The sequence below is a fragment of the Vombatus ursinus genome, unplaced genomic scaffold (assembly GCF_900497805.2).
Source record: "Vombatus ursinus unplaced genomic scaffold, bare-nosed wombat genome assembly UNPS02005659.1, whole genome shotgun sequence".
In the NCBI taxonomy this organism is placed as follows: Eukaryota; Metazoa; Chordata; class Mammalia; order Diprotodontia; family Vombatidae; genus Vombatus; species Vombatus ursinus.
The window spans coordinates 4,355,844-4,500,022 of NW_020945437.1; the positions used below are offsets into that span (position 1 = coordinate 4,355,844).

General features: G+C 39.0%; 2 protein-coding genes across 2 annotated transcripts in view; one reads left to right on the forward strand and one right to left on the reverse strand.

The window, feature by feature from the left end:
• The first annotated feature begins 11,259 nt into the window (after positions 1 to 11,259).
• Positions 11,260 to 86,723, forward strand: LOC114032690 (E3 ubiquitin-protein ligase TRIM17-like). The gene is made up of 9 exons (XM_027848077.1): positions 11,260 to 11,470; positions 11,534 to 11,545; positions 25,970 to 25,983; positions 76,067 to 76,234; positions 76,462 to 76,569; positions 80,870 to 81,151; positions 84,408 to 84,430; positions 84,589 to 84,686; positions 86,461 to 86,723. The coding sequence occupies exons 1-9, from the start codon at positions 11,260 to 11,262 to the stop codon at positions 86,721 to 86,723; spliced, it is 1,179 nt and encodes a 392-aa protein (XP_027703878.1).
• Positions 86,724 to 140,713: 53,990 nt separating this feature from the next.
• Positions 140,714 to 144,179, reverse strand: part of LOC114032795 (E3 ubiquitin-protein ligase TRIM11-like) — a 6,042-nt gene continuing 2,576 nt past the window's right edge. Inside the window, exons 3-5 of the mRNA XM_027848246.1 lie at positions 143,194 to 143,220; positions 142,971 to 143,068; positions 140,714 to 141,213 (exon numbers count right to left, since the gene is read on the reverse strand). Of these exons, the coding sequence (XP_027704047.1) occupies positions 140,714 to 141,213; positions 142,971 to 143,068; positions 143,194 to 143,220 (625 nt within the window). The remainder of the gene's footprint in view (positions 141,214 to 142,970; positions 143,069 to 143,193; positions 143,221 to 144,179) is intronic.

Below are 144,179 nucleotides of genomic sequence, written 5' to 3' on the forward strand. Positions count from 1 at the left end.
GTTAGGAGTGACTTGATCTTCAAGAGAAAGGCCAAACTGGGAGATCCTCACTAGAGTGGTTTTGTTTTGTAGCCAAGATTACTAGAGGCTGTTGAAGACCATCAAGCAATTAACATTCCTTAATTGCTAAAAAGAAGTATAATCAGCTACACCTGAAGGTGTAGCTACAGATACTAGGTGGGTAACCCTGAGCAAGTCACTTAACCCTGTTTGCCTCAGTTCCTCATTTGTAAAATGAGCTGGAGAAGAAATGGCAAATCACTTCAGTATCTTTGCCAAGATAATGCCAAATGGGGTGGCAGAGATTTGGACACAACTGAAATGGAATACAGGGAGAAAAAAAAAGAAAACAGTCCTTATCATCACATAGCTTACTTGAAGTGGAAGGATGTAATTTGGGTGGGAGTGAGACATGGGTCCAAAAGTCATAATAAGGATAAGGCATATTATTGTACCTTTCTAGAATTCTGTTGTTAAATTATGTTTAAAATTAGATTGTGGGCCAAGATGGCAGAGTAAAAGCAGTGACTTGCTTGAACTCTCCCCCAAACCCCTCCAAATGCCTGTAAAAAAAAATGGCTCTAAACAAATTCTAAAGCAGCAGAACCCACAAAAAGACAGAGTGAAATAAATTTCCAGCACAAGACAACCTGGATGGTTGATCTGAAAGGTATATCATGCCGGGAGAGGAGCACAGTTTAGTGTGGGGCAGTGATCCTGAAGCAGACCTCAGAGGGCTGAATCTCAGGCAGCTGTGGTGGTTTCCAGACTTCCCAACTCAAGAATGCCAAAGACAACTTAGAAGGTCAGTGGGAAAAGTCTGTGACTGCGTTGAGAGAGGAAAGCCCAGTGGGGTTTCAGCCCCATTCCCTGGGGTGGTGGCTGCCTCCGAAGCTTCCAGCCCACAGACTGAAGGGGAATCAAGGGGAATTGCAGGGATCTCTTTGCCAGTGCTTAGGCAGGAAGCTCTTGCTTTGCCCTTACTTGGATCTGGGTCATAGTTCTGAGGGGCGGTTCTGCGGCAAGGAAGAGTGCTGGCGTGTTGGAGCTTGTAGTGGCAGTGGAGAGGAAACACCTAGCCCCTTATTATACCACCTTGGAAGAACTGAAAATTTACAGGTCCCTAGAAGTATCTCTGAAAATAGCTGTACAAACCCCCAAAGCTTGGGACAGTACATTCTCCACATTGGAAGCAGACTCTTACCTTAACAAAGAGTTTAAAACTCAAGGAATTGGCCAGGATCATGAGCAAGCAGCACAAAAAGAATCAGACTATATTATCTTACTTTGGTGACAAAGAAGATCAAAACATACAACCAGAAGAAGATGACAAAGTTGAAGCTCCTACATCCAAAGTCTCCAAGAAAAATATGAATTAGTCCCAGGCCTTGGAAGAGCTCAAAAGGGATTTTGAGAAGCAAGTAAGAGAAGTACAAAAACTGGGAAGAGAAATGAGAGTGATGCAAGAAGATCATGAAAAACAAGTTAACAGCTTGCTAAAGGAGACCCAAAAAAATACTGAAGAAAATAACACCTTAAAAAATAGCCTAACCCAAATGGCAAAAGAGGTCCAAAAAGCCAATGAGGAGAAGAATGCCCTAAAAAGTAAAATTGGCCAAATGGAAAAGGAAGTCCAAAAGATTACTGAAGAAAATACTTCCTTAAAAATTAGAATAGAGCAACTGGAAGCTCGTGACTTTATGAGAAATCAAGACACTGTAAAACAAATCCAAAAGAATGAAAAATTAGAAAACAATGTGAAATATCTCAATGGAAAAACAACTGACTTGGAAAATAAATCCAGGAGAGAGAATCTGAAAATTATTGGACTATCTGAAAGCCATGATCAAAAAAAGAGCCTAGACATCATCTTTCAAGAAATGATCAAGGAAAATTGCCCTGATATTTTTAGAACCAGAGGGCAAAATAGAAATTGAAAGAATCCACTGATCACCTCCTGAAAGAGATCCCCAAAGGAAAACTCCTAGGAATATTGTAGCCAAATTCCAGAGTTCTCAGGTGAAGGAGAAAATATTGCAAGCAGCCAGAAAGAAACAATTCAAGTATTATGGAAACACAATCAGGATAACACAAGAATTAACAACTTCTAGATTAAGGGGTCAGAGGGCTTAGAATATATTCTGGAGGTGAAAGGAGCTAGGATTAAAACCAAGAATCACCTACCCAGCAAAACTGAGTATAATCCTTCAGGGGAAAAAATGGTCATTCAGTGAAATAGAGGACTTTCAAGCATTCTTGATGAAAAGACCAGAGTTGAATAGAAAATCTGACTTTCAAATACAAGACTCCAGTGGAACATGAAGAGGTAAACAGGAAAGAGAAATCATAAGAGACTTATTAAGGTTGAACTGTTTACATGTCTGCATGGAAAGATGACATTTGTAACTCATGAGACCTTTGTCAGTATTAGGGTAGTTGGAGGGAAAAAATTATATGTATAGATAGATAGATAGATAGATAGAGGGCCCAAGGTGAGTTGAAGATGAAAGGATCATATCTGGAGAATAAATTAAGGGTTGAGAGAGAATTATACTAGGACAAGGAGAAAGGGAGAGGTAGAATAGGGCAAATTATCTCACAAAAAAAAAAACCAGAAAAGAAAAGGCTCTTACAGTGGAGGGGAAATGGGGGAAGGTGAAAGGGAATGAGTGAATCTTATTCTCATAGAATTTGACTTAAGGAGGGAATAACATACACACTCAATTGGGTATGGAAATCTGTCTTACTCTACAGGAAAATAGGGGGGTAGGGGACAAGAGAGTAGGGGGATAATAAAGAGGAGGGCAGATTGGGAAAGGGGGTAATCAGAAGCATATACTTCTGAGGAGGGACAGGGTCAAAAGAAAGAATAGAATAAATGGGGGGGCAAGATAGGATTAAGGGAAATAGAATTAGTTTTTCACAGCAAGTCTACCATGGAAGTGTTTTGCATAACTGCAAATGTATAACCTATATCAAGTTGCTTGCCTTTTCAATGAAGGGGAGTGGGGAGGGAGGAAGGGAGAAAATTTGGAACCCAAAATTTTAAAAACACATGTTTTAAAAAAATGTTTTCACATGCAACTGGGAAATAAGAAATACAAGAAATGGAGTGCAGAAATCTATCCTGCCCTACAGGAAAATAGAAGGGGAAGGGAATAAGAGAAAGGGGGGGAGAGGTAGAAGGGAAGGCAGATTAAGGGAAGGGATATTTAGAATGCATGCCATCTTGGGGTGGGGGGAGGGGCAAGATGGGGTGAAAATTTTGAACTCAAAATCTTGTGGAAGTAAATGTTGAAAACTAAAAATAAAAAAAATTATTAATTAAAAAAAGAATTCTTAGGAAAAAAAATAAAATTAGATTGTGATATTATGTACCCAATGAGGACTCTTCCTTTATGACACAGAGGAATTATGGAATAGAATTCCTGGAGTCAAGTTGATAAATAAATAAGTATTCCTCAATCTCTCAATTAGAAGTGGATCGAGAAAGAGAGACAGAAAGAGAGAGAAACAGAGAGAAAGAGAGAGAGAGGGAGAGAGAGAGAGAGAGAGAGAGAGAGAGAGTGTTCATTTGTCAGGACTTCCTTTGCCTGTTCCTTCTCCTTTCACAATTTTAGCCTATGCTCCTTAAGTTCTTAATCTGTTTATACCTGATAACCCAGTTGTACCACCATTTGCCATTTATGCCTAAAACATCAAAGAAAGAGGAAATGGAATCACCTATACAAATATGTTTGGAGCAATTTTTTATTGGAAGGCAAGAAGCTGGATATCAAAGGGGTATCTACCAGTTGGGGAATGACTGTACACATTTTGGTATAAAATTGTAATGGAATACTATTGCAATACAAGAAATGATGAAAGAAGTAGTTTCAGAGAATCATAGGAGGAATTTAACATTTTGGGCTCTGCATAAGATATAAACTACAGATAGGATTTAATCTCTCTCTCTCCCAAGGAGTTTATAGTACAGTAGAACAGAAAAGTATTGCTGCCACGCATATGAATTTGACAATATAAAATATATTGCTGTTATTAAACACTTCTCCAAAATCTATGTTGGCTATAATACATTTTAAATGTTATCACATATTCTTCCACTATATTTACTCACATTTTTCTCTGCTCTTAAAAACAAAAAATTCACCAAAATCTTTTTTAAAAATATACTATTGTTATGTTCTATGATTGCTTAAACAAATTAATTTTATTGATCACTTTGTTTTTTAATCTCCTGTACTTTTCCTTCCTTCTCCAACTGCTAGAGATCAGTCCTTTATAAAACAGAATGTAGAGGGTGCAGGGTAAGTATAAGTCAGATGCAGGGGTATGGACAGTTCTGCAAAGTTAACCAATATATGGAAGTCACATTGTGGTGAATAAAATTACAATGGTATAATTTTCTCCAGGGCAAGATATTTTTTACTAACAACAATGCATAAACTATTAGGAAAATGGGTCACACTGCCACCTCAAAAAAGCCAAGGACCTGAGCATGATCAATTTTGTAGTTAGGCTAGTAGTAACCAAGGCATTGGGACTTTCACCTCGCTCTATGAAGGAACAGAGACCCTGAGTGAGGGCCAACAAGATCTTTTAAACCTAGGAATGACTCCCTTCTGATTGGTCAGACGGTAATCACTTGTACTTCCCTGGTAAGGGTAAGGCAATACTGATTGGCAGGTGGTTTGACCTTCAGGTGTAGCTGATTATACCCTTTTCTAGCAATTAAGAGATGTTAATTGCTTGATGGGCTTCAACAGCCTCTAGTAATCTTGGCTAGAAAACAAAATCACTCTAATGAGGATCTCCCCCGTTTGACCTTTCTCTTGAAGTTCAAGTCACCCCTAACTTTGAAAAGGAAAAGAAAGAACAGTAGAGTTGTTCCCCCCCCTCTGCCCCCAGGAGGGCCTAGCCCAAGCTAGTTCTCTATTTTTTTTTATTAATTTATTTTGATTTATCAATAATCACTTCCATATGCTTTTGAGTCTAAAATTTTTCTCCCCCTTCCTCCTCACCACCCTCCCCAAGACGGCACATAATCTGATATAGGCTGTACATTTTAGCTCTCTATTTTAAGGTGTAAACAAAATGGGGTCCCACTTTAAATTGGTTAATAAAGAGATGCTCTGGGGAATAAGAGTTGCAGAGGTTTCCTTTTGAGTTGGCCTAATTCTGGCCTCAAGCCTACACATAGCCCTCTAGGTCCTCAAATTCAGCCCTTTGACTGAAATGAAACTTCACAGAACAAATCCCCTTAATAAAAGTATTTGTTGTACAGAACTTGTACTCAGTCAAAAGGCTGCATCCAAGGACCTAGAAGGCCACATGTGGCCTTGGGGCTGCAGGTTCCCCACCCCTGGGCTAAGAGATGGGATTCTGACAAATGGATTACACAGTAATGTTAGTTATCAAATGATACAGCATAATTTAATTTTCCTCAAGATGTTAAAGACAGTATTTCACATTCACATTTCTCCACCCTGAAAAAGAAGGGGAAGGAAGAAGTGTCATCTTCTATCTCTTCTTTGTAACTACCTTTGGTTATTACTAATCATACTCATATTTAACTACAAACTGTTTTGGTTAGCATTTAAAGCTTTTCACAACCTGGCCTCTTTCTGTCTTTTAAGTTGTAGGTGTGTTTTTTAAATCCATCATTCCCTTGCATGAACTTTACCTTCCAATGATCCTGTCCTGCTTGCTCTTTCCCATCAACAAATACACATTTTGCATCTTTGCACAGACTGGGCCCCTGCTGTGGGTGTTCCTCTAAACCTCCACCTTGTAGAATCCTTGGATTCCTGCAAGATGAAGCTTAAGCACCTGAAGCACAAGAGGGAAGAGTTTTTCCCTCCTCTCGTTTGGTACCTTTGGTGGAGTAAGTGACTTGTTAGATGAAAGGAAGGTTAAGGGAGTACACAAGCAGGAAATGTCTGAGTTGTGGCATGAATCCAGGTCTTCCTGTGCAGAAGCTATCTCTTTATGTTCCATCACACTGTGTCTCTCCCTAAATCTAATGAGAACTTTCTATAAAGAGAACTCTCCCGTAATACTCCCTCATAGGCAGGATGCTAAATGTTTTCCTTCTCCAGACCTCCTTTCCGTCTGAATTTCATCTCCTAATAGGAGTAGTTGATGATGCTAGATTCTTGCAATGTCCCCTCCCCCATATTTGAGAAGACCCTGACACTCTCTTCAGTTCTATCAGCTGATCCTTCTCACCCTCCTGCATAGCCCCAAACAAAAGCTTTCTGAGTATAAATGACCAGACCCTTTTCAATATAACACAAAGCTCACCTCCAGACAGTAATTTTGGAGCTTAGAATAATTGGCAATGTGGGAAGCAAGCACATCTGAAAACTAGAACCTCATTCTAGCTGAAGTGCTCTTTAATTCATACTGAATATCTAAATGCCTGAAGTAGACCTAAGGCTAAAGCTGGGACATCTTAGCCAACTTAGTCAATGAGCACAGCCTACAAAGTGAGAACTGAAGGGGGCTGGTGTCCTATCTGATTCAACATTTCTGTTGGATTAAAGCATGGTATAGCATTTTATTATAACTGTAACCTTTCCTCTTTGATCTCTGGCAAATGGAACCAACTCTGAAATTCAGAAAAGGAAATAAGATTCCGAAGTGAGGGACCTATCTTGATTCAACTAGGATGCCTCCTCTGAATCTCAGCTCCTCCCAACACAAGGTGGAAATTCACCTTGTCCAGAACAAGATGTGAATTACATTCATTGATTCTTAGCCCTTGGTACCACCCCTCTGCCATAGCAGAAATTCATACTCTTAATTGAATTAGCAGCCAGTACTATGGAGTTCACACCTCTGCCAAAGTGAGTGCCACACCTGAGTCTGTCCTTGCCTTTGGACTTTTCAGACCATTACAAACACAGAATGGCAGAGTTGGAGGCCCTCCCCTCAGATATCAACTAGTCCAAACTGTACCTGAGAATGACTTCTATAGCAGAGCCAATGAGTTTTGTTAAATGAGTCTTACTTTTCTTCATTTCTTGAGAGAATTGTCAGAATTGAGTGAACCACACTGACTCCGTCTTGTGACTTAATTTTGGATCTGGCTTATTTCTCTTTAATCAATTATGGTTATAGTACAAATTTTGTCTTGTAGACAAGTTTATTGAATTTTGGGAATTGGGAGAAAACTTCATTGCATTATTTGATTCTAACCCTGCATGGTTGGGAAGCTGTACAATGTACTGAATTAGAGAATTACACCTGTTTGCTCTCCCCTTCCCAAGCTGGAATTTCACTCATCCTGGTTCATATCCTGTTAATAGCTTTCTTTTAATGCATAAAAAAGCTGTCTTCTGTCTGTAGTGGGGTGTAAAGCTGAGGAGGCTCAGAAGCTCAAACCTTTGTTTCCTCAGTTATTTCAGATTTCACTCATCACATTCTTAAAAAAAAAATCAGCAAAAGCATTTAAGTTAGAAAAGTGTACTGAATGAGTGGACTATTGATTGGTTTCATCTAATTTCATCTGAGTGCTCAGGTAGTGATCTTAGTCATTCTGCCACTCCCAACTGATTATCTATTTCACTTATCAGGTAGCAATTCCAGACCTATCTTCTGTTCTCCTGCCTCTGTGAGCTGGGAACAAAATCCAGAACAAAAATAATTTACAGAGAAGTTTGTTAAGTCATGCAGCAGAGGGGAGAGCCACAAAACTGGTGGCCCATTCCCACTGAGGACCTGTGAGCTAGCTACACATTATACAGGATTCAAACAAAAGAAGAATGATTGGCCAGCAGTGTGTCCAGATAAGACACATGGGTTGTTTGAGATATATAATGGGAGAAAATTCCTTAAGTTTTTGGTTTTAGTCTTCAGATTTGATTGGGTTTCTGATCATTGTAAACTAGGACTCGCGATAAGCATGAATAAATTTGGTCTCTAAGCATCAGATCTGTTTTCTCAGCTACACATGCCAAGGTTCCACCAATGCCCTAATTTTTCCCCACAACTTCCACAGCACCCAACCATCAATCAATCCACAAAAGGCCTCATCTCATACTTCTCCAACACTTTTAGGCCATCTGCTGAGAGATGCTTCTTCTCTGCTTCTCCTCATCTCACATCCTCTGAAATCACACTTCACTTGCCCAAAACACACACTATCTCACCATTTTCTCAAGTCCTTTGGGGTTGTTAGTGTCAGAACACAGAGGAAGGCTCAGGATGCCAGACCATGCAGTAACAAGTGGAGTAGATGAAGAAAAGATGACCAATGTGGGAGATGAAGCATGGCTGGGACCAACTTGATGTCACGGAAAAGGAGGGAAAAAGATGGTATTGATTAAGGCAAAACTATAGTTGAATGTTTTAGGAAAGTGGTAGAGGAGAGTGGCTGCTGAAGATAATCAGGTCATTGATTCCACCAGCTGATCTTATGCTGTGTGACTCATATCTGTAAGTCAAGTGTTACACTGAAGAAATGGTGGGATGGGAGTGATTAAAAATATGAGCCCCTGCCACTACCTCCCTCCAGGTGACAGTCAGATACCATGCAAGAAGGTGGACCTGTCAGGGCAGCCAGTGATGGGAACAGATCTGAGACTAGAAGTAGGGAGTACATGTCCATACAATGGCTGCCCCATCACCCTTCTAGATGCACCTCTAACAGGCCTCACAACCTCTGTGTGAGCATTCAAGAACCCCTCAACTATCTTTTTTTTCACTTCCTTCTGATCCTGCTCTATTCCATTACCTTAACTTTAAACATTCCCTCCCCTTGTCCATGCTAGTGGTACAGATTATGTGTGTTCTTAGTAAGTATTCCTTGTGATACTTGGGGGTTCTACAGTAATGGCACAGGTCTGCATTTTTTGTATCCTGCTTTCCCAAAGACCATGGGAATCAAGGGTGTCACATCACAAGTAACTGAGAAAGAAAGGATTCTAAAATATAATTTGCTAGTCCGAGACACTATACTCAAGCTGGATTGTGGAAATTCAGAAAAGCAAAAAAAAAAAATACACACACACACACACACACACACAAATGATGCAGTTAAAGCCAGGAGAACAATATATAGAGTAAATGCAAACATATTATTAGAAAGACTTTCAACAAGATAAAATTAAGATAGTAGAATTATAATGATTAAACTTAACCCCAAAGAAGATATGAGAAAATGATCCTTTCTTCCCTCCTTTGGAGAGGAAGAGATGATTGGCATGAAATACTGAATGTATTTGGTGTGTATGTAAATTAGCTTTGCAAAATTACTTTTTTGTCTCTTCTGTGTTTTTTTTTTCCTTTACTGATTAGAATGGCTTACTGAATAAAGGAAAGTATGGAATATACTCAGAACTGAAAAAGATGAAAAAATAAAGAATATTAATAAATGTTATTCTTCAAAAAGAATCCTGGTGTAAAAAGTATTTGAAAGAGAATCTCAGGGAAAACCTTAACTCCTTTTCATCACACCCTCTTCCCATTTTCCTCTTACCAAATATGCTTATTTTAATCATTATTCTGAATTCTATTTGTGGAGAACCTATTTATGATACAAGAAAGTTTTCCAAGCAGAGCTAAAGATTGTATTTTTATCTTTCTCATTTTGACTGAAGTAAAATGGCTAAGTAAGCATTGTGAACTGTTTCTCCTTAGTACATGGGCTAAGTGCCTTGGTTTGAACCTCTTATCTCTGAGCATTCCTTAAGTATGAACAAGCCTCAGGGTCAAGGGAAGATCAGGAGAATTCACAGGTTGAAGGAAGGAGGGGCTTCAGTATGCTAGTGGTATATAAAAGGCTTGGGATGGGAAAGACACAGAGATTCCTTATGCTGAATGCAGAGCTAAAGGCAGAGAGGTGAGGCTGAAGGAAAAATCCCAGAAGAAAAAAGGAAGGTAAGTTTCCCCATGAGAAATTTTATTTGTAAATCAGGGATTTAAGAATTGTGCCCTATGATATGGCAGGCATTGAGGTTGAGAGACATTTCTCCAAAAGTAGTGGTAGGAGCCTGGAAGGATAAATATCTTGCCTTGTCCATCTAGTTATTCTGAATTTCTCACTTTACAAATTTTGCAAATATACCTAAAGATACCAACTCCCATATGAAAGAATTCTCCAAGTCAGTAATGATCAAATAAATTCAAAGGGTGAACATCATACACACTCAACTGGCAAAGAGCAATGCTGAAAGGTCTGCAAGAAGACAGGTAAATGAAGGCACTACTGGTGGAGCTATTAGTTAGGCCATCCATGTGGGAAGGACATTTGTCATTTTCCTCAGAAATGGATCTGAAGTATCCAGGATCTACACACTTTGACACAGAGACGCCACTTTTGGTCATAGGTCAAAGAGGTCAAAAGAAGAAAGAATATTGCCAATTTTAGCCAAATATTCAAAGCATCATTTTTTCCTAGTAGCAAAAAAAAATTAGAAACACAGTGGGTATTATAAATCAGAGAGTGGCTAGACCAACCATTGTAAATGAACATGTTGGAACATTATTGTGACATCCAATAAAGGGGGAAGATATAATATATGATGCCGACTGAAATTTGCACCATCAGGAAAACCAGTATTCATAGGGACTACAGCCATTTACATGAAAGAAGGACAGGACAAAATTGTAATTATTTCTATGCTGGACCCCAAATTAGAGTTAAGAAAACTTAACTCTTTCACATCTTTGCAGATAAGTGAGGTATTGTGGGTATGGATGATTGGAAGTAGTCAGCCATAGTTAATGTTTTCTTTGGTTCTTGGAGAACTGTTGTTGTTTGCCTGTTCAGTTGTTGTTCAAAGAGAAAACTTGATGTGGAGGGGAGGAGCCTTTCCTCAAATGACTGAGATTTGAAAGGGAAAAGGAACAATAAAATTTAAGACAAACAAAGACACACACACACACACACACACACACACTCACACACACACGCAGAGTTCTTTAAAAGATATAATTGAAGTGTTGAACATGTGGGCTGGGAAAGGAAGGAAATTTGATCAAAATAACATCAATCTATTAAATAGTGTTTCAGCTGGAGGTGTATTACTGATCTGGAGAGGATTAAGAGATCAGAGGATCCAAAAGCACCACCTTTTCTCACCTCACTTTCCCCAACTGCATAATGTAAAATATTGATCTTTTCCTTTTCTATAGAGGGTACTCTGAAAAAAAAATGAGATGAGAAAGGTGATCCATTTCAGGTGCACAAGTACTAAGGGCATTTCTGTCCCCAGACCCACTCACTGACCTTTTCCATTCTCTTTCCTCAGAAACATGGCCTCTTTCCCAGAGCTGATTGAAAACTTCCAGGAAGAGCTCATTTGCTCCATCTGCAGGGATTACTTGGAAAACCCAATGTCCATTGAGTGTGGTCACAGTTTTTGCCATAGTTGCCTCCTCAGGAGCTGGCAGCAAGCTTCTCTCTCTTTCTCCTGCCCAGAGTGCAGGAGTGTCTCCCAGGTTAGGACTTTCAAAGCCAATGTGCGTCTTGGGAAACTGGCAGCCATTGCCAAAACACTAAGACCCCATTGTTTGCAATATCCTGAAGGCCATAGAAAGTGTGAGACACACCAGAAAGTGCAGAAACTGTTCTGTGAGGATGACCAGAGCCCAGTCTGTATGTCGTGTTCTGAGTCCAAAGAGCATAAAGCTCATACACTCCGTTGCATAGATGAGGCTGCTGAGGACTTCAGGGTAAGTAATGGATTCATCACTCCATCCACAAATGCATTTTAAATTTGCACTCCAGTCTGCAAAGATCATCCTAGGAAGAGATGTGGTATTTTCATGTGCCAACCACTGTGCTCTAAGTGCTCACAAGGCTGTTGCTGAAATGCATTGTGCTGTGTGCTCTGGCCTCAGCCTGAGCTTTTGCTAATGGTTTGAGATCAATAGAAACTTTCCCTTGATGTTCAAGTACTTCTTCTAACTTGGTTTGAAATGTCTACCCCTCTTGTGTTCAGGAAGAGCTTTGACTCTTTTTTTTAATTTAAAATTTTTTTTATTAATTTATTTTGATTTATCAATAATCACTTCTATAAGCTTTTGAGCTTTAAATTTTTCTCCCCCTCTTTTCCACCTCCCTCCCCAAGACAGCATGCAATCTGATATAGGCTCTACATATCCATTCCTATTGAACATATTTTCACATTAGTCATGTTGTAAGGAAGAATTAGAACCAATAGAAAGAACCACAAGAAAGAGGAAACAAAACAAAACAGAAGAAAAAAAAGAGCAAATAGTATGCTTCAATCTGTGTTCAAATTCCATAGTTCTTTCTCTGGATGTGGGTAGCATTTTCCATCATGAGACTTTTGGAGATGTCTTAGATCCTTGCATTGCTGAAAAGAACTAAGTCTATCAAAGTTAGTTATAGCACAACGTTTCTGTTACTGTGTACAATCTTTTCCTGGTTCTGCTCATTTCACTCAGCATCAGTCCATACAAGTCTTTCCAGGTTTTTCTGAAGTCTGCCTGTTCATCATTTCTTATAGCACAATAGTATTCCATTACATTCACATACCACAACTTCTTCAGCCATTCCCCAATTGATGGGCATCCCCTCAATTACCAATTCTTTGCCACCACAGAAAGAGCTGCTATTAATATTTTTGTATATCTGAGTCCTTTTCCCATTTGTATGATCTCCTTGGGATACAGCCTTAGAAATGCTATTGCTGGGTCAAAGTGTATGCACACTTTTATAGCCCTTTGGGCATAGTTCCAAATTGCTCTCTAAAATGGTTGGATCAGTTCACAACTCCACCAAAAATGCATTAGTGTTCCAATTTTCCCACATCTTCTCCCATATTTATCATTTTCCTGTTTTGTCATGTTGGTCAATTTAATAGGTATAATGTGGTACCCTTGAGTCTTTTTAGTAAATGGAGTCAGGTAATCTGAGATTGTTAGGGCCATCTTCATCTGGTAGGATAATTGGTATCACCTTCATTCTTCATCAACTAGAGAAGAGGGACAAGACAATTGAACCATATTTGTCCTTTGTATTTGACACTCAAAAGTTACCTCCTGGTGGAGGTATACAGGACGAAGGAGAGATTATCTTGTCAGACTTGTTTAGGCCTAGATCTACACTTGCTCTCTTTCCTTCTTCATGTTAAGTCCTGCTTCACTCTCCTGAGGCTTGAATGTGAGGCAGGTAGGTGAGGGGCTTCTTGGTCCTCTACTTTGCTCCTAGGCTTGATTCTTTTCATGCATGCAACCAACCTGTACACACTGAATTACCAAAGACATTGAGAAAAGAATACTGACAGCATCATAGGGAGCCCAGAAAATTAAAGTTAAACTAAGGAGAAAATGGCATAATACTGAACTGTGCATTAAGGAACTTAGGAGCTCCGAGAACTATCTGACTTCCATCTCGAAAAGACCTGGGAGATGCTCTAGTCTAGTTGCCTCTTTACTTTTTTGAGGAAACTGAGGCATAGCCAAGTTAAGTTGCATCCAGAGTCACACATCTAGATGAGATAAAGGGGACATTAGAATATCTTACTCCCAGGCCATATCTGTCTTTTTACAAGAGAGTTGCTTGTGGGCTGAGGTTATGTATGATGGTGTCTATAGGAATCAGGTTTTCCTCTGAGACTTGAAATTCAAGACATGAACAGGATAAGTGGAGTGTGGAAGCATATTCCAGTGGAATGGGATGTCTGTTCTTCATTTGTAAAATTAGGGGGTTCAATGAGATGGCCTCTAAGGACCCTTCTATCTCTCCTTCTCTGTTCTTATGATCCAAAGGGGTAAATAATGTGGTGATGAGAAAGCTGTTGTTCAGAGTTGGTATGGATAGATAATGAAGTGTTTGACATTTAAAGGAGTCCTTCTCACTGGGAATGAGTTATCCGATTCCCCCCTTGGGCCATCAATCTCAGAACCATGCTTTCTGAATAACTTAGATATCACACCATGGGCCACATAGGCCTGAAGCTCCCAGTTTCATCTTTACTTGTAGTTTTAAAAGTAAGGGCACTATACTTTCATTATTAATTGGTCTCTCAGCCATTCACACATGAATAGTTTTGAATAGGTGGAACTGAAATGCCTCATGGATAAAATAATTCATGTATTTAAAAAAATATTTTATAGGAGAAACTCCAGGAAACTGTAACAGATTTGTGGAGAAAAACAAAGGATGTTGAGCAACAGATAGCTAGTGAGAAGGTGAAATTGGTACTACTGGAGGCAAGTATTTATTTCTTCATCTCTCAGCAATCAACACATATTGTCTGCTGTGCTCCCTACAAGTATCCCTCCCAGAGAAGTAGGAGACACTGGCCTCCACTGAATGTTACAGTTGAGGACACTGAGGGTCAGAGTGGCTAGCTCTTTTGCCCAAGGACTCATAGATGACAAGTGGAACAAGGGACAGTTATAACCAGGCCTAGTTGGCTGAGGGCACCATAGGAAGGGATGTGGTGTTTTCAAGCAGGAGAAGGGAGGATTGTGCTTGGAGCAAAAAGCACAGTGCAATGGGAACATCGCAGAAAATGCTCTCACTATGCATGGCCAACTTTGGCCACAGAAATGAACAAAATCAAAGTCCAATTGTGAGCTAAAAAGCTCGTCACTCAACCATTGCCGCTTAATGTTATGTCATTTCCTATATTTCATCACTATCATCTATTTCATTACAGAAGGAGATAACAACTCAAAAGGAAACTATTTCTTCTGAATTCCAGAAATTACAACGTTTCCTGGATGAGGAGAAAAATGAATATCTATCAATTGTGGAGAGGCAGGGAAGGGCCAATGTGAAAGGCCTGAAGAAGAGAATAAGGGGATTATCCCTTCAAAATCAAGAATTAAGGAAGAGGATCAGAGAGTCAAAGGAACTGTGCAGGAAACCAGAAGTGAATTTGCTCCAGGTAAGGGGTGGGAAATATGCATAAGAAACATAAAAGATAAAACCAAGAACTTACCAATGCCATCCACTTCTCAAAAAACCATGAAGTGGAGTATAAATGAAGAGTGCTTTAATATGCTACTGATCTCTTCCATCTCCAACTCTGATCCCCAAACTCGTAAGGAACTATTCCACAAGTTCAGAAAGCACACACAGTTTTTTAAATGATCCAATTGAATAGATTCCTTTGCATTTATTTTATATATAAAGTGTATTTTTTTCTGTTGCACACACGTAGAATTCTAACAAATAGTTGTATACTGATTACAATGCCAGATTTCAAATATACAGATCACCTTCCTTGAAAATGGATCATACATGCATGAATTATGTGCAAATATATGAAGGACATAAGATTTTCTGAATATTTTGAAACCTTTCCTTTCATTGCTCTTTATTTTCATGTGCTTTCTGTGACCTGGATCCCTCCAGCTGACATTGAGTCCCTTACTGTCCTGTCCAATCCTGGTGATACTTTCACATGTACTGTCACCCTTGTCCCTCCCCTCACAAGTTCATTATAAATGAGGCAAAATATTTCTTTCTCTCCATTGCCACTGCACCAATATTCCCCTTTTCATGTAGTTCAATAACCTCTCCTCCTTTGTGGTTCATTCCAAGTAAATTACTTCTGTAGCTGTGGAGACCATTCACTGGAGTGGGGAGAGACTATAGGAATTATGACAAATGGGAAGGTCATGGCAATAGTCTAGGCAAGTGGTGAATAGGGCCTGAGCTAAAGTGGGGGCTGTGTGAGAGGACAGAAGAGGGAATATATGTGAGACATGTTGCAGACCAAGAAGCTCCAAGATTCTTCCCTACTCTGTGGATTTCCCTGCGGCAATGAAACGGTGATCCATTCCAAAGTCTAATTTTCCTACCCCAAATACAGCATTGTCCTAACCATTATCATTTTTTTTCCTTCCTCAGGATATGAAAAGGGTGTTAAAGAGGTAGGTTCCTATCCTTATTTCATTTGGAAAGTTCTAAGCAAATCTGAGTTAATGGGCCTTGACTGACTAAAGGGATGAAGACTGTGCCAAGATTTTTATGATTACTGGAGACCTAAACTTGGTGTTTGTTTTCTATAGGAATGAATCTGTGATCCACAAGGAAGTAGATATATTCCATGTAAACACAATTGTTCGTCCCATCCCTGGAATTCTAGAAATGATTTTAAAATTTAAAGGTGAGTGAAAAGATCTGTAATAAAGAGACAACAGATTTCCAAGCCTTGACCAATTATCCTTTGGGCTAGAACCCATTTGACTTTCACAGAAACTCAGAATCTTGCAGCTGGAAAGAGCCTACTTCTCTGGCCATCTAGTTTACTTTTGCATGAACAGTGATTCTCTCTGCAAAATATTTGATAAGTAGTCATCCAGACTTTGCTTAAAATCATCTGCTGAAGAGGAGCCTGATAATTCCAAACACATACTTTTCTGTTCTTTTTTGTTTTTGTTTTTTGGGTTTTTTTTTTGGCTATGCAATGGGGTTAAGTGACTTGCCCAGGGTCACACAGCTAGTAAGTGTTAAGTGTCAAGCATCTGAGTCCTGATTTGAACTCAGGACCTCCTGACTCCATGGCTGTTGCTCTTATCTACTGCACCACCTAGCTGCCCCTCTGTTGTTTTTTTTTTTAATTGGTCTCATTACCAAGAAGGTTTTCTCACATCAAGGTTACATATGACTTTTTACAATATCTAACCAATTCTCCTTGACCTAGCATGAGAGGTCCAGCAGAGAAATTTAAGGTTTCTTTCACATCAAAACCATTCAAGTACTTGAAGACAGCTGCCATGTGACCCTCAAGTTATCTCTTCTCGAAAATACTAAAATATTAAATCCTGGCATTGGTTAACCATTTTTTTGGGGTGAGACTCAACAAGAAAAGGGCAGAAAGAACCAGATTTTCCAAAACAGCTGCTAACACACTGTCACATCTACCTGACAACCCAAGAAAATTCTGCTCCTCACACCATGGAACTGTCTTGCCTCTCTCCAGTCACTTTACAGTCATGTATTACTGTGATCCCTTGATGGCCATTTCATAGTGTACACACCTGACCCAATCCCCTATGAAACAAAACAAATCTCTGACAATGCCATTCATTGAACCTCAACTTCTTCTCTCCACAGTGGACATCACTCTGGATCGTGACACAGCTGATCCAGGTCTCATCATCTCTGAAGACTTGAAGATTATGAGATACAGAGGTACACAGGCAGAAGTGCCCAACAACACTGGGAGATTCAGTGATTTTGCCCAAGTTCTTGGTACTCAGTCCTTCATTTCAAGTAGACACTACTGGGCAGTGGAGGTACCAGACAACACTGGATGGTGTGTTGGCATCTCTGATGTATCACCTACACCTGAAGTCTTCTTTGTGCTTATGGCTATACAGAGTCATAGTGGTGGTCATCTTTATGCCATAGGCAAGCAGCACCTTTCTTCTGTGCCTCATGTGAAATACTGCCAGAACTGTGTGCCCAACCTAATGGTGGGCATTTTCCTTGACTATGAAAAAGGAGAGGTGTCATTTTATAATATTAAAGAAAGATCTCTTATTTTTGCTTTTGAAAACACTTTCTTCTCAGGACCCTTCCAGCCTTTCTTCTGTCTTTCTAAGAAAGTCCTGACAAATGATTGCTCTCTCATGATCTGTCCCTAATTGAGAGAGATCAGAAACATATGTATTTATCCTTCAAATAAATTTCAGGCACTCTATTCCATAATTCCTGTGTGTCATAAAATTTTACAACTAAAAGGGCCATTGGAGGGTACAAATCGTCACCCTCTAATTTCACACATAACAACAGAACTCTGGGGAGGTAAAATGACTTGCCTACCATAAATAGGATTCTTAGACCTACCTCCCACTCCCAAACCAATTACATCATATGTCCATTGTGTGTAGTTTGTATATACTTATCTTTGTACATGTTTTTCCTCTGACCTTAGGATAATATATGTTACATGACAGTAGAGACTATTTCCTTTTTTTATTTTTTGTATTTGTATATTTTGTATTTTGTATTATTTGTATTGTAGTTCCTAGCAAACTGATTAATAAAAAGTTCTTAATAATGCTGTTTGAATTGAATTGAATGTATTCAACTATTCATAGGATCGTCATAAGAATGATGTTAAGTTGGTAGGGAACTTAGAGTTCATCTAGTCTAGCTCCCTCACATAAAATAGGAGGAAACTGAGTCTCAGAGAGGTTAGGTAACTTGACCAAGTTCTCTTAGGTAGAGAGGGAGTGGCTGAGCTAGAGTTTAAAACTAGTTCCCTGTTTGCAAATCAAGCAAGCTTTCTACAACCCCACACTGCCAGCAGAACTAGGACTAGGAACCCTGGGCGCTCGGAAATTCAGTCCTTTGTTTTTACTGTGATACTATGGAGACATTAATGAAATATCACTTTGTCAAATGTGACCACCCAGGGGTCAGATGGGTAAAAATTCTCAGAATATTTATTTCTGTTTCCTATTGGGGTGGGTAGGTTCCCTCATTTGTAGAGTATTTAAGGCTATGAGACTTCCTTTGGTGTCAGGGGTACACTTTCCTATACACATTATGAACTTTTCTCAGTTGTTTAGGATACCTAGACAACTTCTGGCTACACTTCAGTTACTGGGGCTGCTGCCAAGATAGTTGACTGACTGGAACTCAGTAGGATCTGATCTTGTTTCAAGGCCATACCCTCTGCACCAAGCAATAAAAATAGCAATAAGGTGCTCTTTGTGTCATTTTCAGTCCCATTAATCTAATTTCTTTTGTATTTTGATTTTGGAGAGCTGATGAAGGAGATCATGGGGCAGGGGCAGCATTTCACCTAGAGCACCTGTTTGTGCCTTGTAGTAAGAAGACATACTAGAAATAAGCATGTGCTTGCCTGCAGCCTGAAAGGAAAATGCCTGTATGAGGACTTTTTCACTCCAAGTGATTTTAATAGCTGGGGGCACTGCAGATTTCCTACAGGTGCCTGGCACTGGGACTTTCAGCATAGATCTCAACACGAAAGATTCTAGTTAAATGCAGCTTGGGCAAGAGCTCATTACTGGGGATCCATGTACTTTAAAAAATTATCTTGATAACTATTTCATTGTAATCTGTATCTTTTATTATTCTATGATTTTTTTTATTTTATGCATTAAAAATATTCAGAAAGGGGATCAATAAGAATCACCAAATTGCCAAAGGTTTCTTGACACAAAAAATAAAGAATCCCTTTAGAAAAATCTCAGAACAAAAAGAAAAATGTGATAAGAGAAGCAGACAATCAAGAAACAGAGGAAATAAACTAAAAAATACCACAAGTAATGTAATCCCCAAGGGGAAAATAATCATAACACACATGGTGACAACAATAACAACAAGAAATTATGATGTTATAAGCTCTGGATCTAGCCAGTACTTAGGGAAATCTCATCCTCCCCATCCCCAGTTCCACTCAGAAATGTGATTGGTGACAGAGAGCATAGAACAAGAGTGCTACATTTGCAAGTCAGGAAATATCAGTTCTTGGCTCCTTTGAACTCCAGAGAGTTAATTATGAAAGCAGCTTAAGAGGAGACAGTGAAAGAATCCCACTTATTCATCTTGGTCCAGTCTGGATGAGCAGGGTGATATTAGAGAATTGAAGTCAGATGGTCCCAACTAGGTGTAACCAGTTCAGATTTCATTCTCTTTTTTTTTCTCTAATTCATTTTCCTTTTAAAGTGAGATTGACCTTGGGAACCATACTGAAAATTTCATAGTAGCAGATAATGAAATGAAAAACTAAACCTAACAGTCATAATCTGGAAAGCAAATGTCAAGAATTCAGTTACTAAATGAAGTATGGTGGCAGATCAAAATGTAAAGACCTATATATATTATGTATATGATTTTCAGAAAATACCCCTAAAATATCAAGTTTCACACATGAAGATTAAATAAAAAGCAGAAGTAGTGTCTATCATGCTTCAGCTGATTTTTTTTTTAAGTTGAGGTGGCAATCAGGCAATCATGTATCTCAAAAAAGCTGAAAGTGTTTTAAGACTAATAAAATAAACATGTCAATTGCTAATTTGATGTTTAAAAGAAGAGTAAAATCATGTTATTACAACAAAATGAAAAGACTGAAATCATTAGAGATGAAGAGGATATAAATGATATCAAGATAGAAGGATAAACCTTATGTAGTCTAATTTTATGCTAATAAAGCTAAAAAAAAACTGTGAAATAGAAAAATATTTAAAAATAAAACACTCAATTTAATTAAAACATAGAAAATGCAATTTAACCAATATCTGAAAAGGAAATTCAACAGATTTCTAGTGAATTACCCAGATGGGAAAATGTTCCTCAGGTCCAGAAGGACTAGTAAGTGAATTGTATCAAATACTCAAAGTACAATTAATTACCACATTGTATATTTTTACAAAATAGAGATAGAAGATACTTTTTCATACTCTTCCGATGAAATGTATTTTATACTCTGATAGTACTGAAAGGAAAAGCCAAAACATAGAAAGAAAATAATAGACCAACATTATTAGTGAAAGCTGAAAGTGTTGATTAAAACATTTCCCAAGAAACTACCAGAATACATTCAAAATATGACTCTAAATTATTCACTAAGACAAAGCTAAATGTAATAAAGGGATGCACAGGTTATTCAACAATAGCTCAAAAGTAAAATAAATAATAGTCTTTACAAATATGAAAAACAAAATAAAACAGATGATTTAATCAATAGACAAAAATTCTTTGCCATAGCCCACAATTCTTTAATGTTAACATTAAAAACTACCTTGATAACTGCATTTCATTGTAATTGGTATACTTTATGATTCTATGTATTTTATTTTGTGTATTTAAAACTTATTCTGAGAAGGTATACATAGGAGTCAACTAAAGGGGTTCTTGACATAAATAAAACACAAACCCTCCCCCCACCCATAGAACAATCTCAAAAAGAAGGAAAAAAAGTGGTAACAGAAGCAGAGGATCAAGAAATAGGAGAAATAAGCTAAGAATACCACAAATCAGGTAATTTGCAAGAGGAAAATAATAGTAAAACACACACACACACACACACACACCAAAGGATGATCCTATAAACTATGATCTAAGTCAGTTCTTTGGGAAACTTCATTATCAATTCCATCTGGAAAGGTGAGTGCAGACACAGAGCCAAGAACAAGAATGCTACATTGTCAATGCTAACTCGATCTCCTGCTGCAAGGTCTCTTGCCTGATCTCAGGCCTTTGTAGGGAAGAAAACTGAAATGGTGCTTCCCATCTCAGCTTGTGCCTTCTGTCTCATGCTGTATGTCTCCCACATGATCTCCAATCTCATCTGGGAAGAGAACTGTCTCTTACCCCCCACTCAACAATTAACAATTAATTCCCATCCAGGCTTAGCCTACACATCTCAGTGATTCTGAACCCCTTTAAGTCATCATCCAACCCCCCCTTTCTAATCCCCCACCATCCAAATCCTTATTCTTATATCCCTCAACTTTCCCACCTCAAGTTTTCAACCAAACATGACCCAGTTCTTCCATTGTGCCCTGTGGAATGCTTGTTCCATGGGCAACAAACTTACTTATCTTAAATATTTTCTTCTCCAACTCCTTCCATCTGCTAGCTGTTACTGAAACTTAGTATCCCACCTCCAATTATAAGGTTGTATAATCCCTTCCAGTCCTGAATTCACCTTCACTCATTCCCTTTGGCTCTCTGGTTGAGACAGGAAAGTTGGAATACTCCTTGCTCCCCACTGCCATTTCCAGGTTCTCCTCTACCTCCATCACTTAGTAACCTCATCTCCTTTTAGTTCCACATAATCCTTATCTTTTTCATGAAAAGCATCTAGAACTGAAAAAGGTTTAGAAAGAAATTTATTAAGTCATCTGGCAGAGCGGAGAGCTCAAATGTATGATATGCTTTCCTAAACCTCTGAGTTACACGTTATATAGTATTCAAACAAAGGAGCAAGAAAACAATTGTCTGATTGGTTGACACACAAAGAGTTTCCATATAAGGGCACATAGATTGATTAAAATGTACATCTTAGGAAATTTGCAATTGGTTGCATCAATTTTCAGATCCCCTGGAAGGTTTTGTGAATCACTATGACCTGGATATCCTGAGTTATGCATTAAATATGGTCTCTAAACAATAAGTGTGGCTTCTTTCAGTCACTCAGGCTTGGTTCAAACAATGCAATATTATTTTCCAACATACCCATATCAAAATCCAGGTGGCTGTTGTCTACAAACCTCCAGGTCACTTCCTTTCCTTAATGCGTTCAGTGCATGTCACACAATTTTTCTCTTCTATTCAGCTCTTGATCTCCTACTAGGAGTCTTCAATATTCACATTGACTCTTCCTCAAAGACTCTAACTGTTGCTTAATTTACTTGCTTCCTATGACCTACTCTTCCACCCCACCTCATGAGCCTTGTTCATGCCATCACCCACACATGTATAACCTCCATCTGCATAAAATCTGAAATCCTTTTATCTGACCTTAATTTATTTGCTTTTTACCTTTCCCTCTGCCTTCTTTTACAAAACCCCAATATTCAAAGACACTGTGACTTCCAATCCCTCAACTCCTCAGCTCTGTCCCAGGATATTACCCTGAATTATTTACTCTCATCTCTTTCCTATTTTCACCCGTTGGTGAAACAGTTCAATTCTATATCCTGTCCCTTTCTCTTTAGTTCTTCTCTTCATCATATCACTAATTGTGCCCAGCCAATCTTCAGCCTTGAATGATTCCCACAATCTGTGCCTTTGCATAGAGGTGGAGAAAATGACACAATGGTTTGGAATATGTCCACCCTAAATTTATGTTATACAACTTCAACTGGGTCCTCATAGCTAGTAGGCAATCTTTCTAAACCTCTCTTATTCATTTACTATGCCACTGTCCACAATGGCTCTTCCAAACCTTTTTATTCCTCCTCAAACTCCCCAATATTTCTCTTGCCGAATCCTATAAATTGAAATTATTGTCTCATATTTTACAAAATAAATCAAGGACATTCACTATGAGTTGGTTTCCCCCTATTCTTCATCTAATTTCACTCAGATACCTCCTTCTACTATCTCCTCCTTCACCTGTCTCTCACTAATAGATGACTTTACTCTTTCACAAGGCAAATATTTCTACCTACATAAGTGATCCCATTCCATCCCATCTCTTTCAATGGATTGTCTCCTCTGTCATCCCCACTTTCTCACTTATCTTCAATCTCTCACTATCTAATAGCTTATTCTCTACTGCTTATAAACATGTCCATGACTCCCCCCTCCTCAAAAAACCCCCTTTTGTGATGCTTCCATCCCCACTATCATCTAATATATCTTCTGCTCTTTGTGGTTAAACACCTTGAGGAATACATCCATAATAGTTGTTTCCACTTCTCTTCTCACTTTCTTCCTAAGCCTGGGAAACTGAAAATTGATTTTTAATTCTTTTGTTAAGAGTTAACCATGCATGCCAGATTTAATATTCCTCCTTACTATTCTTTTTCTTGGAAGTTTACTCAGGTAACCTCAGGTCACTTGGGTTGCAATTCTATTCTTGTGACTTGTATCTCTATTCTGGTCTCATGACAAACCCCAACAATTCAGCTTCCTTCTTTACCATTCCAAAGAAATTACTCTCTCCAAATTTACCAATGATTTCCTAATTGCCAAATCCAAAGGCCGTTTTTCAATCATCATTTTTCTTGACCCTCTTAATGACTTTGTTTTTTTTTTCCTAGTGACTTTGAAACTGTTGATCATCTTTTTCTTTGATGGTCTCTTCTGATTCCCCTTCTATTTATACCTATCAGATTACTCCTCAGTCTCCTTTGCTGCATCTTCCTTCAGGTCATGTCCACTAACCATAGATGACACACAGGGCTCTGTCCTGGACCCTCTTTTCTTCTTCCTCAGTCTCATGTTACTTGGCAATGTCACCAGCTCCCATGGATTTAATTATCATCTCTATGCTGATGATTCTTAAAACTGCCTACTCTACCCTAACCTGTCTGCTGACCTACAGTGTCACATGTCTAATTGTGAATCAGACATCTTAAATGAGATTCACAGTAGAAATCTTAAAATCTTGAACTGAACTTGTTATATTTCTCTTCAAACCATCCCCACCTTCTACTATCCTTATTACTGTAGAGGGCAACACTATCCTCACAATCATCACCAAAACTATTTGGTACTGGCTAAGAAATAGAGTGGTGCCACCTATCAGATTGGCTATAATGACAGAAAAGGAAAATGATAAATGTTGGAGAAGATGTGGAGAAATTGGGACATTGATACACTGTTAATGGAGTTGTGAACTGTTCCAACCATTCTGGAGAACAAGTTGGAACTATGCCCAAAGTGCAATCAAACTGTGCATACCTTTTGATCCAGTAATACCACTACTAGGTCTGTATCCTGAAAAAGATCATAAAAAAAAGGGAAAAAGGACTTACATACACAAAATATTAATAGCAACTCTTTTTGTGGTGGCAAAGAATTGTAAATTGAGGGGATACCCATTAACTGGAGAATGGCTGAACAAGTTGTGGTATGTGAATGTAATATGGTACATGAATGAAATACTGTTGCTATAAGAAATAATGAGCATGCAGATTCCAGAAAAACCTGGAAAGACTTACATGAACTGATATTGAGTGAAGTGAGCAGAACCAGGGGAACATTTTACACAGTAAAGGTAACACTGTGTGATGATCAACTCTGATTGACTCAGCTCTTCTCAGCAATACAATGATCCAAGATAATTCTAAAAGACTCGAGATAGAAAATGCTATTCACAGAGAAAGAACTGATGGAGCCTGAATACAAATGAAGCATACTATTTTCACTTTTTTTGGGGGGGGTGGGGTCGTGTGGTTCCCCCCCTTTTTGTTCTGCTTTTTTCTTTCACAATGTGACTAACATGGAAATGTTTTACTTGATTACACAAGTATAACTTATATTAGATTGCTTGCTATCTTGGGGAGGGGAATGGGAAGGGAGGGAGAAAAATTCAGAATTCAAAATCTTCCAAAAAATAAATGTTGAAAATTGTTTTTACATTTTTGGGAAAAAATAAAATACTATTAAATAAACTCATGAAGATGAGTCTTCCTGAATCCAAGTCCTGTACTCTATTCATTTCACCACCTAACATCTCTAAAATATCCTGTTCTCTCCTCTGATACTGCCTCACCTGGTACAGGCCCTCATCTCATGCTTGGACTATTATAACAATCAGGTGGTGGGTCTGCTGGCCTCAAGTCTCATTTCAATCTATCCTTTCCTTAGTCAGTGAAGCGATATTCCTCAAACACAAGCCTGACTATCACCTACCTGATGATCAAGTACCAACTTGAACTTCTAAACTCCTTGGGCTCCCAGGATTAAATACACCATCTCTTCTTTGTTATTAAAAGTCCTTCACAACCTATTTCCCTTCCAATCTTTTTACATCTTACTCCTTGCCACCTCCTCTTTGATCCAATGACCCTGACCTTCTTTCTGTTCCATGGACAAGATGCTCCATTTCTAGTCATCTGGCATTTTCTCTCTTCTCCTACTGGCTGGAATATAATCATATCTTATCTCCCCACCTTCTGGCTTCTCTGGATTTTATGAAGTTTGAAGTAAAATCATATCTTCTACAGGAAGCCTTTCCCAGGACTTCTTTATTCTAGTGCCTTCTCTTTTAAAATTACTTCTTATTTATCCTGTATATACCTTGTATGTATACATTCATTTGTAGTATAGATGGGCCGAGCAATATTAAAAATGGGCTCTGGAAACACGAAGCTACTTTATAGCATGGTTGTGCCTCAGCCACAGGAGCTTAAATTAAGTGTAATACAGATATTCCTTTAATTTGCAAACAGGAAAAAAAACGTTTTTCATAACCACCCTAAAGGGGAAAAGAATATGTGAATAAATATTAATGATAGTACTGTGGGTCAGATTGGACATTACAGAAACAAGGAAGCAGCTAACAAGAAAAGAATTTATTGGTATAAGGGAAGTCTACAAGGAGAGTTCCATTTAACAGAGTAATTTGGGGTTTTCATAGTATAGCAAAGATGAATTAAGTCCCCAGTCAATCTCAGCACTTCAAAAGAGAAAGGAAATAGAGAAAATGTATTAACCTTGGTATCTCAAGAGTTCTCAGAGGTCATATTTTTTCCTATGGGATAATGTATTGTCTATGGTTAATCTTATCAGAATATTTTTTTTTGGCCAGGAAATATTGCTTTATTTGGCTTCATAGCCCAGGTTAAAGCAAAAACTGATTTTGGGGGGTATTCAGGAAATTGTTACTCAGGAAGATAGTACAGACAAGAGCTCTATTATTGTGCTGTACAGCAAGCAAAGAAAGAAGGAAAGAAAGAAAAAGAGAAAGGAAGGAAGGAAAGAGGGAAGGAAGGAAGGCAAGATAGGAAGGAAGGTAGATAAGAAGGGAGGATACCCATATTATATGGTTATATAGATAGTGGTTTGTCCCTAGGAATACAAAAAACTCACCTGACAGGACGGGGAGGGAGTCATGTCAGGGAGAGCATACATTTAATGCTGAGGTTCAAGTGGAGAGGTTTTATACCCTAAAAATTGGCTTGGTGATAAAAAACCAATCAGTGACAGATGTGGGAGGGAGCATTCCTAATTAGACCTTGATATAGTGGAACAGGCTCAAGGGAGACTTAGGTAGACCAGATTCTTTATCAAGACCCAAAATTCGGAGAAGGTTGGAGTTAACTATCTGAGGCAGCAGAAGAGTAGTTCACAGGCCATGTCAGTTGGCCAGTAGTTTGATCTATTTAGAAATTGTGAGTATTAAGCACTTGACACAGTTTTTAGTATACATCAGAACAGTGGAATAGCACAAGCCTATCTGTTTATGGCCCTTGTGCTTTATGGACAATAGGAACACTTTGCCGAAGTGATTTATTTCATTGGAGTCTTATCATCATAACTATAGCATTGGACAACATAAACAATTACAATGATCACACATGTGTAAGACAGCAGAGAATTCCTTCAAGAGAGAATCAGTCAGACTCATCCTGCCCTTGCCAGATTGTGGGTTTCTCTGTCTACACAATCATGTACCTCTGTTTCTTTTCCCTATAAGGTTACTTTTTCTGGGAAGAAGGTGTTTCCCCATACTTACAGGACTCATTTTCATCCTGCTCCATAGTATATATAGATGATTTCACTTTAAGGAAAAGCAATCTTTTAGTTCAAAATACAATGAAACATAATTAGGAACCTACTTACTATTCAACATAAAACATTCAAGTGGCATTTAAGTCTGCTCCCTCCCCAATAATCTGCTTCCTACTTTTATAATCCTATTATATATGTATGTATACATATATATAATATTTTAATTTATGTTTATTTTTTCCTATTCTAACCTCTCTGTTCCAGTCCGATTGTCCTACAAGCCATTCTGCAAACAATATAAACCTTCCCTTGCTTCATTGCCTTTGGTCTTCCAGGCCTGAAATCTCCTTTCTTTTAACCTCCAACTCTTCCAAAGCTTTCTTCTTGTCAAGGCTTATCTCAGGTATCACCTCTTTCAGGAAAATTTTCAGATCACATCTCTTCTTAAATGCTCTCTTCCTCCGGAATTAATTTGGTATTTACTTTGTAAATGCTTTGCATTTGTGTAGAGATCCATGTTCTCTCCTCCTAGTAGAATGTAAGGTCCTTGAAGGTACAACCTGTTTCATTCCATTTTAAAAATTATTTATTCATTGTTTATTTCTTTTTAAAGTTCATTTAAAATTATTTTTGAGTTCTGAATTCTCTTCCTCCTTCCCCCTCCCCCACCCATTGTAAAGGCAAGAAATGTGAAGAATTTTTAAAAACCTAGATTCAAGCCAGTGGAACATAGGCAGGCACTAGGACTTTCAGAATTCTTCCTGCTGATCACTGGAGATCATCTACACAAGTTATATTTGGGCTTCACAGGGAGGGAGACTAGGATGGATGCTGGAATTTCTAGTGCCACCTGGTGGCTTATGTTGATGTTGTGCTCTGATTACTATTCTAGATCTTCATCTTCAAAGGCACATGTGTATAGATGCTCTGTTACTTTTTTTTTCTGCATTGCCCAGGAAAGAGACAGGCACATAATTATAGAAGACATAAATTCATTCATTAACAAGCCTTGCAAGATGAATTTGAACTCAATTTTGACTGGCTTACTGGATTTGTTGCCAAAAGAAATTGACATGGACAGAATATTCCCGGATTTCATTAAGGTGAATATCTTTTGTGTTTTCTTAGTGAATATTATGAAGATATATAAACTAGATGATAGAATAGTTTGTAACACTGAGAAATGATTGAATGATTAGACTAAAAAGTTAGCATGAAAGCATATGTTTCCATTTAGAAGTGAAATGCCACAGAGTTTCCTCTTCATTCTGTTTTGCCACATTTTATCAATGACCTCTCTAGGGATATCAAATTTGTTGATAGCAAAACTACTTTAGCCATAGTTTGCTATAATTTTGGCTGATAGAGTCTACTGATATCTTCAATAAAAGGTTTCAACAGACTAGAATGATGAACTAAATAGAAAAAAAAGATGTGATTTAATAGTGATAGTAGAAAGTCACTTTGCCTTTTCATTGCTATTGTATAATCCTAACTCTAATCCCTTCAAAAATGTAGATTACGTTCCTATTTCTGGATCTCCTTTGACTCTTATCTTTGTTTTCTCATTAGTGTATTTCCCCATCTAGGAGTCCCCTACCCCAAGGAAACCGGAAGTTTAATTTTCATATGCTGGACCCCTTATCTCACCCTCTGGCTGTAAACTCTCTATGGATAGCTACAATACCTTAACTGAATTTTGCATTTCTCTGGTCCCTACCATGATGCTCTAAACAATAAATCCTTAACAAATGGGCATTTTGTTGTTAGATGAAATTGCCAAGAAAAAATTGTTGAGAGAGAACAAATAAAAAAACACAGAGGTGCAGACTTTTACATTAAGCAGGCAAAAAGAAAAAAAATAGTAGACAGAAGAGGAAAATGAATCTTCTCTGACTGGTATATTCTACAAATAACACATAAACTTGAATATACTCAGACCTACTAAAATGTAAATATTTCAATATTAATATATACCCAAGCATACTTATGTTCTAAAAATATACTGCCCACATACACAGTGCTGAGTGGGTCAAAGGGTCCATTTGAATCCTCCTCTCCTCAGCCTCATTTCACACAGTACCTAAATTTCTAACTTCTGCCTTCCCTTTGTTCCTCCATTTTTTCATTCCCCACAGCAAATCCAGACTCAAGCTGCTTGGTCAGTTTGCCTCCCAGATCATAGTGAGTATAATAAAGGTACTGGTGATTTTTAATGGAGTATTTCCATTAAAATTTTATTTTGCAAAGAAAGAATGAAGCTAGGTAGGTGCAGCCATTGAGCAGGAGGGTCAGACAGTCTGTGAAGGGCTTCTGGAAGAAGTTCTGATGAGGGGCTGTGGTAGTTCATGGTTGGTCTGTCCTCTATGTCCAAAATACTTCGCGGTAGCTGACCTAGCAGGTCTGTGGGGAGAAGGATGAGGGACTGGGAGAATGCACAACCAGAAGGTTGTAAAGGTGCAGAGGAAAAGGAAGATCTGATCTAGAGGGCTGCTGCTGCTACTGTTTTGTTTGTTTGTTTTTGCTTCATCCATTGGTTCTGGAATGTGATTTGTACCTGTGTTTCCAAGGGCATCTTCTCTTCCAGTTTGTGTAGCTCTTCTGCTGAAAGGTATAGGCTGAACTGAAAGGAACTCTCCACGGTGCTGATCTTGGTCAGGAAAGGCTTGAGAAAGCAGCAGGGTTTGGGGAGGCTTGAGATTTCTAGATCTGAGTCAGACAAAAGCTACCCCTGCTGGCATCAGGATTAGCCTCCCAGCAGAGAAACCAGGATAATCCAGATGAAGAAATCATTCATTCGGCAAGCTCAAAGGGGTTGTCACTGTTAGAGTCTCAGCCTTCCGGTTCAACATTTTTGGGTTGCCACAGAATGAGTGGTTCCTATGTTGACTTGTGTAGAGAACTTTGGCAGAAAGACTACTTTTTTTGGAGTCCTCAGCAATCCTGAGCAGAGCTAGCACATGGAAGCTCTGAGTAGTTCTTTAGCTTCTCTGATAGAACCACTTTATGGACTAATGGACCTTCTGTAATGTTGGGTCTGATAGCCTGACGTCAGGAGGAAGAGGCGTGCAGAAGGGTTTCTATCTCACTTGGATTTTATATGAAATATATTTGGGGAAATGTCACCTCTAATAAATGAAAGATGTCTTTCTTTTAATTCCAAAAGGACATAAAATTTAGACCACCTTATTTTCAAGTTAATTGAGCAATGAAAATACCACTGGACTTGGAATCAGAATATATAGGTTTAAATACAGCAGCTTCAAAACTTGTTACCTGTTGTAACTTTGGTGAAGAGACTTAACCTGTTTGGGTTTCAGTTTCTGCATCTAGGAAATAACAAGACCTGACTAGGTGATCTCTAAGGTTCCTTTCAATCCTATCAATAACCCTGTGATCTCTCTCTCATGATTACTACAATTCATTTCTGTCATATATGTCTCTCTCTAGATAGACTGTAAGTTTCCTAAAGGCAGAATTTATGTGATTTACTTTGGCTATTAAAGGTTCCACCCCTTCCCTCCAATTTCAACCTATACTTCCAGAGTTCCTAAAATTAATCTGTGCAAATCTGTGGACCAAGTGGTACCACTACTAGGCATATATCAGCCCTGCCCCCACCAAAAAATATCAGAGAAAAATGAAAAGGATTCATCTGTACAAACATGTTTGGATCATATCTGTATGTGGTTACATAGAACTAGAAATCAAGGTGGTTGTATCAATTGGTTGTACACACTATAGTATAAGGATATAATCAAAGACTATTGCATCATAATTGTTACATCATAAGAAATGATGAAAGGTATATTTTCAGAGAAACTTGGAAAGGATTGTTTATCTTGAACTTTGCAGATGATATAGACTTTACATATGAAATGATCTCTCTGTCCTTAAGGAGATCACACGGTTTGGTAGGATAGAAATGTATTGCAATGATGTAGTTGAACACAATAATATAAAATAAATTGAGGTTATTAAATACTTCTAATGAGATTACACTGGCTGTAATGATAAAATTTAAATGTTATCAAATATCTCTCCATTATACTTTTCTACTATTCTTCTCTGTTCTTAGGAATACCAGAACTGTGAAAACATCCTTTCTAAAAAATAGTTATTTATTTAGAACATTCTTTTTATTTTAATTTGAGATCTGAATTCTTTCTTCCTTCTACCCCTCCCCCACCCATTGTCAAGGCATTTCTCTAATCAATAGTGATTTAGAGCACTTTTTTCATTATGGCTATAAATGGCTTTAATTTCTTCATCTGAAAACTGCCTGTTCATATCCTTTGACCATTTATCAGTTGGGGAATGACTTGTATTCCTATAAATTTGACTTAGTTCTGTATATATTTTAGAAATGAGGCCCTTATCAGAGATACTGGTTGTAAAAATTCTTTCCCGGTTTTCTGCTTCCCTCTTAATCTTGGTTGCATTGGCTTTATTTGTGTAAAAACTTTTCAATTTAATATAATCAAAATTATCCATTTTGCATTTCATAATGTTCTTTATCTCTTGTTTGGTCATAAATTCTTCTGTTCTCCATAAATCTGACAGGTGAACTAGTCCTTGCTCTCCCAGTTTGCTTATAGTATCAGCCTTTATATCTAAATCATGAACCCATTTTGACTTTATTTTGGTACATGGTGTAAGATTTTGGTTTATGCCTAGTTTCTGCCATAAAGAGTTCACTTTTTAGATCAACATTTCTAATATGGTGAATTATCACATTTATGTTAGGCATTATTTTCATAAAGCTAAAAAAATTGTTAAGCTGAGGTAACTTGGCTCAAGACCACACAGTTAACAAATTTCTTGATTCACCTACTTTCCCAACACGTTGCCTTAATGCCAAAGAGCCAAATAAAATTAAGATTGTCGAGCTTAAAATGAAACCAGAATTAATTCAATCACACCTACATCTGAATTCCCAAATGGTATCATCACAAAGGGAGGGTTTCCTAATTGGGGCATGGGGACCCTTAAGACCACATTCTCATTTTGATTCAGGACATATTTCTACCAGATCAAAAATGGACTTTATAATTACTAGTGTCACCATGTAAAATCTCAAAAATTTCTGTCAGAGTTCAAGATTGGAAACTCATTGTTATCACTCACCATGCCTTAAAAGAGGCATGGTGACACTCCTAGATCCCTATAATTTTTCCCTATTTACCTTTGAACTACTCAAAAGAGCCTGATCAAATTCTTGCCCCCACCTTCTTGGCAGCCTCCTGTCCCCTCCCCTGCTCTGGGGCTTGGGAACCTCCTGCTGCATATCATAAAGAATAACCACATAAAGTTTTCTATATCCTTTTTTCTTTCTATGAAATCATAAAACTTCCGACTATATTCACTCCAATGTATATTTCCTTTATAATTTCAGCACATATTGTTGCTAAACAAACCCAATGACTTACTAAAACATTACCTTCCCCATGTATATATTTAATTTCAACCCAGGTTGATTTTCTTCACTAATTTACCTATTAAAATTATACTGTTGCTTGATTAGTTACAATACAGGTATTCTCTATCTCCCTCATCCTCCCAAAAGGAGATAGAAACTTGCATTGCCTATTCTGGCTCCCAATACATAAAAAAGTTTGTGGGACAAATCTCCTCCCCCCCAATCCATTAAGATGTTGTTAGTAAGTACAAAACTTTTAGGATTCCTGCAGTGGCTTCTGCTCCTGTTGAGACATAGGAGTGGAATTCTCAGCCCTCTCAGCCCTAGCTAGTAGCTTGCAGAAGACTTGACTGCCCAATTAATTATCAAGGTTTGTTATGTTATCTACAAAGATCAACTCAAAGCATTTTTTCAAATTAAATCATACTTACACTCTTTTCTTTACCTCTTACTTAATCACTTTTCAGAATCTGGAGAGAGCTAACATACTGTTCTAAATCAAGACAGTTGTGTTTTTCTATTCTTACCATTATTTCTTATAGGAACAGGTTTCATATTAGTAACCTACATTTTAAACATTAATGGCTGAGGTTCTAAATTGATGATATTTAAATCTACTATAGAGACATCTTGATCAAAGTGTATGTTAAAGAACAAAAAACTTACTTTGCAGTTTTTGCAGCTTTGCCCCTGCCTCTCCTCTCCAGCCCACCTAGTTGGAGGGATGCAACCTGGCTTTGGGACTTGCTGTTCTAGGCACGCCCACGCTCCGCGTTTGCAAAAATTGCTTTCCTTCTTGGCTCCTCGGAGCATGGAACCCGATTCTTCCTTGGCCTGACGGCCTGGCCCCCTTTTTCCTTCCTCTCCCCAGGAAATCTTGAGAGAGCCCCACTGGTTAATGCATTTGGAGTATGCTCCACCCTCGGTGGCAGGGGGCGCAGCCCAGGGCGAGGCTTCAAAGTTGTCCCAGCCTCCAATTCGAGCCCTCCAGTTGATCCAGAGCCTGCGGACCCCTGAAGCTAGGGTCCTTTCAGAATGGCCCAGGAGCCCCAGTGGTAGGGTCTTCTACAGTGGTTGAGGAAGGAGACGTACGCGATCCACTGTTGTACACCAAAGCCTTCAGAACTCGACTTGTGCACCCAGCCCTGCTCCTTCTAAGAGTCACCAGCCGCTGCTTGTACCTGCTTAGCCTAGAAGTGCCTGCTTATGTTGGCTTTGAGCTCCCTCAGGAGTCCACCCAGGTCCAACAACCTCCATATCCAATGTCTCTCCAAATGCCTTTGCTCTGAGAATATCTTCTTTTTACACTATATGCGGTTGTGGATTTTTTTTTTTTTTGGTGATGCGGCAGTTGGGGTTAAGTGACTTACCCAGAGTCACACAGCTAGTGTGAGGCCTCATTTGAACTCAGGTCCTCCTGACTCCTGGGCCGGTGTTCTATCCGCTGCGCCACCTAGCTGCCACCTTCCTGTATGTGTTTTTATACCTCCAGTTTATTGCATGTTTTCTCCCATTTTGGAAAGTGAGCACTCCGAGGGCAGAGACAATATTTTTTTAACTTTTTTTTTTTATTCCCTGAGCTTCTCAAAGTGTCTGGCCCCTAGTAAATGCTTAATAAATTCTGTTGGTTGTGGATTAATTCCCTTCCTACCTCGCTCCCTCAGATAAATTGGCCTAGGGGGAAAAAAAAGCCTAGCCAAGATCCGCAAGTCCTGGGGCAGCCCGCGCCTGGAAGGGGTAGTGGTAGGGACATCTCTGAGACTGCCATTCTGAACGCACCTCTGCTGCTGGGGTTCCCAGGTGGCCTTTCACGAAAGGGTCCAAAATGCCATCTCTGCTTACTTTCGGGGTTTTGCACACTCCCGGTCTCTTGGTGACATTCTCTCTAGCTGGAGCCAGTAAGCAGGACGAATCTTGAGGGCCAAGGGATAGACAACAAATGCTCTTTACCGTGGCCATGTTGACTCCCCTGAAGGCGCCAGCTAGATCCAGCTTGTAGACGCCTGTCCCCTGGGGTTGAGGGCTGAAATTGAGGAGTGTGTGTGTGTGTGTGTGTGTGTGTGTGTGTGTGTGTGTGTAAATATGGGCAGGATAAATTAAATTCCATAAACATGTCCTAGGCGTCTACTAAGTGCAGGGCACAGCATTAAGCCCTGGGGATATAAAAGAAAAAGGGAAAAAAACAAAAAACACACAAAAAAATCCTTGCCCTCAAGGACTGCAGAAGGAAAACAATATACAAAAGCACAGGGAAGAGGATGGGAGAGGGTACTTAGCGCGGATGTAAAGTAGAGAATTACAGTCAAGTTCTGAGTTCGAGTTTCATTGCTCTTTCCTCCAGTCCTACAATCAGAGGGGAGAGGTAACTGAGGGAGCTGAGGAAATGTTGAGCATCAAAATCTAAATCAGCCTACCTGGTGAAGAGATTTCCGGTGATCTGCTTATCCTGGGAGAGGTATGATGTTTGCGGCGTCTAAACAAGCAGAGAGGCAAATGGAAGATGGAGTGTTCAACGGAGTCACCAGTGAATCTCGCTTTCAATCCTTTCTGCGAGAGCCAACGAAGGCTTTCCCTTGCGAACGTTGAGCGCTGAGTGCCTCTCTGGAACGCAGAGTCCTGGGACACAGCAAGCCCGGTTAGGTTTAAAGGCAGGCCAAGATTAGGGGTTTTGTCCACTGGCGCTGCCTGTCTCGAGCCTTACCAGTCTGAAGACCTACGCTCTTATCTAACTTGAGAAACCTCGCACAATCGCCAGAGTACTGCCTTGAACAAGCGTCTGGGGATTTCTGGGGCGTAGGCTTTTGCTTCTCCTCCTTTGGTCTTGACATTCTTTGGGAAATTGTTTTCCCTGGAGCTGATAGGTGCTTACTGGTGGGATGGAAACCCAGTTCAGAACGTGGAGCGGAGATGAGGGCGTGAGCTGGCCAAAGATAAACCTGGCTTCCCTCCTCCCTAGAAAGCGTCTAACTGGAGGAACCCTAGCTTGGGGCAGCGTGGAGCCACCTAGGTTCTTTCTTCGTTCCCCCCATCTTTAGGAAAGCATAACCTTTCCCTCCTCTCCAGAGAAACCTGGAACACCCCCTAAAAAGTGTCCTGGAAATCAGCAGCTTGTGCTACCTGTGAGAGTAGCGCATTTGGAGTCGAAGGCGGACTTTCAGATTGGGGCTTTGTCAAACCACCGTGAAGTCTACCCGCTGGGGGAGTAACCCTGGGTAGTGCCAGTTGATTGAGAGTGTGACCTGTCAAGACTTGGTAAGGAGACCAATTGGGAACCCGGGTGCGTTCAGATTGATTGAGTTAGAGTTCTCCCGAACTCCCCAGCCTGGAACCCCTAGAGCCGGCGCTGCTCAAGCGCGTCCACTCCCGAGACTGCCAGACTTATCTTGTGCCGACCAGGACTTCCGCGCCCCCGACATGGTCTATGTGGCTCTCTCCTGGGGCCCCTCAGGGGATCCACCCAGCCCCGAGCTGGGGACCCCAGATCCCCGTGGCCTCCAAATCTCAGGGTTTTTTGGTTTTTGTCTTATAATAGAGCTGGCTATGAGAGCTGGGCTATAAACCCACTTGATAGGAGCTTGACTGAGGAATGAGGTCGAGAGAAAGGAGCAGTTAGAATTGTGGTGGCGTGTGCCCCTCTGTGCACCCAAAGGGAGTGAGTGAATGAATGTCTTGGTAAATCCGGAGCTTCGAATCCCTTTTCTTAGGGCAAACGTCTCGCCCTCAACAATGTCCATCTCTCTGCCCTTGATTCACAGGTATCTCATCCTTTCGAAAGTCTTTGCCAGAACCGATCTACGTAGCGCCCCCTTAAAACCTCTCCTTGGGATGCACCAGCCTAAACAGCACTCTTTTAAGTTTTCTTTTGTTTACCGGGGCCTCGTGAGATCCTGAAAATTAGTCTTGACTAGATAGAACCTGTTTAGGACTATATAGGTCTTCCCCTATTCCCCTCAACTTCACACACAGACACAGACACAGACACAAAGACACACACACAACACATACACACTCACACACACACACCATGACTTTCCCAGATACAAGTTCAGAAGTGTCCTCAAGTGCTTCCAAGACGGAAGGAAGTTTTGTGGCAAGTTGTCTTTTAACTGTGCACAGAATTCTTTGTGAGCAGATAATGAGGCTTCTCTTCATCCTAGAGTAAAAAACTATAGTCATCATGACAGGGATCAACCAGGAGTCAGAACATGGAGGGGGAGATAGAAGGTGATGGGAAAAGGGAATCCTGTTCATGGGCTTGACTGGAAGGCCTGCTGGGCATACCCTAAGAATTGGACTAATAAGGAGCACTATATAGAGAAGACTGTTACTTCTATCTGTGTCCACATTTGTAAACAGCTTGGTGGGGCAAACAGAATACAAGGAGGAATCTGATCAATAATGATTTGAGTATCCACTGGCACAGGTGTTGTTATGTGCCTAATACCTGCTTTGGAGGTCAATTTCTTTCCCTTAAGGTATGCCCAGGACAGAGTTTTCAATCATTGAAAGGTAGCAAAGATTCAATAAATGCTAAAACATTTCATTTTCCTCTCATTTATAAGTGTGCCTTTCTGGTCATCCTATTTTTCTATATCAACCAATCAGCAGAGTTGTTGCCAAGCAATGTATTAGGTACTGGGAATACAAATACTAAGAATGAAACAATCTATACTTTTCGATTAACAATCATAACAATTCACATTTATACTTTTTTTTAAGTTTATGAAGTATTTTATTTGATCACAAAAAAACAAACAAACAAACTTGTAATGTAGGTGGTATTATTGTCAGCTGATTTTGTAGTTGGGGAACTGAGTTCAGGGACATTAAGTGATTTCCCAGCATCACACTCCTAGTATATATCCAAGGTAGGATTTGAATCCAGGTCATCCTTACTTCACATCCAGCAATTTGTCCACTATGCCACAATGCCCCCTCACATGTCTGGTGCTCCAGCTTTTCCTCTTTAAAGTCTTTCATAACCAATCATGTATCATATTTCCCAAAGGCATTCTGTAGCATCACAGGGTTTTCCTTCAGGGAACCACTCTTCTTTCCTTCAGGGAACCATCTCCCCTGCCCCTTTATTCTTTTGAATCAGGGGAGAGGAGTTACATCTAATGAAATACTTTTTTAATTTCACCACTAGATCTGATATTTTCCTAGAAAATATTGGTCTGAGTCAAGGTGGATCCCTGGTTGTTATTATTGAGATAGCAGAGGATAGGTTACATTGGGTCCATATGTAACTGGATCTCTGTAGCCCTATCATATTTATCTTAGGAGGACACTAAGGAAAAAAAAAACAAAAAACAAAAAACAAAAAAGCAAAAATAATATGCAATGGGAATACACTAGAACCATTCCCAATAAATATGGGAGTGAAGCAAAGATGCTCACTTTCCCTATTATTTGAAATAGTTCTGGAAATGCCAGTAATAGCAATAAACACAAGAAAGGAATTCAAGGAATAAAGATAGGTTAAGAGGAGATAAAACTTTCCCTTTTTGCTGATGATAGGGTGGTTTACTTGGAAAGTCCTAGGTAATCAGCAAAGATACTAATTGGGACAATATCTTCAGCAAAGTGGCAAGCTACAAAATAAATCCTCAAAAATCAACAGCATTTCTATATAATAATAACAAAATACAAGAAATAAGAATAGAAAGGGCAATCCCATTACAAATAACAAGAAAAATGCATAATATATCTGGGGATCAACCTCCCAAAGCACACAAAAAACTTGTACATTCAATTTCAAAGTGTGCCTTAAAGAAATAAAGAACAACTTAAATAGCTGGAGAAAAATTTAGTGCTCGTGACTAGATCATGCCAATATAAGAAAAATGCTAATACCACCAAAATTAATTTTAACCTTTAATGATATACTGTACCAATCATATTACTAAGGAGATACTTTGCAGAGCTCGACAAAACAATAAAAACAATCATTTGGAAAAACGAAAGATCTATAAAATCAAGGGAAATCATGAAAGTAAGTAAGAATGAAAGAATAGTTTCCCAGAACTCAAATTATATTATAAAGCAGTAGTCATCAAAACCATCTAGTATTGGCCAAAGAATAGAGAGATAGATTAAAGGAACAGTATAGACAAGGGAGATTTTAGAAACAGTAGAACTCAATAACCTAGTGTTTGATAAAGATGGAAAACGTAAATTACCTAGGGAAAACTCCCTATTTGATAATAATTGCTGGGAAAACTGGAAAGCTGTTTGGCAGAAATTATGCTTAGACCAACACCTTACACAACATATCAATACATTCCAAATGGATGTAAGACCTTAATATTGAAGCTTACAGGGGCAGCTAGGTGGCACAGTGGATAGAGCACCAGCCCTGGAGTCAGGAGGACCTAAGTTCAATTCAGGTCTCAGACCAAACACTTGACACTTACTAGCTGTGTGATCCTGGGCAAGTCACTTAACCCCAATTGCCTTAAAAAAAAAAATCATAGTATTAAAAATTTAGAAAAGAAACAGATCATATACCTTTCACAGCTATGGGGGGAAGATACATATATATATAATATTGGCTAGGCAATGGGGTTAAGTGACTTGCCCAGGGTCACACAACTAGTAAGTGTCTGAGGTCAAATTTGAACTCAGGTCCTCCTGATTCCAAGGACAGGGCTCTATCCACTGTGCCACATAGCTGCCCTGAGAAGATATATTCTTAACAAGAGATAGAGTCAAATACAAATGATATAATAGATCATTTTGACTACTTTAAACCAAAAAGCTTCTACACAGACAATATTAGTACATGTAGGATAAGAAGAAAAGTGGCTAAATGGAAAAAAAAATCTTCATATCAAATTTTTCTAATAAAGATTTTGTATCTAGTATATATACATCTATACATAATTAATAGATATAACTAATAACCATTCTCCAATAGATAAATGGTCAAAGGATAAGAACTAAAGAGTGTTCACAATCACCTGAAAAAAATGCTCCCAATCACTAATAAGAGAAATGTAAATCAAAACAACCCTGAAGTTTCATCTTTTACCCTGCAAACTGACAAAAATAACAAAAAATGGTAACAATCAATGTTGGAGGAATTTTGGAATGGTAGGCACACTAATACATTGTTGGTCAAAATGTGAAATGGTACAACCATTTTAGAAAGCAATTTGGAATTATACAAATAAAGTGATTAAAATATCTCAAGAGTTCATTACTGGGTTTATACCCAAGGAAGCCACTAATAAAAAAAAAAATAAGTCCTCATATTGTCCAGAATATTTACATCAGCATTTTTTTCTAATAACTAAGATCAGAAACAAAGTAGATGTCCAACAGTTGGGGAATGGCTAAACAAATTGTGGTAGATGAATATGATGGGGTATAACTGTGCTGTATGACATACTGTATATAATGAATACAGAGAAGCATGGGAAAATCTATATGAACTGATGGGGAATGAGGCAAGGAGAACCAAGAAAACAATATACGCCCTAAGGCATGCACAGAGAGCACTTTGTCAAAAAAATGAAAAATACACTTTTCTTGTTAAAAGATCATTATCTCAGATGGAAGAGTTGTTATACATGTGTCCCACATATTAGGGTTTTTATCATTTTGGAATTCTTATTGTTGCATGTGGCAGTGATTTCTGAAGAGTTTTTTACCTGATTAGTTCAGTGCTTCATTATGGCCTGAAAGTGACATTGGCATCTTCAAAGCTATTCTAGTGGAGCAGACCTCTGGCAAGTTCTGCCATTCAGCAGAGTTTGAATAAGGTTCTGGCAATAGTCTCTAAGACTACTTTCTGAAGACCAGCAAACTTAAACTGAGACACTCAAGAACATCATCACCAAATAAGCTCCCTAATCAATTAACTATGTTACTTACCATAGTGCCCATTCTAAACCTGTTGATTCTTCCTCAAACCTCTCATGGAATTCTCTCCCCCATGCTCTCAACTAAGTACCTTGCCTCATACTTCACTGAAAATATTGAGGCCATTCATTATAAGCTCCTTCTCCTCTCCTCTTCTCCTTTTCTCACATCATTTATCCAATAACACTAAAAGGGCTTCCATAAATCTGTTCATGTGTATGGGGCTATTCTGTTTGCTGCTGAACTCCAGGAGGTTACATTCTAATGAGGACAAAATATGTAAAAGGGAGCTAGAAATGGAAGACCCCATCTTTCAACTAGCCTCAGCTAGTCTACATTTCATATATATATATATATATATATATATCCTTATATTTATATTTTTCTCTTTTCCAAAGTCCTGCAAAGTCAACCACAATGAAAAATTGATATGAAGGAGAATCCCTCTCCAAGTTCCTAGGCTTTTTAATGTAAATCCCACTTCTGATCCATGGGTTGTAATAATAGAATTATATCATGAGGGAATGGTGGAATAAACATTTTTGTTAAGTGGCTACTATGTACCAGGCAATATGCTAAGTACTTTTACAAGTATTACCTTATTTGATCTTCATAAAACCCCTTGAGGTTGGAGCTATTATTATCCCTATTTTATAGTTTGGAAAATTGAAGCAGTCAGAGATTAGGTGACCTTCCCAACGTCATGCAGCTATTAAGTGTGCGATGAAAGAAAAAACCAAGAGACAGCGTTTCTGGGCAACAAATTATCAATTTATTAATTAGGCTAGTTAATATCCAAAAAATTGATGATTGGGGTTACCCTTGGAAAACCAAGGACTCACTGAATGTTTTAAATAGTTTTGTATAGTTTCTGGCAAGTGAAAATCAACTGTGATTGGTAGACATTTAATGAGGAGGTGGGCTAGAAGTCTTCAGTTCCTCCTGCTGAGAACATAACTTGATCTTGAGACTCAGCTGCCTTCAGCAATCTGGACAGAGGAATCCATTTCCATCCAGATCACTCAGATTGCTTTTCTCTTTGATGAGCTGGTTCTCCATAAATTCTAACGGAGTGTTACAAGGACAGGGCTGTTCTCCTTGGGGCAAGAACTCTCCCTGACTGGATTCTGTTTACACTCCCCCCTATCCTGGTTGGATGGGACCTGGCCCAAGATTGAGAAGCATGTTCCCTGAAGGTTAGGGACATCTCATCAATCAGCCATATCCTTCAGAGACTGACTGACCCTCTACAGGGGCTGGACCCAAAATGGGAAAATAAAGGAGAAAAAGACTTGATCCTAATTTAATAATTGGTTGTTAATATAATAACAAAATAACCATTTTTCCCAAGTGTCTGAGGCCAAACTTGAACTGTCTTTCTAATTTCCAGGCCCTGTGCTCCAAACTGTACTACCTAGATGATTCTGTATTACACTATTGAAGAAAAACATACATACAGAGGAAAATATAAAACATATGTTTATCTTATGGTAAACACCTTCCCACTGCACTGTTGACCCATCTTCCCCAACCTTCTCTACTATGCTCTTCAACCTAGAAGCTCACTCCATCCCTGGACTACTTCTCTCATTGGAAGTAGTTGGCTCTCATCGGCTTCCTCTTTGGACTGGCTGAACTTAGTCTACAATACTCCTAATGTAGGTACCTTAACCACTCCCCATTTTCATCTCCTTTTTGGGTGTGGGTCACCCAATTAGAATGTAAGCTCTTTGAGGTCAGGGATTGTCTTCTGCCTCTGTTTATGTTCTCTGTTATGTACATTTAGCACAATTCGTGGCTTGTAGAAAATGTTTAATAAATGCTTGATAACTTGATTTGACTAAATATCTTAACTAATTTAGGATAGTTGTTGGTAATTCAGCTTTAAAGGGAATCAATCAATCAACAAGGGGTTACTAAGAATCTGTTATGGGTTAAAGCCCTAGGGATACAAAGACAAAATTGATACTGTTCTTGCCCTACTGAACCTCCTCTTCTGTCAGGAGGAAAAATGAAATATACCAGCACATAAAAAATATATACAAGGTAAAAGCCAAATGGTTTAATGGAGGTGTATAGTGGCACTAGTAGGTAGCTGGGGTGCCTGGGAAAGGTCTCACATAGGAGGTGGTAGTTGTGTTGAGCTATGAAAGAAATCAAAGGAAATTTATAAAATAAATGTGCCATGTACTTATGTGCCATGTACTTCTTCAAGAAGTTGACAGTACATAAATCAAATGGAAACAGTCTCTGAGTTCTAGGCTCACATATTCTGTTAGGGGAAACAACTTGTATAAAAATAGACAAATTATAGACAAAATTGGTACAAGGTAACGGGGGTGGAGAGCACCAGCAGCTGTGGGGATTTAGGAAAGGGTTGGTTGCAGGAATTCTTTGGCTTCTCTGGGTTGTATGAGAGCCCAGGGACAATCTCACTGACTACTATGAGATCCATAAATTTGGAGGTCAGGAAGTGAGTAGCCAAACTGAAAAGAAAAGCTTTATTATGAAGATAAGAAAGATGATTAGGGCTGGTAGCAGCGTCAGTGTCTTAAGGTTCAGATTATAGCTATTTAGGTTCACTTATAGCATACAGTCAGTCATTGGCTCTCTCTGGCCAAAAGGAAATGGATGAGATAGAATGTGAAAGTAAGTCTAGGAATTACAGGAGTAATTAAACATCAGGTGGGATCTTGGTTTGGGAAAATACTTTTCTCTGTAGTCAGTGTTGCAAGGAATTTTTAGGGTCCTTGCCAGTCCTTACATGAAAAAGCCAGCACAGGATATGGGCAGATAGGGAAATTGCAATTTATTGATCAATTTAAGTGGGACATCAACTATCAGCAAGTGATGGACTTGTGTGTGTCACAGTTCTGCTGATGACTATATCTGTGGGATGTGTGTGTATGTGTGACCCAGAGTTATGTGACCCAGAGATTTTGGGTAGCAAGATCAGATAGGACATGTAGGCCTGAAAATGTATGTTTAAAAAAAGATGTCAAAATTATTACAAAAAAAGGACTGTTCTTTAGCATAGCCATTTGCACCAGACCAAAGGAAGAAATAGCTGCTTTGACATTTAGTTAATCAACATTTGTCAAGGCCGTACTACATGCTCTAGTGGGTAGGGTAAAGGGAAAGGGATAGATTCCTAGAACTATTGAAAATCCTGTGAGCTTTCTTTTGTAGTTCTAAATAAATTAGGGGAAGGGAGGCACTCAAGAAAACAGTCAGTACACACACACAGTAGCACACAGAGGAAGAAAGAAATCTCCAAAGATTTCAATTAATTGGCCTTTGGATGAAAAATCATTTTTGTTGTAGTTCAGTCACATATGACTCTACATGAACTTTGTCCACAGGGTTTTCTTGGCAAATGTACTGAAGTGGTTTGCCATTTCTTTCTCCAGTGTGTCCCCATTTCTAAAAATGAAGAACTAAGGAAAATAGGGGTTAAGTGACTTGTCCAGGGTCACACAAATTATAAGTGTCTGAGTCAGATTTGAACTCAGATCTTCCTAACTCAAGGCTGGCACTCTATCCATTGGACCACCTAGCTGCCTGTAAAAGTCTTTTTGCTACCAGTGAAAACCAACATGAAGCATAATCATGTTAACATCTGAATGGCTGGTATAGCCTCAGCCAAATTGAAGTAAATTTTGAATTTTTATTTTCTTCACACCTGATTCTGCACCACACATTTTTTTGTCTTTCAGAGAAGAGGAGGACTATTTCACTTTTAGATCTTTGTAGGGAAGCACATTTTAAGTCTCCTCCCCCCCCCCCACTTGTAGTAAAGTGATGGGGGAGAGGAGAGAAAATATGTCACCAAGCTCAATTTCAATCTGGCCTCTTGTATGTTTAATCATCAATGACCTCTGCTTCTTGTTTGGCAGTGCCAGGGCAACCTCTAGTCCAATACTTCTTCATCTCATGAAAATCTAAACAACCACTTGTTTAGTCAGTGAGTCAATAAACATTAAATACCAACTAGGTGGAATACCTGTGTTAAGCACTAGGAATACAAAAAGAAGCAAAATACAACCTCTACCCTCAAGAAGCTGACAATCTAATAAGGGAGACCTCAAGCAAACAAATATGTACAAACAAGCTATAAACAAGATAAATAGGAAATAATAGAAGGAAGGCACTGAATTGAGGGGAATGTGAAAAGCTTCCTGTAGAAGAAGCAATTCTACTTTGGACATAAAAGAATCCAGGGAAACCAATAGCTGGAGATGAGGTGAGATTCCATGCTAGGCATTAGGGAAAGTTAGTGAAAACACTAGGAGCCTAGAAAGGGAATGCCTTGTTCACGGAACACCAAGAAGGTCAGTATATTTGGATCAAAGAGTAGGTGGCAAGGAAGGAGGTATAAGAAAATTGCAAAGACTGGAGGATGCTAGGTTATGAATGACTTTGAATGACAATTTGATCCTGGAAGAGATAGAAGTTTATTGGATGGAGTTTATTGAGTAGGGAGGTGATGAGTTCAGACTTGTGTTTTAGGAAAATCACTTTGGTGACTGAATGGAGGATGGATTGGAATGATGAGAGACTTGAGGCAGGCAGACTTACCAGTAGGCTCTTATAGCAGAGTAGGTATGTGGTGATGAAATCCTGCCCCAGAGTGGTAGCGGTGTCAGAGGAGAGAAGAGAATGTGTGAGAAGTATAGCAAAGGTGAAATCAACAGGTCTTGGCAGCAGGTTGGATATAGGAGATGAGAGATAGTGAGAAGTCAAGAATGACAGTTTGTAAGCAGGAGGGACTGTGAGGATGAGTTGCCCTCTATAGTAAAAGGGAAAGTAGGATGTGGGGAGAGTTTAGGGGGAAATATAATTGATCAATTTTGAACATGTTGAGTTTAAGATTTCTACAGTGAATCTTGTTTAAGATGTCCAATACACAATTGGAAATGTGAGACTGGAAACCATCAGAGAGGTTAGGGTAGGATAAGTAGATTTGAGAATCATAAACTTAGAGATGATAATTCAAGCCATTGGGGAGCTGATGAAAGCATCAAGTGAAGAGGCACTAAAGGAGAAGAAAAGAGAGCCAAGGCACCTATGTGGCTCCTATTTTTAATGGGCATGGCCTGTATGTGTATCCAGCAAAGGAGATTGAAAAATAGTCTGATAAATAGAAAGAGTGGTATCCTGAAAACCTAGAAAGGAAAAAAAGCATTAACTAGAAGAGAATGATCAACAATTTCTAAGTCTGAAGGAAGATCAGGAAAATTGAAGATGGAGAGAAGCCAATTGGGTTTGGGCAATTAGGAGATCATTGGTAACTTTGGATGGAACAGTTTTGGCTGAATGATGATGTCAGAAGACAGACTATAGGCCTTTAAGAAGAAAAATAGAGGAGAGGAGAGGAAGTAAAAAAAAATTTATTGTAGATGGTCTTTTCAAGGTATTTAAACACAAATGGCAAAAGAGATATTAGATGATAATTAGTAATGATGGAAAGATCAAGTGAAGGTTTTTCTGAAGATGGGGAGACATGGACATGTTTATAAGGCAGTAGAGAAGGAGCCAGTAGATAGGAAGATAAATGAGAAAGTGAAAATGACAGAGGGGGCAATCTGTTGGAGAAGATGAGGTGGAATGGGATTGATTTCACAGGTAGATGAGTTTGTCTTGGTAAGGAATAAGGCCATTTCCTTGTGTGAGACAGAGGTGAAGGAAGATAATGGCAGAAGAAAGTATCTGAGTGATATGAAGTAAGAAAAAGGAAAGAAGGAACTAATAAGGAATGGCCTCAATGTATTTTGTAAAATAGGAGACAGTATTCTCGACTGAGAGGGTCAGGAATGGGAAGTCATGAGAGGTTTGAGGAGGGATAAAAAGATTTGGAAGAGCCATTGCAGAGAATAGGTGCTCATTGCTAATGTAATAACAAAGGTGTGAATTTCAGGCAGTACCAGAACAAAAGCTCATGGCAGAGAAGTGGTACTGGGGGCCTGAGAATCAGCTGAATTAATATCTTGTGCTGGACAAGATGAATTTCCACCTTGTGTTGGGAGGGACTGAGATTCAGAGGAAGCATCCTAGTTTGAAACATTCAAGATAGATTTCTCACTTAGGAATCTTATTTCCTTTTCTGAATTTCAGTGTTGGTTCCATTTGACAAACACCAAAGGGGAAAGGCTACAGTTACAATGAAATGCTGCACTATACTTTAATCCAGCAGAGATGATGTACTACATAGGACACCAGTCCCCTTGGTTTCTCAATTTGTAGGCTGCGCTGATTGACTAATTGTCTCAGATTTAGCCTTACATCTTTTTGGGGATCTGTATAGTCAATATGAATTAAAGAACACTTCAGTTAAAATGAGGTTCCAGTTTCCTGATCTGCTTACTTTGTACATTGCAAATTATTCTAAGTTCCAAAATGATGGTCTGAATAAGGCGAGTTTTGTGCTACATTGAAAAGGGTTTGGTCTTTTATTTTCAGAAACCATTTGCTTGGGCCTTGTAAGAGGGTCTTCTCAAATATCTGGGAGGCCACATTGCAGGAATCTAGCATTATCAACTACTCCTATTGGAATATGAAATTCATAAGGAAGGGAGCTCTGGAGAAGGAAAACATTTAGCATCCTGCCTATGAGAGAGTGTTCATGGGAGATGTCTCTTTTCAGAAAGTTCTCATTAGACCTAGGGAGAGACACAGTGTGATGGAACATAAAGAGAGATAGCTTCTGCATCAGGAAGACCTGGATTCATGCCACAACTCAGACATTTCCTGCTTGTGTACTCCCTTAACCTTCCTTTCATCTAACAAGTCACTTACTCCACCAAAGGTACCAAATGGTGAGAGGAGGGAAGAACTCTTCCCTCTTGTGCTTCAGGTGCTTAAGCTTCATCTTGCAGGAATCCAGGGATTCTACAAGGTGGAGGTTTAGAGGAACACCCACAGCAGGGGCCCAGTCTGTGCAAAGATGCAAAATGTGTATTTGTTGATGGGAAAGAGCAAGCAGGACAGGATCATGGGAAGGTAAAGTTCATGCAAGGGAATGATGGATTTAAAAAACACACCTACAACTTAAAAGACAGAAAGAGGCCAGGTTGTGAAAAGCTTTAAATGCTAACCAAAACAGTTTGTATTTAAATATGAGTATGATTAGTAATAACCAAAGGTAGTTACAAAGGAGAGATATAAGAAGACACTTCTTCCTTCCCCTTCTTTTCCAGGGTGGAGAAATAGAGATGTAGAATACTACCTATAACATCCTGAGGAAGATTAACATTTTGCTATATCATTTAAGAATTGACGTTAGTCTGTAATCCCTCCTTTTCCCCTATTTTCCCAAATCCCTGTCTCTTAGCCAAATTTAAAAGGAGACCTCTGCAATTCCCAGTCATCAGGGCTTCTCCTCATTAACCAGTTTAAGGTGGGACCCTCACTTTTGTTTACCCCTTAAACAGAGAACTAGCTTGGGCTAGGCCCTCCCTTGCTTCTCTTTTTCAAAGTTGGGGGGGTGTCGATCTCCCAGGGAAAGGCCAAACAGGGGGAGATTCTGATGGGGGGGGTATTTGTTTTGTTTTGTTTTCTAGCCATGCTTGCTAGTGGCAGTTGAAGTCCATTAAGCAATGAACATTCCTTAGTTGCCGGAGAGGGGCTTGATTATCCACACCGGAAGGCCTATTTACCCACTATCTCCAGTCATTATCTCTGGTCATTGAGAGAGAGAGAGGGGTCAAAGTGATGCGGTTTAGGGGTTCAGGGGTCCTGGGGCCCCAAAATCACAACACACGGGTCCTGCCCAAAAGAATTTGACCCAATCCTTCTTTTAGCCAAACACAAGGTTTATTAGAACATGCATCATATTGGGCAGACTCTTAAGGAGTCTGAACATGGGTAAGCAGTGGCTAGATTATAAAAATCTAAGCATCCTAATGGAGACAAGATGGACCTTATATACAGAAAGACTGTGGGAGGGATCTAGGAGTGGCCAAGTAGTTTGGGGTGACTGGAGGAGGGGTCTAAGGAGATCTGGATGGGAGTGGCCAGTAAGCTGGGGTGAACAGAACTCCTGGGACCTGGACCTCCTGGCCAAGGGAGAATGGAGAAGGGTAGGAAATAGCCAGGCGCCAAAGGGAGGTAAAACAATGGAGGGGAGATTGGGTGTAGCCACAATGAAAGACCAGTTGATGGGACCATAGCCTCAGGGGAATGCCAGAGACCTGGCCTTGTGGGAAAGTGGCCAAGTAGTCCATGAGGTAATAGAATTCCCAAGGGTGGGAAATGGAGCCTAGGTGGGACCAAGGGTGGGAAGTGGCCTGGGGCCATAGGGAGGCAACACTGTGGAGGGGAGATTGGGTGTAGCTACAATGAAAGACCAGTTGATGGGACCATAGCCTCAGGGGAATGCCAGAGATTTGGCCATGTGGGAAAGTCCTGGGTTTTTCCTTTCTGGGGTCCAGATCCCAACCCCATCAAAAGTCCTAATATTTCTTTACTCCTACCCTAAACAATAAATTGATCACACTCAGGTCCCTGGATTTTGCTGAGCTGCCTGTGTGACCCATTTTACTAACAATTTACACATTGCTCTTATTAAAATAATATCTTGTCCTGGAGAAAACTGTGCCTTTGTCGTAATTTTATTTTGTATTAGAAATTTTTAATCACTGAGAAAAACCACTCTCCATGTAGGAATGAAAAGACAGGACATTTTTATCTTGGACCAAAGATTCCCAGGACTCTCCATGCTTCAACTTATTCTACTACCTTTTTAAAAGCATTTTTTTTTCAGCCACAACAATTTGTGAAGACTGTTTACTAAGGTGTGGAAGATGACTGAGGTCTTGTGAATGGAACTCTGACACTTTCAGGAACTTTCAGGTATGAAGTATTAATATTTTTATGATGCTATGAAGGCAAGACTGAAAGCAACATCCTTCCTTCATCCCTCCCAATGCCTCCAGGTTAGTAGGCATAAAAAAAATAATGATTTTCTAATGGGAGGCAGTAAACAGATACCCATTATTCAAATGTTGATATTTTGTTAATGGCAAGGAAGGTTCAGTCTTGTAGTCTTACAAGTAGAAGAGTCTTATACCATCAGTTTCCAAATTCTCTGCAGCTCATAAAAGGGTTCACTGTTTAAGAACTATTGAGTTCAAACATGGTGACATTCTTCTGAAATATTAGAAAATTTCCATCGCTTAGCTTCTCCAAATTTCCTGCTCTTGGCCCTCCTTTCTCCATACTCCTTTTTCAGGCATTTCCACATCTCAAGATCAAGATCATCACAGTGACCAAAATGGCATTCTTTTAGTAGGTTAATTAAAATGTTACATTCCTTAGTGTGCAAGTGTGGAGATAAGTCTGGATGCATCTCAGGTGGATAGTGGACCAACAAATAAATTTTCCACCTCAGGAGATGCCCTAAAAGTGGCCTGGAGAGGAAGCCCCAAAATGCTCCCAAGCGGCCTGTGGATGCTTGGCTCTGGGTACGAGGCCTCAGTAACACAACTGAAGTTCCCTACACCTACCTTGTTGTAATTCTATTCACCACAATCTAACTTCAGTGTATTGGTTAACTTTGCTGAACTGTCCACACCCCTGAACTCCATTTCTACCTACCCTGCAGCCTTTACATTTTGTCTTATAAAAGTCTGATTTCTAGGAGTCAGGGAAGAAGGAGAGTAGAGGAGATTAAAAAAAAATAGCAACAAAGTGGTCATTAAAACATTTTTAGAAAACAAATCATAGGGGTAGCTAGGTGGCGCAATGGATAGACCTCTGGCCTTAGAGTCAGGAGGACCTGAGTTCAAATATGACCTCAGACACTTGACACTTACTAGCTGTGTGACCCTGGGCAAGTCACCCTTATTGCCTAAGTAAAAAAAAAGAAAATGAAATCATAGAATATAACAATAAAATTTATTTTTAAAAGACATTGGCAAAATATAGTGGATGAATATTTGATAACATTTAAAATTTAATTGTAGCCAACATAGACTTCAGAGAAGTATATAATAACAGCAATATATTACTGTCAAATTCATATGCATGTTAGCAATACTTTCCTGTTCCACTGTACTGTAAACTCCTGGGGAAGAGAGAAACATATCTTATGCAGAGCCCGAAATGTAAAATTTTTCCCATAATTCTCTGAAATTATTTCTTTCATCATTTATGTTATAATAGTTTTCCATTATATCTGTATACCATATTGTATACAGCCATTCCCCAACTGATAGACACTCCTTCGATTTCCAGCTTCTTGCCTCCAAATAAAAAAAATTGCTCCAAACATATTTGTATAGGTGATTCCTTTTCCTGTTTTCTTTGATGTTTTTGGTATTTCCCTTTCTTCTGGGCAGTGATATGGACCTGCCAACTGCCTGTCATTTGAGGCTGAGTAATTTTTTTAGTTCTAATCTTGCTACCTGATTCATAAGACATCCAGTCAAATGAACCAGGGTAGGAGGAATGCTATACAGCAAGATTTTAGGAGTTCTGAGTTGAGGAATTCCTCAACAATTTGACATTGTTGCTAGGATTGATTTGGACTCCTGGCAGTGAAGAAGGGATTTTCCACTCTGGGATTGCTGAGGTAATACATACTAGCTCAGATTTCTTACTCACATCAGTTTTCTGAGGCCCATTTTCCCAATGTTATTTAGGGTGGTAAGATTAATTTTCCTTGAATTTTCATACTGTATGATGCTGACTAAAACACAATTAGAGTGGGAATAGAAACCTTTTGGTATAAGTTAACTGGATCTAGAGAAGTTGACCAAAGGCCACACCAGCCCCAAAGCAGCCCCAGGCCCAGCTTCCTGTGGGCCATGTGACATAAGGTTGTACAGCATTCTCACCTCTCAGTAAACTGAAACCTGGCCATACACTACCAGCATCCAGGGTCAAGGAATTCATGTAGGAAATTCACGTAGGAAAGAATTTGCTTCAGGTTAGTCTAGCTGTTGGCAGGAATCTCCCTCTGGCTGTTTCAGTCAAGAACAAACTTTAAAATGTGGAAAGAAAAGAAGAAAGAAGAAATAATTTTATTAAATCGTTTGGCAGTGGAGAGAGAGTCAGAAAGAAAAGTGGCTCCCCTCTTGAATCTCTGTCAAATCTCACCTCAGAGAAAGTTTGAACTAGAGTGTAAGGACAAGTAACTGGGTGGCAATCAAGTAGGCAGTTAGGTAGTTTGCCAAAAAGGACAGTTTCCAGGTAAGTTTTCTTGAGATGTATATCAGTAGATAAGTGTAAGCCTTCAATAAAATTGGAGTGAAGCCAAAAGCCAAGTTATTAGAGAACCCAGAACACAAATTTTGGTTGCACCTAAAACAAGATTGGGTAAGCAAACCCAAAACATTTCTTGCAGCCATCTCCAAATTTCCAGATTTACTGAGGTTGTCATAACATTTTGGGAGTAAGAAAAAAAAAATTGGAGTCAGCAGAAAACATGGGCACTGACACAGTGCAGACATGAGGTTCAATTAGAGGGTGATGAAAAACCTAAAAAACTGCCTTTAAAAGTAGAAAAGCTTTCAAAATAAAACTCAATCTTGATTCCCTAACAGCAAGTATATTAAATTGGTAGGCTTTTTTTTCCATACAAATTTGGACAATATAGCATCCTTCACTTTGGCAGCTATCAAAACTTCCATTGTGGACCAAAAGAAAAGCCCAAGATTTGGGATAGAAAACAGACTGGAAGCAGGGAGAACAATTTGAGTTGTTTTTCTTTGAATAAAGAAGCAGATAAGGCATTGTAGGGTTGGGGTATGGTCAAGGGATTTGAGCCATCCTGTTTCCTCAGTGGGGACAGTTAGCGAGTCAAATTGAGGACAAAAGTTCTCCATCTCCATATCCTATTGAAATTTAATATAGGATTGTTGTGATATTCATTTGGGAGAGTTGTTGTGCTCCTGAACTAGATATGAGCATCAGAGTCTAGGGATAAGGAAGGGGAACAGGCGTTGTTACAAAACGAAGCATGACACAAAGACCACATGCAGGAAATATTTAATAATCAATTTATATAGCTGACATAAAATTAATATATTGAATAAAGGTAGGAGAAATATTTTCACATTTTTCTAGTACTTTAAAACTTCAGGTCCAAACATTAGGTCATAGGCTATGTATCCAATAAAGTTGATTCCTCACAACAGTCCTCTGAGTAGCCAGGACAATGATATCACCTCCATTTTCAAACCAAAGGGTAGGTTCAAATCAAATGCATTGCTGACTATGCACAAGGCAGTGAAAGGGATGGAGATTAAAGTCTCTGCCATCATGGAAGTGTAAAAGCAGTTAATCAGGGTCCAGGATTTAGCCTAGTTTACAAAATCTTCTCAAATTTGACCATTGGAGGTTAAATTCAGGTCTCTCTTCGCTCCATATTAAGGTTTCCATTTGCTATTCACATTGCCATATTTCCAGTGGGGGTCAGTGGAAATGCTGGTCTGAAGTGATTACTAACAATATTATCTAATAATAGCTAACAATTATATAGTGTTTTAAGGTTTACAAAGTATTTTATATAGTTTACCCCATCTGAGCTTCAAAACAACATTGTAAGGTAGATGTTATTATCCCCATTCTAAAGGTAAAGGCACCTTGGCAGATAGAAGTTAAATGGCTTGCCTAGAATCACACAGCTAATAAGTGATTGAGGGAAGATTTGAACTTTGGTTCAAAAGCCCTATGCACAGGACCACCTAGTAGTCTAACTATTACTGCTTCTACCATCTGCCTACCTTGTCACCAAGGAAAGGCAGATCCTGGATTATGAAAACTGGAGTGAATATTCAGTAATTGTATATATCAAACTGACTTCTCAATGAGTTGAGTTCTCACACAATGATTGTAATCAGGTCATTAGTAATTTGAAAATAACTTTCCACTGTTAATGGGAATATTTTGGGAAGCTGGTCTTGGTAGAACATCAGGAATTCACAGATCCCCTAATATCTATCCAGTGACCTTTATTTATTTTTTTGGGGGGGTGAACAGGTGCATTTATGCCAGGTTAAGAACAGCTGCTCTAAATTTATAATACTATGACTGACCAAATATGAAAGCAATAGGCAGGAGTATTTGACAAGATGGTAAGTTTATTAAATAAAATAGATTCAATACTGTCCAGAATCACCTCAACCTCTGGGCACGGGCATTTACTCCCAGCACCAGCACCAGTACTCCTTTCTGTTGGCGGTAAAGAGGCTTGCTAGATGATTTATCCCTCTTCATGGCACTCCTGAAAGTGGTGATAGTTCTTGCATAACCTTCCTCTTTGAGAACTAAGTCTGTACAATGAATCTTCTAGCTATGATGTCCTCAGCATGAATACTCCCAAATATATAAATGGGGTATTTCTTACCTGAGAAGTCAGGGACAATTCTGATTGCCCTCTTTTTCCCCTCAGACAAGTTGTAGAAATTGCATGTCTCTGACAGTTTATGTCCTAAAAGAAAGGGGAAAGATATCAGTCCAAAAGAAAGGATTTCAATATTGTTAGTAAGGAGGCCTTATTTTCATCCAATGCAGTTCTTTCCCTCGGTAACCAGAAAATCTGGTATTTTCAGAGCAAGAAGAGTTGGTGAATAACTATGTTATGGTTCACAAAGGGGACAGCAATCCTAGCTGAGAACTAGAGCGCTCTTTATCTGGCATTTCCTTTTTCTCTAATAGGCCTCCATATCTATTTCTGGAGCATCCATTTATGGGATAAGAAAGCTTTCAAAGCAAAAGTGAAGATAGTATTTTAATCTTTGTGGTTTTAAGTAAGGTAAAATAGCCAAGTAAGCAGTGTGAACTCTTCCTCCTTGCAGTAAAGACCAGGATAATTCCAATTGTAAGAATAACTACTTGCAGATAAATTACCCCTTGCCTTTATAAATAAGTTTCTTCCTGGGCTTGGAATGCCCAGATTTCTCCAGCTCTCATGGCCTGGGCAAAGAATTAAAAGTTGCTTTCCATTTGTATGCTCTGATGCTGAGTGAAATGAGCAGAACCAGGAGAACGTTGTACACAGTAACAGTCACCTTGTGAGATGACTAATATTGATAGATTTAACCCTTCTCAGCAATACAAGGATCTAAGACATCTCCAAAGGCCTCATGATGGAAAATGCTATCCACATCCAAAGAAAGAGCTATGGAGTTTGAATGCAGATAGAAGCATACTATTTGCTATTTTTTTTCCTTCTGTTGTGTTTTATTTCCTCGTTCTGGTGGTTCCTCTTATTGGTTCTAATTCTTACTTACAACATCACTACTGTGAAAATATGTTTAATAGGAATGTTATGTATAGCCTATATCAGATGGCTCACCGTTTTGGGGACAGAGGTGGGGAGGGAGGGGAAGAAAAATTTAAAACTCAAAAGCTTATGGAAGTGATTGTTGATAATTCAAAATAAATTCATTTTAAAAAAAAGAAAAAAAACTTGCTTTCCCATAACTGTCTTCATTGGACTAAACACTGTTAGATAATTAAGGGAACAGTATAATTAGCCAGTTCCCTATTGTTCTAAATCTCTCAAAGTGAATTGAACCATCAAGGTCTCCAGCCTTTACCTCCCTACATTCCTTCCCCCTCTTTAGTTAATCCTGCAGAGAAGGAAGAAAGATTGGGAGGAAATTGTGTCTCCATGTGTCTATTGACAGGAACAATAAGTTCTTAAGGTGCAGATGAGTGTTCCCCCAAATATCTGAAGGTTTATTTCTTAACACAGATCTTTCACAGGAATCTGCTCATTTCTTAGGGCTGTCAGGGTCTGAGTATCAGACAAAGCCTCATCTCTTCCCACCAGGCCCCAAAATGCACAGCCAGCAGCCCTCTCAAAGGAGAAGAGCCATTTACACAGCTCTGCCAGCCTCAGACTCCTTGATTTTGATTTCGTTTCCAAATAATAAGATCCTAGGTCTGGAAGGGATCTCAGAGAAGTCATTTAGTGCAACACACCTCCCACCCACCACACCAGGCAGGAATGAGGTGACTTAGAAAATGAACTTTCTAAAGTCACACAGGAGGAGTCAGGAATAGTGAAATGGTTTGTATTTCTGATCCAGAAACTGCTTTCCCCTTGGACTACTATGTCCTCCAGGGCCTAGTCGTTCTGTTTTATCTAATATATTTTAGGAAAGAGGCACATAATGACTCCTTACTAAAATTGTGCTCTGCTTAGGCCCCCAGGAAATCTCTCCTCTGAGTCCCATTTCCTGTTGTTTTCTACCCTTTATGAATGAGGGAAAAAAATCCATAAGCACCTTACTATAAGGCAAGCATCCTACTCAGATGGCCTAATGACTCCAACTCACCCCAACAGTCCTCTGTGTGCTCCTACAAGCCTGCTCCTGCCTCCAGGCAACCACCCCAGTGAAGCTCCATGATTGTCCCAATAGAGACCTAACTAATCAGATGCTGCCAGGAAGCACCACAGGGACAGAGCCCTCAGTGAATCTCCTGGGGTTATTTCTTCCCCTCACTTGTTCTTCTCCTTGCTGCTGTGTTCCCAACCCTCTACCCTGGGTCATCCTCTCTATTTGATCTTTTGGCATATTCCGGGCAAATGGGCCTAACTATACTAGCAGTAAGGCCCAAGTTAAAGACACAAGAGCATGAGAGCTTGGATAGCAGAGATATTCAACACCACACTTCTAATGAGTAGGTTGTTTGCCTCCTAGCACTCTTGTGAGGAAAGCCCAAAGATTCTTGCTTGAAGAGCTGACACTTACTTTCAAAGAGTTTCAAAAACTTGGTCACCACAGTGAGATAAGAATTATCCACACTTGGCATATAAGGTTCCAAATCCAGCCAAACATTACTCCTATAGAAAAAAGAAATCATTAATATTGGACAGACTGTGCCTTTCATTTACTAAATGCCCTATTTCCTGTACCTCTTTTGAGCAAATACACAGACTCATTTTCTGCCAATCCCTTGCCACCAAGCCCCAATTTTTGCTCTGTAATTATCTACCATGTAGAAAGAAACATACCTTTCCAAGGTTTCTGCCACATCCTGGAAAGAAAAAAGAATAAGGTCAATGTAGTTCATGAAGTTTCTCCTAAAACCTTCCCATGACACCAGCCTCTAAAAGCCCACAGCCTTCCAGTCCTGAGCAGGGACCTTCACTGCTCTTTTCTCTTGTTTTCTTGATTTTACTTAATCTGAACTTGGAAAAGTTGGATTCTGGATATAACCCTTTCTGTTTCAGGAGCTCAGTACTTATTGTATTGTGCTGGGAGAAACGTGGTCAAGAAAGAGGTCACCGGGGGACCACATGTTTATCTCATTTTGTGATAAGGCCCATTCAGGCATTCTCAATAATGTGGAGAAAAACAGGGGAAAAGTATTGATAATAAAAGTCCTCCTAGAAATGAATGGGGATCTTCTGAAGCCATCTCCACAGCAGCATGGAAACCATGAATTTTCCAGTGCCTCTCATTCCAGATGCTACCGCCTACATAAATGATAGACCCATGCTAGAGGAAAGGATTCCTAGGCTTCAGATTCCTGAATCACTTGGTCCCAGTACCAGCACATAAAGCCCTCCGAAGCTGTTCTCAAGTCAAAATATCTATAGTACATCTCATCTCTCAGGAGGGGCTCCTTTCCTTTACCGCCTCCCCCAAAAAAACCACAAGGTATATACAAAAGGAAACAAGGGCAGATCTCAAAAGAAATCTTTTGTGATATAGGAAAGGTCAGTGAAAGAAGATGTCCTAGATTTCTTATCACCATAAACAACAGACCCTGATGATGATGATTTTACCGCAGTCTTACCTGCAGCATTTCTACATCTGGCTTCTGTAGCTTTTCTTTCAGCTCGGCGATTATGGCTGTTAGGAATCTGCTTTGGCTGGACATCATGGCCTCCCACTCCTTCTTTTCTTTCATGATTTGATGTTCCTGTGCAGCCTCCATCTCCTTCAGCCTCTGATAGACCTCATAGAACTTCTTGTTCCTTTTCCTCACAGTGACTTTTTCTTCTTCCACTTTCTTCTTCCTTGTCAGATATTCCCATATTCGCTTAAATTTCTTCTGAAATGTTCTTCTGTTTGTATTTGTATAGTCCTCAAGAGAAAGGTATTAGATGACATACCAAGGGCAACATCATGCCTCCCCAAATCTCCCTTTGTCTGACTGCTCAGTGTGGTGTAATGCAAAGAGCACTGGGATTAAGTAGGAGTCAAGAGCCCAGGATTCCCCTCCCAGCCAGTTGTGTGACCTGGGGAAGTTACTTAGCCTCTGACTGCAGTTTTATCTTTTAAAATCAGGGCTTTTATACACATGGATGACATCAAAAGGCCTTTCCAGTTTGAATTTTTTAGAGTTCTTGAGACAATCAAGCAACTTTCTTCAATCTATCTTTATCTATCTATCCTCTTACATTTCTTATTCCAAAAGAATTGTCTTTCACCCTATCCATTCAAGTCTAATTTAATGTTTGCAATCTATGATGGTACTTTATAGGAGAGACTTGCCTCCTTTACTATCCTTTATTATCCCAAACTTGTTTTCTCCATTCCTAAAGGCACCTCTAATACTCCCAAGTCCAGGAATTTTTTTTTTCCTTTCTCCTTCTCCCTCTGTGATTACCTGTCTGCTTGCCAAATACCTCAGCATTCATAAACTCCCCAAAAAAGCACGTGAATTTAAATTTGATCGTGAATTCCTTTACAATTGTTCTTAGGGGGTAATATGTTTTTAGGTCTTCTGCAGAAACTCTTTTCCTTATAATCTTCTCATGATTTCCTATTTCCTATTAAAAATAATTGACACTTCTTTGTCAGAAGTTTACCCTTCTCCATAAAATGGAGCCAATTTGCCTTTACAGAAGCCTCTCCAATGTTCAGGCCATTTCTCTAGTCAGCCAGATTTCCTGCCTTTCTGCTTTTGGTCATGTTACTCCCTAATGGCTGCAATGCCTTCTTGAAGGCCTCCCGCAATGGGCAACTCACCCTTCCTGTCCCTTACAAACCTCTCCAACATATGCTGAAGGAAGCATGACCTCATATTCCTTTCTCTTATTAGACATGAGCGAGCCAAGTGCTGGGGAAATCCTGATCCTTTGATGTTATTTCTCCTTATTAAATGCATCTAATTTGTGTAACTGTTGCTATACTTGTAGGAATTTCCTCACTAGGAATATAAGACAGTGATTACTTACTTACTCCAGGAGACCTTTAACTCACCTCTTCTGCATAAGGATGATAATAAGAATATGCCTGCCTGACTGGTTTGCCCATGTAAACATGAAGTATGCTGTGGAAATGGGCCTCTAAGCTTTCCAGTCTTCCTCAACATCATTGCCCACCATGTACTCTAGCATCCAATCACAATGGCCTCCTTGCTGTTCCTCAAACAGGATCCTCCATCCACAGATTCCTTTATCACTGGAATTCCTCCAATGCTGGGAACTCTTTCTGTCCTCATCACTATCTGATGGGTTCCCAGCTTCCTTCCAGCCCTAGTTAAACTCCTGCATTCTACAAGAAGTGTTTTCCCATCTCTTTTCATGTTAGTCTCTTCCTTCCTTCTATTGATTATCTTCAATTTATTTTGTATATATCTTGATTGAACAAGCCTGTTTTCATGTTTTCTCTCTCATTAGTCTGAGTGTTCCTTGAGAGCAGGGACCATCTTTTGCCTTTTGATTTATCCCTACCATTTATCATAGTACTTAAAATACAGGAGAAACTTTATATGTGTTTACTGACTGACTGTTACTAAGGAAGATGATGGTGGAAGGGCAATCTGAATCTCTGTTTTCGAAATAATCTGTCAAGGTGAATTTGCAATCATATCACAGCACTGTATTAGCAAACTCTTCACTTCTCAAAGCTTATTTGTCAAATGACTCCTATCAGATTAATCACCCTCTCCCTTGAGCCCCCACTTTTTTGCTTTGATTGGTGAAGGGAGTCTAAGGCTGGGCATCAGAGATCAGAGAGCTGAAACAAGAAGGCAGAGACAGAGGCCAGCTTCAGCTAGAGACAACTTAACACCCAGCACTGGATTTCAGGTCAGGAGACATTGGTTTGATTCAAATTTCTGAACTCATTAGTGTCTTGTGATAAGTGACACACTGTCTATGAACCTCAATTTTCTCACTTGCCAAATATGGCTAATAATGATGGGAGGCTTTTTATAAAAGTCATTGGAGATTAGGCATACATAAGATATTATCTAAGGAGACAGGCGGATACTTACAATCCATACCACAGTCCACATGAAGGATTCTTCCTTTTCTTTTAGAAGTTCCTGAACTTTGTTTCCCATTCTACACAACATTTCCAGATTAATCTGGATCTTCTCCTGAAAGAGAAACAGGAATAAACATTGTTTGACCCCCCTCTGATAAATAGTTGAGTATCAGGGGTTAGATTCCAGTGATATACTAAAATAGGAATGACTAAATTGAGCATGGAGAAGTCACTACCATTGAACACCTTGAGAGTGACCTGGAAGAAAGACATTGATTTGTGCATGACTTACTCTGTAATGCACAGCAGCCATTGCAATGGGCCAATGTGTGTGGTTCTCATGATCCTTTGACTCAGAACAGTTCACACAGAGTAGAGTCTTGTTATTATCACAGAACAGCTTCTGGTCTTCCCAGTGTATCTCACACATGCTTTTTCCTTCCTGGTGCATGGCTATGTCAGCCTGAGGTATTCTCAGTTGGTAGACTTCCTGACATGCAGCACAGCACAAAGATGGAAAGGTTTCATTGCTGAGGGAAGACATGCAAATAGTATGTCCACATTTAGGGGTGATTGTCTTAATGACTTCACCCAAGCAAATAACACAGAGATGACCTTCTGCCTCTTCAACTTCATCAGCCATGACCCTGAAGAGGAAATGAGGCACAGTAAGGATGCTTCTCCAACTCCTCCATTTTTGAAGTTTCAAACAAACATATTTCATGAAATACAATAGAAAGCAAAGTAATAATTGATGATTTCCCTATAAACTTGGGGCAAAGTCTCCAACAAATATGGACATCATCAGTTGGAAGAGTGGGCACAATTATGGGACACATTGTAATAATATCTAGCTTTGACATAGAGCTTTAAGATGCTTTTCACATAGTATCCTCTTTGGTCCTCACAAAACTCTTATGAAGTACATGATATTGTCTGTATGTTTTATGAGGAAACTCAGGAGGCAAAGTTAAGTGGCTTGACCAGAATCAGACAACTAGTTAAAAACCTGAGGTAGGATTCAAATTCAGGCTCTCTTCTCTCCAAGGCTGGTACCAGTGTGGTGATAATTTTGATGCCCTACTCAAATTAATCAGTATTTATTCAGTTTATTGTGATTTGATGGTTATCAGTGATTGTTTTAGTGCATTTTGATCAAATTTGCTGCCCTTTCAAGCCCAAGCTGTGTTGATCATTTCAATTATTCAATCATATCTTTTATTTTATTATTTTTTTTTAGAGAGGCAATTGGGGTTAAGTGACTTGCCCAGGGTCACACAGCTAGGAAGTATTTTGTGTCTGAAGCCATATTTGAACTCAGGTCCTCCTGACTCCAGGGCTGGTGTTCTATCTACTGTGCCACCTAGCTGCCCTCTCAATCATATCTTTTAAAGAATTTTTTTTACTTTCCCTCTCACACTCTTTTAAATTTTATTGTTCTTTATCCCTTTCACATATCAATCATTTGAGGGAAAGCTCCTTCCCTTTGCATCAAGTCTTCTCTTAGAACAACTGAATACCCAAATAGCAACAGTTCTCCAAAAACCACATCTGCCAATACTTACAATTTTCTATACCCATAATACCCCTCACATCTGCAAAGATATGAACAAGATAAGTTTTCTTAACTCAAATTTGGGGGCCAGTATAGCTCTAAATGGAGTTTTGTCTTATCCTTCTCTCATGTAAATGCCTGTAGTTCTTCTGTATACTGGTTTTCCTGATGGTGCTAATTTCAGTCAGCATCATATATTATGTCTTTATCCTTTCTTGGATTCACAGTAATATTCCAACATATTCATTTACCATTAGCCAGGCCTGGATTTATGGTACCAACTGTGTTTCTAATTCTTTACTACCAGGAAAAAATATGTGATGAATATTTGGCACTCCTCTTTTTTTCTTTGTCCTGTTTAACCTAGGACTAAGAGTGGCACCTCTGGATCCATGTCTATGGATTCTGGATGCTTTACATCCATTTTGAGGATAAGTGCAAATATACTTCCAGCATGGGAAGCCTAACTCACAGCTACACCAGTAGTATCTTAGTTCATCTTTTTCTCCCAGACTTTTCAGCATTGTCTATTTTTTCTTTCTCTTGTCATCTTTTTCAGTTGATCAGATATGAGGCCCAACTTTTGAGTTTATTTGATCATTACTGACTTGGAGAATTCTTTCATATAGGAGTTGGTATCTTTAGGTATATTTGCAAAATTTGTAAAGGGAGAAATTCAGGATAACTAGATGGACAAGGGAAGATATTCATCCTTCCAGACCCCTACCACTACTTTTGATTTATCCAGATGAGTTTCTCCACTTGACCTGAGTTGTTACTGCCTAATCCATGAATATGGATTCTCCTTTTGCTGGTTTCAGAGGATTCATTCCCAAAGTTTTATATTTTATCATGGAGAAATATGTCCCTCAACCTCGATGTATGCACAATTCTTAAATCCCTGACACACAAGTGACATTTCTCTTGGGGAAACTTACCTTCCTTTTTTCTTCTAGGATCTTTCCTCAGTGTTACTGCTTTGCCTTTAGCTCTGCTTTTGGCATAAAGAATCCCTTTCTCCTCCCAGGCCTTTAATATACCCCTAGCACACTCAAGCTCTTCCTTCCTTCATGTTGTGAATTCTCCTGGTCTTGCTTGACCCTGAGGCTTGTCCACACTTAGGGACCACTCAGAAGTAAGAGGTTCAAACCAAGGCACTTAGCCCATTTACTAAGGAGGAAGAGTTCACAATGCTTACGTAGCCATTTTACCTTAGTCAAAATGACAAAGATAAAAATACTATCTTCACCTCTGCCTGGAAAACTTTGTTATCCTACAAATGGAGGCTCTGATAAATAGAATTATGAATAATGATTAAAATAATAAAATGTGCTAAGAAGAAGATGGGGAGCAGATGGGATTAAAAGGAGTTAAGTTTCCCCTAAGTATCTCTTTCAAACATTTTGTATCAGGAGTCTTTTTAAAGAATAACATTTATCAATAGACTTTATTTCATCATCTCCTTCAACTCTGAACATATTCCATGTTTTCCTTTATTCAGCAAGCCATTCTGATCAGCAAAGAATAAAAAAGACACAGAAAAAGAAAAAAAAACAGTTTTGCAAAATAAACTAATATATACACCAAAAACATTCAGTATTTCATACCACTCATCCCATTCTTTCCTAAGAAAGGAAGAAAGGATAATTTTCTCATCTCTTCTTTGGGGCAAGGTTATTCATTACATTTCTACTGTCTTAATTTTATCTTGTTGTGGGTCTTTCCATTTGCATTTACTCCATATATTGTTTTCCTGGCTTTGCCTGCATCATTTGATTTTAGTACAGAATTTTTCTTTTGCTTCTCTGAATTTCCATTATCCAGCTTGAGTATAGTGCCCCTGGCAAAGGTATTATATTTTAGAATCCTTCCTTTCTCAGTTAGCTGTAATGTGATACCCTTGATTCCTATGGCCTTTGGGAAGGCAGGATTCAAAAAATGCAGGCCCCTATCATTACTACAGAACCCCCAAGTGTCACATGAAATACTCACTAAGGACGCACCTTAGTGTGTCTATACCACTGACGAGGGGGAAAGGGTTGAAATATTTAGATGTAATGTAATTGGATAGAGCAGGATCAGAAGAAAGTGGGAATAAAGATAGTTGAGTTCTTGGATGCTCACACAGAGGTTGTGAAGCCTGTTCAGAGGTGCATCTAGCAGGGTGATGGGGCAGTCATTGTATGGACATGTATTCCCTACTTCCAGTCTCAAATCTATTCCCATCACTGGCTGCCCTGACAGGCCCACCTTCTTGCATGGTATCTGACTACCACCTGGAAGGAGGTGGTGGCAGGGCTCATATTTTTATCACTCCTGCCCCACCATTTCTTCAGTGCATCACCTGACCTACAGCATGACATATCAGGATCAGACAAACCTCTCCTTGGCACTTGACCCCATTACAAGGGGAAACAGTATTTTATGAATTAAAAGAAAACAAATAATAGGATATAAACCAGCATCAAGATGAGGGACTTTCAAAGTTGGAAGGGGGAGTGGAAACAGGTACAATCCCTAATCTGGTAGAGGTGTTCCAGTTTCCCAGCCACACAGGGCTTGGTTCAAACAATGCAAGGAAGTGTTCCTACATTTTGCAAATTTATGTAAAGTGTTCTCACAAGACAGAAACCGAACTAGATCCATGATTGAATAGAAAAAGAACTGAGCCAAATACGGAATTGAGTCTGAAGATGAACTCAATGTAGTTCACTCAGTTCCAATAATTCTCTCAAGAAGAAAAGTAAGGCAAACTAGCAAAACTCATTGACTTTGCAATAGAGGTAATTCTCAGGTAAAGTTTGGATTAATTGATATTTAAGAGGATGCCTTCCCAACTCTGCCATTCTGTATTTGTAATACTCTGAAAAGTCCAAAGCCAAAGAGGCTGGGTGCGGCACTCACTTTGGCTGAAGCTGAATTCCATGGTACTCACTGCTAATCCAATAAGAAGAGTGTGAATTTCTGGCAGTATCAGAACAAAGCTTATGGCAGAGCAGTGGTACTGGGAGCTTTGGAATCAACTGAATTTACATCTTGTGCTGGACAAGGTGAATTTACAGGTTCTGAGGGGAGGGGCTGAGATTCTGAGGAAGCATTCTAGATTGAGTCATTCAAGACAGTTTTCTCACTTTGGAATCTTATTTCCTTTTCTTAATTTCAGAGTTGGCTCCATTTGCCAGAGACCAAAGAGGAAAGGTTGCAGTTACAATGAAATGCTGCACCATGGTTTAATCCAACAGAGATGATGAACTACATAGGACACTAGTCCACTTTGGTTCTCCATTTGGGGGCTGTGCTGATTGACTAAACTGGCTAAGGCAATATCTTAGCTTTAGCCCTAGGCTTCTTCAGGATCTATATATTCAGTATGAATTAAAGAGCTTTTCAGTTAGAATAAAGTTTCAGTTTCCTAATCACCTTACTTTGCATATAGCACATTTTTGTTTTATTTATTTTATTCTGAACTTAAGGGGGAAAAAAAGAAGCATTTCCATAACAGTAGAATAGATAAAAAAAGATGATTAAAGAAAAAAAGGGGAAAAAGGGAAAAAAAAGAGTTACATAACTTTGTTACACATTTAAAAGGAATAGCAAATTGCACATAATAGATTTTTTAGTTCTACTCTTGCCTCCTGATCCACAAGAAACCCAGTCAAATGGACCAAATTAGGAGGAAATATTATCCAGCAGGATTATAGGACTTCTGGGTTGAGGAATTCTTTAACAATTTGACATTGTTGGTAGGACTGACTGGGATTCCTGGCAGTAAAGAAGGGATTTTCCACTCCAGGATTGCTGAAGTAATATATACTAGCTCAAATTTCTTACTCACATCAGTCTTCTGAGGCCCAACTGTCTCCAATGTCTTTTCACTGATATGGCAAATAACTACTCATCCCTACTTCTTCATCCTCTTTGATTCTTTTCTCCTAGGAAGCCATGAATCTTCCATATCCCCTGATGTGCTGGATGGCTTTGTCTAGATCTCTTGACATTGAATGCTCCTAATGGAGCACTGTTTTGTTACATGACTAGCTTGGAGTTTTATTACATGACTAGCTTATATCCATTTCTTGTGTACTTCTCTTTTAATACCCTTTATACCACTTCTCTTCTACAGTTGTTTATTGGTAATGTATTTCATCCTCCTCGTGTGCACCAGATTCTTCCTCATTGCCTGTTAGATATTCTGCAAATTTAATTCTTATGGTACTCACAGGAGATCTGTGGTTTCATAGGCATAAGGAAGTCCTGTTGAGTCAATTTTGATAGGTAAATAACTTTCCATGATGACCCAGTCAGGTTTTAAAACCAGATCTTCCTAATTCCAAGGCCAGCTCTCTACTTTCTTTGTCAATTGGATTCTCTACCTAGAAGAATATTAATGTTAAAAACATGAACCTTTGTATCAGGAAGATGCTTTGGGTCATTAAATCACAGGACAATTTCCCAAATATGATATAGCTCGTACTGTTCAATTCAAGTGTGGCTTTATTTAACTATTCAAATGAAACATCTATCTAAGGCATATGTATTTACAGATTATTTCTATAACTGATCTCTCCAATTACAAATGGCAGCCTAGAAAAAAGACATTTTTCATCCACTGATTGTTTTCCCCTTGTGAATAGTTGGGTAAAATTCATTTGAATGGTGTGGATCTGATAGGAGACAAAAATGTTTCGGGTCTTGAAACAGTCTTCAGCACAATGTCCTGCATGAAGAAAAGCTATGGGAGGAGCTCCATATCTAAAGATAATCTCCATCCAATTGACATATGTGTGGGACACATTTCATGATTATGTTAAACTCCTTCGGGAAAGCCACACTCCCTGTATTTCAAACCTCACTTGATAATCATAATGGGAGGAATGTTTAGCAAAGTTATCTCAGCTGTGAAATGCATTAATTAAATAAGAATTTATTAAATGATTACCACTTATTTGGAACTGTGCAAAATATTGAGGGATACAGAGATGAAAAGAAAATAGTTTCTACTCTTAAGAAGTTTATATTTTGTTGGATCTTTCAAAGAATCTGGTATAATTTTGACACATACCTCAGAGCCATATGTTCATGAAGTCATTTAAACTGATACTTTAACCTATGGAATCCAATGCTCTTTATAGTAAATTAATAATAAATATGGTAGGATCTTTTCTTCTCTTCACCTTCTCATTAATTGTATTACTGCAAAAATGAGTTATACATGTATATGATGGGGGGGAATGGTGACACCACATTCTGTGGGAAGAAATGTGAGATTTTAGTCTCAATATGAATCAGTAGTATGACATGGAAGCCAATAATAAACAAACAAAAACCTAAATCTATCCTAAATTTGGGGTTTCATAAGTGAAAAGCTTACAGTAGCAATAAGGCGACCACTTATTATGGATGCTATGGAGAAGTTACACATCAGACAAAAAGACCTCTCCAGTCTCTTCTGTCTCTGAGATTTTGTGATACCGTAATTCTATGACTAGAGACAATGTGGTATAATGGACAGGGATCTGGCCTCAAAGTTAGGAAGAGTAAGAGTCAGATCTTCCCTGGTTTCCTTTCAGTCTCAGCTAAAGTATAAATTTCTTCATGAAGCCTTTCCTGATCCTCCATAATGCTAGTACCTGTCCTTTGTTGATTATCTCCAATGTATCTTGTATATAACTTTTATATTTATATATTTTATATTATATTTTATATCATTTACGTGTTTTCTTCCCTATTTGACTGTGAGCTCCTTGAGACCAAGGACTATCTTTTGCTTTTCTTTGGACCCACAGTACTGACCACGGTGATTAACATATTATTGTTCTGTCATTTCAGTCACATCCAACTCTTCATGACCCCTTTGTGGTTTTCTTGGCAAAAATACTGAAGTGGTTTGCCATTTTTTTCTCCAGCCCATTTTACAGATGAGGAAAGTGAGGCAAATAGTAAATGACTTGCTCAGGGTCACATAGCTAATAAGTGTGTGAGCCCAGATTTAAACTCAGGTCATCCTAACTCCAGGCCTGGTTCTCTATCTACTGTGCCATCTATCTGTCCCATTTGAACAAAGTAGACTATTAATAAATATTGACCAACTGACTGACACTTGCTAACTGCATGACCCTGGCCAATCACTTAACCTCTCTGTTCCTCAGACAACTCTAAGATTATGAGTTAAAGAGAAGGTGCTGACCTGCATTGGTAGTTAATGTTTTCTCATCTGACAGTTCCCCATCCCAATGAAATCACAGATCTAGTCCCAATCTAATATTGTATATTTTGTTTATTTCTGTGTCTGTCACATTCTGGACCCCTTAGCCTTATGTAAACTCCATAAGGGCAGGGACAATGTCTTAGCTAACCTTTGTATTTCACTGGCCCAAACCATAATGCTTTGAACAGTAGATACTTAATAAGTGTGTATATTTTATTTGATGAAATTGCCAAAAAAAAGAATGTATGGAGAGAGACACACACTCATATTACATAGGCAAAAAGAAAAAAAAATTAGTAAAAAGAAACAGAAGAGAAAAATTAATCTTCCCTGACTTGTATATATGACACAAATAATAAATGAATTTGAATATAATCTGACTGACTAAAATATAAATATTCAACATTCCCATAAATATGTTTTTGTTGTTGTTCAGTCATGTCTGACTTTTTGTTACTCCATTTGAGGTTTTCTTGGCACATGCTGGAGTGGCTTGCCATTTCCTTCTCTAACTCATTTTACAGATGAGGATGCTGAGGCAAACAGGATTAAGTGACTCGCCCAGGGTTACACAGCTAGTAAGTATCTGAGTCCACATATGAACTCACAAAGATGAGTCTTCCTGACTCTGGTATTGGCACTCTATTCATTGTACCACCTAGCTGCATGCATACATACACACACACACACACTTACATACGTGTCTATACCTGTCCATATACACATTCTTGAATAGGGCAGAGGGTCCACTTTTAGCCTCCTCTCCTCAGCCTTATATCAAGCAGTACTTGATTTTCTGCCTTCTGTCCTCCCCTCCTAACTCCCCAGCAAATCCAGCCTCATACTCTCCTAACAGATTGGCCTCCCATGTCATACTGAGTGTAAAAAAAAAAAAAAAAGGCTGATAAAGTTTAAAAATAAAACAACAAAAGATTTCCCTTAAAGTTTTATTTCACTGGGGCAGCTAGGTGGTACAGTGGATAGAGCACTGGCCCTGGAGTCAGGAGGACCTGAGTTCAAATTTGACCTCCAACACTTAACACTTACTAGCTGAGTGACCCTGGGCAAGTCACTTAACCCCAACTGCCTTACCAAAATAAAAAAAAAATTATTTCAAAAGAAAGCATAAAGCTGGTGAGATGCAGCCACTGAGTAGGAGGGTCAGATAGTTTGTGAAGGGCTCCTGGCAGAAGTTTGGACTAGATTTATAGTTCTGCAGGATTGATGTAGAGTGGTTCCTGTATGTCCAAAAAACTTGGCGGTGGTTGAGGTGGGGTACCAAGAGAGTGTGGAACCAGCAGGTTGTAAAGGTGCAGAGGATAGGGAGCAGCTAGGTGGCCCAGTGGGTAGAGCATCAGCTCTGGAGTCAGGAGGACCTGAGTTCAAATCTGGCCTCAGACACTTGACACGTACTAGCTGTGTGACCCTGAGCAAGTCACTTAACCCCCATTGCCTCACCGGAAAAAAAAAAAAGTGCAGAAGAGAGGGAGAACTTGATCTGGAAGACTGCAGCTGCCTTTTCAGCTTCCTTTAGCAATTTGTGAGTGAGATTTGTTCCTGTATTTCCAACAGAGGCATCTTCCCTTCCAGTTTGTGTATTACTGTAGCCCAAAGGTATTGGTGGAGCTTGAAGGAACTCTCCACCATGCTGTTCATAAAGGGCTTGACAAGGAAGCAAGGTATGGGCAGGCCTTGGGTTTCTCAGTCTTGGTCAGACTAAAGCTGCTCTGCTGACTTTAAGATGTGCCTTCTAGCAAAGATACCAGGGGAATCAAGGTGAAGAAATCGCTCATTTGGGAAATTTAGCAACGTTGCCACTCTTATAGCCTTTGTTTTCTGTTTATGTGCTCTCAGACTGCCCAGGAATAAGTAGTTCCCATATGGAATCCTGTAGACCAGAGGCATCAAATATGGAGTCCAGAGTTGCATGCCAGCCACAACACTTACAAGTGCAACCCAAACCAGATTAGAATGTTATTGGGGGAAAAAAAGTAACAAAATAAAAATAAAACATATATATTATTAATTTATGATTTTCTGAATCAATAGCCTACAGGGATCTTTATGTATACATTAGTGGCTGCTGTTTCTATTTGAGTTTGACTCCATTGTTATAGACATGCTCAGCAGAAGGGCTGGTTTATTTGGGGCCTCCACAATCCTGAGCAGAGCCAGCAGAATTACAACTCTGTGTGGACCTCTAGCTTCTCTGGGAGAACTCCATGGAATAAGGGACCTTCCATCATATTGGATCTGATGGTCGGAGGAAGAGGCCAGCAGAAAAGTTTCTACTTCACTTGGATTTTATATGAAATATATTTGGAGAAGTGTTAGTGTGAGTGAATGATGAGTCATTCCTTTCTTTTGATTCCAAAAGATAATACTATTCAGACCGCATTACTTTCAGGTTAATTGTGCAATAAAAAAAGACCACTGTTCTTGGAATCAGAGAATCTGGGTTTAAATCCAGTAGACCTGTGTAACCCTGGTCAAAATGACCTCTTTGGACTTCAGTTTCTTTATCTATTAAATTAACACAGCTGGACTTCATCTGAACTCTAAGATTCCTTTCAACTGTAAATAGATGATCCTGTAAGTTCTGTCTCGAATTGTTTGCTATTGCTCTTTATTTTGTCAGATACATCTCCCTAGATAGACTGTAAGTTTCTTGAAGGCAGCATTATGTCATTTACTTTGTCTATTAATCTTTTCCTCTAGCACCTGGGAAGTCTCTGATATTTACTTCATAGACTTATAAAATTGGAAAGAAGCTCAGAAACCAGTTATGGGGTGATACAATCACCTTCTAATACAAAAAGTTATGAATGAAAGCCCTTCAGTAATAAGTAGTCATTATGTCACACCTTGACATTTACAAAGCTATTTACATATACTAGTTTATTTGATCTTCACAATAACATTGTAAAGAAAGTACTATTATTCCTCCAACTTTTCATTTCTCCTTTATTTCTTTAAGAAGAACTTTGTCATTGAATCTATACAAGTCTTTTGTATGCTTTGATAATTTGATCTCCACCTATTTTATGAATTTTGTATTTATATGGAAGGAGAGTTCCCTTTGTATTATTGCTTGTTATGTTTTGTTATTATTATATAGAAATGTGGTTGATTTTTGAGGATTTACTTTGTAACCTGTTACTTTGTTGAGGCTATACATTTTATCTTTGATCTATTTGTGGTATCTACTTACTAATTGCCAGGTCTTAGGTTACACACGATTTAGTTACCTTTGTGGCATAGTTCAAAATTGTTTTCCAGAATGGCTGGGTATTTTCATAGCTCCAATAGCACTGTGCTGGTTTGCCTGTTTTCCTCTAAAGTTCCTCCATATTCATTACCTTCCTGTTTTATCAAATTTTTTTCTCTGATGGGTATGAGGTAGAACCTTAAAGTTGCTTTAATATAGCATTTTTCTAATTATTAGTAACGGAAATTTTTTTCACATGATTATTGGTAGCTCGGATTTGGATTGGATTGGATTCTTTGAAAATTATTTCTTCATATCTTTTGATCATTTATCTATTGGGGAATGGTAATTAGTTTTATAAATTTGAATCAGTTCCTCATATAGCTTGGATATAGGACCGTTATCAGAAACACTTGCAGCAAGTATTTCTCTGCATTTGCTTGTTTTCTTTCTAATTTTAACTACATTAGATTTAATTGTGCAAAACCTTTTTAACTTTTATAACCCAATTTGTCCATTTTATTTTGTGATCTTCTTTATAATTTTACTTAGTTATGCTTTCTTTAGTTATTCACAAATCTAAAAGGCAACTTTCCCTTTATTACTCTAATTTGTTTATGATGTGATATTTTATATCTAAGTTTTACATCCATTTAGAGTTTCTCTTGGGATGAAGCATTGGCCTAAACCTAATTTCTGTAGACTGCTATCCTATTTTCCCATTGGTTTTTGACCAATAATGAATATTTTCCCCAATAACTGAGGTTTTGTGGTTTATCAAACTCTATGCTATTGTTTTGCTTTGTTTTTTCAACTTCCCTGATTTCCTTTGTATCATACTCCCCACAGCTGCTATTCTCATCTCTCTGAAAGACTCCCACCCTTACCCTCCCTTTTGAGCAGAGGACTTTACCTTACTCTTTACTGAGAAAATAAGGACATTCCCCATCAATATCCTTATTTTCCTAATTTAAACCACAAACCCCCTCAACATTATTCTCCATTGTGTCATCACGCTCTATTTCTGATGAAGAGGTCATACTTCTGCTATTCAGAAAGGCCAACTCATATAATTATGGCCACTCTTTCAACTCTTCCCATCTCCCAAACCCTTCAATCAACCTTACTCTCTTGAGTTTCCAATCTTTCCATTTCAATGGCTCCTTTCCTCTTTCCTACAAATATGTCCAGGCCTCCACCATCATTAAAAGGCCTATACATGTACCAACAATCACATCAATGTATTATCTTCTTTTGCTCTTTCCTTTTATATCCAAATTAGAAAAAGTTACTTACCCTGGTTGTCTCCACCACCTCACCTCAGAATAAAATTTCCATTTTTTCAATCTGACTTATAATTGCAACACTTGCTCGAAGTTTCTCAAGGTCACCAACAATCCCCAAATCTGTTAATCCAATGCCCTCTTCTCAGTGTTTGTCTTTACTAACCCTTCTGCAGCATTTGACTCTACTGAACACTATTGAATCCCCTCTTATTAAGTGTTTATACAATATAACATTGTTTTCTCTTGGTTTTTCCTGTCTGGACCGTCCTTTTAACTTCCCTTTTCTAGATGATCAACTATCTCACAAATCCTAAATGTGGTTGTCCCTCAGGGTTCCATACTGTTCTTTTCTCTCTTGGCAACCTCTTTCTTAGTAATACCATTACCTCACGTGAGTTTAATGATCGTCTCCATATGGACAAATCTCAGCTTTCTAAATCCAAACCTCCTGTCTCTCCTTAGTTCTAGGCCTTCATAATCAAGTATCATAGACAGCTGCATCTGAATGTCCTTCAAGCAACTTAAATCCACCATCTTCAAAACTGAACTTCCTATCTGTACTCCAAAACTGCTTTTTGTTTTAACTTCCTTACTTTTCTGGAGAGTATGGAAAGATTTCCATTCACAAAGTTTTTCACAGGCTGTCTTCCTTGCATGGAATTTACTTCCTCCATACTTCTACATCTTAGACTAACAAGCTTTCATTCAGTCTTAGTTCAGATCTCTCACAAGGATTTTCCTCATCCTCCCACTTAGTTGTCACTGGTCCCCATATTATTTGCATTTACTGTTCAATGTTTTGCAATGGTTTTCCTGTACACACATTGTATTTGCAGCCTCTAACACAGTGCCTAACATATACATAGCAGACACTTAAGAAGTGCTTAGTAGGGCAGCTAAGTGGTACAGTGGATAGAGCACCAGGCCTGGATTTAAGAGTACCTGAGTTCAAATCCAGCCTCAGACACATAACACTTATTAGTTGTGTGACCCTGGACAAGTCACTTAACCCCATTGCCTAGCCCCCCCAAAAATGCTTAATGAATGAAATGTTATGGAAGGTTATGAATGCTCTGTCCAAGACCTGTTCCTTGCCCTTTGGGTAACACACAATGTTAATTTTTCAGAGAATTTTGCCTTCCATGATTGCTAGGTGTCCAACTTCACAGGAAGTATATTGCTTTTATAAAGGTGGGCCTTTATTTAAGGAAGAAACTTGGAGATCATTAAAAAGAACTGAATGATGTGCTAAATGCAATCAAGACTTTCCTCCTTTTCAGTGTTCTGTGTAGTTTATTACATAGCTTTATGGGATATCCATCAAAATACATATAAGCGAACATAAAGTACACTTGAGGAAAAATGGGGTCTATTTCATTAGGGTAGATGGTGAAAGTGGATTCTGTTTGGATTCTGGTCCCAGGCAAGGGGTGGGTAGGGTGTCAGGGTGGCTGTGAGGCTCCTGGCTGGTCATTAGGTGATCAGTACTCTATAAAGCCACTTTAGGTCTGAGTGACTCAATGTATGGGATACTGCTGCCAATTCTCTAAAGAAATTCCAGGATTGCTCTCAGCTGGTAGGTGGGCAGTGTTATATAATGCAGCTGTCTCAGGGCCAAGTCTGATTAAGCACAGTGGGTGGGACTCTAAGGAGAAATAATGCTGGTAAAGGGTCTATTTAAGGACAGGAGGGGGCACCGTAAGCAGCCTCCTGGAGCTCTCCAGGGCAATGTTAGCAGGTACAGGGTGAGTGGTATGCTGAAACCAGCTCTAAATAGATGGTTTAATTTTTCATTGTGAGTGTTTACAATTTGGAAATTGGCAGTTTGACATACTTTACAAACCTTGACTTAATTTACTATTTTACTGCTTGTCTAGATTTAAGAAAGCAATGTAGAAAATGTTAATACTGTAGATTAAACTTAAGTACCTTGCATACACCCCACCCTCACTCCACTGAGTGGTTGTTAGACATTTACTAGCATACTCCTGGTGGGGTTCCCTGGGGCTCAGGAGGTGCTCACGGTCTGAGGGGAAGTGGGTTGTGACTGTTCTTGTATCTCTTTAACTGAAGGACATGTGAATGTAGCTGGGAGGGGCTCTAGCTCTATGCTGGCTTCACTGTCAGCAGATGGAGGGATGCTCTATACTGCTGCTTCAAGAATTGGAGTAAATGGAGTGGATGGGGCTTAGAGGAGAGATGGTGTATATGGGGAGATGGGTTCAGGAGCCCTTTTTATTGTGGGTGAGCTCCAGGTTTCACCCTGGGGAAGTGCTGTGGTCTAAGTCAGGTGAGCAGGCACTGATCGGCTGCTGGGAGGGGCCTAGTCTGTCTCAGGCAGGTGGACTTGAATCCTTGTAGCTGCAAAGGGATCCAAGTGTGTATCACTATATTGACCAAAGGCCTAGTAGTTGTAGCACCACTGGTCCTTGTCAGTGAAAAATACATGTAATCCAACCCAGATGTATCTGTGATTATTCCTTCTTCGGCATAAATCTCCCTCTTAAGCTCTTATGTTTATGCCTGATTATTCCTAAAGAATTTATGTGTTTCTATAACAAATTCATGATGGGAGTCTCCAGCTTCTGTTTGATTTCTCTTTGCCCACTGAAGAGTGGGCCTGACTTAGGCTGGCACTCTGTTAGTTCAAGATCAATGTTGGGTCAAAATGAAGTACTGGCAAGTCATTCAATAAAATGATATGCAAAAGACAGGTACACTTTGACTACCTAGTCTCCATATGGAAATATGATTGACCTGTAAGGCAGAGTGTGGGGCTTATTTAACTCTTAATTTAACACAATTTTACTCTTGTTTCAGGGGAAAAATAGGATTCTTTGGAGACTCTAATCAGTATCTTGAATGAACTGAATGGTTGAGTTGTGTTTCTAGGAGTAAAAAAAAAAAAATAGCAAAGAGTAGAGTCAGAAAGACCAAGGAGGAGACTACCCTATTGGTCCAGGCAGACAAATGAGATGTAGAGATAGTGGAGAAGATCTGATCATTAATTGCCTATATAAGAGAATGAGGAGATAATGATGGTGGGACTGTGAATCTGTTTAGATTTCTTAAAACTTATTCTTCTATCTGCATTGTAGAGTTGAAACAAACTGGTATTTTTGCTCTCCTCATATGTGATGCTATCACCAGTCTTTGTACTGGCTTTCTCCCATGCCAGAAGACATTCTCTCTTTACATCTGCCTCTCAGAAAAAATCCTTATTCTCCTTCAAAACTCCTACATGAAGCCTTTGCAGATCCTATCGATCTGCACTTGTAGGGTCTTGCAGATCCTATCAATCCTATCCCACTTGTAATTTCTTTGTAGGTATTTATATAATTTCCCCTATAGAGTATTAACTCTTTGGGGGAGCTTTCTAGATCATAGAGTGTCTAGAACATGGTAGATACTTAATAAATGTCTGTTGATAGAATGATTGTTGGGTTAGGGGAAGGATTCTGGTGCCTGCCATGGCAATAGAAGTTAGGATGAAGGTTGATTTGGGATTAGAAGATATGCGTTCCCTTTTGAATATGTTAAGTTAGAGAAAGCTGTGGGGCTTCTATCTAGGTATTTGGAGGAAGGAAAACTAAGTGCTAGAGACAATAGTTTTCCTTCCTCCAAATGGAAAAAAAAATCACAAATTGTTCAAAAGCTTTGCATAGCAGTTGTGCTGAAATGAGAATCTGGATAAGTGTCAACTAGGATAATGTTTGTTGAATTATATTGAATTTTGATGTGCTATACTTATGTTAGGTCTTCCAATAAAATGACTTCCCCTTTAAGCATCCTTCACCACAATTTCTTAGGATAAGATGCTCCTGAGACTGTCAGATTCTTCTTGATTACTAATCTAAAATGATTGTGAAAGTTGCCCCTGATATGCATCTTTCTCAGCTATGGGATTAGGAGGTAGAAATAGCTTTATGTTTACTTACCTATTTGAGGGGAGGAGATGGGTGGGAAGCCAGAGAAAGGTCCCTACCACCCATTTTCTTATTTTCTCATTCAGGCTCATGGCTTCAAAAGAGATGGCTCCAAATCCCCAGGATCTGCTTATCTGTACCATTTGTTAGGTCCATCTCCCAGACCTGGCAACTAAAGCCTGCGGACACAGTTTTTGCCAGTCCTGTCTTAGCACTGGAATGAGGTGTGCTTGCCTTTATCTTGCTCTGAATGCTTGGAAGTTTCCCAGTCAAAAGCCTGTAAAAGTACTTCAAGGAAAAGCAAAATGGCTGTCACTGTCGAGCAACATCAGCAGTATCCTGAAGAGCTCAGAAAGTGTGAAAGGCATCAGGAGGCCCAGAAGCTCTTCTGTATGGATGACCAGATATTTCTCTGTATGTCCTGTTCAAAATCCCAGGAGCATGAAGCTCATAAAATCTGTCCTCTAGAAGAGGCTGCTGAGGACTACAGGGTAAATAACATGGGCAAAGGCACTTTTCCAGGGACGTTCATGACTTGATGGAGCCTTCCCAACCACCATTCTGACTGTTTCTATGTTAGTCTCTATCCCAGATGAGAACTAGAAGCTTCTCTAAATCAAATGATGATAGCTTTCTAGGCCTTCTGGATATCTGAGCTCCTACCCTTTGGGGTTCTGAGCCTTCTAATAGAGTAATTGTACTCATGTTTCTCTTACAGAAAAGACTACAAGATAATCTGAAATGTTTAGATGAAAATTTAAAAGATGTCAAGAAGCTAATACTTGAGGAGAAAATGGTACCTCGGACCTGGGCTGTAGTATGGACGGTAAGTATATCTGGCTCTGTCTCCTCTAATAAGCTTGCTGATCCCTCATCTTCACAACCCATTAGACAGATGAAGAAACTGAGGCACAAAAGGACCAAGTTACTTCTCCACATTCTTCCAGGAAGTGACTATAGAAAACTGGATTCAAACCCAGATCTTAAGTGACTCCAAATCTTCTGTTGTGTTTAACACTGTCTCTGAAAGCAAAGCTAGTCTTTGTGCATTGCCCTGGCCCCCAAGCTGGGTTTTCATGCCTCAGATACTTCTACTTTTGAAAGTACAGTAAGGTGGGGGTGAAACTTTAGCAGGGTGCTAAAGTCGGAATCCCAGAATATGAGTGTCACGGGACCTTAGTATTCTTCTTGTCCAATCTATAAACGAAAGGAATTCTAACCATAGTATAACTTGACAAGGGGTCATCTAGTCTCTTCTTGAAGACCTCCAAAGAAAGCAAACCCTCCACCTGTCAAGTCAACCTATTAAATTCTGTTGAAGTTTTACCTGACATAAAGCCTGAATTGTCCTCTTTGCAACTTCTGCCCCTTGCTCGTGGTTCTGCCCACAGTGTCAGACAAAACAACTTGAATTTTTCTTTCCTGTGATAGTCCTTCACATATTTGGCTTTTTCCCCCACTGAATTATGTTTCATTTTTTTCCAGTTACATGTTCCGTCATATATTTAAACACTAATTTGGGCACTCCCCTCAGTCTTCTCTTCTGGTTAATCATCCCCTGTTGCTTCAGCCAGTACTCTCGAGTTGGACTCGAGGACCTACAACATCCTGAGTATCTTCCTCTGGATGCCTCCAGCTTATCAATGACAGAACTAAACAAGATGCTCTAGAAGAGATGGGAGGAGGACAGAGACTATAACACCCCTGTTCCTGGAAGCTCTGTCTCTTGAGGTAGCCCAGTATTTCATTGTCTTTGTTTTTTGGCTGCTACATCACACTGCTAACTCGGATCTTGCCATCCACTAAGTCCTGTCTAATCATCCCTCCCTGGGTACTAACTTAGGAAGCTGATTCTTTGGTAGCCAACTATAGGACCTTATTTTTTTCCATGTAAATTTTATCTTATCAAATTCTGGCTGCCAAGATCTTTGTGGTTCTTGACTCTTCATCCATTGTGTTCTCTCCCTACAGCATTGTTTCACCTGCAAACTGAGGAGCATATACAGCAAATACAACTTTATCCAGGTGACTAACCCAGGCCCAAGGGTAGAGAGATCCCTGAATGCTCTATCAGGAACCTTCAGCCAAGCTGACAGTAGAACAACTACTCTTAGAATCCTGCTAATCAACTACTTCTGAATCCATCTAATTCTAACTTCATTTAGTTCATATCTCTATCTTTTCCACAAGAATAATAGGAAATACTTGCTCTAATGCTCTGCTAAAATCTAGGTACCTCTCTTGCCCCCACATTATCCTTATAGCAACTTAGAAACAATATCAAATAGGACATTAGGCTAGTCTGCCATGCCTTGTTCCTGTTTTCTTTCTGACCAATCAGTCAAGGATTTATTGAGCTCTTACTCGGTGTCAGGCACTGTGCTAAGAACTGGGGATGCAAAAAAAGGCAAAAGATGGGTCCCATCCTCAAGGAATTCATAATCCAATGGAAGGAGACAACAAATTAAAAGTACGTATAAACAACTTATACATAGGATAAATTGGGAAAGAATAAAGAAAGAAGGCACTACACTAAAGAGAAAATTTGGAAAGGCTTCCCTTTTAGATGTGAATTTAATTTAGATTTGAAAGAAGCCAGAGAAATCAGGAGGCAGAGATGAGGAATGAGAGCATTCCAGGCATAGAAGCCAGCCAAAGAAAATGCCTGAAATGGAGGGATGGAGTGTCTTGTTTGTGGAGCAGCAAGGTGGCTAGTGTCGCCCTATCAAAGAGAATAGGGCAGGGAATATGATGTAAGATATGAATGGCATATTTGAATGACAAAGAAGATTTTGTATTTGATGTTAGTGATAGGGAGCCAGTGGAGCTGGGTAAAGGGATGACAAGGTCAGACCTTTGACTTGGGGAGGGGGGAAAATCATTTTGGTAGCCGAATGGAGGATGGATTGTAGTGAGGAGATGACTGAGGCAGACAGACCTACCAGCAAGCTATTGCAATAATAATCCAAGCCTGCACTAGGGTAGTGGCAGTGTCATCGAGAAAGGGCATATTCCAGAGATTTTGCAAAGGTAAAATCACCAATTCCCTTTCTAGTTGTTCATCTACCATCTTTTTATCTATAATTTTTTAAATGGGATAAAAATTTGTAAACATTTACTAATGCCTTGAATTGTGCAAAGTACTAGGGATACAAAGACTAACAAAAGAAAGTCCCCCTCCTCCAAGGAGCTTATAATCTAATAGTGCAAGACAACACTAAAAGGTCCTGAATAGGTTGATGGAAGTTGAATTGAGCATGACAAGTTCTCAGGGAGGACTTGTCAAATCAATCTGAGGTGACTGTAGTGGTAGAGACATTACCAATAGAAGGCTGCCCTCCTACCTCTATCTCCCTTCACCTCTAGGGGGAAAAAAAAGATAAAACAAAATACTCACTTCAAGCATGAATGGTTAACCTAAGCAAGTTCCGAAATTGGCCCTGTTCAAAAAACACTCATTCTGCATATTCTGTCCCCTTCCTGTCATGAGGTGGATGGCACCCTTTATCATTAATCTTTTGAATTCATGATTGATCATTGTGTTGATTAGAGTTTTAAAGTCTTTCCAAGATATATTATTGTATCATATCATAATTATATACATTGTTCTGGTTCTGCTCACTTCATTCTGCATCTGTTCAAAGTCTCCCAAGGTTGCTCTAAAACCATTGATTTGATATTTTTAGGAGGTCATATCCATTACATTCATATACCATAATTGGTCAGTCATTCTGATTTAACCTCGCCTCTTTTAGTTTCCAGTTCTTTGCTTGTACAAAAAAAGCTAAGAAATATTTTGTACATATAGGATAATTTTACACTTTGATCTTTTAGGGGTATAGGCCTTAATAGTGGTGTTGCTGGGTCAAATGGCATATGAAAAGTTTATCAGTCTTTTGAGTATTTTACAGAATAGCTCCAACTATTTAAAACTCTACCAATAGACAATTAAGGTACCTGCTTTCCCAAAGTCTCCCCAACATCTATTGGGGGTGTGAAGGCAACTCTCAGAGTTGCCTTAATTTGCATGTCTATAGTTATAGGTGATTTAGAACATTTTTTCCCCCCTTGTGCCTATAGATTACTTTCCTTGAACTATCTGTTCGTATCCTTTCCCCATTTACTCATTGGGGAATGACTCATTCTTATAAACTTGTATCAAGTCCTTATACCTTGAAAATGAGACTTCATGAACAGAAACTTGCTACTCTCTCCCCGGTTTCCTATTTCCTTTCTAATTTAATTTTATGCATTCAAAATTCCCTATGATCTTCTGTGATCATTTCTATCCCTTGCTTGGTCATGGAATTTTCCTCTAACCATAAATCTGATAGTTTCTTTTCTGCTCCTCTGATTTATTAATGATATCTTATGTCTGTCATCTAGTATATCTTGGTATATGGTTTAAGTGTTGGTCTAAACCCAGTGTTTGCTAGATTGTTTTCCACATTAAACATCTTTTTAAGGATCCTTTCTAGAATTTTCTCGGGAATCGGAATCGACCTCACTGGCCTGTTATTTGCAGACTACTTATTCTTCAGCATTCTTCAACTATATGTTCCTCAACTATCTCCTTATCTTGAGTGTTAGCCAACCTATCAGCCATATTCTTTCATTTCCAGCATAATTTTCCTTGATAGAGAAAATGGAAGCAAAATAAGAAATGTTATGCCTTCTTTTGTTATTGCTTACAATCTTGTCCACCCCAATCAAAGGCCCTCCTCTATGGCCTTGCTTATATCTTTTATACACATTCCCCCCCTTAAATCTAAGTTGGATGGTGAAATTTTAGAACAGCTACATTATTCTCTATCCCAGACAATTCCCCCTTTTCTTCCTCACTTGAATTATTTTCTCTACGCCTCCAGAATTTCATTCTTAAGTATCTCCTGGCCCTCCCAGCATTTTACAGATAAAAATCTAAATCCAGAAATGTTGACAGACATTCAAGTTTAGCAGTTATATGGCGACAGAATAGGGACTCAAATCCATGTTTCCTAAATCTTCCTTGGTATAGTGTTCTTTCCAGTAAATGTCACACAAACCAGGCAGTCAAGGTGAGGTTTGGCCAGAGCCATTTGTTGTCCTATATACAACTAACATCTGATGAGCATGTTCCACTGTAGGAACAAGTGGATATGTCAAGAGAAGAACTTCAGGAAAAATTTCAGGAAATAAGTGAATTTCTGAGTGATGAAGAAGAAGATGTACATAATCTTGTGGAGCTGGATGAGGAGGAAAGTGAGATGTTCGAGAAACTGAAGGATCATGAAGCCCAGGAAGAAATAAAAAACTTCCAGAAAAAAAATAGGAGCAGGTTCCAAATGTCCCGACATAGCAAAGACCTAAGTGAGATGGTGACGGCATTGGAAGAAAAGTCTCAGATGTCAGATGGGGACCTGCTGCAGGTAAGAAATGTCTACTAAATAAAACTAAAATTAAGAGCTGATTTTTAGGGGGGGAAAACAATAGAATAGATAAACCTTTGGTTAATTTAATTAAAAAGAAAGAAGAAAACCAAATTACCAGTATCAAAAATGAAAAGGGTGAATTTACCACCAATGAAGAAGAAATGTAAAACAATTAGGAACTATTTTGTCCAACTACATGCCAAAAAATTTGATAATCTTAGAAAAATAGATGAATATTTACAAAAAATATAAATTGACCAGATTACCAGAAGAGGAAATAAAATACTTAAATAGCCCCATCTTAGAAAAAAGAAATTGAACAAGCCAGAAATGAACACCCTAGGAAAAAATCTCCAGGGCCAGATGAATTTACAAGTGAATTCAATGGAATGCTTAAAGAACAATTCCAATACTACATAGGCTATTTGGGGAAAACAGGTGGAGTCCTACCAAAGTCTTTTTGTGACACAAATAAGGTGCTGATTCCTAAACCAGGAAGATTCAAAACAGAAAATTATAGACCAATTTGCCTAATGCATATAGATGCAAAAAATTTTAAATAAAATGTAATCACTAATCAGGTAGGACTTATACCAGGAATGCAGGGCTGTTTCAATATTAGGAAAACTATCAGCATAATTGATCATAACAAAACTAACAAATCATATGATTTCAATAGATGCAGAAAAAGCTTTTGACAAAATACAGCACCCATTGCTATTAAAAACAAGAGAGCATAGGAATAAATGGAGTCTTCCTTAAAATGGTAGATAACATCTACCCAAAACCTTCAGTGAGCATTTTATGTAGTGGGGTTAAGCTAGAAGAATTTTTCCAATAAGATTGGGGGTGAAACAAGGTGTCCATTATCACCACTCTTCAATATGGTACTAGAAACATCAGCTTATAAGAAGAAAAAGAAATTGAAGGTATTAAAATAGGCAAAGAAGAAACAAAGCTATCACTCTTTGCAGATTGTATGATGGCATATTTAGAGAATCATAGAAAATAAAGTAAAAAACTATTTGAAATAATAAACAACTTTAGTAAAGTTGCAAGTTATAAAATAAATGCACATAAATCATCAGCATTTCTATATATTACCAACAAAACCCAGCAGCAAGAGATAGAAAGAGAAATTTCATTTAAAGTTACTATAGACATTATAAAATATTCAGGGGTCTACCTGCAGAAACAAACCCAGGAACTATATGAAGATGATTATAAAACACTTTTCACACAAAGTCAGATCTAAATAATTGGAAAAAAATCAGTTGCTCATGGATAGGCTGAGCTAATATAATAAAAATGACTTTTCTACCTATGTTAATTTACTTATTCAGTGCCATACCAATCAAACTACCAAAAATTTTTTTATAGAGCTAGAAAAAACAACAAGATTCATTTGGAATAACAAAAGGTCCAGAATAGTGAAGGAATTAATGAAAAGAAATGCTAGGGAAGGTGGCCTAGCTGCTCTAGAGCTTAAATTGTATTATAAAGCAGCAATCATCAAAATTACTTGGTACTAGGCTAAGAAACAAAGTGGTAGATCCATGGAATGGGTTAGGTATGCAAGACACAGTAGTCAATCACTATAGTAATCTGTTTGATAAACCCAAAGACTCCAGCTTCTGGGATAAGGACTCATTATTTTACAAAAACTGCTGGGAAAACTAGAAAAGAATATGGCAGAAAGTAGGCATAGACCAAAATCTTACACCACATATCAAAATAGGAAAAAATGGGTACCAAACTTAGATATAAAGGCTGGTACTATAAGCAAACTGGGAGAGCAAGGAATAGTTTACCTGTCAGACTTATGGAGGAGGAAAGAACTTATGACGAGAGAACATTATAAAATGCAAAATGGATAATTTCAATTATATTAAATTGAAAAGTTTTTGCACAAAGCCAATGCAACCAAGATTAAAAAGGAAGCAGAAAACTAGGAAAGAATTTTTACAACCAGTGTCTCTGATAAGGGCTTCATTTCTAAAATATATAGAGAACTAAGTCAAATTTATAAGAATACAAATCATTCCCCAATTGATATATGGTCAAAGGATATGAACACGCAGTCTTCCAATGAAGAAATTAAAGCTATCTATAATAGTATAGGAAAAAAATACCCTAAATCTCTAGAGAAATGCAAATCAAAACAACTCTGAGGTACCACATCACACCTATCAGATTGGCTAACATGACAAAACAGGAAAACGATAAATGTTGGAGAAGATGTGGGGAAAATTGGAACACTAATGCATTGGTGGTGGAGTTGTGAAATGATCCAACCATTTTGGAGAGCAATTTGGAACTATGCCCAAAGGGCTATCAAAATGTACATACCCTTTGACCCAGCAATACCATTCTTCTAGGTCTGTATCCCAAAGAGATCATACAAATAGAAAAAGGACCCACATGTATAAAAATATCTATAGCTCTTTTTGTGGTGGCCAAGAATTAGAAATTGAGAGGATGCCCATCAATTGGGGAATGGCTGAACTAGTTGTGATATATGAAAGTAATGGAATACTATTGTGCTGTAAGAAATGATGAGCAAGCAAACTTCAGAAAAACCTGGAAAGACTTACATGGACTGATGCTGAGTGAAGTCAGCAGAACCGTTGCACAAAATAACAAAGTTGTGTGATGACTAAAGATGATAGACTTAGCTCTTTTCAGCAATGCAAAGATCTTAAGACCTCTCCAAAAGTTTCACGATGGAAAATGCTATCCACATCCAGAGAAGGAACTATGGAGTTTGAACGCAGATTGAAGCATACTATTTACTCTTTTTTTTTTTTCTTTTGTTTTGTTTCTTCTTTCTTGTGGTTCTTCCTATTAGTTCTTCCTATTGGTTCTCATTCTTCTTTATAACATGACTAACGTGAAAATATATTTAATAGGAATGTCTATGTAGAGCCTTATATCAGATTGCACGTCATCTTGGAAAGGAAGGAGAAGAATTTAAACTCAAAAAAGAAAAATACCTGCTGTTGTGGCACAGTTGTATTGTGTTCTAGAGAAAGTAGTAAAACATTTCCTAAATGGCAAATCTATAACAAAAGGTATTTTATTGTCCCCTCAGTTTGCCTATGTGAACCTGTCTCTCTACTCAGTCACCCAGGTCTCTGAGTCACCCTTGACTCTCCCTCTTTATCCATCCCTATAGCCATAGAGTAGCCATGTCTTTATTGAACCAATTTATGTGACCTACCAACCTATAATCTTTTCTCTTTTTCTCTCCTAGGACATAGGAGACACTTTGAGCAGGTATGCTAACTTTCTGAAGAAAGATAAGTGAGTGGTTTGGGATGGAGTACAGGGGTTAAGAGAAAGTAAACTGTTAAAATGGGGGAGGGAAGCCCTTGATGCCAAAGAGAATGCAAAAGTTGGTGAATAAGAATTGTAACTGAGTCTCTTCTCTGTAGGACTGAGTCACTGCTGCTACAAAGGCCAGAACCTTTCACCCCAAAACTGAGCAATTCTTACTGCATGAGTTTAAACAAATTCCTCAAGAAATTTCAAGGTAAGGTCCACCTCTTTGGCTGTGAGTCTAGGTTTGGGCTTCATTCAGAAGGGTTAAAAAAAAATGTACCTTTTGGATCTCTTGGTTGTCAGAAATATATTGCCATATGTACCAGGATATAAGTTGCAGAAAAGTTGCCAATCTGCATGTGTTGCCTTTACCAGAAGGCACAACCTACTCTATGGAACCACAGTCTGATCTAAAATGACAAACAATTGAATTAATAACTTCATTTGGAGTGAGTAAGCTAGAAGAGCCTTCATGACCCAGATGAACTATAAGTGGGACCCAAATTCTAAAGTAAGAAGAAGAAATTGGTGAGAAGTAGGGGGGGGGGAAAGTTTCATTAAGCTTTATCTGTTGTACGCTGGGTGGGTGAGGCCTCTAGACAAGTCATCAGGGTAATGGTAATAGTGCAATTTGATTTGGAAGCCAGTGGCAGGGCCTGTAGGAATCCAGAGATCTACTTCCTAGGTAAGCTGAAGGTAGAAGTGGAGAAGGAAAGGGAAGGGGAAAGCATTTTCAAGCACCTACTATGTCAGGCACTGTGCAAAGCATTTTACAAATATCTCATCTGATTTTTATAATAACCCTGTGAGATAAGAACTATTATCCCCATTTTACAGATGAGGAAAGTGAGGTAGGCAAGATTTAAGTGATTTGCACAGGATCACACAGCTGATAAGTATCTGAGGACAGATTGGAACTTCAAGGTGTGTTCTAGCCTTAATATTCTAAGATGACCTTTGGAAAGGAAATCGACATCTAGCACTTAGGTCTGGGCTTTTTATCACAGCTCAACAAATGGCTCCCCTTTCTGTGATGTCTAGTTACAAATTCCTTTTGGACAAAGGGAGAGAACAAGAACCCCAAATTTGGGAAGGTTTTTCATTAAAAAAAAAAAAATAAAGAAATAGGACCCCAGGTACAAAAGGGCCACCCTTTAAGTGCTTTAAAGAACTGTGGTTCCAATTAATTAAGAGGCAAATTTACATTTTTTTCTTCTTTCTTTCTTATGGGATTGCTTTGTAAAAGGACAGATTTGTGGAGTTTTTTTGGGGGGGGGAGTTGCATGTGTTTAGAGGAATGGGAATCACAGTTGAATAGTAGACATAGAGGAGATTTAGAAACTGGACTGTTCCCACGTCTAGATAAAGCCATTTTTTATTTGCCTGGTAGAATTTTGGTTTTAACCCAATGTTTGTCAAAAGCTGAGTATCTATTTCATACCTCTTCCAGAAAGACCTGGGGAATCCAAGTATTAAAGGCAGAGAAAGGTCTGTTGACCATAAAGATAGAACTGTCTAGCCTCAGCAGATAATGAGTACTAGAGTGAATTAAAATAAAAGGAAAACCTTTCAAGGGATTACCTGAAAGTCAGGGTCACTTGACTTATCTGCCTACAGAATATTCTTTTCTAATTGCTCTTGCTCTCTACATCCGTTATTTACCTGGTACTGTAGACCAGGACAGAGTCCAAACCATCTCTCCCTGTCACTCAAAGCACTGGAGTGCCATCCATAGGTTTGATATCTATTTCCTACCTACACTCATTTTGGACTTCTTTGATTTCTTCACAATGCACCTGTGAGTACCTTCCCAACCTACCCCCACTCACTTTTCAACTTTCAACATTCTTTTCTGTGTTGTCTTTACCCCAGAAGATTGTAACCTCCTTAAGGGCAAGGGTTTTTTCTTTTCCTTAATTGTATCATCATTGCTTAGATACATAGAAGGTGCTTGATATTTATTAATGCTTTTGTTCTCTTTGCAGGGTCTAGATTGCTGGCATGTCACTATCCATATGAATTATCTGATGATAGAAAGAGGACTTTCACATTTGCTAATATCTCCTCAGGACAGACATATGTTGTTTACACTTCTGGAAGTATCCACTACATGAGTGGAAGAGAATTATCTATTACACCATTAGACATGGATACAATTTCTGAAGAGAAACAAGTACCACCCATCTCTGCCTGTTACTGTTTGCCTATTGAAAGGAACATCTTACCTGCTGATCTTGAGTCGCAGTAGAATGGCATCAGGTACAGACATGCCTGGCCACACTAGACTGAGATGTTTTGGGATGATTCTGGAACTATATAATCTTACCATGTGCATGAGAGGAGCCTAGTTGAAAGAGCATTGGAAACGGTTTCGATCTCTTTCCCTAGGCACATGTTAAGTTTGTTTTTGTCATGAAATTATAAATACAGTAGTGTCTTTCATTGTCTACACTTCTTAGCTATGTTTGTAATGACGTGATCTGCTTTGGAAAATTTATCTGTTAAGGCCTGTTTCTTCCCTTCCCTTCCTCCCCCAATTTTTGATATTTCTACCAAGATCACCATCAATGGGAAAAGGTTAAACCTAGAGTGAGAATCTGTTGTTGAAATCCACTTACCCACTATGTGACCATAAACACACATACACACCCTTCTGTAAAGCCTATCACATGATATATATTAAATATTTGGATTGTAGGGGGTGGTTACTGTACTTGATTAACTGGTTTTTTTTTTTTTTAGACTCAATTTCAAAACCTTATCCTGTGCTTCTTGGTTATGAGGGAAAATGAGGCCAAACTAATCTAATTGTACTTATCTTTTTACAGCACTTCAGAGTTTTTTAAGCACTATCACATTTTCACTTTCCTTATAGCAAATCTGTGAGATAAGAAGACTACAGTGGTTTGGCAGAAACAAAGTTTAAGCCAACATTTTATACCATATGCCATACAATATCTCTGAATTGATACAATAAAAACGTAATTTGAAACCTCCTTTTTAGTTTCTCTAGAAATAGTAAGCAAAATTTATCTAGACTAAAAACTCTGTCCCTGTTGGATTTGATAAAGTACAAAAAAGGCTTTATTCAAGGAAAAGGATCAAGTGTAGAAACCAAAACTATAAGAGTACAGCTAATTTTGTGTTAACCTCCTTGTCTTCTCCCATTTCCTGAAGACTTTGGGCTAAGCATCCTACTCTATTTGGAAAAGACTGCAGTATTAATTGGAAGGATGCTCTTTCAGTCTGAGATGTTCTGGTATATAAACATTTTCTCTCTCTTTCCAAAGTCTAGACAATCAACAAAACAAGCCTAAAGGGGGCAGCTAGGTGGCTCAGTGGATAGAACTCCAGCCTTGGAGTCGGGAAGACCTGAGTTCAAATCTAACCTCAGATACTTGACACTAGCTGTGTGACCCTGGGCAAGTCACTTAACCTAATTGCCTCACCAAAAAGTGGAAAAAAACCAAAAAACAAAAAAAAAACCAACCCTAGAATTCTAGCAATTGTAGAATCATAATACAAATACTCACAATCAGCTCTCAAGACCAGAGCTATCTCTAGATCACTGAGGCTCAATATCCTTACAAGGAGTAATCTAGAAAGAGATTGAGCAGGTTTTCCTGTGTCTGACAGCTCCTCAGTCTCTTTTGCTAGATCTTCAATTAGATAATGCTTGCTAACCTGTGGGTGTTCCTTGGGGATCTGTCCTGGGCCCTCTCTTCTGCCTCTAATTCAATAATCAACTCATAAAAATTAGGTCAATACAAAAAATCCCATAAATCGAGTTAATATCTTCCACGGAAACCAGTCTAGTGTGGAAGAACCCTGGACAGCTATCCCTGCCCTCCTTTCAGTGCTCACATGGCTTTATCTCTCTGATCTTGGGCTTCAAAATCTACAAAATGAGGATATCTTTCTAGAAGACAACGGTGGTCACAGGTTAATCAATCAGTAAGTAGATGAAATAGTCTAATATATTTACCTAGCTAGATAATAGCTTTAGGTTAGTTCTAAAAGTAATGATGGATTGCTTTCTTTTGCCTCATAGCTTGGGTTTAAAACAAATACTTCAGTCTGCGAATTTCTAGAAAACTGGTACACAGGAAGATGATACAAACAAGACTTATTATTCAGTGCAGCAAGTGAACAAAACAAAAGCATATACACATACTCTGGTAATATAAACAGATGGAAGTTTGTCCTTCCATGCAAGAAACTCACCCCAGCCTAAGAGTAAGGAGGATGTTTTGGAGAGAGAACACATTCAAAGCTGGCTTCCAGAGAGCAAAATAATATACCCTAAGAATAGGTTTGATTGAACACAGGTAATTGGCTCCAAATAATCAGACCTAGATGAGATGGAAAAGTTCTCAGAAGGGGTGGTGGTGGTGGGAAGGACCTTGTAAATGCCAAACTTGGATGAAACTGTGGTGGGGGAATTTTCTTATAGGGAACACAAACTGATGAGAGAATCTAATGTTAACTAAGGCATCAGAAATGACACAAGGTCCCTTCATCAGGTCAAGAGTTCATCCATTTTAAAAAGCTGCAAGCCTTTTCACTCTGACAGCATTAATAGTGGAAATCTTAATTCTGGCTTTTGATTCAACCAGCCTGGCATTTGGTATGGTGTACTCTGCATACAAGTTAAATAAGGTGACAATAACAGCTTTGTTGTACACCTTTTCCAATCTTAAGCCAATAGGTTGCTGCATGTTCAGTTCTAATTGTTGCTTCTTGGCCCATATACAGGTTCGTCAGAAGATAAGTAGGATGATCTGGTACTTCCATTTCTTTGAGAAACTGCCACAGTTTGTTGTGATGCATACAAAGGCTTTCGCAGCAGAAGTGGATGTTTTTCTGGAACTCCCTTGCTTTCTCCATAATCCTTCAAATGTTGTCAATTTAGTCTCTAGTTCCTCTGCCTCTTTGAAAACCAGCCTACATTTCTGTTAATTCTCCATTCATGTATTGCTGAAGCCTGGCTTGAAGAATCTTAACCATAACTTTGCTAGTGTATGAAATGAGTGCAATTATTTGGTAATTTGAAAATTCTTTGGCATTGCCATTCTTTAGGATTGAGATGTAAACCAACTTTTTTTTTTTTGTTTTTTGGTGAGGCAATCAGGGTTAAGTGACTTGCCCAGGGTCACACAGCTAGTAAGTGTCAAGTGTCGGAGGCCAGATTTGAACTCAGGTTCTCCTGACTCCAAGGCTGGAGCTCTATCCACTGAGCCACCTAAACCAATCTTTTCCAATCTAGTGGCCATTGTTGAGTTTTCCAAATTTGCTGGCATGTTAAGTGCAGCACTTTAACGTTATTATTTTTTAGATTTTTAAATAGCTCAGCTGGAATTCTGTCACCTCCACTAGTCTTGCTGTTAGCAATGCTTCCTAATGCCCACTTAACTTCATTCTCTAGGATATCTGGCTCTAGATCAGTAACCACAACACCATGGTTATCATGACGTTGCTTTCTTGTATAGTTCTGTATATTCTTGCCACCTCTTCTTAATCTGTTATGCTTCCATTAAGTCCCTACCATTTTCGCCTTTCATCATGCCCATTTTTGCATGAAATGTTCCCATGACATCTCTAATTTTCTTGAAGAGATCTTTTTCCTTTTTCATTTTATTGCTTTTTTTTCCCCCATAAGTCTTTACATTACTCATTTAAGAAAACCTTCTTATCTCTCCTTGCTATTCTCTGGAAGTCTTCATTCAGTTGGGTATATCCTTATCTTTCTCCTTTCCCTTTCCTTCTTTCCTCAGCTATTTGTAAGGCCTCATCAGACAGTCATTTTGCTTTTGTGTTCTTCTTTTCTTTGAGATGTTCTTTGAGGCTGCCTCCTATACAATATTTTAAACCTCTGTCTGTAGTTCTTTAGGCATTTCAACCTACCTATGTAATCCCTTAAATCTATTCATCACTTTCACTTCATATTCATAACCGATGTTATTTAGGTCATACCCGTCAGCATCCAAGACCACCTCTTTCTTTTCAGACATCCTATTTTCCAGACCTAACACCCAGCAATCAAGCTGTGTTGTAAGCTTGGCATAACAACAAACCTTTGGCCTTTGGATGAACTTTGCTGCAACTAAATCACAGAACTGATTCAGGTCTCTGAGCTCAGACAAGCACCAATAGACCCAGACACAAAGCCTTGCTATGAATGGATGTTTTGTCACTAGACAACCTTGCCTCACGGTTGCTGTTGTGCCTCGCCATTGCTGGTTTACCAAACTGTTTTATTATTTATCTAGCCACAAATATATAAATCAAGGTTTAGCTCCCACTGCCTTGGTCTCCTACTGATGTGGTTTTAGGGGCACAGGTACAGCCTGGAGTTCTCTGGAAAGAATTCACAGACTCAAGCAATCTTTGTAAGAGGTGTATTGTAACTCTATATAGTGGGCAAGATTTCTTGGGAACCTGCAACCTAAAAGGGTGCAGTTGAAGTTTATATAGGAAAAATTACAATGAAGTGTATGCCAAATATGTTAATTAGGTGTTTCAGTTTGGGATTACGGGTTAAGGTGTTTTACCCAGAGTTCACCAGGAAAAACCCATGGGGGTAGGGGATTGCAAAAGTCAACTAATGATCAGGACCATCCTGTCATCAGTCAACGTTCTGTTTGACATAATAGATTAAGGGAATGTATGTATATCTTGACATCTAAATTGTATACACTGATGTAGGGAATCCGTGCACAATAGTCCAGTTGGTATCAGATATTTTAGGAGCCAGTACGAGATAATCTTGTTTATGCAAGGGGAATTCTTATAGGATCTACTTGTTACTGTACTGGAGGAAGAGATATAGCATGTTTCACTGGGGCCCACTCATGAGTAATTGTCAGAGATAGTGTCTTTTGGGCTGGGGAGATGATTTTAGGATTGGGAGTCTGAGCACAGGCGCCCAAGCATCCCATCACTACCAGAGGAGGCCCCAACACACGTATCTAATTTCTCTCCCCCAGTGGAATAAAGAAAGCTTTTTGCTTTTAACCTGTGTGAACTCTTTGGTATTTTTGGAGTTAACAGTGGTTGCAAAACCCTTGTGACTTTTTGGTCATTTGTTACCAGAGCTGACATATGTATATTGTTTGATAGTTTTCTCTATTTTCTTCAATTTAAGTCTGAATTTTGTAATGAGAAGCTCATGATCTAAGCTACAGACAGCTCCAAACTTATTTTAAGTGACTATATAGAATTTTTCCACCATTGGCTGCAAAGTATATGAGAGAAATGATTATTAATAACTAATAATTTGGAGAGATCCAAAGTTGCCACCTTTTTCTAAAGTCCTGATTTTAAAATTTTAGTCTCTTTAAAGACATTACTGACAAAAAGATTGGACTAAGTTTCTTGTTCACACCCCACGCCGTTGGGAAAGCTGTTGTATTCTACTCTGGTCTGGGTGGGGTTAAATTCTTTAAATAGATTGCCCAGGGCTGGGGGTAATTTAAAAAGTAAATGATGTGATCAAAGTTCAGGTCCAGCTCCTCATCATAACAGTCATTCTTTCATTAATTGCTAACCAATCAGAGTTGATTGCCACCCTTTGAAACACTACTATTCTAATGGGCATATAAGTCATGATTGTCTTTGGTCTTAGAGAGAGGCAGCCACATGGCCATCCTTTTATCCATAAAAATACTGACATTATTAATGAAATAATTAAATTACTCAGAAATTATATCTTTCAAACCTTTTTAACCATCCTGTTTAAGGCAAACCACAAAGAGATTAGAGCCTTACACCTTAGGGCCTAGATTCTTAACAAAAACTTTCCCTATATATCTTGAGCCCAAGAGGAGAGTTTTTGTTAGGACCTTGGCTGTGATCTGACTCTCCCTTTTACCAGTAATTAAATTTTATCTGGGTCAGTTTATTTGTTCTGTGTCTATCTGATTGTAACACTGCAGCTCTCTAATATTCACTCACTAGCAGACGGTCCTCTCCAACAGGCTATGGGACAGAGTCTTTGAGCAAATGAAACTGCTAAAAAGGGTTTTTGAAAAGAAGTCCTATTTTTAAGCTGAGTTTTTAGGGTACCAGCAGAGATGTGAGGAGAATCTGAGGATTTTGGAGATCCATTTTGGGACTGGAGCCTGGCCATTCCAGTCCTCTTTAATTTTAAAGAGTTAATAATTAAAGTTAAAATTCCTTGCAGACAGTTTCGTTAAGAGTCCTGGTTTCAGAGGGCTCCATGAAACTGAGGCAAGTTGTAAGGGTACCAACTTTTGTAAAAACTATGGATCTTGGGAAGCAAGTCAGGATTGATATGTTGAAAACTCTGCCTCGCTTTGAGATGAGACCTCTTAGCAGCATTTTTAGGCAGAGGTGCTTCCAGGGAATTAGGCTAAATGTACAGTTGGATGTGATGGTGCTGGGAGGAAAAACTACTCTAAGCAGAGCAGGAAGTAGACCAGTAAGTAAAAAACAGGGTAGAAAGCTCTCTCAAAAAAGTTTTCATCTCATCTTTGATTTCTGTATGTTTTTGTCTGTGTTTTGTTGGCCAATCAATGAGAGCCAGAGTGATTTGGGATTAAGGCTAGTCTTTAAGAGAAAAACAAAAACAACCAAACAAAATTTCAGAGATTAAAATTTATGTTCCCTTTGGGCAGGAGTGGGGAACCTTTAGCCTTCAGGCCATATGTGGCTGTCCAGGTCCTCTAGAGCAGCCCTTTGACTGAATCCAATAAAATCCTTTTACGAAGGGGATTTCTGCGAAAGTCAGACACAGAAGGCCACACTCAAGGATCTAGAAGGCTGAGTGTGGCCTAGAGGCTGCAGGTTCACCATCCCCATCTTTGGGACTCAAAGGAAGCCAGAGAGATTAGTAGTTAAAGTGGAAGGACAGCCAGAGAAAATGCCTGGAGCTAAGAGATGCAGTGTCTTCTTCCAGCCCAGAAACCTATGTCACCGAATCAAAGAATACTTGCTGGGAGTTTATTGAGTGGGGGAGGGAGAGGGGGAGTGGTGGCATGACTCCCCTTCTTCCTCCCCCACTCAATAAACTCCAGAAGCTTCTTATTGACTCCTGGGGCAAATACAAAATTTTGTTTGGTATTCTGAGCCCTTCATAACCTAGTATCCTCCTACCTTTCCAGTCTTATGCCTTACTCCCCAGCAAGTATTCTTTGATTCAGTGACATAGGTTTCTGGGCTGGAAGAAGACACTGCATCTGTTAGCTCCAGGCATTTTCTCTGGCTGTCCTTCCACTCTAACTACTAATCTCTCTGGCTTGCTTTAAGCCCCAAAGAAAATTTTACCTTCCACCATCCTCTTTTAATTTCAGTGCACTCTCTCAGTTAAATATTTCCTAGCTTGCTTAGTATATATATATCTGTCAGCATGTTTTCTCCCCCATTAGACTATAAGCTCCTTGAAGACAGGGACTGTCTTGCCTCTTTTTGTATCCCCAGCACAGTGCCTGGTCCATTGTAGATGCCTAATAAGTTTATTAATTGATGGAATGATTGATTTAACTGTTTACTTCAGTGTTACCTAGGGCAATCCCCTTGAGCACAATCCAGGATGGAGGATTTAGGTTTTTTGTTTGTTATGTGTTTGTATGTCCAACAGTATAGCACAATGCCTGGTATATAATAGGTGTATGATAAATGCTTGTTAAATTGTGAAGAATGCCTCTAATCCCAGGTAGATTGAATTTCCAAGAAAGGTGTTCTGTCCACAGAAGTCCCTTGTGTATTTGGAAAAGAACTCAAGCACACTAGGATTCATTTTGTCATCAGTTTTTTAGAACAGATTCCCATAGAATCTATTTCTATTTCCGTAGAAAAAAAACTTTTTGCCAACCATATTGGCATATATTCAGAAGACTGCGGTTAGAGGAGGGAGTGGAACTGAAAAATCAGCTTGTGGTTTGATCCAGAGAAAAGGCTTTACTTCTAGAAACAGATTCTTGGTGGTGTTGACATATGACAGAGGTGAGACCTCAAGATTATCAAGATATATTGCATTGGGTTAGATTTTGAAATTTTGAGGTAAATTCAGACCTCTCAATATTAAAGTCTTTTTCTACAAGTTATTTCTTCTGGAGCTAGATATGACCTGGGAACAGATTATTCCTCCCAGTTTGTAGGCAGGACTTTCATTGTTATGCAGTCTTCTTGATTATGGTGTGGGTGGAGGAGAAACTGCCTTTTGTTCACTGATCACACTCTTTGTTTAAACGCTTCCCTGGGACACTTTTCCCGGGACTTAGTAAGGTTGGGTTCCATTCTTTCTCCTATGCTAGTTCATTTGTGGTCTTGGTGAGGTCAGAAATCTCCACCACATTTTCACTAGCAATGGGTGACAAGGAGGTGATTAGAAATCTCCTGGATGAATTTATCTGTTCCATTTGCCTGCAATATTTCAAACACCCAGTCACCACCAGTTGTGGGCATAGTTTTTGCCGAATTTGTCTCAAACTCTGGGAAAAAATATCCATGCGTTTCTCTTGCCCTAAGTGCAGGGAAGTCTTGCAGCGGAGAGAATATCAACCTACTGTAAGTCTACGGAATCAAGTTGACATAATCAGGCTCATGGAGCCTTACCTTCTCCAGAACCCAGAAGGACAAGTCAAGTGTCAGAGGCACCAGAAGGTGCAGAAGTTGTTTTGTTTTAATGAGGAGACCCCAATCTGTGTGTCCTGTTTAGAATCCCAGGAGCACGAAGATCATGAACTCTGGCCCATACGAGAGGCGGTAGAATACTACAAGGTGAGTAAAGCCTGGGAGATTGGAAATCCCCAGGGGAATTGAAGCTCCCCTTTGTAGGGACCCACTTTTCCCTCCCACCTTCAGACCCTCTCCTCGTTTCAGTTTCTCCCACAGCTGGGTGTTTCTTTTAGCCATTTCCTCGACAGACTGAACTGTCCAACCTCAAAAGCCAAGTCCTTCATTTTGTTGATTTTCCAAACTTTCCTTGTAGGCTGAAATTTCACGACCACTTTTGTCAAGACTTTTGGGGTTCTGAACCCTTCATACTTCTTGTACCTCAGACTCAGAGAGCAGAGTCTTCTTAAAAGGACACTCACATTCCTGCTTCTCTTACAGAAGCAGCACTGGGACCATCAGGATAATTTGTGGGAGCTTTTAGAACATTTACAGGAGACTTTGTCTAAGGAGATGGAGAGACCTCTGTCCTGGAGTATAGTGTGGACAGTAAGTATCTGGCTGAGTCTCCCTAAGTAGTAACAGGTAGATATCCACTATCTCTGGTGTTCTTCCCGACAACCCTGGGAGGGAGGCTGTGCTAATATTTTAAGCCCTAACAGTTAAATGTGCAAACTGAAGCTTAGCAGGTTTTTGCTGCTTGTGGCTGTGTGCTCAGTTATCTCTTAAACTGAAGTTGCCTTAGGTCTCTTGCATTGCTTTTGCAGCTCACTCAGTTGGTTTGCTCTGATGCTGGCCTCTTTTCCACTCTAGGGTTGGGGTGGGGTGGGTGGAGTTAATGGGCAGCCTTAACCTTCTCCAGAACCCAGAACCCACAAATAATCAGTCTTACACAGAAGCCAGTTGGCAAGAATGCTTTGAGAAGTGAGGACTTTTGTTAGTACAATTTAATGAAGTGGAAAAAAAATGGCTTTCAATACGTGTGCAGACGGGCCAGGTGTTATCTTACTTTCCTTCATTACCTTTGGTAATTGTGAATCACCTTTCTGTATAGCATTTAACTTTTAGAAGGTTAGAAACCATGTAGGTTTCTGAAATGAACTCTATTATTTCTGCATGTTATTCTCACTGTCGGACAAATGAGGAAATTCAAATGAATTCTCATAAGCAGGCAAGCAATCAAATTGAGCAAGGCAGTTCCTATTTTTATACCAGCATTTACCACAAAAATAAAAAACAAACAAAAACTGGTGTTCTGACAGCTCTGGACTCTCAGGTCCCTTTTAGCTCTTCTAAATCTATGATCTTGTGAATGTTAGTCATTATTTTCAAAGTATTTGACTAGCATTGGCATATAAAACAAACGAATTTAGAAGACATTTCCTTTAGCATGAGCCTGATGACAGATGTCATTTCTTTTATTATTATGATTGTTTAGTTTTATTTTCAAAACTAACAAAAAAAAATCTTATCTTTCCAGCTTCACCTCCTCCCCCCTTGGAAAATAAAGAAAAACAACTCATAACAATTAGAAGTAGCATATTAAAACAAATTCCTGAATTGGCCAGTATTATTGTTTCAACAATGATTAAATACAGAGGAAGTCCTGCTCTGGGAATATGTAAGAAAATTTGTAGAAGACAAAAAGTCCCTGACCCTGCCACTTTTCACCTAGTAGAATGTTCCAGCCTGCCCCTTAAAATGTACCACAAAATAATATGATAAGAATGTAAGAGACATTCAGGCAAAAGTGCTGTGTGACCTTTGGGATCTGGGGATAAATGTAGTAGTGGCATTGGCTTCATGATGAATGGAGGTGGTATTCTAGGGATTAGAGAACTGAATGCACAAAGGCAGGAGATTTGGTTAAGTACTGGAAAAATGAGTTTCCTGCACTGGCTGGAGAATTGAGTTTGTGGAGAGGAGTGTCTTGGGTGAGTCTGTAAAGGCAGGATGACCACAGTATGGGGAGGCCATTTTGAATGTCTGGCAAATGGTTTTCCTACCTTACAAAGTAGGCAGTAGGGAGCCACTGTAGGGTTTTGGGGTGAACTGACATGCCTGGATCTACAGGCAAACTATCCCCAAGAGAAAGTATGAAGGAATTTACCATCGGCTTGAAATTCTTGATAAAAATGCCGCACTTAAGAATTGAACAACTCAATCCAAGGAATACAAATAGTGGGCGGCTAGATAAATGTGAGTAGAGTTCTTGAATATGAGAAGCTTTGCACTGACTTTGATAGCTACCTCTATACCTTTCTCTTGCCCTGAGGGCAGTGAAGTCCTCCAGTTGAGAGAATACAAACCTCCAGTGAATCTGGGGAACAAAGTTGATATAATTAGCCTCACATTACTCTACCTTTTCCAGACCCCAGAGGGACAAGCCAAATGTAAGAGAAGCTAGGCAGGAGGTGCATAAGTTGTTACCTTTAGATAATGAGACTGTGTGTCCTCTTCAGAATCCCAAGATCATGAGTATCACCTATTACATTGCATTATGGAGGGGACTTGATAGAAATTGGGGAAAACATACTTTAGAAAAGCTGACTGGAACCTCATGTGGATGACTAAGGCAGATGTTAAGCCCTTATAAATTAGACTGGTTGGAAGAATGAGGTTTCCTTTTATAATAGAGGTAGATGTTGGGAAGGTTGACAGAGAGGCAGGTTGGGGTGGAATGGGCTTGGTTGGTGGAGACCTTGAAGAAACAAATGGGGAAATGATATTAAAGAGCACCAGTCCCAAAGTTTTCATTTTTGCAAATAAACATATTGAGGTCATAGAAATAAGTAATTTTCCCTAGGACCCCATCTAGTTGGTAGAGCTGGTTCTGGGCCCGGGGTCCAAGGTTCAGCTTATGGTTGGTCGGGTGGCAGCTGTACATTTTTGGGGGGAAGAACAGAAGACTGTGCAGTATGTTTCATCCACCAAGCTAATGTTCTTGACTGTCTAGAACAATCAAGAGAGCCCCAAAGCAATGCTCAAGGCATGTATTCCTGAAATATTTGAGTCCCCAAGAGAGGATCCAGAGGGAGAGGAGCAGGAAACGGAAGACCTTGTGGTGCTGGAGGAGTCTGAGCTTGAGCTGGAGTCTGAGCTGGACAGTGAGGAAGATGAAGTAGCAGCAAATGGTTTACAGATGCTCAATGAGCAGGAAATGAAGATGTTCCAGCAGCTAAAGAAGAGGGAGGCCAAGGAGATCTCCAAGATGTTCAAGAGAAGGAAGGAGTGGAAGGCCAAAGTGGAACAGCAAATCAGCGATCTCAAGGAAGTGCTCACAGAGCTAGAACAAAAGTGTAAGAGGTCAGATGAAGAACTGCTGCAGGTAAGAGACCAGGGCAACCTCATTTGAAGCCTCTGGATTAGACTGTATCTCACACAACTAGTGTGAGAGGAGTGACTTGAACTCAGGTCTTCCTAAAGTCAAGTCTAGAACACTAGCCAGTAGACTTCTAATTAGACTAAGCACTGGGTGTCTGTCAACTGCTGAAGGCTGAGTTGGAAACAACAAATCTGGTTTTAAAATGATTATTTTTGTTGTCATGGCTCAGGATTTCTTTGAAATGTGCTTGTCTGTCCTGCTACATGTGTACCTTGTGCTGATTGTAGAGCTTCCTGGGGAAAAGAAGAGAGGTTACTCCTGAGTGATGAGATCAGCAGGGAGGGATCTGAGAGGCTATGGAGGAGAAAGGCAAAATGTTATATAGAGTAGGTGCTCAGGAATCCTGCCCTTTCTGCTTGGCTCTATCACATAATACAGACCGTGGTGAACGGAGTGAGAGGCACCAGAAGCATTCGTGGTTTCCAGGGTCCTCTGGAGATAGTTTCAGAGGTAACCTAGTTTCATTGGTTATCAATTCTAAGCTACACTTACAGGATAGGGAAGGAGACTTGGGATGGGATTTTGTGACTTTTTAGAGGCCAGTGTTATAGACTGATTATTTTTCTTTGGTTGTTTGTCTTATTTCCCTTTCCACTAGGGAGTGACAGACAGATTGAGAAGGTAGGTTTCTGTTCAGTGAAAAGTTAAACAACAAAAAATCTCGGACTGAGGTAAGAGGCAAAGAGGTTTGGGGGGAGAGCAATTGGTGACTGAGATGAACAGGATGGGGGTGGGGGTGGGAGGCTCCTTGGTGCAATGGAGGGCACAGAGCCTGTGCTGACCAGGATGGGTAACTGAATTTCTATTCTCCACAGGAGTGAGGCCCTGTTGCTACAAGGTTGGGAATCTTTCAACCCAAAGCTGAGTAATTTTTATCTCATTATGGTTGCAATATTTTTGCTAAAATTTCAAGGTAAGCAACAGGCCTTTGGCAATAAATCTACATACTGGCTTTCTGCAGAGGGTTTTTGTGAAGGAAACAACCTACCATTGAGAAATGCATATTTCTTCTTGGGAGAGGGATGGTTGTCTGTTTCCCACAATAATGACCAATCTGCCATTCATAGACCAGATGCCCATTTGCCATATGTGAGTTAGAAGACCTAGGTAGGCCCCAGGCACCCAGGTAGGAGGAGAAAACCAATGAATAGAAGCAAATGAATCAGTGAGATTCTCTGAAAACTCTATCTACCTAGTGCTCCCTGGCTGACTTAGGTCTGCAGGTGGGCACTCAGAAAGTTACAGTGGAGTGCAATTTGACTTGATGAAGGAACATCAAGGCTTCTAGAAACACATCAAGTTCTGCTTTGTTGGTGAATTTAAGGTATTAGTGCTTGAATGAAGGATATAACCCAACTAGAAATGAGACAGAAGGTTTTCAAAAGGCTAGGCAAAAGATTATTATTATTATTTTTTTTTTTACTGTATTTGAGCCTTCTCACTAGGGAAGGGCACTGTTTCTGAGGATGTATTCTCAGGGAAGAAGGCCCCAGGGGAAAGAGCCCTCAGCTGAGAGTGGAGAGACCAAGATCTTATTCCTTTCTCCTTCTAGTAATCAGTCAATATTTATTAAGCATCTACTATATACCAGGTACTGTGCTAAGCACTGGGGATACAAAAAGAGGCCAAAGACAGAGCCTGCCCTCAAGGATTTTACAATCCAAAGGGAGAAACAACAGGCAAACAAATATATCCAAAACAATCTATATTAGGGGAGAAATAGGAAATAGTTAACAGTGAAGGCACTGTAATTAAAGGTGGTTGGGGAAGGCTTCTTGTGGAAGGTAGGATTTTAGCTGGGACTTAAAGAAAATCAAAGAAGTCAGTATTCAGAGCAGAGGAGAGAGAGTGTTCCAGTCATGGGGGCAGCCAGAGAGAATTCCCAGAAATGAGACATGGAGCTTCTTGTTCATGGAATAGCCAAGAGGTCAGTGTCACTGGATCAGAGTACGCATCAGGGAGTAAAGTATAAGAAGATTGGAAAGGTAGGAAGGGACTAGGTTATGAAAGGCTTTGAATGCCAAACTGAGCATTTTTTGTTTGCTTGTGGAGGCAATAGATGGCCAATGGAGTTTATTGAGTAGGGAGTGGCATGATCCAACCTGCTCTTTAGAAAAATCACTTTAATGGCTGAATGGAGGATGGAGTGAGGAGAGATTTAAGGCAGACAGACTCACAAGCAGGCTATTGCAATAATCAAAGTGTGAGTTGATGAGGCCCTGAAATAGAGTGGCATCAGTGTTGGGGGAAAGGGGGTTTACTGGAGAAAAGTTGCAAAAGTAAAATTGACAGGCCTTAAAAACACATTGGATATGGGGATAAGAAAGAGGAATTAAGGATAACTCCTAGGTTGTAAGCCTGAGGGACTTGGTATTAGTCCCTACTAAAAGAGAAGGTAGAAGATAGGAGTAGGGGAGAGGTTTTTAGAGTAAAACAATGAGTTCTGTTTTAGACATAGTGAGTTTTAAGTTTTAAATGTCTACTGGACATCCAGTTTGAGATGTCTGAAAGGTAGTTGAAGATACAAGATAGGGGGTCAATAGTCAGATTGGGACAGGAAAGGTAGATTTGAAAATCATCAGCATAGAGATAGAAATTAAATCCATGAGAGCCAATGAGATCACCCAGTGAAGCAGTATAAAAGGATTCTGAAGAGGGTCACAAACAAAACCTGAAGGACACCTACAGTTTGAGAACTTCGTCTCAAGGAACATTTAGCAAAGGAGACAGAAGGAGTGGTCAGAGAAGTAGGAAGAAAGCTTGGAGAGAGTGGTGTCCCAAAAACCTAGATAAGGAGAGTATCAAGGAGGAAAGTAAGATCACCAGTGTTAAAGGCTACAGAGAAATCACCAAGAAGAATGAGAATTGACCAAAGGTCATTAGATTTGGCAATTAAGAGATCACTGGTAACTTTGGAGAGAGAAGTTGCCATGGAAAGATTAAAGTCAGAGGCCAGATGGTAGGGGTTATGGAGAGAAAGTGGAGGCACCTATTATAGATGGCTTTTTTCCAGGAGTTTACAAAGAGCAGAAGAGATATAGAATGATAGTGGGGATGGAAAGATCAACTGAAGGTTTTTTCCGGATAGGAGAGACAGGGGCCTATTTATAGTCAGTAGGAAAGGAGCCAGTAGACAGGGGAGAGAAATACGTGGAGTGGGAAAACATCTGTTGGAGGAGATGGGATAGAATAGGTTCATTTGATCAAGTTTATGGCTTTGTCTGGATACAGAATAACAACCCTTCATCATGTGAGATGGGGGAAGGAAGAGAAAATGGCAGAAGGCACTTGAGTGATAGGAGATGAGGAAGAGGGAGTTCATTGTAAATGACCTCAATTTTATTTGTATGCCTCAATATAAGGCAAAGTTTTCAGCTGAGCAAGTGCAACAAGGGAAGGGGAGTCATGGAAGGTTTTGAGGAGGAAGAAAAGGTTTGGAAGAGCCACTATGGAAGATAGGCTAGTGAGCTGATAAAGGATGGAGGGTGGGATTGCCTGGCAGCAGTGAAAGTCCAGTTGAGCCTATATAACAAATTTGCATATATGTTATATAGTGAGAACAGTTGCATGATTTTCCTCTACCTCATTTCTGCAGTGTGTGAGTAGAAGTGAAGGCAACAAATGGTGGGAGTTGTTGAAAGCTGGGGCTTAGCTGGACATAATTGGTGATATGACCAGAGGGATGAATTGGTTTATCAAGTTGTTAATATGGGAGAAGAGGGAGTGGCTAGTGTAGAGGAAATGAGATCTGGGTGAGAATTGAGGGATCAAGGCATTTCAGGTCAGGGTTGTGATGAATAGGATAATGTAAGGGAAGGTGGAGTGAGAGGTGAAAAGCAAATAGGTTATGGTCAGATAAGGGGATTTCAAAGTCTTAAGCATGGAGATGGTACATTTGTGGGTTAATCCAAGATCAAGGGCATGACCATCTTTGTGTATGGCTGAGGTGGAATGGAATAATAACTCATGAGAAGTGAGTAGGTTGAGGAACTGAAAGGTTAGGATATTTGAGAGAGGATCAATACATATATTGAAGTCCCTTAGTATGGAGTTGGGAAAGAGAAAAATTGTAAACCAGTTATCTCATTCATTGAGAAAGGAAGAGGAGTGACCTGGGAGTTTGTAGCCAACAGTTGGGATTTAGATTGAGTTTTAGACATGGATACCATGAACTGAGGAAAAAAAGAGAGGTTATAGAGTGATGAAGAGAGGAAGAAAACCTAGTAAACAGCTATGATGAAACAGATCTCTTAATTACAATGTACTTTTAGTAGAAATCAGTGCTTGGACATATGCTATTTAACATTTTTTATCAATAAATTGAATAAAAGTATAGGTGGCATGCTTCTCAGTTTTGCTGATGACAGAGCACTGGGGAGGTGAGCTCAAACACTGGAAGTCAGAGTCAGAATCCAAAGGTAAGAGAGGGGGACAGTATAGTTAAGACATTACATTGCTATCTTTGAAAAAATCTGAGGGTTTTAAGGGTTCTGTGAGCTTGATATATTCTCCAATAGTTTCACTCATGTCCAACTCTTTGTGATCCCAATTGGGGCTTTCTTGGCAAAAATACTAGAGTGGTTTGGCATTTCCTCCTCCAGCTCATTTTATCCATTAGGAAACTGAGGCAAATAGAGTTAAGTGACTTGCCCAGCATCACACAGGTAGTGAGTTTCTGCAGCTAGGTGGCACGATGGATAGAGTGTCAGGCTAAGGATCAGGAAGGACCTGAGTTTAAATCTGGCCTCAGACACTTACTAGCTATGTGATCCTGGGCAGTCACTTAATCCCGTTCGTCCCAGTTTCTTCATCTGTAAAGTGAGCTGAAGAAAGAAATGGCAAACCACTCCAGTATCTTTGCAAGAAATCCTCGAGTGGAGTTGAAGAGTCAGACAAGACTGAACACTACAGAGCTCGATGAGTCAGCAGTGATGTGGCAGCCAGAAAGGCTCACCTATTTGATCTTATTTGTGGGGACACAAATTCCCTATTAGTATCAAGGGTAACCCAATCCTACCGGTTCCTCTGGATTGCAACTTAGGGGTCACCCTCAACTCCTCCGCCATCTGTTCTCCATGCCCTCCCCTCCCCCCCATCTCCCATTTGTTGACAAAGCCTGTTGATTTCAGCTCTGTAACATCTCTCCAATAATCTCCCTTCTCCCTTTTGACACTACCACCCCTGTGGTATGGGCCCTCATCACCTCATGCCTAGACTGTTGCAATAGCCTGCTGTTTGGATAGCTTGCCTAAATGTTCTCTCCAGTCCCTCTTTCATTCAGTCACAGAAGTGATTTTCCTAAAGTGCAGTTCCAAATCATGTCATCCCTCCCCCCTACTCAATCTCCAGTGACTCCCAATCACTTCTAGGATCAAATGCAAAATAATCTGTCATAGCCAAAGCCCTTCATAACCTAGACCCCTCTTACCATTCCAGTTTTTTGTTTTTTTTTTTTGGTGAGGCAACAGCTAGTGAGTGACAAGTGTCTGAGGCCGGATTTGAACTCATGTCTTCTTGACTCTAAGGTCAGAGCTCTATCCACTTTACCACCTAGCTGCCCCTCTTTTTTTTTTTTTTTAAGGCAATTGGGTTAAGCGACTTGTCCAGGGTCACACAGCTAATAAGTGGAAAATAGATTGAACTCAGATCCTCTTGATTTCAGGGCCGGTGCTCTATCCACTGCCCACCTAGCTGTCCCCATTCCAGTCTTCTTAATGTCTCCTTGCCACATACCCTTTGAACCAGTGACACTCGGCTCCTTGCTTTTCCACTAATAAGGCTCTCCAACTCCTGTTTTATGGCATTTTCTCTGGCTGTTCCCCATGCCTGGAATGATTTCCCTCATCTCCATCCTTTTAAGTCCCAACTAAAGTCCCACCTTCTAAGGAAAGTCTTTCCCAAGCCTCCTTAATTCTAGGGCCACCTCCTATTAATTATAGCCTTTATCCTATATATAACTTTTTTCATTGTGCTTGCTTATCATCTCCCTCATTCAACTGTGAACTTATTGAGGCCTGGGCCTCTTTTTATATCCCCAGTACTTACCCCACAGTGTAATATAATATATATATATATATAAAGCACCTAATGTTTATTGACTGCCTAACTATATCTTTGTACTACATTAAGAGAGGTAGACCTTAAAGGAACAAGGAAATGGGGCTTCCACTGTACTTTCTGTGCCATCATCTGGAGCACTATGTTGAATTCTGGGCACCTCATTTTATGAAATGCATTGGTAGGCTATAGGTCCTCCAGAGGAGGGCAGACTAAATGAAAAGGCCCTGAGTATATGTCATATGAGGATTAGTTGAAAGACTTGAGAATGCTGAGTTTAGACAAGAGAAGACAGCGGGGAAGGGCCAAAAATGATACAATAATTGTTTGTTCCCTTTGGTGCCAAAGGGCAAAATGAGGAGCAATGAGTAGAAGTTGCAGAGAGGAAAATATAGGTTTGATGTCAGTAAAAATTCTAACAATGAAGTTCTGTATAGAAAGGGGAAATGGCTGCTTCTAAGGGTAGTGGATTCCCCCTCAACGAAGGCCTTCAAGAAAAGGCTGGAAGGTAAATTTTCAAAAATGTTACAGAGGGAATTACTTTTAGGTATGGGTTATAAATAGTTGACCTCCAAGGTTGAGTCTAACTGAAAAATGGAATTCCATGAAGACAGAGTTCTAATTCCTTGATGAAGTTAGTGTATCTAGAGGAATCCAGGTATCCAAAAGGTTAGGGAAGAAATGTTGGTAGCAAAGACAGAGGAAGCATCTATGTTCAACCCATCTGAAGCATGGGGACGAGGGGAATATATGGTTAAAGGAAACTTTTCCAGTGGTTTGAGGCAGAGCCAGGAATGCTATTCCTTTTTCTATCAATGACACATCATTAAGACATTGTTATTATTCTGAACATCCCCATTTTCCTGTGAACCAAAAATAGATGGGAAAGAGCCTGAGCAAGCATACCTGTCATTTTAGGAAGTAGGTAGAAATTTCAACTTTTGGAGAGATAAAAATAACTTTTCTCTCTGCAGAAACCCCACAGGTGAAAAACTGCATACCCTATGAATTTTCTGAAGATGAAAAGAGATATATCATGTTTATACCTGACGGCTCTTCAGAAGAGATGCATGCTATTTACACCATCTTCGACTCTAAAGAATCTCAGAAAATTACTTCTCAAAACTTGATATATTTTGATCCCGAAAAGGATGAAGTATATGGTTTGCTCCAGCAATTGTCATCTTCTAAGCCATTATCATCACTCTCATGAGAATGGCAGCCTGTAACAAAAAAGCTGTCTGTGTGCAGAATAGAAAAGTTTCTGGGTAATACTGGACCTGTCCCATATTACATTTTTGTTAAATTTGCATCTATGTACTTTGCACCTTTAATAGGGCCCATTTCTTTTCAGTGCATTCAGTTTGGGACCTCCCTCCTTCACTTGTTGAGTTTTTTACCTGTCCATAAAAGTAACTCACCTGCCACCTCAATGAAGCCTCTAACATTCTCTCTCTCTCTCTCTCTATTTTTTTGGGGGGGGGGTTAGGCAACAGGGTTAAGTGACTTGCCCAGGGTCACACAGCTAGTAAATGTTATTTTGAACTCAGGTCCTCCTGAATCCAGGGCTGGTGCTCTATGCACTGCGCCACCTAGCTGCCCGTACATTCTCTCTTGATAATGACATTTTCACCTATCCCTTGGTTTTATACCTCAACCCATCCATTTACCTCTAAAATACCAAAGTGCAATAAGATTTATAACTAGAAACAACTATGAGAGTAGGTCTAGTCTTGATTTTACACATCAAAGAAACTGTTGCCCCGAGGAGAATTGAGATACTTAAGGTTACACTGTACCACAGATAGGTAGTACAGTAGATAGAATGCCAAGCCTGGAGCCAGGAAGACTCATTGATGAGTTCAAATCTTTCCTCAGACACTTGCTAGTTGTGTGACTCTTGGTAAGTTACTTAGCTCTGCCTCAGTTTCCTCATCTGTAAAATGAGCTAGAGAAGGAAATGGCAAATCACTCCCAAGAAAACCCCAAATGGGTCATGAATGCATCTGACATGACTGAACAGCAAAGGTTAGAGGTTTTTTGATTTTGTTAAGTTGGTTTCCCTCTTTGGAATATACCAATGGTTTATTTTATTAGTGTTTTTAAGACAATAGCTTCTGTCTGGCCTTATTGACAATTCGTTCTTCTTGTTTTCAATTTATCGATCTTCTATTCACAATTTTGATGCCAGTTGCATACCCCAGAGATTTGAGTTTTTCCCTTTGGCTACGTTCCAAATGGGTCATGCTGTGAAAGACAAATATTTGGGATCTAGGGGGTGGGGGCAAAGAGTCAAATGAATTATGAATTATTGGAATATCCATTATCTTTCCCATAATAATTTGGAGAATAGCAGTGTAATCCATCCCTATTTGTAAATGCCAACACAAATGAGTACCTTGAGATTAGGGCCCCACCTGATGGTTATTTAGGCATAAAAACTGAATAGCACGCTCTCTCTCTCTGTTTTTAGGGCAATTGGAGTTAAATGACAGCCAAATTATTATTAAAAGCTAATGTCAAGTGTTTGGTCTGAGGCTGGATTTGAACTCAGGTCTTCCTGACTTCAGGGCCGGTACTCTAACCACCACGCCACCTACTTGCACCCAAAACTCAATAGCTTTTAAAGCTACACTGTACAAGTCGCTCTTACCCTTCCTTATTAACCTGAAAGCCCAGAAAATATCGCCCCAGGAAAACCCTGGAACAAGTGAACCAGAAGAAAGATGGGGTGCAGTAGCCCAGGTAGCTTAAGGGATTAACAGGAAAGGCCCCTCTTGCCCTGGGGGAAGGGGAGCAGTACAGAATATGAGGCATCCCAGCAAGCTTGTGGAAAGCTCCACCTCAGCATACCAGGGGTAGATCCTGAACCCCAGGCGGAAGAGCAGGCAAACACCAACACCCGGACCCCCGAGTGCCTCAGTGAGGGCGGGGGAAGCAGTGGAAACCAGCTCAGAAAACCACCAGGTGCCTCGGCATTATACAGCAACCTGGTCTCCCAGTTCCTCAGCAAAACTAAGGGAAGCAGCGCTCAAAGGGGCCGTGGGCGGATAAACACCCTGCAACATCCATCTGAAAGGAGCTGAAGAAAGCTAAAGGAAAGGAAAAGCAGGCAACTTCCAGGGACCAGACTACCTAATCCTTCACCTACAGTCCCAGCCTTGCTGATTCCAGCCCAACACCAGGCAAGCTGCCAGAACCCTACAGCTTCTAACTGCCAACATTGGAGGCCCCAGCACACAAAGGCAGTGACCAGGCCCTAGGATCCCAACACAAGAAGCTTGGGTCAGTGCCCTCTGCTCCCTAGCAGGAGAGTTCAATCCCTTTAAAGGCCAGGAATAAGCAAACACCGTGAGCAAAAAGAAACGTATGATAGATTCATATTATGAGAACAGTGAAGATCAAGGAACCTCAAAAGGGAAATATGAACTGGTCTGAAGCCCAAAAAGCCATCTTAGAAGAGCTCAAGAAGAATTTTAAAAGTCAGATGAGAGAGGTAGAAGAAAAAATTGGAAAAGAAATGTGAGGCACACAAGAGAGAATCAATAGCTTGGAAAAGGAAGAACAAAAATTAACTATAGAAGGGGCAGCTATGTGGCACAGTAGATAGAACACTGGCCCTGGAGTCAGTAGGACCTGAGTTCAAATCCAGTCTCAGATCAAACAGTTTTAACACTTATTAGCTGTGTGACCCTGGGCAAGTCACTTAGCCCCAATTGCCTCGCCAAAAAAAAAAATGAATTGTAGAAAACAAGTCCTTAAAAAATACAATTGGCCAAATGGGGAAGGAGGTACAAAATCTAATAGAAGAAACAATCTGTTAAAAACTAAAATTGGGCAAATGGAAGCTGATGACTGAGCAAGAATCAGTCAAACAGAAACAGAAGAATGAAAAAATGGATGAAAATGTAAAATAGCTCATTGGTAAAACAACTGACCTAGAAAGTTTACCCAGGAGAGATAATTTAAAAATTATTGGTCTACCTGAAAATCATGATGAAAAAAAGCCTGGACAGTATCTTTTAGGAAATCATAAAGGAAAACTGCCCTGAGGTTCTAGAACCAAAGGATAAAATAGCCATAGAAAGAATCCATCAATTGCCTCCTGAAAGAGATCCCAAATTGAAAACACCAAGGAATATAGTAGCCAAATTCCCAAATTACCAGATCAAAGAGAAAATACTACAAGCAGCCAGAAAGAAACATTTTAAATATCATGGAACCACAGGATTATACAGAACCTTGCAGCTTCTACATTAAAAGAATGTAAGGTATGGAAGATGATATTCTGTAAGGCAAAGGAGCTTAGATTACCACCAAGGATCTACCCAGCAAAAAGAGCATGATCTTTCAGGGGAGGAAATGGATATTCAATGAAATAGAGGACTCTCAAACCTTCCTGATAAAAAAAACAGCTCAACAGAAAATTTGATCTTCAAATACAAGACTCAAGACAGACAAAAAGGTAAACTGGACAGAAAGATACAATATGTTGTTAATAAGGGCAAACTTTACATCCCTACAAGGGAAGATGACACTTGTAACTCTTGAATTGTATTGTTATTACACCATGTTAAAGGAATATACATAAAGGGGGTGGATATAAGTTGACTTTGATGTAATGATAAAAAAAAAATCTAATCAAGTGGGTTAAGTGGATCCAAGTAAGTGGATTAATCTGATTTAAGAAAATACTGAGAGAAAAGGAAAGGAGGAGTCAGACAAGGATAAATTACATTACAGGAAAAGGCACAAAAACCTATTACAGCAGAGGGAAAGGGGGGGGCGGTGATGAGCATTGTTTGAACCTTACTCTCATCAGATTTGGCTCAAGAAGGGAATAACATAATCAGTTAGGTATAGAAATCTAACTTGCCCTATAGGCAGTAGAAAGGAAAAGGGGAAAGAAAAGGGAGGGAGAATAGAAAGGAGGGAACAAAGGGAGTCACTTAACCCCCTTGCCTAGCCAAAGGAAAAAAAAAGAAAGATAGTAATCATAACTGTGAATGTGAATGGGATGAACTCTCCTATAAAATGGAAGTAGATAGCAGCATGGATTGAAAAACATAATCCTACAATATGTTGTTTACAGGAAACACATTTGAAACAAAGGGATATACACCCAGGGTAAAGGTAAAAGACTGGAGTAGAACATATTATGATTCAGCTGAAGTAAAAAAAGCAGGGGTAGCAATCCTGATCTCATAAGAGCAAAAATAGATCTTATCAAAAGAGATAAGGAAGGAAACTACATCCTGCTAAAAGGCACCATAGACAATGAAGTAATATCATTAAACATATGCACCAAATGGTATAGCATCCAAATTCTTTTTTTATAATTTAATTTAAAAAAATTTTTTTTGATGAGGCGATTAGGGTTAAGTGACTTACCCAGAGTCACACAGCTAGTGTTATGTGTCTGAGGCCAGATTTGAACTCGGGTTGTCCTGACTCCAAGGTCAGAGCTCTATCCACTGTGCCACCTAGCTGCCTGTATTACTAGCATACAAATTCTTAGAGAAGTTTGGGGAGTTACAGGAAGAAATATACAGCTAAATTATACTAGTGTGGGACCTCATAAACAAGAAGTTAAGGAGGTGAATAGAATATTAGGAAAGTTGGATGTGACAGACGTCTGAAGAAAAATTGAATTGGGATAGAAAGGAACTTTTTTCTTGGTGGTACCTAGCCCATAAATTGACACAAAAATTGACCATGTACTAGGGCATAAAAACCTCACAATCTAATGCTAATGTAGAAAGGCAGAAATATTAAATGTATCCTTTTCAGATCATGATGCAATAAAAATTACATGTAATAAAGGGCCATGGGGGGAAAAACTACACTACAGTATTATGCTAAACTGTATCTTGTAAATTGTGAGGGAGTGAGAGGGTTTGGTGGAAATCAGTGTTTCATATGTAATTGTAAAAAAAAAATAGAAAGCAGTCTACATGTTTCAACAATAGGAAAATTATTAAATTGTGGGATAGTAATGCAATGTAATATATTATTGTTAGAATAAAAATGTAGAAGTACAAAGAAATCTGAATATTTTTAAAATAATGTGAAGTTCCCCCCTCCCCAAAGCTTCCCTAATTAGAAAACAGTATTACTAATTAACTGTCTATGTAAGGGGGAAAATGGAGACTGAAGAGATAGAATCTTGATGGTGACTTAGAGGGAGAATCTGAAAAGTCATACTTAAGAATTTAAATTAAATTCGACGTAAATTGTTACTAAATAGATTCACTTGGTTGGGTTAATATTTAGTATTTTTGTTGTTAAACTATTAATTTCATAAGGATGCTCATTAGTGAGATTTGAGAGAATAATTTCATTAGAATGATTGAAATGGGAAGCAGTTTATAGGGAGCTGAGGAAGGAGTTAGCCCTGAGAAAATGGAGATAACAGTACAGAGGAAGAAAATGAAGACAGTAGGGTGAGTAGGGAAGCAATTAACAATTCCCTCTCTTCCCCGATTGATAAATGGTCAAAGGATATGAACAGGCAGTCTTCAGATGAAATTAAAGCCATCTATAGTCACATGAAAAAATGCTCTAAATCACTATTTACAGAAATGTAAATCAAAGCAACTCTGAAGTACCACATCACACCTATCATATTGGCCAACATGAAAAAACAGGAAAATGATTAACATTGGAGAAGATGTGGGAAAATTGGAACACCAATGTATTGTTGGTGGAGTTGTGAAATGATCCAACCATTTTGGAGAGCAATTTGGAATTATGCCCAATGTGCATACCCTTTGACCCAGTAATAGCACTTCTAGGGCTGTAATCCCAAAGAGATCATACAAATGGGAGAAGGATCCACATGTACAAAAATATTTGTAGTACCTCTTTTTGTGGTGGCAAAGAATTGGAAATTGAGGGAATGCCCATCAATTGGAGAATGATTGAACAAGTTGTGGTTTGTAAATGTAATGGAATACTATCGTGCTATAAGAAATGAAGAACGGGGGCAGCTAGGTGGCTCAGTGGATAGAGCACCGGCCCTGAAGTCAGGAGGACCTGAGTTCAAATCTGGCCTCAGACAAAACACTTGACACTTACTAGCTGTGTGACCCTGGGCAAGTCACTTAACCCCAATTGCCTTAAAAAAAAATGATGAACAGGCTGACTTCAGAAAAACCTGGAAAGACTTGTTTGGACTGATGCTGAGTGAAATGAGCAGAACCAGGAGAACATTGTTGTACACAGTAACAGTCACATTGTGTGATGACTAACTTTGATAGACTTAGCCCTTTTCAGCAATGCAAGGATCTAAGACATCTCCAAAGGTCTCATGATGGAAAATGCTTTCCATGTCCAAAGAAAGAATTATGGAGTTTGACTGCAGATCGACGCATACTATTTGCTTTTTTTTCCTTCTATTTTCTCTTTCTTGTGGTTCCTCCTATTGGTTCTAATTGTTCCCTACAACATGACTAATGTGAAAATGTGTTTAATTAGGAATGTATATGTAGAGCCTATATCAGATTCGTGCCATCTTAGGGAGGGAGGTGGAAGGGGGGGAGAAAAATTTAAAACTCAAAAGCATATGGAAGTGATTGTTGATAAATCAATTAAAAAAAAGAGAAAAAAACAATTCCCTCTCCTTTCTGGCCATAAGAGAAAAAGATCACATTCTTATCTGGGAAGTAAAATTCATTGCAACTCTTCCCCTGTCTTATCTTCATGATAACTACAGATTCCTTTGGGATTGAAACCCCATCCACTCACTGACTTGGCATTCTCACTGTGAGTCATTCATACTTTCAATTGCTGAGAGGAATGTGAATACGTTTGCTTTTGGATGGTTCTGACAGTAATTTCACTAAACTTAAGTATCTACTATGAACAGATGGGTCATCTCCAGTCATCCTGACCTATATCTTGCCACTGGACTCAGAGGGCTCCAGAGGAGAAAATGAGGCTGGTGATCTTGCACCACCCTCCCTCACTTAAATCCAATTCACCTTGACAGCACATTAATCAGTGCTGGATAATACAGTCTAAAATTTTCAGCAGCTTTGGTACTTTATATTGGAACTTGCCATCTAGTACTATGATATGATAGAGACACTTCAATGCTGCACAAAATAATCAGGTCAAAATGCATAAAAGGTATATATATGATAAGTGCTTTGTGATATGTGGATGTAGAGAGAGAAAAGGAAAAAAGTAACTTGAAAAAGCCAGTATTAGAAGCAAACAGAAGAATATAAGAACATAACTATATTTGAATTAATTAAATAATCCAAGAAAGTAAGATTAAACAATTTGTTGGTTATACATAAATAAAATGCCTAAAGTTTAGTCAACAAGAAATTGTAGGTTCAAATGCTTAGAATGGTAATTAACCTTATAGGTATTAACTCATGGGAGAAACAATTCATTTGGATCCCTACTCTATTTCAATCATTAACCAGCTTGATATTCTACATAAATCATATAGGGATAGATAGGTTCTTATAGTGAGCCTCAAACGTTAAGGTAATGTTTACTACTTTGCCAAGTTATGAGGCTCATTTTTGCAACCCCAATAATGCTGACAAAGATATCACTATCCGTTACTCAAATTCCATGACCAAACCCAGCTTAGGTAGGATGCCTTGATGCTTTGGAAAGTCCCCCAACTTTTTTTTAACCTCTGGACCATTCTCTTTTGTCCAATAAGCAGGTGACCATCTTATGACCACTTTGTCAGTGGAGATGACTCACGCTTCACCCAACCTGTGACCTCCCCACTCTGCTAATTTGTCATTTTTGGTCCTCTAGAGCAAGGTCTATTAACCAATGAGATTCTGTATTTCAACATGCCTCTTTTGCATATTTGGGTATCAAACCCTTATAAAAACAAGGTCCTGGAAAATGGGGGCATCTCAGATCAAGAGGAAGATCTGAGGTCCACTTCATTAGAGAAGACCATGGACCCTTTAATAAAGTTCCTTTGGCTCAGAGCTCTGCCTCAGTCTCTTTTATTGTGGGTTGGACAATTTTAATCCCTACACTCAGATTGGTTAGGGTGAAGCCCACAACTGTAAAATGGTCATAGATGGATAGATCTGATTCAAAAAGAACAGAATGATGAAAAGTATCTTGAGAAGTAAGATGGGGTAAGTAAAAAGGCATAGTATAACTTTTTGAATAAATTTTATTGATTTTTTTTTTATACTTAAATCACCTATAATATATTCAACAAGAATCAATTCTGCTCTCGACTGGATTCTTACTAAGAGAGAAGAACTAGTTATTGGGGAATGATTCCCCAGTTCTAGAGTACATGATAGATGAGAAGAAATCCAGTCATAGATTTACAATGGACTTTAGATTTGGAGAAAACAGATTTTAAAGAGTTCAGGCAAAGGATAGTAGGATCCAATGGCCTGAAATGCTAGAGGGGGAATGGGAGATGCTCAAGCCCGAATTTTCCCCATGAAGAATGATTAAGAACTTAGCTTGAACTTTAATATTATATCCCTTACATTAACAATATTTGAGGGAACAGATTGCTATCTCTACCTTGGTAATCCCTCTCTCTGAGATGAATAGAGTGGTTAGCCCCTGGTACCAACTTCCTGCTTTCCCTTCAAGCAAATTAAAGTCTCTCGGAGAAGGGTGAGGGAGGTGACACAAAGTGTCTATTAGTGATTCACTTCAAGCCATACACATCCCGTATTACACATATGAACGACTTACATGACTTCATGTAAAATGAATTAAATAGTGATAAGAAAACAACATACACAATGATTACTCCATGTAAGTGGAAAGAATAATAACCATAAAATAATTGAAAATGAATGTTGGAAAATTATAAAGAACAATCTGGACCCAGAGAAGAGCTATGAGAAAACTCTTGCCAAGGTAGGGATGGTCTATGAATGTGGAACATAGAATAAAGAGCCAGTTAGGTGGTGTAGTGGATAAGAATGCTGGGTCTGAAGTCAGGAACACCAGAGTTCAAATACAAACACACACTTAGTCACTGGTGAACCTGGGCAAATCATTTACCCTCTGTTTGCCTCAATTTCTTCATCTGTAAAATTTAGATACTAACAGCACTTACCTCCCACCTGACACATAAGTACTATGTAAATAGTAGCTAATATTATTAGATTTTTTTCAAGGTATTCAAAGGAGTGTTGAGCCAGCTCATACTGGGTAGAGCTGATTGTTAAATTTTCAATGTTGTCATTTATGCCTCAGAAATTGTCAAATGCAACAAATCAGGGTTTTTTTTTTTAAAGTTGCTTGTCTAGATTTGAGAAAGTGATGGAGGAAATATTAATAATGCAAAAAGTGTTTCTTTAAACTTAAAAATGTGTCGTGTTTTTTGGTGAGCCAGTTGTTACCAGCATACCCTTGAATATATTTACAGGTTTTGCTAACTGTTTTCCTCTTCTTGGTTTTTCCTAAATTTTTTTCCTTATTAAATGTTACATAGGACAGATCTCTAGGAAGGAGAGCAAAGAAATAAAAGGGGGTAAATGTTGGTGATTTTAAAATAGAAAAAAAAACAACAAAAACTTTTTGAAAGGCTAATTTAGCATGAAAAAATTCTGTGTCAGGGACAGCTAGGCAGCACAGTGGATAGAGCGTTGGCCCTGAAGTCAGGAGGGCCTGACCTCAGACCAAACACTTGACACTTACTAGCTGTGTGACCCTGGGCAAATCACTTAACCCCAATTGCCTAAAAAAAAAAAAATTCTGCATCACAAAATTCCATAAATGATTAGAGAAGTTTCAGTTTGGCCATTTGCCAGTTGTCCAGTGACAGAATTTGCCTGAATTGAACAAAATATTATGTATCAACATAGTACCTGCTTTAGTAAGTAGGTACGTACTAAATATTTGTTGATCAGTTGCTTTCTGCATGCTAGCATCTACTATAAAAATGACTCATGAGTCACTGTGTCAAATAGCCTTCTGTTTATAAGGCCTTGGGTCTTGAACACTGTAAGACCAATGGTATGACTCAAAGACTTCCATAAGGCACTATATTAGTCTAGATGGCCTCTGAAACTCCTTCCAGGATCAAAGAAGGTAAATGATCCAAGACAATTTCAAAGGACTCATGATGAAAAATGCAATCCACCTCCAGAGAAGGAATGGATGGAGTCTGAATGCAGATTGAAGTATATCATTTTTCACTTTCTGTATTTTTTCCCTTCCCCCCCCCCCCCTTGGGTCTCTCTTCTTTCACAACATGGCTAATATGGTAATATGTTTTACATGATTGAACATGTCTAACCTATATCAAATTACTTACTAACTCAGGGAGGGAAGAGGTGAGAGGGAGAGAGAAAATTTAGAACTCTAAAATTTTGTAAAATGGATGTTAAACATTGTCTTTACTTATAAATGGGGAAAATAAAACATTTTTTAAAAAAATCACTATTTTGAAGATCAGAGCTTCTAAGTGTTGTCTAAGGTCTTTACACTTATTAGGTGCTAAGCAGATGTGTTGGTTAATTGGTCAAATGAGTCAGTTCCCTTCTTGCTTTCTAAAAACAGCTTTCAGCTCAAATTCCAACTTCCGTCAAAGGCCAGCTCCTCTTGGCTCCACCCTTATCGCTAGTACCTTCCTTCAAACATTTTATAAGTACATGTTTATTTTCAGATTGTTTCTCGAATTAGAAAATGAGCTCCTTGAGAGACAGAATCCTATGTTTCTTTTGATTTGTATTTATAGTAGTTGATGGATTGTTTGAGGAGTTAACACCTTCATTGGAATAAGGTGCTAAGAAGTCTGGGATAAAAGCATTCTCCTGATTGGGAAAAGTAACTGGTGTTTTTACAATTGATTTAGCCTAGTCCTTCACACAGTGTAGAGTGTTTAAGTGGGAGGGGAAGTACCTGGGAAACATATAAAAGCCAAGCGTGATTAATTTTGTTGGTGTATCCTTCTCTGAGCTAAGATGCTCTTCCAACCAGAATTCCTAAGGCAATATCAAAGGTAGGTTTCCTTCTGAGGAAAGTTCTTTTGTAGAAGACCAAGGATTTAGAGCTGGCTGGGAACTTTAGAGATCATCTAGTTCCTCCTCTTCATTTTACATATGGAAGAACTGAGACCAAAAGATATTTAAGTGACTTAAGTGTCCAATGTCAGACAGAAGGTTCTGTAGTTAGGATTTGAGCCTAGGATTTCTGAGTCCAAATTCTGTGGTATTTCTTTTAAAACACACTTTTGTTTGTTATCAAAATCTGGAACATTGAGGGAGAGGCTGGGTTAGTGAAAAAGACCAGTGCTGCCCATGATATTTAATTGTGTGACTTTGGACAGGTTAGTAACCTCTCTGAGTTTCAGTTTCCCTATCTATAAAATAGGAGCAATCAATAGTACGTCACTACATTATTTCACAGAATTAGTGGTTAGTAACACATGGGATTTTACATACACACACACACTCAACCAATAAGCACTTAATCAAGTGCTTGTTTTGTGTCAGCCACTGTGTATCAAGATTAAATCCTTAGGATGATAACTGTTAATAGAAATTAGAGGTATAAATGAGAAGAGAAAGATCTCTCTTAGTTTGTACAGTTCAGTCCTCAATCTACAGTTTTTAAAGCTTTAGGGGCTTCACACCCAATTAGCCTATGTCAGGAAGTTGGAGCTCTTAGGGTGTAAGGGTGATGAAGTCTATAGTAAAGATGGGTCAATTACTCTACTTTTAAAAATATCTCATTGTTTTTAAAAATCTCAACACACTCAGCATTTGTTGTCTGGACTTAAGATTTCATCTATGAAGGGAGCTCCAAGTGAAGAAACAAGTTCTCTAACCTATACCAATGCAGATAGGAAACTGACCTACACTTTATAGTTTTGCAATTTCCTGGGGGTAGCTACATGGATGACCCAGTGTATAGAGCACTGGGTTTGAAGTCAGGAAGACTCATCTTCATGAGTTCAAATCTGACCTCAGATATTTACTAGCTCTATGTCCCTGAACCCAAATCCTGTTAGCTTCAGTTCCTTATCTGCAAAATGGACTGGAGAAGGAAATGGCAAACCACTCCAGTATCCTTGACAAGAAAACCTCAAGTGGAGTCACACTACTGAAATGACTCAACAACAACTGTTCCCTTCATTCAAGAGGGACAAAGGGATTTACACTCAGGCGAGAGGCCTCCATCCTGATTGAATCTACCCATAGAAGTGAGAAGTGCTGGGTATCTTCTCTGTGCTGTGGTGAATAGAGAGCAAACCCTGAAATTAGGAAGATCTGAGTTGGAATCCTACTTCAGATTTTAACTAAATGTCTTCCCTGGACAAGTTGCCAAACCTCTCATCCTAATTTCTCCCAATTATATTGCAGATAATAAGAATACCCACTTCACAGGGGGTTTGTGTGCTATTTGATCAGTATTTGATACACTAGAGTGCAAGTCCTAGAATTAGGAAGACTGGAGTTTAGCCTTAAGTCTGACTTTATCTCGGTGCTGAGTAAAATACAGCCCTTGGACCATATAAAAACAGGGGGCTGGATGTTGACCATAGGTTGCTGACTAGCTATCTGACTATGGACAAGCAATTTAATTTGAAACTGATTTTCTCCATCCATCTAGAAATGCTTCTGTATGTGTCAAATAAGATACCCTATGTAAAACACCTTAAAATGTTCTCTCTCTGTGTATGCATGTGTATATGTATGTATACATATTATGCATATTATATATACATACTATATTATATTTTGTTATATATATGCTGTTATTAAAATGTGTGCCCTGGTTGTGCCTACTCTTCCTCTTAATAATGTCTACATTTGTGGAAGAGTTTGCCCCAGGTTTATAGGGAAAATTGGTTGTTACTTTGCCTTCTATGCCATTTCATGAAATGTGTTTCTTTTGAACTAAAAAACAAAATGAAACTAAAAGAAACTCCCTCACTGTTTCTCATTGTCTCTGCTCAGGATGTTCGCAGATGAAATTGAAGAAGAGGAAGAGAGTCTTTGTGTCGTCTGCTGGAATTTGATGTCAAAAACAATCACCATTGACTGTGGACATCATGCTTGCTTGTCTTGTCTCGGAAAAAAAACCTTTCTACCTTTCTGTTGCCCTACATGCTGGCAATTCTCCCGCCTGAGAACTCTTCAGGCTGACATTGCCATGCATTCTGAAGGAGAAGGCATGTGTGAGCTGCACCGGGAAGATCAGAAGCTGTTCTGTGAGAGTAGCAAAATGCTACTCTGTGTGACCTGCTCTAAATCAGAGGATCATGAGTACCATATTCATTGGCCCATTGCAGTGGCTGCTCTGGGTTATAGGGTGAGTCATGCAAGGCCTTGTCAGTGGAAATCCTCCAGGTGGCTTGGGGTGTTCATTTGTAGTGACCCCATGGCCATTTTGGTTGTCCCTACTTTAATCATTCCCTTGGAACTATCCTCTGAGTACACAGCTCTCCATTGGAGGTCAGATAGATGCTCTTTTTCCTGCTGTGACTCTCCCCTATATGGCATTCAAACAGTACTGGCCTCTAAAGAGTTCATAAGTTTCTCAGCCTTTTACATTTTATGGGCCTTAGGCTTCCTGATAATATTTACTTATGTTTCTCTTACAGAAGATGATCCAGACAGATAGGGAAATCTTGGTCTATCACGTAAAAGAAATTCAGGAACTTCAATTTCATGAGAAAGTAAGATCCCTGGCATGCGCTGTGGTGTGGACTGTAAGTATCTGATAATGTCTCTTTAAATAATATCTTGAATATATTTAATCAATCAAGAAACATCTATATTAAGTGTCTACTATTTTTCAGGCACGATGCTAAGTTCTGGGATACAAAAAGAAGCAAAAAATAGGACTCAAGAAGTTTACAATTTAATGGGGGAAACACATTGCAAACAAATATATACAAAGCAAGCTATATAGAGGATAAATGGGAACTAATTAACAGAGGGAAAGCACGAAAACTAAGAGGAGTTGAGAAGATTTTCAGAAAAAGATGAAGTTTTAGTTGGACTTAAAGGAAGTCAGGGAGGTCAATAGGTGAAGCAGAGAAGGGAGAGCATTCCAGGTGTAGGGTATAGCCAGAGAAAAAGACCAGAGACAATAAATGGGGTGTCTTATTCATGGAACACTCAAATACTGGAAGCATTTAGAGTCCTGTGGAGCTGACTCTAGCAGAACCCCATTGGTGAGGAAACTAAGGTTCATTAACATTGTCACTTGGCCTTGTTCTTGTGACTAGTGAGTGTAGAAACTTTGAATCAAACCCACGTCTCCTAACCTGAAATTCGATAATGTCTGCCTCTTTTAGCTGGCTTCCATCTCTGCTTTGCTGCTTCAGTTTTCTGATTTATGGTACTTAGGCTCAAACCCAGCCACCCACCAAAGCAGAGAAATAAGCACTTGAGGTGAGAGGGGTTGGGGAAGGGTGTTTAACCAGATACAAGATTTAGTCATCATGGGTAGCTAGTGGATAGAACACTGGCCCTGGAGTCAGGAGGACCTGAGTTCAAATCCGACACAAAATACTAGCTGTGTGACCCTGGGTAAGTCACTTAACCCCATTGCCTAGACCAAAAAAAAAAAAAAAAGATTTAGTCAGCAAATAAGTTTTGAGAAATTAGGACCTTTGCTAATTAAATTGTATGACCTGGTATGAAATATTTTGGATTATTTTTCTACCATTATCATACTTAATAAGTCAGTCAATAAGCATTTACTAAGCACCTACTATGTCCCAGGCACTTTACTAAATTATGGGGATCCAAGGAAAGGCAAAAGACCAGTCCCTCCTCCTACAGAGTCCACAGTTTGATGGGAGAGACAACCTGAAAACAACTATGTACAAACCAGATATATAAAGGATAAATTGGAGATAATGAACACTGGCAAAAGACTAGCATGAAGGGGGATCCATAAAGACTTTGGATGCTTTGCTGGGATTTGAAAGAGGACAGGAAGCCAGCAGGCAGAAATGGGGAGGGAGAGAGTTTAGACAAAGGGGAAAGTCAATGAAAATGCATAGAATATATGGACATACAGTTCTCCAAGGCCACACAACTGGTTAAGGCTGAAATCCTGAGCTCTTGACTCCTACTTAGTCCAATTTTTTTTTTTTTTTTTTTGCATTTCCACCACACTGAGCAGGCAGGGATGGGGTGAGGCCATGAAGTAGCCCTAAGTGTAACATCAGAATAACATCTTTCTTTACAGGACCATGAAGATATATCCAGAGAAAATTTTCAGAAAAAAATACAGGTAATATGGGAATACCTGAAGAAGAAAGAGAAGACGGAGACAGCAAAAGTAGAGGAACTCATAATGGGGATGGGCAATGAGAAGCTCATCAAGCTCTACCAGAGGCTGAAGAAGATGGAAGCTATGCAGGAACATGGCATAATGGAGCAAAGGAAGGAGTGGGAGGCCATGATGTCCACACAAAGCAGATTTCTGACAGACAAAATAAGAGAATTGGAGGAAAAGATCCAGAAATCGAACGTGGAACTTCTACGGGTGAGATTAGTGGATCCTCATCAGGGCCGGCTGTATGTAGGGAGAGGAAATTGATGACATCTTCTTTCATTGCCCTTTCCTAGGCTTTTTTTTTTGAGGTAATTGGGGTTAATTGTGTTAATTGTGACTTGCCCAGGGTCACACAGCTGCTAAGTGTCTGAGGCCAGATTTGAACTCAGGCCCTCTTGACTCCAGGACCAGTGCTCTATCTTTTGTGCCACCTAACCGCCCCTCCTGGATTTTCTTTTGAGATTTACTCTTATCTTCTGCTGTGTGTGAGTGGTGCTCCTGGGGAAGAAAGGAGTCACTCCAGAGTGAAGAGATGTTTGCCTGCAGGGTTTGGCCTAGAGCAATGGGGAGGGCTCTATGTGCTGGTGCTGGGTAGAATGAGTTCATTCATGCAGGAATCCTGACCTGTCAGTTGGTCTTAGTCCCATATGCAGGCAGCAATAGCTGTAGTGAGAGGCACTAAAATTAATCAATCAATAAATGTTTATTAAATGCCTGCTATATGCCAGGTACTGTGCTAAGAGCTCAAATACTGGAAGCATTCAGAGTCCTGTGGAGCTGACTCTAGCAGAATCCCATTCATTCTTATGAGGTTTTTAATGATTATCAATAATTCTTCTCTGTTTTTTTTTATTGTGATAGAGAATGGTTCTTATCACACAGTGAGACATATGTGGAGACCTAGAGACCTCTTGCTTGACCCCCTTTTTGCTAGCATGACACTGGGACAGCTCAAGCATCTCCTCAAATCTTGGAAAGTTGTGTCCAATCTAGTTTTCCCAAGTTGTGACTTAATAAGAGAGAGAGAGAGAGAGAGAAGGAGTAGAGGTGGAGGAAAAAGAAAAAAAGAAGAAAAGAGCAATGAAAGTTCCTAGAGCAGGGAAAGGGGAGGGAGGGGGAGAGGGATTCTATGGGCTTATAGATGGTCTCAAGGCAGCCTTAGTGAAATTGATTTATGAACTTCACTGACCTTATTCTTTTTTCCCCCATAGGATGTGAGCAATACATTTGAAAGGTATGTAACAAGATAGTGGATAATTGCAGAAATTTGGGGCATGGGGCATAGGATTGGAGAAGAATGAGTTCGTGTGTTTGATCACAACAGAGGCAGGAAGTATGGTTTGTAGTCTCATAATAACTGATTTCTGTTTTGGTTTTTTTTTTGTAGGACTTACGTAGGAATGGATTTGAAACCTTTCATTCCTCATATGGATACTTTATATCTCAATGCGGCAAGCGAATTTCTAAAACTCTTTCATAGTAAGTGTCAATCTTTTGGCTACAAATCTCTATTTCAGCTACCTGTTGCAAGTGTGGTCTTGAATATCTCTGCTTTGAAGACTCTGAAATCTCTGTATCCTTATCTTGTGAAAGTCTCCAAGTTTAGATAGGGCAGTTTTACTGGACTATTCCAGAAACTAGAATAGTGTTCCTGGTCAAGGTAGAGTGTTGGAACCTAGTACCCAATGTATATGAACAGAAACCAAGTGAGGAGAAGAAGTAAACTGAAAGAGATTCACTGAGAGCTCTGTCCTGACGTTCTGTCTGTGTGAGATTAGTCAGGCCTCTAACTGGGCAGTCATGGAGTTTCACTGGGGTGCATTTTTGCTCAGAGGCAGAAGTAATACCTGTAGGAACAGAGATCTGTTTCTGTGGTGAGTTGGGGGCATAGGATAGCTGAGCATGGTGCTTGGCATAGAGTAATTTTTTTTTTTTTGGTGAGGCATTTGGGGTTCAGTGACTTGCCCAGAGTCAGACAGCTAGTGAGTGTTGTTATGTGTCTGAGGCTGGATTTGAACTCAGGTCCTCCTGACTCCAGAGGCAGTACTTTATCCACTATGCCACCTAGCTGCCCCCTAGAGTAAATATTTAATAAGGGCTTTTTCATTCATTATGAAGGATGGAAGAAAACTGGAAATGAGTCTGAGAAGGGATTTCTTATTGGCCCAGGCAGATGAAGATTTTACTAAACTATCGTGTTTCTCCTTCCTAAAATAAACAAGATAAAGAAGGCCCAGGCATCTGAAGATAGAGTAGTGTTAGAGGAAAGAACTCCCAGGGTTGGGAGTGTAAACCATTGTACTATTCCTATAACTTTCTGTGTACCTTTTTGTTTTGTTTTGTTTTTTGTGAGGCAAGGGGGTTAAGTGACTTGCCCAGAGTCACACAGCTAGTAAGTGTCAAGTGTCTGAGGCCAGATTTGAACTCAGGTCTTCCTGAATTCAGGTCCAGTGCTCTATCCACTGAACCATCGAGCTGCCCCTTGTGTACCTTTTAAAAATTCATTTCCTTTTATTACTAAATTCCCTCACTAATGCCTGGGAGTGGAAAGTTGGGTAGAAGGAGGTTTACTAAATTCTATAAGATCCCTTCCAGATCTATGATCTTATTATATCTTTTGGAAGTGAAATTGAAATCAAGAAGCCTGGGACTGGCACAGTTGTACAAATGGCTCCTCTCCTATTGGGGCTACTGTTGTACATTTGGTATGAAAAGGAAAGAGATAAAACTTTGTTTGACACTCAGACACTGAAGCCCTAGGACCTGAGGAAATCCTCAGAAAGGTGTATGCTAATAAGCCTTCAGGTGTTTAGGGAGTACTCACTTGCACCGTAAGGACTCATTGCTCCAGTCAACATATAGATAAATGGGGATAAAATTTTCTTGCAAACTTTCTTCTCTGTGGGATTAACTGATGAGTTGAAAGAATTTGGGGAAGTAAAGGCTGGGAACTTTGTCTGTCCGATTACTTTGAGACAGCTGGAAACTTGACTGCTATCCCATTTCTTAACTATGCTGTTCCCTTAATTAATTACCAGTTACTTAGCCCTATGATGACTTATATTTAACAAAAAGGAGACTTCTCATTCTTTGCTCAGAGCAGGATAGCTGTAGAAATCTGAGCAGGGCATCTAAAAGCCCAGGAAAGTAATTTTTGGCTAAAAAGTCAAGGGGTTGGGGCAGCTAGGTGGCACAGTGGATAGAGCACAGGCCCTGAAGTCAGGAGGACCTGAGTTCAAATCCAGCCTCAGACCAAATGCTTGACACTTACTAGCTGTGTGACCCTGGGCAAGTCACTTAACCCCAATTGTCTAAAAATTAAAAAAAAAAGTCAAGGGGTCATTTACCAGTGAGCAGATATAGGATATGGAGATATATTAGAGTAAAAAATGAAATGCCTGAAAGAAAAGTCTGGTTCTCAGCTAGAAAAGTATGCTGTCTCCTTTCATAACTGCAGCATAATACATACAGACTATTCTTCCTCTAGTCACCCCAAATTTTCTGCAGACCAGGGAGAAATCAGTTCACACCCTATATAAAGCATCTTTGACATTCAAGATATTGTAATTCTATTGTTTTGGACTAATACTTTTTTCTTCTCCACAGCATCTGGACTGTCACAGACCTATAATTCCTACAATTTTTCTGAAGAAAAAAAGATCACTATCACTTTTGTACCTGACTCCTCAGGAAAGGTGTATGCTGTTTATACCACTGGCAATCTTCAAGCTGACTCGATTAGAATGACAGCATTCTTACTGAAGACTTCACCTCAGGATAGAATCCTTGAAGAAAGAGATCGTATAAGAATAAGCACCAATTTCTGGAATGCCATTTTTGAGTGCTAAATCATCTTGCAATTCTCTTTGCCGCAATTAGAAATGCAGTATATGCAAATGACAGTGAACACAGGCTAGAGTATTTCTGGATGGTTCTGAAAATGTTTTATCTCATAATCTTTGCATCTTGTCAAATACTCATGTTTATCCCATTCATATTTGGTCAGTTTTAGAATGAAAAACTTAGAACAAGAATTATTTAATCTTGCATATATAGATCCATCTTTCCCTTCCCCCCCAAAAGTTCTATGTATAAATATTAGATCTGTGAACTTGAAAAAGAAAAAAATAGCATTTTAATTTCAAAATAATTAGTGTTATCTTTTTAATTGAATCTACTTACATTAGTCTGTGAAGAGGTCTTCAGATATCACCAGATGGTCAAAGGAATTTATAACACACAAGAAAGGTTAATGGCTGCTCTAAATCCTTAAAGCCTGGAAAATGTTTCGAAGGTGGTAGAGATTAATAATTGGTTTTTAGTTTTATGGGAACTGATTCAATATCAGCTTTGTGTTTGTCCATGATACTTACTTCACTAAATGAGACCTTAGATTATTATATTTGATATAAAAGATGCCTTAGTCCAATTTGGGAACCATTCCTGATTTTCTACAAAGGTCACCTCCCCAAACTCTTACCATTAGCAGTTGAAAGTTCTTTTCAAAGTAGAATTAACTTGGTTACTGGCAATGTTTGAGAATTTATCTTCTTGGAGAAATCATATTGATGTATATGATTACTGAATATTAATGCCTCCAGTTTTCAAGGATCTGACTTTATTTGGTCCTATTGGAGTGTTAGTAGTTAGGTCAGTAGGTGGCCCTGTGGGTAGGGCCTAGGATTTGGATTCAGGAAAGCTTGATTTCAAATCCTTACCTCACAGTCAACTCACAAGCTATGTGATTCTGGGCAAGTCATTTAATTTCTGTCAGACTCAGTCTACTCATGTGTAAAATGAGGATAATAGCACCTACTTCACAGAGATGTTGTGAAGATAAAGAGAGTTTACCTGTAAAGCTCTTTATAAACCATAAGTTACAGTATAAATGTTAGAAACTATTAGCTAATATTATTAATTCACTCCAGATCAGTATTTCAAGTTGCCCATTAGAAATATGTCAGCTACTTGAGGCAGCCTTTGGAGCTGATAGGTCTGAATCTAACCCCTAAAGCCAATATTGTGTAGATTGTATAATCCAGGCTAAATCTCAGGCCCTGATATTCTGCTTCTATATTTCTGTGAAGGCGAAGACATTAATCTCCATCTCCTGCACTACCTTAACCATAATAGGAAATATATTTGAGGTGACAAAACTCTTTGACTTGAAAATGCAGAAGATATCCCCATATTGCCTACTTCAGAAGGATGTGGTAAGAAAACAGCTATATATGGAAAGTAGTTTCTTGATTGTACCTGATATGTTAATGTGCTAGAGAAATGAGAAAATCAAAGGTTCTTCTACTTTTATTCAAATTACTAATTCAATGTCAACTATGTAGAATGATAATTAAATAATTCCTACATGTGTTTGTTCTCTGTGTCATGCTTTGTATTGTCTCAGACTCCTGCTCCCTTCCTTTATGCTGTAGTCTAGGTTAGGAACAACATAACTATCCCAACCAATGCAACAACAATCAATCTTATCTTCAATCTTAATAGCTTTTGGGGATGGGAAAGTCTTGCCATATATTTTATCCTCCTAAGAGTTTTGAAGGAAATAAAATGGGTCAAATCCCACCCCAGCCATCAATCTCAAAGCCCCAGGCTAGAGATGAGACAATATTTGTCTCTTCTCCATTCACACAGAACCAGCCTAAACTGTTCTGTCTTGTTCAATCTCTGCTTTCAAGAATCTACCCTTGGGGTAGCTAGGTGGCGCAGTGGATAGAGCACCAGCCCTGAAGTCAGGAGGACCTGAGTTCAAATGCGGCCTCAGATCAAACATTTGACATGTACTAGCTGTGTGACCTTGGGCAAGTCACTTAACCCCAATTGCCTTACCCCCCCCCCAAAAAATCTACCCTTAATCCCATGCTTTTCTTTTTTTAATTAATTAATTTTTAGTTTTCAAGATTTTGAGTTCCAGTTTTTCTCCCCATCTCTCTCCTCCCCAGACCCCAAGAAGCAGGTATTCTGCATACCCCTTCCCCCATTCTGCCCTCCCTTCTATCACCCCCCTCTTCTCTTATTTCTTTCCCCTTCTATTTTTCTATAGAGCAAGATAAATTTCTATACCCTGTTGTCTGTATATCTTATTTCCTAGTTGCATGTAAAAACAATTTAACATTCATTTTTAAAACTTTTGAGTTCCAAATTCTCTCCCTTCCTCCATCCCCACCCACCCTTATTGAGAAGGCAAGCAATTCAATATAGGTTATATATGTGTAGTCATGCAAAACACTTTCATAATAGTCATGTTGTGAAAGACTATATTTCCTTCCATCCTATCCCACCCCATCCCCTCATTTATTCTCCTTTGACCCTGTCCCTCCTCAAAAGTGTTTGCTTCTGATTACCCTTTCCCCCAATCTGCCCTCCTTCCTATCATCTCCCCCCCCCCTTATCTCCTTCCCCTCTATTTTCCTGTAGGGTAAGATAGATTTCCATACCCAACTGAGTGTATATGTTATTCCCTCCTTAAGCCAAATCTGATGAGAGTAAGATTCACTAATTTCATCTAGCCTACCCCCTCTTCCTCTCCACTCTAAAGGCTTTTTTCTTGCCTCTTTTCTGTGAGATAATTTACCCCATTCTACCTCTTCCTTTTTCTTTCTCCCAGTACAATCCTCTCTCTTAGCCCTTAATTTTATTTTTTAGATATCATCTCTTCATATTCAACTCACACTGTGCTCTCTGTCTAGAAGAATTCCCTCTCCACTGCCACAAAGCTCCACCACACCAACACTCCTCTTTGCCTCAGGATGGCCACCCAGAACTGTGACCCAGATCCAAGCACAGACAAAGCAAGAGAATCTTGCCTCAGTGTCAGCAAAGAGATCCCTGTAGTGCCCCTCTGATCAGCCACTTGGTCCCCCCACCATTTGTGGGCCGAGACCTCTGGAAGCAACAGCTGCTGCTTTGCCTGCCACCCTGGGCTGCACTAGGGCCAGGGCTGGACTGCATTCCTCTCTCACCTAGGTCCAACAGATCTTTCACACTGAACTTCTAAGTTGTCTTTGGTGTTTGTGTGTTGAAAAGTCTGGAAACCACCACAGCTGCCCCTCATTCAGTCTCCTGAGGCCTGCTCCAGGTTTGCTCTGGCACCATCTTTGCCTGCATAGCCCATGCTGAATTGTATTCCTCTCCCAGCCCAGCACAACAGACATTTCCCATCAGCCATCTAGGTTGTCTTAGGGTAGAAATTTGTTTCACTCTGTCTTTTTGTGAGTTCTGTTGCTCTAGAATTTGTTTAGAGTCATTTTTTACAGGTATTTGGAGGGTTTGGGGGAGAGCTCAAGCAAGTCACTGCTTTTACTCTGCCATCTTGGCTCCCCCTACCCCATGCTTTTCTTGTAGCCCATACTGAACATTTTGGTAGCTGGCAAAGTTGAGGACCTTATAACATTCCAGCATTGAGTGCTTAGGGACAAAATGACATCATTACATTAGAGTCAAGTTACAGTGTGTCCACCTGTGGCTGCTCAGACCAATATGAGCTTGGAATGCTTTACCACAGGTCAGGCACAAATAGTCCGTGTGAACATTTGGGGTAGATTCTCTAAATTTGTGCATCTTGCATTTCTTTTGAGCTACTTCAATTCTGCAGCAAGGATCACAGCATCTTCTTTTAGGGCACACCATGCTGGGCAGTCCTGTGCCTGTGTCTTCCATGTCTCACAATCAATTCCAAATTTCTTCAGAGATATCTTGAGTATGTCCTTGTATCACTTCTTCTAACTTCTGTGAGAGCACTTGCCTTTGTGAGTTCTTCATAAAACAATCTTTTAGGCAAACATGTTTTTGGCATTTGAATGTCATAGCTAGACCATTAGAGTTGTGTTCTCTGCAGTAGAGTTTGAATGCTTGGCAGTTCAGCTCAAGAAAGGACCTCAGTATCTAGTACCTTATCTTGCCAGGTGGTCTTCAGAATCTTCTTTTTTTGGTATGACAATTGGGGTTAAGTGACTTGCCCTGAGTCACACAGGTAGTGAGTGTTATGTGTCTGAGGCCAGATTTGAATTCAGGTATTCCTGACTCCAGAGTGCTCTATCCACTGCACCAACTAGCTGCCCCCAGAGTCTTTTTAAGACAATTTAAATGGAATCAATTCAGTTTTCTGGCACCGTGCTGGTGTACTGTCCAGGTTTCACAGGCATACAGCAATGAGATCAACACAACAGCTCTGTAGACCTTCAGTTTGGTAATCAGTTTAATACTTCTTCTCTCCCACACTTTCTTTTGGAGTCTCCTAAACACTGAACTAGCTCTGGCAATGTGTAGGTCAACTTCATTGTCAATGTGTACGTCCCTGGAAAGTATGCTGCCAAGATAAGTGAACTTGTCCACAATGTTCAAAATTTCTCCATTCACTATAACCAATGGTTCCATGTATAGATGGTGTGATGATGGCTGGTGGAATACCTGTGTTTTCTTCGTATTAATTTAGGCCAAAATTAGCACAAGCAGCAGAGAATCAATTCACACTTTGTTGCATCTCAGCTTCAAATCATGTACCAACTCTCTCTCCACTTTAGTATTTGCCTGTAGCCTTTTCAAATTAAATGATTTACCATCAGTGTGGTAGCTGACCTTGATGCTGTATTAGTCCTCATCGAAAGCAATTGACATTGACAGCTCATTGACAGCTATGCATGGGAGCAAGCACACATGCTCCATTAGTGACCAGGAAAGCAGAGCATTGTCCATTATCTAGATGCTGGGCAAGCATGCTATCATGAAATTGACATACAATTCTGATGAACTTCTCTGGACGAACATATTTTGACATAATTTCCAAAACCCTAACAACTGACAGTATCAAAAGCCTTGGTCAGATCAATGAACATTCTATACAAACCTGTTCTGCTCCTGGCATTTCTCCTGGAGTTGCTGGGCAGCAAACACTATATCAGCAATTTGTCAGCCTTTTCTGAAGCCACACTGACTCTCAGGCAAATAACCATCTTCTAAATGAAGGATCAGCTCATTAAGGAGGACTGCAGCAAGAATTTTGTCAGCAACGAGTAAGAGAAAGACAACCCCTGCCACTGCATCCCCTCCTCTTTCCCCCATGATTGTCACAGGATAATCTATTTCATTTGCCTTGTAGAGATGGACAGTTGAGGCATCCTTGAACTTCTGGAAGATAACCTGCCATATAACCCAGAAAATTTTAACCAGCTTTTGTATGAGCAATGGACTCCCCCCTCTTGAACCCCTATCACCACTACCTTGTAAATCCCAGCTGTAATAGAATCAGTACCAGGTGTTTGGCCATAGGAGAGGAGCCTAATGACATTCAAAACTTCATCTTCAGTTGGAAATTTGACTAGAGAGGGCTTAACTTCAAACTAAGGTAAACAATCAATGGCTTTAGCATTGATTGATGACAGTCTGTTGAGAGCACTATAGAAGTATTCAGCCCATCTCTCTAGGATCATGTCTTTATCATGAATCAATGTGGCTCCATCAACATTGAGTAGTTGAAATGCATCATATTTTTAAACTTTTTTATAATTTTAACAATTTTTAACTTTTTAACAATTTCAGCAAACTGTACCCCCCCTCCAAAAAAAAAAACATTGATGACTTGAATGTGTGAAATCCATCTGAGAAGGAGTAGGGTACATGATAGAATGACAGATGAGAAGCTTATGCATGTGCTGGTAAATTATTAACAATTGGCTAGAAAAAAAATACATGCAGGACACGCTCTTAAATCTAATCTACATTAGTAACATTTTCTCCATTACTTTTCTAAGTCTAGACAAACTCACAGAGCAATAAATCAAGCTCGAACTTACAGTATTTGGGGAATTCTGAGGTAGAAATGCTCACATTTAATAGTTGACTCTCCCAAGTTAGTACAGACCTGGCTCCAGCACACCTTGATTATCTTGGTTGGGTGTCAGGAATGGGGGAGTGCAACAATGAGGAAGACCTCATTGATTTGAATTGAAAAAGTTTTTTTTTCTTTAAATCCCCTATAGTGCCTAGCTCGGTATGCTAGAGGCACAGTTACAAGCCGTGAGTATTTGTTGCAATGGCCAATGTGGGTAGGGAAGTAGTTTGATTGGTATGGCACTGAATAAGTAAATTAATTTAGGTAGAATTGTCATTTCTATCATATTAGCTCAGCCTACCCATAAGCATCTGATGTTTTTTTTCCAATTATTTAGATCTGACCTTATTAGTGTGAAAAATGTTTTGTAATTGTGTTCATATACTTCCTGGTTTTGTTTTGGCAGGTATCCCAATATTTTATAGTCCCAAATATTTCATAGTGTCTACAGTAATTTTAAATAGAATTTCTCTTTCTACCTCTTGCTGCTGGGCTTTGTTACTCATATATAGAAATGCCTATGATTTGTGTGGGTTTATTTTATATCTTGCAACTTTGCTAAATTTGTTTATTATTACAAGTAATTTTTTTACTTGATTCTCTAGATTCTCTAAATCATCTGCAGAGAGTGATAGCTTTGTTTCTTCTTTGCCTATTCTAATTCTTTCAATTTTTTTTCCCTTCCGTAATCGCTACCACTAACATTATAGCTAACAGTATTGAATAATAGTGGTAATAATGGACATACTTGTTTCACCCCTGATCTTAATGGAAATGCTTCTAGCTCATCTCCATTGCATATAATGCTTGCTGATGGTTTTTGATAGATGCTACCTATCATTTTAAGGAAGATTCCATTCATTCCTATGCTCTCTAGTTTTTTAATAGGAATGGGTGTTGCATCTTGTCAAATGTTTTTTTCTGCATCCATTGAGATAATCATATGATTTCTGTTAGTTTTGTTGTTGATATGGTCAACTCTGTTGATAGTTTGCCTAATATTGAGCCAGCCCTGCATTTCTGGTATAAATCCTACCTGGTCATGGTGTATTATTCTTGTGATAAGTTGCTGTAATTTCTTTGCTAATATTTTATTTAAAAATTTTGCATCTATATTCATTAGGGAAATTGGTCCATAATTTTCTTTCTCTGTTTTGATTCTTCCTGATTTAGGTAACAGGACCATATTTCTATCATAAAAAGAATCTGGTAGGACTCCTTCTTCATCTATTTTCCCATATAGTTTATGTAGTATTGGAATTAGTTGTTCTTTAAATGTTTGATAGAATTCACTTGTAAATCCATCTGGCCCTGGAGATTTTTTCCTAGAGAGTTCATTGATGGCTTGCCAATTTCTTTTTCTGAAATGGGGTTGTTTAAGTATTTTATTTCCTCTTCTGTTAATCTGGGCAATTTATATTTTTGTAAATAATCATCCATTTCACTAAGATTGTCAAATTTATTGGCATACAATTGGGCAAAATAACTACGAATTATTGTTTTTATTTCCTCTTCATTGGTGGTGAATTCACCCTTTTCATTTTTGATGCTGGTAATTTGGTTTTCTTTCTTTTTTTTAATCAAATTAACCAAAGGTTTATTGTTTTTTTATTTTTATTTTATTTTATTTTATTGTTTTATTGTTTTTTTTTCATAAAACCAGCTCTTAGTTTTATATATTAGTTCAATAGTTTTCTTAATTTCAATTTTATTAATCTCTCCTTTGGTTTTCAGAATTTCTAATTTGGTATTTAATTGGGGATTTTCAATTTGTTCTTTTTCTAGCTTTTTTAGTTGCATGTCCATTTTATTGATCTCTTCTTTCTCCATTTTATTCATATAAGCATTTAGAGATATAAAACTTCCCCAAAAGACCACTTTCTCTGCATCCCATATGTTTTGGAATGTTGTCTCATTATTGTCATTCACTTGGATGAAGTTATTGATTGTTTCTCTGATTTGTTGTTTGACCCACTCATTCTTTAGGATTAGGTTATTTAGTTTCCAATTAATTTTTAGTTTATCTTTCCAAGGCCCTTTATTAGATGTAATTTTTATTGCATCATGATCTGAAAAGGATGCATTTAATATTTCTGCCTTTCTGCATTGGATTGTGAGGTTTTTATGCCCTAGTAAATGGTCAATTTTTTGCAGGTGCCATGTACTGCCAAAACAAAAGTGTAGTCCTTTCTGTCTCCATCCAGTTTTCTCCAGAGGTCAATCATATTTAACTTTTCTAAGATTCTATTGATTTCCCTAACTTCTTGTTTATTTTGTGGTTAGATTTATCTAGTTCTGAGAGGGGGAGGTTAAGGTCCCCGACTAGTATAGTTTTGCTGTCTGTTTCTTGCTGTAACTCCCTGAACTTCTCCTTTAAGAATTTGACTGCTATACCACTTGGTGCATATATGTTTAGTAATGACATTACTTCATTATCTGTGGTATCTTTTACCAGGATGTAATTTCCTTCCTTATCTCTTTTAATTAGATCTATTTTTGCTTTTGCTTTGTCTGAGATCAGGATTGCTACCCCTGTTTTTTTTACTTCAGCTGGAGCATAATATATTCTCCTCTAGCCTTTTACCTTTACTCTGTGTACTCTGCTTCAAATGTGTTTCTTGTAAACAATATATTGTAGGATTATGGTTTCTAATCCATTCTGCTATCTGTTTCCGTTTTATAGGAGGGTTCATTCCATTCATATTCACAGTTATGATTACTATCTGTGTCTTTCTCTCCATCACATCCCTCTTCCTCTGTCCCCCGGTAATGCTTTTTTCTCTCCTTTTTTCCCCTTTCCCTCCTTGCTACTCTGAGTGACCACTGCCTCCCTCAGTCTGTCCTCCCTTCTATTAGGCCCCTCCCTTTTCTTTTTCCTTTACCCTTTCAACTTCCTATAGGGTAAGTTAGATTTCTATACCTAACTGATTATGTTATTCCATCTTTGAACCAAATCTGATGAGAGTAAGATTCAAACAATGCTCATCTCTCTCCCTTCTTTCCCTCAACTGTGTTTGGTTTTTATACCTTTTCATGTGATGTAATTTATCCTTGTCTGCCTCCTCTTTTATTCTTCTCCCAGTACAATCTCTTTTCACCACTTAATTTGATTTAACATCCCATCACAGTCAACTTAAACCCACCCCCTCTGTCTAAGTATGCCCCCTTTTAAATGTCATAATGCCATTACAATTCTTAAGAGTTGTAAGTGTCATCTTCCCTTGTAGGGATGTAAATAGTTTGCCCTTATTAATAAGATTGTTATCATCATTGTTGTTTTCTTTCCTGTTTATCTTTTTATGTCTCTATTGAGTCTTGTATTTGAAAGTCAAATTATCTGTTGAACTCTGGTCTTTTCATCAGGAAGTTTTGGAAGTCCCCTATTTCATTGAATGTCCACTTCCTGTCTTGAAAGATTATGCTCAGTTTCACTGGGTAGTTGATCCTTGGTTGTAATCCAAGCTCCTTTGCCTTAAGGAATAGTGCATTCCACATCCTATGATCTTTTAATGTAGAAGCCGCAAGGTTTTAAGTAATCCTGACTGTGGTTCCATGACACTTAAATTGTTTCTTTCTGGCTGCTTGCAGTTTTTTCTCTTTGATCTGGTAGTTTTGGAATTTAGCTACTATATTCCTTGTCATTTTCCATTTGGGATCTCTTTCAGGAAGTGATTGGTAGATTCTTTTGATAACTAATTTACCCTTTGGTCCTAGGACTTCAGGGCAGTTTTCTTTGATGATTTCCTGAAGGATGTTGTCCAGTCTCTTTTTTTCATCATGGTTTTCAGTTAGACCAATAATTTTTAAATTGCCTCTCCTCTATCTATTTTCCAGGTCAGTTATTTTACCAATGAGGTATTTTACATTTTCTTGTATTTTTTCATCCTTTTGTTTCTGTTTGACTGATTCTTGGTCTCTCATAGAGTCATTAGCTTCCACTTGCCCCATTCTAATTTTTGAGGAGTTGTTTTCTTCTATTAGATTTTGGCCCTCCTTTTCCATTTGCCCCAATTTATTTTTTAAGGATTTCTTCTCTCCAGTTTTTGTGCCACTTTTTCCATTTGGCCAATTCTACTTTTTAAGGACTTGTTTTCCACAGTTAGTTGTTGTCCTTCCTTATCCAAGCTATTGACTCTCTCTTGCATACCTGTCATTTCTTTTCCCAATTTTTCTTCTACCTCTTTCATTTGAGTTTTAAAATCCATCTTGAGCTCTTCTAAGAAGGCTTTTTGGACTTGAGACCAGTTCATACTCCCCTTTGAGGTTCTCGATATGGGTATATTGACAATGTTGTCCTCTTATGAATTTGTGCCTTGATCTTCCCTTTCCCCAAAATAAGAGTCTATGGTCATTTTCCATTTCTGCTTTTTGTTCATGGTGTTTGCCTATTTTCTGACTTTTTACAAAAAAATGTTGAGTTTCCTAGCTGGAGCTAAGGGAGCACTTACCCAAGCTTCTTTTCCTGTTCAAAGGGGCTTTGCACTTGAATGTTTGGCTTCTGATTACCTGGGCTTTGCAGAAGCATGTCTCAATGGTGGTGGATTTCTGCCAGCCTAGAGCTTTGCCTTCTGGAGTTGTGCTTTTCAGAGTTGTGTTTAGGCACTGGATGATTTTGCTGCTGGAGAACACCATTACCTGTTGTCATTTTCCTAGCTGGTGTCTACCAGTTCCCCTTCCTGTACTGAGGTTCCCTGGGGGTCCTGATGTTGGCATTTACCTGTTCCATCAATCTGGGTCTCAGGATCTCTCCCTGGTATGCTGAGGTGGGGCTTGCCACTGGTTTGCTGGAAGGCCTCCAGTCCTGTACTGCTTCCCTTCCCTTAGAGTGAGAAGGGCCTTCCCCATTAATCCCTGAAGTTTCCTGGGGTACAAGACTGCTATGCCCTGTCTTTTTGCTGGCTCAAGTTTTTCCTGGGTCAATATTTTCTTGGCTTTCAGAGGTCAATGAGGGAGAGTGAGAAAGACTTACTTCTTACTCTGCCATCTTGGCTCCCAGAAGCCTTTTTGCTTGCTGCTTCCCTTTCCCTTTCCCTTTCCCTCCCCCTTCCCCTTTCCCTTTCCCCAATCCACTCTCACTGAACCTCTCCTTGAATGACCAACAGTAGGTCCCAGCCTAAGCTCCACTTAGTGGTTATTGTTTGGGCCCTGATGGCTGCAAGTGAATGTAAATAGCAATTATTTGTACTTTGCCCAGAAATCCTGAGAGTCTTCCCCTCCCATTTATTTTTTTTTTGACTAGGTAAAAGAGGCCATTCTTTGTCTCATTTCTTCCCTAGCCTGAATCACTGAATAGGTGTTGTCTTAGTCCAACTGAGAGCTGGGAAAGCCCTCAGCTTAAAAAAGCCAAGATCTCCCATTGAATACAGAGCCATCTCTAGTCATCCTGATTTATGTCTTACCACTGGACCCAGATGGCTCCAGAGGAGAAAATGAGGCTGGTGACTTTGCACAGCCCTCCCTCACTTAACTCCAATTCACTTGTAAGTCACAGCATCACCTTCCTGATGCCATGGTCCTTTTTGAGAATGAAGGACAAACAACAGCAGCAACAACAACAACTTTGCAGGCGGAGAAACTAAGGCAAAAGGATTAAGTGACCTGCCCAGGGTCACACAGCTAGTAAGTGTATGAGGCCAGATTTGAACTCAGGAACATGAGTCTTCCTGACTCTAGTCCTAGAACTCTATCCTCTGTGCCACATAGTTGCCCTATGTTTGAGTGTCCTAGAAACCCCAAAAAGTTAAAGCTGGAAAAGCCCTTATATGTCATCTATACATTTAGATCCTCTGATTTTAGAGGAGAAAACTGAAAACAGAGGCTTTAAGTAACTTCCCCAAGGTCACACCACTAGCTGGGATTGGAATCCAAGGCTCTTTATTCCTACTTAGTCCAGTTCTCTTTGCATTATAGCAAACTGAGCAGGCAGGGAAGGGGAGATTTGAGACCATGATGTGACCCTATATATATCACCTGACCAACATTTAGGACTGTGTAGTGTTCAGAAAAAATACTTGAGAAAAGGATTCAGCTAATATGGGCTGGCCTAAAGAAGAAAGGGGCATCAAGATAGTGCAGTGGAGAGAGCACTGGGTTTGCAAACAGGAAAAAATTCTTCTTCATGGGTTCTCATTCAACTTCAGACATTTACTAGCTGTGTGATCCTGGGTAAGTCACTTAACTTTATTTGTCTCAGTTTTCTCATCTATAAAATGAGCTGCAGAAGGAAATGGCAAACCACTCCAGTACCTTTGCCAAGGAAAACTCAAAGGGTGTTGCAAAAACTTGGACACAACTGAAAATGACTAAACAACAACAACAACAATTAGTAAGAAAAAATTACTGAATAAAATAACACCTTAAAGACCAAATTGGCCAAATGGTAAAAGAGGCACAAAAATTCACTGAAGAAAATCCTTATGAAGCAGAATTGGCCAAATGGACAAGGAGGTACAAAAATACACTGATGAAAAGAACTTAAAAAAAAGTAAAATTGGCAGAATGAGAAAAGAGGTACAAAAGCTCCATAAAGAAAATAATTCCTTAAAAATTAGAATTTGGCAAATGGAAGCTAATGACTCCATGAGACATCTAGAAACAATAAAACAAAGCCAAATGAATGGGCGAGAAAAAAGGAAAATGTAAACTACTTCATCAGAAAAAAAATAGAAAATAGATTGAGGAGAGATAATTTAAAAATTATTGGATTATTTGAAAGCCATGATCAAAGAAAGACCCTAGACATCATCTTTCAAGAAATTATCAAGGGAAACTGTCAAGATATCCTATGACCAGAGAGTAAAATAGAAATTGAAAGAATCCACCAATCACCTCCTGAAAGAGATCCCAAAATAAAATTCTCAAGAATATCATAGCCAAATTCGAGAACTCCTAGGTCAAAGAGAAAATACTTCAAGTAGCCAGAAAGAAACAATTCAAATATCATGGAGTCATAGTCAAGATGACACAAGATTTAGCAGCTTCCACATTAAAGGGGTGGAAGGCTTGGAATGACATTCTGGAAGGCATAGGAGCTAGAATTACAACCAAGAATAACCTACCCAGCAAAATTGAATGTAATCCTTCAGTGGAAAAAATGGATATTTAATAAAATTTCATTAAGCAGTAAGCAAATGTCATTTAGCATTCCTGATGAAAAGACCAGAGTGGAATAGAAAATTTGACATTCAAATGGAAGACACAAGAGAAGCATAAAAAGGTAAACATGAAAGAGTAATCATAAGGGACTCAATAAATTTAAACTGTTTACATTTATATGAGAAGATGATACACGTAACTCCTAAGTACTTCATCCTTATTACTTATTACTTTGTCCTTATGAGGGCAGTTAGAAGGAGTTTACAGGGACAGAAGACATGAACATGAGTGGATTATGTTGAAATGATCTCCAAAAAAATGAAGAGGTGAGAAAGAGGGATGCACTGGGAGAAGAGGGAAAAGAGAGGTGGAATGGGGAAATTTTTCTCACATAAATGAGGCATGCAAGGAAGAGCTTTTACAATGGAAGTGGAAATGGGTGTATGGCAGGCAATGCTTGAAACTTATTCCCATCAGAATTGGTTCAAAGAAAGTAGATTTTATTTACACACACACACACACACACACACACACACAGATGCACACACTCATTCAGTTGTGTATTAAAAATGTAACTTACCCAATACAGAAATGGGAGTAGAAGGGGATAAGAGAAAGGAAGGGATGATAAAAGGGAAGGCAGATTAAAGAAGGTGCTGGTTAGAAGCAAAATAAACTCTTGAGGAGGGATAGGGATGAGAGAGAGGATGAAACAGATGGAGGTAAAAACACAGTCATCATAACTGTGATTCTGGAGTGGATGAGCTCACCCATAAAACAGCAGCAGATAGCAGAATGGATTAGAAACAAGATTCCAACAATATGTTGTTGACAAGAGACACATTTGAACCAGAAAGACAAACACAGAGTTAAAATTAAGGACTGGAACAGAATCTAAACAGTTAACATAAAAAAAAGAACCAGGGATAGCAATCCTAATCTCAGAGAAAGCAAAAGCTCTTTAATTAAAAGAGATAATCAGGCAAACTACATTATGCTAAAAGGTACCATACACAATTAAGGAATATTTTTTAAAATTGCAGGAAGTTTCTCTGATAAAGGCCTAATTTCTCAAATATATACTGAGTAGAGGACTGAGTCAAATTTATAAAAATAAAAGCCATCTTCCAATTGATAAATGATCAAAGGGCAGTTTTCAGAAGAAGAAATCAAAGCTATGTATAGGCATATGAAAAAATGTTCTAATTCACTAATGATTAGAGAAATACAAATTAAAACAAACAGAAATAACAAATGCTGAAGGGGATGAGGGAAAAATATGCACACCAATGAACTGCTGGTAGAATAGTGAAGTGATCCAACCATTCTGGAGAACATTTAGAACTAGCTTAAAAGGGCTATACCCTTTGACCCAGTAATGCTACTACTAGGTCTGTATCCCAAAGAAATTAAAGGAAAAGGAAAAGGGCCTGTATCTATATGTACAAAAATATTTATAAAGCTCTTTTTGTGGTGGCAAAGAATTGGATATTGAGAGCACGCTTATCAATTGGGGAATGGCTGCACAAGTTGTAGCATATGATTGTGATAGAGTATTATTATACTAAAAGAAATCATGAGGGGAGTGGTTTCAGAAAAAATGGCAAGAGCTATATGAACTGCTGCAAAGTTAAGTGAGATTAATCAAGAGTTCACTGTGCACAGTAACAACAATGTTGTAATGATGGTCAACTATGAAAGGCATTGCTACTATGATTAATAAAATTATCCAAGACAGTTCCAAAGGACTTATGATGAGAAAATGCTATCCACTTCCAGAGAGAGAACTGATCAACTCTGAGTGCAAAATGAAGTAAAATTTTCTCACTTTTTCTTTTTTTGAAACAAGGCTAATATGGAAATATGTTTTGCATGATTTAATAACATTTCAGTGTGTGTGGGAATATGTGGGAGGATAGGAGAGAATTTGGAACTCAATTTTAAAAAGAAAAGAATGTTAAAAATAAATGAATAATAACTAAAAATCAAATTACATATAGACATTTATTTCATTACTCTTAAAATGGTTTTCAATTTCATTTCTAAACTCAGTAGAGCTTTCTTTTGCATTGAATTATAAAATTAATTTTTAAGTTTTATCTTTCTAATTTATTTTATATGTCTATCTAAATTAATTTATTTTCTTTATTTTCTGATACACATTTCTCTCTATGGACCACTTTGTTTTTCATCCAAAATTTTTGCTTGATACTTCATTGTTGTCATTTTCTTTGACAAACCAATTTACTGATTCTGTTATTTTTCTCTAACCTACTATTGCTTTGAACTTACATTATTTAGTCTTTATTTGAGGCTGAATCTTGACTGCAAACTCTCCTTGCTGATAATTATTACTACTTCATGGTCAATAAAGATTGAATTTTGGGTTAATAGGTTTTTTATTTGGTTAGAAGATCTTTAAGGATTAGCATGTGCTTATTTTTTTAAAGTGTGTTCAGAGTTGAAAAACCTGTATATTTCTTATGAATCGCACTTAAGAATCAGTAGATGTCAAATATATATAGTCCCATAAAATTCTTGTCAGCCTTCCTTTTTAAGAATTTATCATTCTGTTAGACTTGTCTAGGTCTGAATGGGACACATTGAGTTCCCCTAGTTTCAAGTTCCCTCTCAGCTTCATACTTGTCATCCATTTTTCCTATAGGTAATTGAGAGTGTTCAATTCAATTCAGCAAGTATGTATTAAGCCCCAGCAACGTCCTATGTTTTGGGCATACAGAGAACAAAATCAAATAATCCCCACTACAATATGACTTACATTCTACTGGGAGCAAGGGAAAATATATACTAAGATGAAATAGGAAAAGCTATTATATGTAGCAGGGCAAGCAGGTACAATTATTTTCATATAACAGAACACATACATCAATTTGGCCAACAAGTATGCATTCCTTATTCTCTCTCAATTAGGGGCAGATTGTGAGAGAGCAATCATATGTCAGGACTTTCTTGAAAGACAGAAGAAGGGTGTGAGCAGTCCAGAGAAGGAAGTACTGGGGGAAGGATAAATTAGATATCTTTGTTTAATATGATAAAATGATATCTCTCCACGTTCATAGTCAAGGAAAATGCCAACCTTCAAACTGGGCACACTGATTTGGTGGTATTTTTTATGGACTTGGGAATCAAAATTGTGCTGGGCTATGGTATAAAGATAGTACAAATTCTGCTTCTGTACAGTCACAAGCATAAAGAAATCTTGAGAATCTTTTGTTTTTTTACAGATGCCAACACCCCAGTCAGTATTATTTGGCATTTCTGCTTCCCAGTAACATCTCATTGAAATGAAGGACTGAGTAGGAAGAACTTTGGCAAAATCTATAAATCTCCCACTATTATTGGGCACTTCTTCCTGGACACCTCCATATCTCACACTCTTCAAATCTTCAGATATGATGAAACTAAGAGCAGCTGTGTTAGAATCCAAAGTGCTGTTCACTGTGGAGAGACGAAGAGTTGATTCAATCAAAGGTAATAGCAAAGTTGTATTTATTACTGGGATAGGTGACAGGAGTTTAGACTAGGAAGTGACAATCTATGTATCACTGATATTCAAAGAAGTAACTTGGAAAGTTCAGTACAGCTGCATAGTATGAGGAACAGAATGATCTTTGGTTTGTCCAGTAGCTGAGAGATTGTGTTATATGCTTATTTGCAAAATCTGGTTCTTTCTGCTTGCCTCTTGCTAAGACTTATAAAACAAATGTATAACCAGGGCTATCATAGATCATATTGGTGTTTTTAGATGTGAAATTGGAGTCATAACATGCTGGCTCATCTGTGGACTATTTGAAGGCTGCACAAAAGGAAGGTAAGTACTGCACCCTTTGAGTAGGGCCTTGGAAAATTGATAAGGATATTCCCTACATCTTTCTTTCTTTCTTTTTTTTACCTTTTTCTTTCTCCTTTTGTCCATCTTTCTTCCCTCGTTTCTCTATCTCTTTCTGTGCCTGAATCTTGTATGTGTCCCTCCTTTCCTCTTAATTTTTCTCTCTTTCACCTTTCCTCAGGTTTATTTTTTTTTCCTTGGTAAGGATGGTATACCCCAATAAACCCCATCCCCCTTCTCCAAGTACATCATCCTTTGTATTCTTTAAGCTTTCATATCATTGTCATTTCTAAGAAGCTTGATGAACTGTAGTCCTAAGTGGTAATGTTGTTGTCACTCTTTAATGGAAAAAGGCTTTGGGCAGTCATCAGACTCATCAGTGGATCATTCCCTTTCCATACAATGGAACCAACACATAATGGCAATGTTTAGATTGGTTTGGGTAAGGAGAACTAGAAGAGTCTGGAGAATAAGGGTGCTATTTTGATTCTCTTCACTGTTTTCCTTAGCAGCTCTATTCATTCTTAGGGATTTAACTTTCATGCAGATGGTCCACCCCAAAATTTATCTAATACAACCTCTCTTCTGAGATACAGATCTGCATATTCATCTACTTACCGGAAAACTCTGCCCCAGGATTCCAATGACATATGAACCTTAACATGCCTAAAACAGGTTTCATCATCTTTACCCTTATCCTTGAGATCCTCAAGATAAGCCATTTGAGCATGAATTGAAAGAATGGGGAATATTTATTTTGGAGAAGAGAAGACTTAGGAGCCACATGATAGCTATCTTCAAGTACACAAATGGTTTTCATATGAAAGGAAGATAAAATTTTCTCTGCTTGGCCTCTGCTGCTAGATCAAGGAGAAATGGTTAAAAGTTGCAAAGAGGCATATTTAGCCTCAATGTGAGGAAAGCCTTTCTGAGAATGAGACCATTGTAAAAAAGAATGCCTATGTTTGGAATTATCAGGCTTCTCTTCATTATATGTTTTCTTTCTTTTTTTTTTTTTTGCTAGGCAATGGGGTTAAGTGACTTGCCCAGGGTCACACAGCTGGTAAGTGTCTGAGAATGGATTTTAACTCAGGTCCTCCTGACTCTGGTGCTAGTGCTCTATCCACTATACCACCTAGCTGCCCCCACTGTATGTTTTCATGCAAGGAGGGATAGATGAACCTTCTTAAATATTTTGTAGAGAGAATTATTATTTGGATAAAGGTGGTCTACCTAATAATCACTGAAGTTTTTTCCAACCCTGATGTTCTGGGATTGTGTGAAGGCAAAATGGATTTTGATCCAAAGGAAAATTGGACAAGACATAGAAATGTGCTGCCTGTTTGTTACTGATTTTCTCACTCACCTTTGAAATTGAAAATCCTTTCTATGATTCTAGGGATGGGATACATGGTCATGTTTATAGGAAGGATTTCTATTTCCCTCTGCAGTACAGAATCATTCCTAGAGAAATCAAATATCAAATTTAATTATTAAAGAATACATGGCATAGTCCCCATTGCTCCAATTAGTAATGTTTATTAGCTTAATTTTTTTTATCTTTCCTAATGAATAAAAAGTAAAATTACTTGGTTAACACTACTTTCATAACCTGAAGGAAGAAAAAAATTATATGGTAAGGACAATGATGTATTTGAGTTAGGAAAATGAGACTTTGGAAATGATCACCTATTCATTGTCTTGAAGAGACCCTGCGATTAGAAAGAATCTTGTAGTTTCTAGCTCTACAACATGTCACACATGTGTCCCTTATCTCCTCTCATATAACTATTAACTTAGTTTAGGCCTTCCTCACTTCTTATCTAGACTCTTAGTGTGATCTCCTAATTTGTGTTAATATATTTATTGCCTATAATCTACCCAGAACTGAAGGCCATATCAATTAAATTCCAATGATTCCCTATTATTTCAATAATAAAACTCTTCTATTTAGTCATTAAAATTCTTCACAATGTGGCTGCAACTTATCTTGCAGATTCATTTTACATTATTATCCTTCATTCCCACTATATTTCAGCCTCATTTTATATTACTCTCTTTCTTTCCTTCTATGTTCCAGTCTAACTTGTCTCTGTGTTCATAGAGAATAGGACAGAGTTGAACTTACTACCTTAGGAGTTAATAAAGAGAAAAAGAGGAGAGACTAGTCTGTCTGGGGAGAGTACTGAGAAGTGGAGGTGCTGGAGGTCATTATGAACACAAAGAATGAGTTTAAGGATCATAAAGCAGAAGAAAAGATGGAATACTAAAATATGATGAGTAAAGGAATTGCAGATTTCTGGAGCATTGTTGTTCATCCTTCATTTTCAAAGATCGGTGACATTATGGTGTGATGTCTTGAAGTGCTTGTGAATTCCATTTAAGTTAGGCAGAGATGCCATCAAAGTGGCAGAACAAAAGCCAAGGAAACTGGCAATGGCTTGGGATGTAATGGATGACCTTGGTGTCTTTGATGTCTGACCAAGCTCTAAGTACTCTGTAGTGCCTGCCTCAGCCATCCTCACGACCACTGAAACAATTTGTTCTCATCTACCCATTCTACTGGCAGAAGTCT

Bases quoted from the DNA above. Each gene is read 5' to 3' on its own strand.
- LOC114032690 (XM_027848077.1), top strand. From the start codon at position 11,260: ATGGCCTCTTTCCCAGAGCTGATTGAAAACTTCCAGGAAGAGCTCATT. The intron at 76,570-80,869 runs GTAAGTATATCT...GTTCCACTGTAG, and splicing joins CCTGGGCTGTAGTATGGACG to GAACAAGTGGATATGTCAAG. The intron at 84,431-84,588 runs GTATGCTAACTT...TCTTCTCTGTAG, and splicing joins ATAGGAGACACTTTGAGCAG to GACTGAGTCACTGCTGCTAC.